The sequence below is a fragment of the Epinephelus fuscoguttatus genome, linkage group LG7 (genome assembly GCF_011397635.1).
Source record: "Epinephelus fuscoguttatus linkage group LG7, E.fuscoguttatus.final_Chr_v1".
NCBI lineage: Eukaryota > Metazoa > Chordata > Actinopteri > Perciformes > Serranidae > Epinephelus > Epinephelus fuscoguttatus.
This window is the reverse complement of record NC_064758.1, coordinates 4,877,778-5,021,956: the sequence shown is the minus strand read 5'-3', so window position 1 is coordinate 5,021,956 and position 144,179 is coordinate 4,877,778. Positions and strand designations below refer to the sequence as shown.

The 144,179-nt window shown below is 41.2% G+C and overlaps 4 protein-coding genes across 7 annotated transcripts; 2 read left to right on the top strand and 2 right to left on the bottom strand.

Annotated features, from left to right (window-relative positions):
• The first annotated feature begins 47,985 nt into the window (after nucleotides 1-47,985).
• Nucleotides 47,986-55,480, top strand: pdyn (prodynorphin). Of its 4 annotated transcripts, XM_049581776.1 has the most exons (4): nucleotides 48,970-48,997; nucleotides 53,430-53,593; nucleotides 53,935-54,071; nucleotides 54,696-55,480. In XM_049581776.1, exons 3-4 carry the CDS (start codon nucleotides 53,949-53,951, stop codon nucleotides 55,260-55,262), a joined length of 690 nt encoding a protein of 229 aa, XP_049437733.1. In that variant the 5' UTR covers nucleotides 48,970-48,997; nucleotides 53,430-53,593; nucleotides 53,935-53,948; the 3' UTR covers nucleotides 55,263-55,480. The 4 variants fall into 4 exon arrangements, with proteins under 4 accessions (XP_049437734.1, XP_049437735.1, XP_049437733.1 ...); XM_049581777.1 differs by lacking the exons at nucleotides 48,970-48,997; nucleotides 53,430-53,593 and adding an exon at nucleotides 47,986-48,856; XM_049581778.1 differs by lacking the exon at nucleotides 53,430-53,593 and having other exon boundaries at nucleotides 48,939-48,997.
• Nucleotides 55,481-63,787: 8,307 nt separating this feature from the next.
• On the bottom strand, nucleotides 63,788-91,141 carry gmeb2 (glucocorticoid modulatory element binding protein 2). Its single transcript, XM_049581691.1, has 10 exons — nucleotides 90,832-91,141; nucleotides 88,388-88,545; nucleotides 81,259-81,344; nucleotides 80,776-80,900; nucleotides 79,835-79,938; nucleotides 73,583-73,740; nucleotides 71,431-71,499; nucleotides 71,151-71,288; nucleotides 67,881-68,003; nucleotides 63,788-64,801 (listed from the first exon to the last, which is right to left on the bottom strand). The coding sequence occupies exons 2-10, from the start codon at nucleotides 88,528-88,530 to the stop codon at nucleotides 64,176-64,178; spliced, it is 1,572 nt and encodes a 523-aa protein (XP_049437648.1). The 5' UTR covers nucleotides 88,531-88,545; nucleotides 90,832-91,141; the 3' UTR covers nucleotides 63,788-64,175.
• Nucleotides 91,142-93,406: 2,265 nt separating this feature from the next.
• tpk2 (thiamin pyrophosphokinase 2) lies at nucleotides 93,407-114,620 on the top strand. The gene is made up of 8 exons (XM_049581757.1): nucleotides 93,407-93,593; nucleotides 93,686-93,927; nucleotides 106,503-106,566; nucleotides 106,640-106,770; nucleotides 106,934-107,052; nucleotides 112,812-112,944; nucleotides 113,081-113,177; nucleotides 113,292-114,620. Exons 1-8 carry the CDS (start codon nucleotides 93,524-93,526, stop codon nucleotides 113,336-113,338), a joined length of 903 nt encoding a protein of 300 aa, XP_049437714.1. The 5' UTR covers nucleotides 93,407-93,523; the 3' UTR covers nucleotides 113,339-114,620.
• A 14,185-nt stretch (nucleotides 114,621-128,805) lies between these two features.
• Nucleotides 128,806-143,928, bottom strand: rhoaa (ras homolog gene family, member Aa). The gene is made up of 5 exons (XM_049581796.1): nucleotides 143,792-143,928; nucleotides 138,625-138,780; nucleotides 136,391-136,511; nucleotides 136,168-136,298; nucleotides 128,806-131,975 (listed from the first exon to the last, which is right to left on the bottom strand). The coding sequence occupies exons 2-5, from the start codon at nucleotides 138,778-138,780 to the stop codon at nucleotides 131,802-131,804; spliced, it is 582 nt and encodes a 193-aa protein (XP_049437753.1). The 5' UTR covers nucleotides 143,792-143,928; the 3' UTR covers nucleotides 128,806-131,801.
• Between the last annotated feature and the right edge of the window lie 251 nt (nucleotides 143,929-144,179).

Genomic DNA, 144,179 nt, shown 5'->3' with positions numbered 1-144,179 from the left:
CTGCGTGAGATGCAGGTGTCTCCAGGTTACTGGGGAATGTAAATGCAAACAAGGCTGCTCAAACAGGAAGGGGGAGCGTTTATGAAACCCAGCGGCTACACACATCATTGAGTATTGTGTGTGTGTGTGTGTGTGTGTGTGTGTGTGTGTGTCTGTGTGTGTGTCTGTGTGCGTGTGTGGGTGAGTGAATGATATCTCATTGGCCTATATCTGGCCATTATTAGAATGTTTTCGAAGTAAATTGTTACGTTCTCGTGGTGTTACAGGGAAGTTGATCAAGAATCATTCGGATATACTGAGCTGAGATTAATTCCTTAATGCCCCATTACCATTCTGTTTTTAAATAAGCCATTATGCATAATCATTGGGACTGTTTTGGGACACCTCAGGGTGCTTTTACACCAAACCTGTTTGATTCGTTTCAGACAAACACTGTTGTTTTGCCTATATAGTTTGGGGTACGAGGGGTTAAGATTAGGGTTGGGGGTAGGGCTAGGGTTAGGCACTGCTTTCAAATGTCATCAACTCAAGACAAGAGCATTATCAGTTAAAGATACCTTCAAGCACGTAGCCCTGTTGTATGGAGATGCAAATCCCTGCTTCACTGGGCTGATGTCAAACCAAGTCAAGCCATGCTAGCACATGTATAAACCAACCCAGTGTTAATTTTTTGTCAACAACATTTTTTCCATGATGGAAACGAGACAATGATACAATGATGAGATAAAAATAGATCTTGATAATATAAACTAAGATGTTTTAAGTTTAAGTTTCACTGACAAGATGAGATATGACACAAATGTTAGTGGTGGATTATTAGATATGTAAAGCCAAGAAAGGCCATGCTTGTAATTATCTTCAAATGCTACATGAGTGACAGGCTTGTAAACTCCAGTAAATAGTCTGCACCAGGATGTTTTGCCAGACAGCAAAAAACTCACACCAGAGCAGCATCAGTTGTTGCAAGTTGTGAGCTGCAGTTTAGCGGTGAATAATCAGCCGTGTGTCTGACTGTGGATGGTGGAGCCGCTGAATGTGGAGTTTGTTAGTTGCAGCGGTGGCTGTTAGTAGTTAGCTCCACTTCTTAGCCACTGTAGTAAAGCAAGCAGCCACCAACTGCTGGACTTCACATCTGTTGATCTCCACAGGATTCCACTCAGTCCAGATTGTCTCGAGAAGGTTTCTGGTTTGATGCTGTTTGACAGGCAGGTAGGAAGGCTCAGTTATCTGTGAGTGTAACTGAGGCTGACCAAACGTCCTCTTTTGCCCGGACATGTCCACTTTTCACGTCCCATCCGGGGCGTCCGGGGGGGTTTTATAAACTGATGATAATGTCTGGTTTTCCATGTGTTTGTGTGTGCGTGTGTGTGTTAGAGTGCGGCACGGGCCGCATATTTCTGTCTGAACCTGAACCGAGCCCGAAATTATTTAATGACCAAAACACTGAGTTTGTGTCACACAGTGGTTACAGGCTATTTAACAGCAGAGAGGGAGACCTCCGTGTTTGAGACGGGAGCGGGAGGCGGGAGGTCCGACGCTTCTAGCAAGAGGAGAGGGAGAAATAAAACAAAATAAGATAAAATAGGAAAAACCTGTCTCCCTCTTTTATTTTATTTTCAGCTTTAATCAAGTCAGAGGCGGGCAGCTGGAGGTCCGAGGCTTCCAGAGAGGAGGGAGGTAGAAACAAACAGCCAATGTGTGTCTGTGTGTGTTATGTTCAGGTGTTGTCACGTAAATAACAGTCCCCAAGCAATAAACAGGACAGACAATAGGATTTTATTTATTTTTACACTACATTTTCATTGAAAGCTGACCGAATCCGGCCCGAGCCCGAATACAATTTATAGCTACATTTCTGACCAAACCCGGCCGACCTGTCGGGTACCGTCGGGCTCGGATCGCCACACTCTAGTGTGTGTCTGTGTCCCCTATAGAGGCCTATCTGAATTTCTGTCTTTGAGAGATATTATTTTGTAATATAACTGAATTTTCTATCCATACATATAAATTTTAAATATATTAAAATTATAAGGCATCTTTGAGTAAGCTGTGAGTATCATTTAAGTAGGCTATGTCGTGGCCGGCCGAGTGTCCTCTTTTTTGGAAATCAAAATATGGTCACCCTAGTGTAGCTGTGCTGTAAGTAAACAGTCTGAACTCAGATCAGTTTTCTCTGACATAAATGAAAGTTTAGTTTTAATCACCAGTTCTCTGCGAGGACGCAAGTTCATACCTTCAGACTAACATATTGCAGATTTGGAAAGAATTCAGGTTTCAATTAAGTTATTTTTGTGCTTCTTAACAGTGAGATGGAAAAGTCAGAATTTACAATGAACCTGGGTACAAATCCTAGTTGTCTCAGAGTAGTTATTTGTGGTGTCAGACTTTTTGAGAGCATAAATAGAGAGATGTTAAGCTTTTCAAATGATGATTAATAGTTGTGTGCTAGTAAATCACACCTCATACCTTTTCCTAAATGAAAATTTAGGAATATATTTAAATACAACCTGTCACCTGGATTCTAATTTCTGATACATGAATTAGCCTCAGCCTATTAGTTTAAAGAAAAAAACAAACAAATAGAAAGCATAATGACTAACGGTTGACTAAAATTTCATGAATTTTCATTAATTTAAATTATGAAGGATAATACTAAGACTAAATCTAAAACTGCAGCCCCAGTCTTATTTAGGATATTCAAATCTACAGATCTTGAACCTGGTAATGATTGGACAAAGAAATTTGCTGCTCATTTTATTACAAAGAAGGAGAGCATTCAGTGTCAAATTTAGTCAGCTCTACAATATCTACCCACCTTCAAAAATAGTCTTGAAGCATTAATGAAATTAATTTCTTAAATAACATTTCCTATCTGTGTTTTGACTTTATTCCAGCTAGATTTTTAAAAGACATATTCCCCACTGTAGGTCATTGTACTCATTATACTACTTGCGACAAATAAAACAATGAAATGCATCAGACTTGGTGTGCAAAGTTTCTGTGCGTCACATAATATTTGCGGCAGTAACACGACTGCTCTTACTGCATTACTCTCAGCAGAAAACCACCCCAATTTGCCAAATTTGGCATGTAAATAGCAATCAATGGTTGAATTCCCATAATGCCCAAAACCCAGTTCTTTGTTAAAGGGCAAGTGTGTAAAATGGGTTAAAAACAGTGACATCAGTGGTCAAATTCTAGATTGCAGGGCTCACTCGCTCCCGTCGGGTAAATGACGGTGGCCTCGTAGGGACAAAAAGCCTTGCGCACGACTTTTTCAGGAGTAGGTCTATCTAGCAACGAGGTGAATGTTTATTTAGAAATCTAAGCCATGTTACTATATTGTAATGAATCCCTCATGAGCAGGAGACCAGAGGAGCGTTCAGGAAAAAGGCCCGTTTATTTGAGCACTCCAGAAACTCCGGTAACACTCCAGGGGGTAAAAGACTCCATCCCAAACTCTGACTCTTCTAGCGTAACAGACACACTTCATAACTTTACACACATGCTCGTTTACCATACTGAGTGGGGACCCCCCTCCCCTCTCTGCTCCACCAATCTCCAGCCCGCACACTGACTGACAGCGTAGCCGGTAAACATAGCTCAGCTGTTTATTTAGCCTAGCAATATCTCCGGACTATAGTAGCTGCAATGGACGACTTTGAACGCGATTTTGAAGAGTTTCTTGTAGCGGACACAGACCCAGAGCCATACCCGTTTGAGCCGGAGCATACAGATGAGGAACTCCATGTGTTTGATGCTGAGCAGGCAAGAAGAGAAGCTGAATGCACAGAATGGGATTCGGTGCTACTGCTACCATCGTTGGGGAGATATATCATCAGGAGGGAAAGCGCCGCAGAGAGTGCATCACAAGGAGTGAAGTTGCGTCTTCTTTTCCTCGCAGATGACGGTTCGGGTTCATTCTCTCCTGTTGCATGGCAAGTGTGGTCCATTCGCAAACTTTATAACTAAAAAAACTTTTCACTACTCTCTATTGACGAGACACTCTGCTGTTTCTTCCTCCTTCTTCCTTCCTTCCGCTGTCTTCATTGGTTCGTTTATACACGCGAAACGTGTTCTCTGGCTGGCTGGATTGTCCGCTCGGGCTGCCTTACATACATGGCGGCGCAAGATGGCGACCACTCTAAAGCAAGGCCCTTGCTATATATGTATATATATATATATATATATATAAAAGCATAATTATAAGGCTACGAAAACCAAGCGAATTTTATTTTATAACGATCATACACTTATACACTATAGTATAAACATATTACTGGGTAGAATATTCAGATTCAGATTCAGACTGACAATAAACCATGCCAAATATTACACACTGGCCCTTTAAAGAGGTCATTTGATCCAATGGGAAGATGGCTCGGAAGAGAAATGATTAATGTGATTTGTCAAGACAAAAATTCTGAGATGGTAAGGAAAGAAAGAGGCTCCTTTATCACCTTTGTGTATTTATTACTTAATAATTAACTTCCTGTGAAATGTGGAGCAGCCTTGTTTATCCACCACTGCAGCCACACATGGAGGCTGCTCTGTGGAGGAACCTAACCCTAACCCTTGAATTTGTGCATTATTTATGTTCAGAGCAGTGCTGACAACATGAGTGAAGCATCAGCTTGCTTACAAGCAGAGTTTAGACATCTATTAAGGTAACAGTAGGACTCAAAGCTGCCAGCTCTTTTTCTTCTCCTGCACAACCTTGAAGAACGACTCAAGTTTATTTCATATTGGATCTTAATTTATTAATTTTGTTCATCATATCTGTTGGTTAAAAGAACACTTGCTGAGATTTAGGAACATGGCAACATCACTATAACAGGGTGTGTCCAGCAAACTAAAAATGACTGTATTGTCAACCAAAATGTCACTAGCTATCATAGCTCACACAACTGCAGTAATGACGGTTGTCAAAGTTAAACATCATTAGTTAAATGAAAGCTGCAAGCAGCGTTGGGCAGGACCATGGACTCATGCTGTTTCGGCCTCCAGCTCACGTAGACAGTTAAAAGATAAAAGATTTTAGACCCCTCTCCACTCTATCTCACAGCTGACAATTTCTCCACCTTTGCTCATGTTACTTTCAGAGGCACTAGCTCACTTCCTGTTGGGTTTAGGTCAGGGATGTCAGCACGTGACTTGTAGGTCTTGATGAGACGAACAAGCCAGTTTTGGTTTGATCTTTCTACAACATTCCTACGGGCTGCAGTGGCCATTTTAGTGTGTCTAGGTGGTGCTAGAGAGTCCATTTTGGCACTTATGGGGTTCATTTTTTCATTTTATCAAATTGATTGAAGGAGGATGATGAATCCATAGTCGAGTCGACCCCCCCGGGTCTAGATGCTGGTGGTGGTAGAGGTGGTGAAGATGCAATGAAAGGAAGATGGAGAAATGCTGATCATCTGGATGAGTAGAAGAGTGAGCCTTTGTTGAGCTTGACCTGGACTCTGGATACGATGGCTGGAGGTGACCGGGGTGGAAGAGGGTGTGAAAATTCTGCCTAAAATGACAGCTGACAACAGCAGAAGAGAGAGCAGATTTAAAACTTTGCAGTGGCATTCTGATTGCCAGATCGTGGAAAAGTTTGATTGGATAACTAGAAGAGTGAACACCCATAGTCAGCTGATTAGAGGAAGCAGTGAAAGTGCGATGGAGAGAGTTATGAATGAATGAGCACAAAGAAGGTCTTCCTGATTGAACTTATGCTGAGCTTCATTTCAATCAAGAGAGACACGTTTTTATAGTAAAAGAATATTTATTAATGTGCACATAAGAATGCAAAATGTGAAAAGTCTTTGGCGATAAGACCTCATAGAGATGGTGTGATTTAAGGAGGATGATGAATCCATAGTCGAATAGGGAACCACCCCAAAAGAAGAGTAAGAAGGAAGAGGGACAACCAACCATTTGACATGAGGGGATCTTTACCTTACCAGCAGGCAACAGGCTTCTAATAAATAAGTAAAGAGAAAATTACAAGGAGATTTGCAGCTAGAGAAACATGCAGAAAGCAAAATGTGAAAGGCTATGGGATGGATATGTGCATATGTGCATAGTTAAGTATATGACAGAAATAAGCCCTGAATGAAATTAGAATAACTCTGATGAGAAATGTGTGGTAGCAATATGTCTGGGATGACAGCTAGGGAGCCACTTGCTGGTAGATAACAATAGATGCAAAATGAGTGTAAGGGAAAGCAGCAAGCAAACATGTTGAGGTCTAAAAACTAAATAATATAAAAGCCAGAGATGAAGTAAGCTGTGACAACTGAAATAAAAGATCGTAAGACCAAACAGAAATTAAGGTCAGAAGACAGACTTAAATAAAATGCAGAAGGAAGACAAAGGTCCGGCAACCAAACATAAATTAAAGTCAGCAATTTTCCGCATGACAGCAACTGAAATGAAGGGTTTAATGACCAAACTGAAACTTCCCTGACTGATGCGAGGTCCTAGTTACCTGGGCCTATATGTAGAACATAATAAAAGGTCAACGAGGACCAAACTTAAATAAAAGCTCATAAGACCGAACAAAAACTAAGGTCATACGACCAACTCAAATAAAATGGTGAAAGTAAAATACGGTCCGGTGACCAAACAGAAATTAAAGTCATCATTGACAAACAGAAATAATGGTCCAGTGACCGAAAATAAATTACTGTGTATGAGCATGAGGTCCCACAGACCTTGGGTGCACAGACTAGGGTCCTAAAGTCCATGTGTAGAACAAAACAAAAGGTCATAAAGATCAATAGAAATAAAAGGTCATAGACTGAACAGAAAATAAGGTCCGATGACCAAACAGAAATTAAGTCCACAGGACAAACAGAAATTAATGGTCGTACCACCAACAAAAATTAAGTGTTGCATGGGGTCCCACAGACCACGTATGAGCATTCAGAGGGCAGTTCTGGAGACCTTGGGTGTTGGTGCATATAGCATGAGGTCCCACAGACCATGATAGAGCATTTGCATGAGGTCCCTAAGACCATGGGTGTTAGAGCACATAGCATGAGGTCCTGAAGACCATGGGTGTTTGTGCATACAGCATGAGGTCCCACACACCGTGATTGTGCATTTGCGAGAGGTCCCAAAGACCATGTAAAAGAGTGAGCAGCATGATTAATGTAAGCAAGGTAAAAAGAATTGATAGATAGCAGACGATAACAACGAAATTGAAAAGTGCATCCTCTGCAGTGTAAAAGACAACAAGAAAGCTATGTTAAGAAACAGTAACAATAATTCTATTCTAAAACTATAAAAATAGAGCTATAATAGGATGTTCACATTCACTTGACATTGCACATCCCTTTAGCAGCAGCAACAAAAACATACATATGCATTCATTTAGTGCAATTTGTCATTTATTGGTATTTTTGCCCAGGGATAAAAACTGTTCTTGAACCGGTTCGTTCTGATCTTAATTGCCCTGTATCTCCTACCTGAGGGCAACAGTTCAAACAGGGTGTGTCCTGGGTGTGTTGGATCTCTGAGAATGGTTTTGGCTCTACTGAGACAGCGAGAACTATAAAGTTCTTCCAGGGTGGGGAGAGGGCAACCAGTGGTTTTCTGGTCTGGGCTGTGGTGATGACCCTCTGAAGCGCCTTCCTCTCTGCTGTTGTGCAGCTGGCGTACCACACACACACACACACACACACACCATATGTGAGCACGCTTTCAATGGAGCTGCAGTAGAAGGCCACAAGCAGCTTCTGGGAGAGATGGTTCTTCCTGAGGAGTCTCAGGAAGTAGAGTCCCTGCTGTGCCTTCTTTATCAGCTCCGTAATGTTGGTGAACCAATAGAATTAAATTAATTTGTGACCAACTTGAATAAACGAGTACAACAGAGACCAGCAGATAATTCGTTCATTCATTCATCTTCTAACCGCTTCATCCTCTTGAGGGTCGCGGGGGGGGGCTGGAGCCTATCCCAGCTGACATCGGGCGAGAGGCAGGGTACACCCTGGACAGGTCGCCAGACTATCGCAGGGCTGACACATAGAGACAAACAACCATTCACGCTCACATTCACACCTATGGACAATTTAGAGTTATCAATTAACCTAGTCCCCAATCTGCATGTCTTTGGACTGTGGGAGGAAGCCGGAGTGCCCGGAGAGAACCCACGCTGACACGGGGAGAACATGCAAACTCCGCACAGAAGGGCTCCCACGCCTGGGATCGAACCGGCAACCCTCTTGCTGTGAGGCGAGAGTGCTAACCACCACACCACCGATAATAAATCAGCAAAACAGAAGTTATGATAAGATAACCAAGAGGACAAAATCATGGGTGATGCATGATAGTGGATTTTAAAGTGATAAAAGTGAGCAATTAGCAGACAAGCCAGTGTTAGTGCATGCAGCATATAGTTGGAGAAGCTTGGGTGCATATATAGCATGAGGTCCCACAGACCATGATGGAGCATTTGCATGAGGTCCCTAAGACCATGGGTGTTAGAGCATACAGCATGAGGTCCCACAGACCATGATAGAGCATTTGCATGAGGTCCCGAAGACCATGGGTGTTTGTGCATACAGCATGAGGTCCCACACACCGTGACTGTGCATTTGCGAGACGTCCCGAAGACCATGTAAATGAGCAAGCAACATAATAAATGCAAGCAAGGTAAAAACAGAACTGACCCAATAGAATTATGTTAATTTATGACCAATTTGAGTACAACGGAATAGGTCCCAAGACCAGCAGATAATAAATCAGCAAGGCAGAAATTGTGTTGAGATAACCAAGAGGACATAATCATGGGTGAAAGTGATAAAGAGGAGCAATTAGCAGACAAGCTGGTATTAGTGCATGCAGCATATAGTTAGAGGACCATGGATAACTGTGTATACGGCATGAGATCATGTAGACCATGAGTGTTGTGGGAACATGTGACAAATGACAGCGGGCCAAACTGAATCGAGGCAGACTGAATTGGAATCATATAAACGAGTGCAAGGAAAAGAGATCTGAATACCATACAAATAAAGGACAAATTGCAATGTGACAACCAAACAGAAATGGCAAATGGCTGATGCATGACTGTGACGCTATCAAATATGAAAGTGGGCAATAGGACAACTATGACCAAGACTTAACAGAGAAGTAGCAGATGAGAAGACCACAAAGACCACCACCAGCTATATGAATGACTTAGCAAGAAATAAGGGCACAGAAACTTGATTTATGAAATAGTGCTAATATAGGGCCATACCTGACTCCCCCAAAAAACCCATGGTGGGTACTTTGCAAATCCGCTAATATAAGAAAAATTCTGCCCTGGCAGTTATTGTGGCAGTTGAGATTTGTGATGATTGAGATAGGGTTGCCAATGGCCAAATACAGCCAAATGGCCATGCTACTGGTTGTATTTGGAAGGAATGACTATGTTAAATGTTGCTGTTGGCCCTGGCTCATATGAGTAGAGGAGAGTCTGCTAGCCGCTAGGCTAATTTATACAATTTAGAATGCCATAGGCTTGTGCTAAAACATTAGCAAGTAGTATTTGTGGGGAAAATGTGACCAGTGGAAGACAGGTGCTCTGTGAATGCAGATTGTGTAGGTGTGTTTGAAACTATGTTTAATGTGAATTGAGGTGTGTTTTGAATGAACTAAACCACAGCACTCCATAAATCCCTGTCGCTGACTAGTGTTTTTTTGAGGAGTAACATTGTGCAGCTGCATGTTGTCGAATGGGATTAAGATCCCCGTCTTTGCATTTTATTTTGATCACAGTCTTGGAACATTTCAAAGGATTACAGACCAGTTGCGCTGACATTGGTGTGTGGCCTGCTAAGCTCTTCAGTCGCTGATAAACTAAACCCGCTCCAGTTTGCCTGTAAGGCACAACCTGGGGTGAAAGATGCCTGCCTGACACTCCTGGACATGGTCACCAAAAACATGGTCCACACTCACTCAGGATTTTATTTGTAGATTTTTCCTCGGCCTTCAACACAGTCACAAGATAAGCACCTTGCTAAACCGCCTCACTGAACTACAGGTAAATCCAATATTGGTAAACTGGATTAAAGCCTTCCTACGAGACAGACCTCAACATGTAACAGTAAATGGCAAACCATCACACAACATTGTGTTAAACACAGGGGTCCCACAGGGATGTGTTTTATCTCCCATCCTATTCTCCATTTACACAAACAATATAGTCTGCAGCACGGACAATATGACACTCTTCAAATACACGGACGACATGGCCTTGGTGGCTCACCTGACTGACTCCATCAGCCTAGCAGCATATCACCAGCAGGTGGACTCACTGATCACCCTTATTGAGAAGAGCTCCCTTGAACTGAACATCTTCAAAACTAAGGAGCTGTGCTACTGCAGGAGAGTAACATCTCGGGATGCTGCCCACACACTGCTCCAACCACTGGAGATCAAAGGGCAGGTAGTGGAGCAGGTGGAGGGTTTCAGATACCAGGGCATTGAGGTAGACAGGGCATTGTCCTTCTCTGACCACAGCAGCTATATTTACAAAAAGGCTGAACAGTGTCTCTTTCTGCTAAGAAAGCTGAGGAATTTTAATGTAAGCAAAATGTTTCACTTACTGAGTCAGTCCTGACCTACAACATCTCATTCTGGTACACCTTTCTTTCTGTTGAAGATAAATCCAAACTGTCAAAAGTCATCAAACATGCTACTAAAATAACAGGCACCACTCAGACCTCATTGACAGATCTCCACACACACTCCACAGTTAATTTCAACTCCTCCCATCTGGCCGCCGTTACAAGGTACCATTAGCAAGGACAAACATAGTAAAGAAATCATTCATTCCAACTGCAATCAACATTATCAATAAATGGTAAGGGTTTGACTCACCTATAGCAAGTGTTCTTCGTTTTCTGTGTGTTGCTTTATGCTACATTGTTATGTCTTTTATGTATTTTTTAACCTGTGTCTTATTTATTCTGTGAGCCACGAATTTCTACTGCTTTGCAATGGTCAATAAAGATTTTCCAATTCTGATTCTGATTCTATGGCGCAGTGATGCCTAGAGCTGGCCCAAGTCATAAGCGAACTAAGCACCTGTCTAGGGCCCCATGACCACTAGGGGGCCCCAAAGAGCAATTAACTTTAAAAAAGAAAAAAATAATAATTTTTTTTCCATGTGTGAGTGATGATAGTTCATGTATTATCAAATGTACGTTGTTGTACAAAAAGACAATATTATGTTAACAGACTGTAGTTTCCTACTGCCTCTCTGCTCTAAATGTCAGAGCTCCGCTAGTGGGAACTGCCCATTGGTCCGACATCCCATTGTTCCGACCATTTTAAACCCATTGTTCCGAAGTCCGTTCCGAAATCATCATGATGCCCTGTCGTTAAGGTCTGGTTAGGTTTAGGCACAAAAACCACTTGGTTAGGGTCAGGAAAAGATCATGGTGTGGGTTAAAATGAAAAAGAAAGTGACAAACACATAAGCCGTGAGCCTGCTTCGCCTCAAGCCTTTCCCAGCTGACCCAGAGCCGGTCGCGGCGCACCATCAAGGTAGAAATACGCCCGCCGGGAACCGTTCAGCACCGTGGAAAACAAGATAAAGGTATGTTTGCATGTCTTGGTAATGTAACGTTTGGTGTCAAGGAAATTTTGAACATTAGTAAAGTCCTTAATTATTGTTGATATTTTGTACCAACTACGTCAGCCTATAGTAGCAAATTAGCTAGCTAACATTAGTTCAAAACTAGAGAAATTTCTCTTTTAACTAGTAGGTTAGATAACTTACTATTCAAGTTAACATTTTTGTGTTTGTGTAATAGCCTACTTTGAATAAGTTGATTCTCTGTGTATATATCCTGGGTCGCTTATTTGGCATCAAAACAATGTTTTTAATAACAACGTTTGAATGTTTAGTAACAACTAACATTAATTACAGAAGCGGTGACATTTGCTAGCAATATGTTTTTGCATTAATGAATGAACATAGTTAACTTATAGTTTGAGATATGTTGTTGGGTTCCTGTTTTTTTGTGGTAATTTTTTTCTGTTATTCGTGGTAATTTTTTTTCCTGAACGAGGAGACGAGATACTTCAAAATCTCGTGAGAAGTTAGCTGACAAACATATATGGTCGTGATTTCAGTTGTCAGGTAACGTTAAGCTAACAGTTTTTTTCCATCATGCTGGACAAATTTGTCAGCTAACATTGTTACAACCTGATACTAGCGTATTGCATTCACTTGACAAATAAAAAAAGGGGTTTTTTCTGTTTTTCAGAGTAATTAATTTACTTCTCTGTCTTTTGTGGTAGTTTTTTTTCTGTTTTTCGTGGTAATTTTTTTTCCTGAATGAGGAGACAAGATACTTCAAAATCTCGCGAGAAGCTCTCACCTGGCACCTGCAAGTGACCCCTGCATCCATGGTGACTCCTGCTCATGGATGTATTTTGCTTACGTGCTCCTGCTCCTAGACAGTTTCAACTATGGGATCAATAAGGGTAAGGCACGTAATTAGTTACACACAGGGTATGATAATCTAGCTATGTTTTCGACTGCATTCTTCAAGTGTAGGCCTATCGCTCAGTGTAACAGGTTAGGTTAGTAACAGGTTGTAAAAATGTTAGCTGACAAATCTGTGATGAGTAACAATGTCCAGCATGATGGAAAAAAAAGCTTAGCTTAACGTTACCTGACAACTGAAATTATGCCCATACACGTTTGTCAGCTAACGTTGTTACAACCTGTTACTAACACTCAGTTTCCTAAAAGTAGAGGAAGTGAGTTAATACACGGATGTAAATTATTAATCATTATTATTATTTATTATTAATTATTGATTAATTTAATTTTTAAATGTTTGTGCTAGATAATAGTATATTCTATGGCGGTCACCTATAGATCCCACACACAAATCCCTGAGGGGCTTTTAATTTGAAATGATACAGGAAGTGTGGTAAGATGCCGGCATGATACGCATGTGAATTTCTTTATGTTCATGAACGAAGACGAAGAGAGCAACTTGCTTTGCTTGAAATGAACAAATACGATTGTAAAGCGGAGGGCATAATGTGCCCATAATAAGCCCAATGACTACTGAAAATCAAGGCCCGCCGCTACTATAGTATTACGGTAATTGTTTTCCTATTGAAATGAGTGGCGACAGGTGAATGAAATAAATCACTTCGCAATAATGGTGCAGTGAAATATTTGTCTGCAGCACTGAATGGATTATTAGACAGATCATATGAGACACATTTAACTTAAACAGTGAGGGTGGCTGTTGATCGGATGGCTTGAACCGCCGGCTCTCTTGCCGTAAGGGATCCCGGTGCACCTGCTGGAGAGGCTTGAAGCAGAATGAAGAACTGGTTTGGAGTGGACGTCAGCTGCGGAGTGGACGCCAGCTGCAAGTGGAGACCGACCGGCTGCGAGAGGGGGCCAGCGGTGATGAGGACGCTGACGAGGCAGAGGCTGAGGCATATCCAGGGACTGAAGCAAGGTGTGCGTGGAAAGCTTGGCCAGAGTAGCTGGTGTCTGCGGGTGGCAATCCATGGCATACATATGCAAAGTGTTCCGAAGAAACAGATCATGTTATGTGTAGTTTTTGGCCCGTGTCTTGAATCCGTACACGTCACTGAGATCGAGTCTGGAGATGGAAATGAAGAATGAAGTTGTGCGTTGACAATACTGACTTATAACAGGCAAAGATCGCCTGAACTGGAGGACGTGATGAGTGAGAGATGATTCCGCTTCTGCTGAGGAATCGCGCTTGTGGCTTGTCTCAATCAACAGGAGACTGAACAAAAAAGGTAAGGTGAGCGATTGCCAGCGTGAAGATTCTGCCTAAAATGACGGCTGACAGCAGCAGAAGAGAGAGCAGATTTTCAAACTTTGCAGTGGCATCCTGATTGGCTTAGGGAGATCGTGGCAAAGTTTGATTGAATAACTAGAAGAGTGAACGCTGGAAGTCAACTGATTAGAAGAAGCAGTGGGAGTGTTATGGAGAGTTGTGAATGAATGAGCACGGTCTTCCTGATTGAACTTAATAAGCTGGAAAGTCCCTAAAGGGTGGGAGAGGAGTGGATGGGTCCAACAAACCCTGGACTTTCACTGCTGTTCACTTCCTGTGTGAGTCAAATCATGATCTTTTTTCTAAATCTTCTCCTAAAGGCATAAAATGTCCCAAAACACATTTGGGTATCTGATTCAGATAAGTATTTTGAACAATAATTCACAACCTAGTGTTACTTAACTCCACTAATCCTTCTCCATACCCTCTGCTACTACTCATTACTCGTGCTCATTACCTCAAAACGGTCATATGAGTGAATGGTTACAAGTTTCAGCTACAATGCAGAAAAAGCTGGTTCTGAAGATCAAAGGTAATAAGTCAAGTTGTCAGCAACTTGCCTGATATACTGTGTATGCCTGCTTTTTCAAGAAATTCCAGTAGATCATATTGTAATTGGCTCAAATGAGATTGTGGTTTAATTAGCTCTAAATTATGTGTGTCAGTCAACATCATTCTAATCTAATTTCCCTAAAAGAATCTTATTACTTTGCCATGGCTTTCGGTGAAGAGTTCCACAGTATCTTTCCCATGATTCAGTAAATATTGTTATGTATATTACTAATAATTTTCAGTATAATATTCAGTAAATGTTGTTTTCACCTCGTGACTCTGTGTGTGTGTGTGTGTGTGTGTGTGTGTGTCTGTGTGTCTGTGTGTCTGTGTGTCCAGCCCATTCTCATTCTGAAGTCATCGAATACTGGTGCTTTGTCAGTGATTTCAGCATCAGACACCTGATGCCAAAAGCCTACTTTGGTGGCAGTATGATATACTGCCGGTTGGCTGGATGGCAACAAGCGGTAGATACACAGACAGTGTCAGTTAAGAATGCAGCGGGATGGAAACTGTTGTGGCAATATGACATACCACTGGACAGCGCCAGGTTGAAACACTGCTGGTAACAATGTAATATAAGGGACTGGAAAGTCCCTATAAGGGATAGGAGGGGTGGTAAATGGCAAATGGACTGCACTCACGTCGCTTTTCTTCATACACACAGTCACGCACTGGTAGCTGAGGCTACCATACATGGTGCCACCTGCTGCTCAGTAACCATTAACACACTTTAACACATTGATGGAACGGCTATTGGGAGCAATTTGGGGTTCATTATCTTGCCCAATAATACTTCAGCATGTGGACTGGAGGAGCCAGGGACTGAAGCGTTGATCTTCCAATTAGTGGATACCCTGTTCTGCCTCTGAGCCACAGCCTCCCCAGGATGGTGGATGGGTCCAACAAACCCCATACTTTTACCTGGGAGCCTGGCGTTCATATATAGAGCCAGCGGAGTCAGCAGCAGACGCAGGAAGATACCAAGTGCGTAATATGTAGACATGAAGGAACACTAGCAAAGCAGCATTATGTGACGACTTGGGAGTTTGCAGCAGCTTTTCAGCTCCAGACTCCAGATAGTGGGTGTTTTTAAGGGACCTGTTGCTGTGTTTCTTGTGACTTTTTCACCCCCCAACATGAGTGGGTTTTAGCGAGCCATAGCTGTTTTCAAACAGATATTGCTGCATTTCCATCGCCCCCAAAAGCAGGTAGTTTCGGCCAAAACATGATCTTTTCCTAATTCTAAACATGTGGTTTTTGTGCCTAAACCTAACCACGTTTACTGCAACGTTGTTACAACATAACGTTTCAGCATATCTCTTACCTTATAATGAGCAAATGTAGCATATCAATCAATTCAATCAATTTTATTTATAAAGCCTAATATCACAAATCACAGTTTGCCTCACAGGGCTTTACAGCATACGACATCACTCTGTCCTTAGGACCCTGACAGCGGATAAGGAAAAACTCCCCCCCAAAAAACACCTTTAACAGGGGAAAAAAAACGGTAGAAACCTCAGGAAGAGCAAATGAGGAGGGATCCCTCTTCCAGGACGGACAGACGTGCAATGGATGTTGTACAGAACAGATCAGCATGATAAATTAACAGTAATCCGTATGTCACAATGAGAAAGAAAGAGAGACAGAGACAGAGACAGAGACAGAGAGAGATACAAGACAGACGGTAGTTTACAACAACATTAATGAAAGTAATAATATTATAATTATAATTCTGGCTGTTGTGGTACAATATGTTGAAAATATATATTAATATCTGATAGTGTACATATGTGACAATAATCATATGATTATTGTTACATATGTATACTATCAGATCAATCATGAAAAAACAGCAGAAACAAACGCAGCCTTGTCAGTGCTGAAACATCAGTGTCTTATTTGGTTTGTTGGACCGGAAGCTGGTGTTTCAGGTGGCTGGTGTGCTGAGATGTTCCTCTTCATTGTGTCATTTGACTGGGAGACAACAGATAACACTAAAGAACCTGATTCAAATACAGTAGAAAGGTATGGCTACTGAAAATGTCTCACACCAGCCCCAAAATATCTGCTTTAAAGATTAAAGATTGCACTGTAGACATGGACTGCAAATGTCAGTGTTTGATTCATCTTTCGTGTACATACTGTATTTCTTTTGGATCTTCTTACTCAGTGAATTCACCTTTAATTATTACATCTTCCTACTTAGGCAAAAGGCAGGTCTGAGGACTGTTCACCTTCATCTTCAGCTGCTCCCAGGTCTTTGCTGTGGTGTGTGCGTCTAACCCGCTTTTTCCACTGCACAAAAAACTCACTAACCCTCTAACTAACATCTGGCTTTTTAATGGAATGGAAAAGGTTACAGTTGACATTTATACCTGGGTTAAATGACCCTCTGTAATAGTCATAGGTATTTATTGACTACAGCTCTGATCAGCTTTGATGGATATACAACACCCGGGTAAACCTGCTAATTTAGCCCCATTGCTGGTGAAATGCAATGACGCACTGCCACATAACATTGTCTATTACTCAGTATCGAGTTTGAAAAAGAGACTGAATAAGTAACACGTGTAAAAAGAGGCAGCCGCTGTAACATTTTCACAGGCCTCCGTGCTACTTTCTACTGTTTCCTAGCCTGTTTCCCAGCCTGTCTGTGACATCAAACGTGACATATCAAATAACAAAATAAAAAAAAAAAACCCACACACACAGAAAGGCATAGTCATCTGCTGCAGTGCTGTGTAAACAGCTCTGGTCTACTGGTAATGGGAAAGAAGTCTATTGCCTGTTTTTAGCAGGTTTTCCTATGTTTAAAAAGAAAACACCTACACATCCTAATATTGATGGATGGTGCAGCTAATGTGTAAAAAGTGAAAGAGTATAAAGCATTAGTACCATCAGCTCAATGTCCTCTGTTTGATTCAGGTAGGGAACGTATGCATTTTATGTTGAAGCAGTCGCAGCTAATCCTTTATTTTACTGTTGTGTTTCTTAAAATGAACAGTTTGGGATTTTGGGAAAGTATCACTATTCACTATCACCATTCGTCTGTGCATTAAAGGATATGTCTGGCTGACCAAACAAACAAATAATGTGTTAGCCTGTCTCTCAATACTTTTGACTTCCTGTCTGTAGCTTCCAGCCCCAGGCCCTTTAGTTTCTACTGAAACACCTCACAAAAATACATTTTCATTGAAAAACCAGAATTACCGCCCCACAGTTGTATGCCACCCTCACTAGTCAACTTTCTTTTTAGTTTACATCCATGTCAGTGAAAACAACGATGCCTCACACACCTTCAGTCCAAGTGGACATTCATTCATTCATTCATCTTCTAACCGCTTCATCCTTTTGAGGGTCGCGGGGGGGCTGGAGCCTATCCCAGCTGACATCGGGCAAGAGGCAGGGTACACCCTGGACAGGTCGCCAGACTATCGCAGGGCTGACACATAGAGACAAACAACCATTCACGCTCACATTCACACCTACAGACAATTTAGAGTTATCAATTAACCTAGTCCCCAATCTGCATGTCTTTGGACTGTGGGAGGAAGCCGGAGTGCCCGGAGAGAACCCACGCTGACACGGGGAGAACATGCAAACTCCGCACAGAAGGGCTCCCACGCCCGGGATCGAACCGGCAACCCTCTTGCTGTGAGGCAAGAGTGGTAACCACCACACCACCGTGCTGCCCCCAAGTGGACATTTCTGTCAAATTTAAAGAAATTCGATAAGGGTGTTCTTGAGATATCATGTTCATGAGAATGAGACAGATGCAAGGTCACACTGACCTTGACCTTTAACCACTGAAATCCAATCAGTTCACTGCTAAGTGAATGTTTGTTCCAATATTTTTTTTAATTCCCTGAAGCTGTTCTGAGATATTTCATTCACAAGAATGAGATGGATGCAAGGTTACCTTGATCTTTGACCCGTGACCAGCAAAATATTCAGTCAGTTCATCTTTTAGTCTTAGTCAATCAGACAAGGTCAAACAGACCTTGGCCTACGACCACCAAAATATAATCAGTTCATTGCTGAGTCCAAATGAACATTTGTGCCAAATCTGAAGAAATCCTGTCATGTGATTCTTGAGATATTGTGTCTACAAGAACGAAATAGATGCAAGGTCACAGAGACCTTGACCTTTGACCCTGGACCACCAAAATCTGATCAGTTCATGTTCGATTCCAAGTCAACTTGTGTGCCAAATTTGCGTAGAGACAGATGAACAACCTGAAAACATAATGCCTTCGACTATGGCTATCGCTGGCACGGAGACATAAAAAGGTTCAGTCATGACCTAAAACAGCTGGTCTCTGTAGTTTGTGACAAACATTGCTCAAACAAGAGGAAATGTTGCATTTGTCAGGAACTATTTTCAGCAGCTGATTAATCCACATTTGGTGTTCAAGTGAGGATTTGGGGCTACAGTATGGTGAATGTGAGATTGAGTCAAAATAAACTACACTGTGTGTGGTAATGAAGGAACATGTCACCCAGTAACACAGTGTGACTCACTGATGTGTTTAAATCATTTTTGGACCACATTGGAGTTCTGTGGCACAGAGGAAGAAGATATGTCAGGCTTTGGTGCTAAGTGTAACACTATAATGACACATTATATAGTGTAGCCAAATGTTTAACATAGTCTGTCTGAGAGTCAGTGATCCCTATGTGCAGAATTACACTTTTATATTTACTATATCAATAGCCATAGAAACTAGCATCCCAAAGGAGGAGATTTTGCATGCTTTGTGATTTAAATGAGATTAATACCAGCTGATTGATGACCGCACTTTGTAGGAAAAATCTCTGCGATCCTTGCAGATTTCTTCTGACTGATGACTATGAAAGTAGTTTGTGTAGTCATTTTGTGTTTTCTTTAAGACATTCTCTTTCACCTTGCATCTTGATTTTGTTTGCTTTGTTGTTGAGTATGGCTTATCACACTATGTGCGTCAGAAGAAAACCTAATTAATTCAACTGTCAATCAACTTCCACCACTATGACTGACAACAGGGAAAAAAAGATTAAATATAATCTAAGTTAATGTCATGTGATAGCCAGGAGCTTTTCTTTCCTAAACAAGAGTACATTTGAGATTAAAACTGTAAAGCATTTTAAAAATGTCAGCTTTGGTCCTAAAAGTCAGGGGCTGTAATCACAAACATTCTGAGAATTTTCTCAGAGAACTTCACCAAAAAACTTCTGGTGAGGAGTCCTAGTTTAGGACTAATTCAGGAAAATTCTCAGAGCAGCTCTAAGAAAGGGAGGGACAGACACATTTACCTTGGTAAGGATGTATGGTTGACCTTGTTGCTTGGCATGATGGGCATGATACATTCTTTTAAGAGATTTAATTGGTTGTCGTTTTGTGAGCCTGCAAGGTGTGGACACCCAGTGGAAATTAAATGAACTGCATCACAATATGAAACCGTGTAAGAGTCATCTTTGTTAAGGCAGATTTATACTTTACTTTACTGAAGTTACACCTCCAAAACACAAGCCAGAGGTGGGATTTCTGTGAAGTGCTGTAAAATTTAATTGATTTAAAACACACATTAAACACATTAAACATGGCTTAATAGCAACAATTCAATTAAAAGTACACAAATCAGCTACATTATAACTTGCAGAAGTCATCGACAAAAAACAACATGCTAATGTTATTAGCACAAGCCTATGGCATTTTACATTGTATTAATTATCCTAGCGGCTAGCAGAGATTTACTCTACTCATATGAAGCCAGGAACAACAGCAACATTTAACAACTCACAAGGTTAATTGACAAAACAACTGTCGTATACTGTAGGCCTACGCATTTTCCAAACAAGTACAACATGCTAACGGTATTAGCCTAGCAACGAGGAAAGATTTCCTCTGCTCATGCAGCCAGGATAAATCACACACAAGACTTAAAGAGAAATTTTGGTTTATTTCTACCTGTCTCCTGTCGTCCTAAATTTGTTTCAAGTGACTAGTGAATTAAAAATAATAGTTAGCATAGTTATCTTGTAATAGTAATAGTAATAGTAGTCTCGTAATAGTTATCCCGTAAGATTCTAAAGCCAAACCCTGTTCTGTTTTCCTAACCCTAACCACGTGCTTTTGTTGTTGAATGCAGAAAAACGCATCAGTTTGCAGTGTTGTACTAACATAGTGTGTTTATTTTGAAAGAGAGTGTATGCAAAATGTTAAATTTCCTGTTAAAACAGTGTGTATTTTGAAAGAAGACAATGCATGTAACAGGCAGAACTTGACAAAGTGTACCAGAATCTCAAAAACCAACACATCCAGGGTACCTTGCATGTCGTATGTAGACGTGGAAAGTCCATGACCAAACGTCAATATGTGACAACTTAGGTCGGAGTGAGAGTGTTTTGCTAGGAGCAACTCTTTGTACTAGGAAGCTTTGTGAATACAGCCCCTGATCTTAAATAATCTCTGAGTGTGAAACCATAATGAATTTATTTTCATGAATACTAATCAGTATAAATCTGGGTTGAATTCACAAACCATCCAAAAGCAGTTTGCAAAAAGAAAAAACTAGAAGTGGTTCTCAAAAGAATAAAAGCTCAACAGTCAACAAGTAATTTATTTGGATTCTTAGGTATGTCAAAATCAGCTGAAAATCAGGGTGTTGACAGCGCTGAGATGGAACCAAATGAGTAAAGTTGTGGACCAGAAAAGCAGAACAATGAGCTTCAAGAGGCTAAAAACTGGAAACATCAGCACCGCAGATAATTAAATGGAATGAAACAATGAATTAAATGTATAGTACAGAAAGAATAACCCACATTATAAGAAATCTAAATGACCTTTTGAGTCAAGGTGGGACAGGATTATAAAAATGATATAGAACAGAATAGAATAGAAAAGAATAGAGTATGAAATAATGAATAATATGAAATAACACAAAATAGAATACTGAATGGAGAGGCATGGGTGCAGGTAGTTTTTTTTGGTGTATGTATGTGTGTGTATATGGGTGCAAGTTACTACATGGAGGCAGGTAGGGGTGGGTGTGAGTACATTTCTATGGAAAGCAGTGTTCATTTTGGCAGCTATTTTAGATTTAGTTTTAGTCTTGAGTCAACATGTTTTTACATATGTTTATTTATTTATTTTTTTTCATCTTTAAACTAATCCAGTTAGTGACACGAACTGAGTTATGCAGAGGCAAGAACTCACCACAGCAGATCAGTAAAAAGTCTTTATTACAGTCCGGATCAGTACACAGGAAGGCAAAAATCACAAGAAAAACTCACAGAAGAAACAACACTGGCAACGAAGGCAACACAAGGGAACACACAACGAACTGGCAACAAGAGGGAAGGCAGACTGGGGATATATACACAGGTAATCAGGGGAAACAAGACACAACTGTGACACAGGAGGTGGGGGAAGATGTCACGCTGGAAACACTGGGGACTGACTGAATCTAAGGAGACAGGAAACACAGTTAATTGACCAAAATAAAAACAGGAAGTGACACACTGAAAAACAAAAAAGTGAACATAACCTCAGGAGCTTGACAAAGGCATGTCAGTGATGCTAATTCATGTAACAGAAATTAGAATCATGGTGACAGGTTGTATAAAAAATTCATTTAGGGAATTTTTTTTTTTTTTTTTTTTTTTTTTTTACAAATAATTCCTACTCACTTACAAACTGTCATTTCTCCATCTGTGTTTGACAGCTTTAGGTGTGATTTATGAGCACACACTTACTGATCATCATTTTAAAAGCTCAACATCATCTCTATTTATGTTCTCAAAAACTTTGACACCACAAATAACTAATCCAACACAACTAGGATTTGTACCCAGGTTCATTGTAAACTCTGACTTATCCATCTTTGTGTTAAGAAGCAGAAAAATAACAATAAATAAGTAGAGCCTGAATTCTTTCTTAATCTGCAACATGTTAGTCTGGAGGTTTAAACTCATGTCCTCTCAGATTTGGTGATTAAAACTAAACTTTCATCACTGTCAGAGAAAACTGATCTGAGTTCAGACTGTTAAGCCCTTTTCACACAGAGCGCGCAAAACGCAGACCTCCCCTGACAAACCCATTCATTGTGTATGTGCTACCGCGGCGCAAGAGCGCACCGCTCTGCCGCTGAGCTGAGCGGCGCACAAGAGGGCGCATGCCGCAGTGACTGCGCACCGCCAGCCTGTGCTCGAATTGAAAATTTTTTAATTTCACCGCAACGCGCTGTGACAACACCTCGGTGCGTCCAATAGCAGAGAAGAGCATGAAGTAGACCCGGAAGCGGTCACCATGGAGCTGTAGCTCCTGAATGAGCCTGTACTCCCCCAAATCCTGTCTTGTGCACCTTGCTCTCCGCTTGCTCTGTGCCCTACCCCACAGTGGGCGCCGCGAAAATCGCGCTCTGTGTGAAAGAAGCTTTACACAGACTGTCACTTACAGCTGTGAAGTCTTGCAGCTGGTGGCTGCTTGCTCCGCTGCCCTTCAGTGGCTAACAAGTGGAGCTAGCTGCTAACAACCACTGCTATTACTAACAAACTCCACATATCCATTCAGTAGCTCCACCATCCACAGTCAGACACACACAGCTGATTATTTACTGCTGAATTACAGCTCACAACCTGCAACAATGACTGACGCTGGTCCAGTGTGAGTGTTTTTGCTGGGTAGCAAAACATTCTGGTGCAGACTATATCCTGGTGCCATGCGGCATTGGAAGATAATTACAAGCTCAGCTTTTTTTGAAAATGAAACAGGGCCTGTGCAGGCTGCACAGGCAATCCAGCTCCTCCAGGATGGCACATTAATACGTGCAGTCGCAACAAGTTTGCTGTGTCTCTCAGCACAGTCTCAAGAGCATATAGGAGATACCAGAGGACTGGCTGATACACAAGGAAAGCTGGACAGAGCTGTAGAAGGACATCAACCCAGCAGCAGCAGCAGCAGCACCGGTATCTGCTCCACTCTGCCAGGAGGAACAGGAGGAGCACTGCCAGAGCCCTACAAAGTGACCTCCAGCAAGCTGAGTAAACAGCAAAAATTTTCAACTTGTGTAATTCTTTCATCAAGATCTGATGTGTGATTTAGGTGTTCCCTTAATTTTTTTGAGCAGTGAGTTTTTGTATACTGATTTTTGTTTATGCTGATACACATTTTTGCTTTCATACATAAACTACTTAATAAACAATAAAAAGAAATACAAATAAAAACTGCAGAGTTGGTGATCAGGTAGTTCTGTTCTTGGGTGATTTTAACCATGTAAGCTTGAGAAAAGTGCTTCTAAGTGACAAGGACAATACTGCCCGAGAGGTGACAAAACAATCAACCAACAAATTTCTTTGTGCTATTCCAGAGGCTTTTTCACACAGTGGTTAGAGCTCCTCAAAGAGAGTTGGACCACAGCTTGGACTGTCTCAGTACATGCTTCCATCAGAAGCTAACACAGAAAACACACAAAGCAGCAGCAAAGTATAGCGCTTTTACAATAATTAGATATTCTGCAGCTGGGAGGTGTTTTTATGTGTTTCAGGTGGGAAGATATTCTTTGGAACATAGGTCAGCACGTCTCAGAAATCACAAGACCGTGTTTATTGACTGACTGCAGGTATTCTCTGACTGCAACAGCTCTTAAAAACTGGGGGTAAAAACTTTTAAACCCTGCAAGAGGATGGTCAGACAGAGGTCCCCTGAGAACACAGACAGGTTGAATGGCGGTGTTCTAACAACTAAGTGGGACATATAGATGCAAATGCTGATCTGGACTCAGTTAAAGATACATGCATTCCGTCTAAATCAGTTATAACCTATAGTAACAATAAACTATGGTTTAGTAAAGCCATTAAAGAATTATGGATGAGGAACAGACACCACCAACTGCTTCTCTTTCAGCTCCACTAAATTTGTGTTAAATTTAGGCTCTTCTGTCTATTTTGAAAGTGTTGGTGGTGCTTGCTTTGGACCAGGGGTGAAAATAGACAGTGCAAGCAGGGTGGTTGCACTGAGGTGAGGCAGAGAGCATAGAGAGGCATAGAGAAAGAGGGCCTTCTTACAATATGTATGGCAGAAACTGGGCCGTGTGGGTAATTGACCTATGGCTAAGCAACGCCCCCTCCACTCACACTGACAAAATATGAACATTCAGTGACCGGGCGCTATGGCAGGTGTCACAGTACATGGCATTTTGCAGGAGGGAACTGATGGTTTTTGGGGACATAATGATCAGATGTCATTGAGAAGTAACTAAAAGGGCCTAAACTATGCATTGGAGGGATATATTAATTATTTTATCGTTGAGAAGGTTGATGAAAAGTGTAGGGTGATCAAGCCTGTTTATTCTGGATTCACACTAAAGGACTTTTGCTCAGCATCCTGACATCAAAGGATAATGGGTGACCAACCACTGGGTCACCTTCACTCAACTGATAAGCTTTCAACAACCCCCACATCACCAGATGTGGCTGGAGAGTTTACGACACGTCACAAACTCTGGAAACGAAACAAAGAGACAGACTCAGCCATATGGTCTGAAAGGTGTTTCAAATGTAACTTTATTATTTAACATGTGGGTGTCATGCAGGAAGAAGAAGAAGACTCGGCACCAGGTCCCCTAAGGTGCAGATGTCTGTGTATACTGTATGCTAATGTGATACCACCCCCTTTCCCTGTAACTGTCTTTTAAGAGGACAGACAGAAATGTGGATTCCAGGAACCAACATGTTTCGATTGTAATTTTATGCTTCACCTTTCTTTCTGTTTCAGTGCATATACATACACATGTATATATATCTGACGTTATAACATGATCACCATGTATAACATTTAAATCTGAATTAGTAGTGTCCGTTGACCACTTATTTATAAGTTGGTAATATCCTGTTGCAGACAATGTGTGTTTGGTACCATTCAATAGCAGACAGCGCCACGTTTGTAAATATGGAAGCATAAATGTTCCAAGCTTCATTAATTACCTAGGAAGCAATTAAAGTAAATTAAACTTTAAACTAAGCAAACATACAGGAGGGGAGGAGTGAAATGTCCCGCCAGTGACAGTGAAATGCTCCTACTGGACTCAGTCTGACACAGACAGCTGACACAGACAGCTGGCAAGGCCGGAGCCTGCCTGCCAGTCTCAACCCCTTGGAACAACTATAAGATGAGTGAGGTTAAAAAAAAAAGACAGAGAGAGAAAGAGACAAAGAATCTTGAAGAAGAACTTTTGAGAAGCCGGCGGGCCATGCTGGGCCCACCCCGCGTGACCCGCCGGGCAATTTGATGGCATCCTGAGCAGAACTGAACATGCTGAAACCCAACAGAAAGAACTTTATGCCACTCGGTCTGCCTAACTCCTGCGTCCTGAACCAACAAGGTCAGGACTGAAGAAAGGCAGACTCCCTCACCCAAGCCAAGGTTGCCATGTGGGCTCAGGAACTCCCAAAACTGCCCCGTGGGACAGCACCAGGAGCAGTTCACACCAAGGAGCAACAGTGCTTCTCCTCTTCCCCCTCCAGAGCATCTTTTTTCTGGTCTGCTACAACTCAGGTGAAACAACATAATTTTCCTGTGCTGGGGTTTGATGTTTAGTTTAATCAGTATGGTAGGGAGCATTAGATAAAACTAGGATTTCCCCTAAGTTTTCATATGTTTCCCTTTTTGCTTCCCATGCCTCTCAGTTGTTGAATGGTGCTTTTCACAGGTCCATATCAAAGTTTCCTCTGATAATTATCTTACCATTGCTCACTGCTTCATCTGGTTCACTCTGGTCATTCATTCATTCATTAGCATCGCTGTGTCCATTTCATTCCACTCATAGTTGCATTTACTCATTGTCTCGTCTGCTGTTAGTTGTATTGCGTCTTGGTCTCCTGTGTCAGTAGTTTAGAATAAATGTTTGTCTATAAAGTCGTTGTCTTGGTTTTCTGTAGGATTACATTCAGTCACTTTACGGGTGCAAAGATTCTGGCTATTTGAGCTCAATTCGAATTGACAACTGATAATTAATCATTTCCCCAAAGTGCATCAAACATTTTTGTCTGATCAACAAGAGGTGTGGTTTTATTAGTCTGACTATGAAATTATATCGCTGGACGAATAATTAAAGTGGTTATGTCTAATAATTCTTATTAACGTCACTTTTTGCTAATACTGAGCTAATCAAACCCTACAGTATTCATGGTGAAAAACGTAGGCACCTGATTAAACTGTTTATAATCAAATCAAAATTTACATTTATGTAATGGTGGAGAATTTCGGTGAGCATTTATTTAATAAATGCTGCCAGAGAATACATTATAAATTATGAAACAAATATTTCCTACAAAAGCTTAAATTACAAGCCAAAATTTACAGGTCCCAGTGTAACCATGATAAACCACATCTCGTTGCCGTCACCATCAAAGACAACAAGATAGAGGATCAGCATTGTTCCACTGAAGTTAAGGTTTTTGGCTCAGAATATGAGAAAAGGATAACGGCCTTTTTACTATCTTTACCAAGAGTGTCTCTCTGTTAGTTTGGTGCTACAGTATTTACATTGAATCATTCAGCATAACATTTGCCAACCTTTGTTATCTCTGCGATTACAGGTAAGTTAATGAAGCTAAGCTCCAGAAGTTAACGTCAGTTTAACTAAAGCCCTTTGGACAATAGCTAACAATGATGTATGATCACCAAAGTACAAAAACTAGAACAAAACAGGCTAATGAACTCCCAGCAAACAAGGTGACATGATGAACAACGCAGCTAGGAGCTAACGATAACTTCATATTTCTTTCCAGCAAAGTGACAATATGTTGCCTCAAACACGATGTTGACTTACCTTGTTAATCTTATTCACGTTGACTTGATGTTGTGGTCTACTGCACAACTTTATCCAAGGAGACACTTTTCTCGGTTGAGATGTGGTTTAGGAAAGGGTAAAAAATACACCTCATCGCCCAGCCTCTCAGGATACCTTGTGTCGGAGTTGCATGTACCCCATGCACACCGTTTGACCATTTTTAAACTTCAAATCTCAGAAAAAGCTCATAAATCCAAACGAAACTGACTTTCTGTAATGCATTTCAATGAACGTCCAGGCAGAGAATGTCCAAATGTGTGGGAATGGCTATACGCACTGTGATTGGCTCATTGCGTTTGAGGGCGGGGCTTAGCTATAGGTCAGTTGAGATTGCCAATGTAAGAATGTAAACTATGTTAGATGACAAAAAAGGACTAAATTACAGAGCACAAGTTAAGGGAGCTGATGGGATCACATATTACTGGAGTTGTACCTTGTATTATTTCCATGTGACAAATGATTGATTGATGTAGTTTTCAAATCAGGAGACAAAGATCTACACAAAGTATTCAACTATGAATTGAGAAAGGAAGTGTGAAAAGCTATGATAGAGTATAAAAACAGACATAAAAATGAATTTTAATCTAATTATAGCAGAGATCCGTGGGAGGGATGTAATTAACCACAAACTATAAAACAAAACCTGTCATCACATATTCTGATTCCAACCTGCCTGATGAGTAAAATACATTTTACTGCAGGTTTGACACTGTCTTGGTCTCACTGCCTTATTCCCCTTCTTCATTAGATGCTGCTAAACCTCCATTTTAATACCCCCATGCTGGCAACAGCCATTGCTAGAGCCATTATGTCTGTCCATCCATCTATACATCTGTCTGTCCGTCTCATTCTCATGAATGCAATATCTCAAGATTGCCTTAATGAAATGTCTTCAAATTTGGCACAAATGTCCACTTGGACTCAATGATGAACTGATTCTTGTGAACTCAGTATCTCAAGAACACCTGTAGGGAATTTCTTAAAACTTGACTCCAAGTATGGCATACACATCCACTTTCAATCAAAGATGGACTAATTTGAATTTTATGTTCAAAGGTCAAAGTTCAAGGTCACTTTGACTATTTCATTCTTGTGAACGTGATATCTCAAGAATACCTATAGGAAATTTCTTCAGATTTGGTACACAGCAAAGTCTTAGGGCTGCTGTGATCTCATTTTTGTCAATTTTGTGATATCTCAAAAAAGGCCTTGAGGGAATTTCACACAAATGTCCACTTGGACTCAAGAATGACCTGATTAGAATTTGGTGTTCAATGGTCACTGTGACCTCACAAAACATGTTTTTGGCCATAATTCAGAAATTCATGTGTTAATTATGACACTTTTTTTTTTTTTTTTTACAAATATCTAAAAATATAAAAATGATGAAGTGATAAAATGATGAAGTGATGACATTTAAAGGTCAAAGGTCAACTTCACTGTGACATCATATATTTTTTGCAAAAACACTGGCCATTATTCATCATCATATCTCAGGAACAGAAGGGGAGACATTTGATCAGATACTGAATTGGTGACACTAATCTTGGGTGTCCACCTTGAATCTGTGCTAATTGTATAGCTCTTCTGTGCTGCCAGGGGGGAAGATGTGAGTGAAGCGTCTATGTTTTCACAGACATGGATGCAAACTGTAAGTGCAACCTGACTGGTTGGCAGAGGCATGCAACCACAAAGTGGTAATTCTATTTGTATTTTAAACTGAATACAAGGTTGGGAGCCTCCTGCATAAGCGAAATAGTAAGGCTTCAGGACCTGGCTTGGTGGTGTGCCGAGCAACATTTCATCCACCACATATCCAACCACAAGCTTCATTAGTTTTTGTAGCCTGCAGCTGTCCACAATTAAAATCCTGTTTTTGGTTGTTTAGCCAGTGTAGGGCTGAAGCCGAGGAGGGCTCACCTTTGGTGGGGTGTATTTCCTGGAGCTTCATGTTGTTGTGCTATCAGTCGTAGAAGCTGAGGTGTTTCAGACTGAAGGTTTGAAGATGTGTTTTTCGCAATGAAAAAAGTTTTAGTTCTACTACAAGTAACAACATTGTTCTTGTCGTCTTTCCTCAAAATAAAGGGAATATTTCCAGCCTCTAAGGTAAGTGTTTCTGGTGAGTTGTTTGGTTTTGGGGTAACAATAATATTATTACTGAAATGGTGGTCTGCAGGTGTGTTAGCTGTAAACCCATGTCCACAGACCCAGAGAGCTACAGTTGCCATGTGCGAGACTTATGTAGGACTTACCTTCAGGATCATTCTGAATCAGAGGATGTGAGCCACAAGACTGGAGCCAGTCCGGAGGAGCCAAGAAACTGCAAGCTGTGATGTAGGACTTTACAAAATATACCTATATTCTTATTGGCAATGCAACGGTCTCAACCCCTCAAAGTCTTGGTCTTGTCTTGGTCTTTATACACTCTGGTCTTAGTCATGGCTTGGTCTTGGTTTTGGTGGTCCTGACCATAACACTGGGATCAATGGATGATAAAAGACAGTAGTGTGTAAATAGAGCCTAAGATGGGAAGAACCAATAAATTGATTATAATTAATTTGTTATTATATTATAACATATTTTTATTGATGTTAGTAGTTGAGCATTTATGGTGACCTTGTTTGGCTTTGTTGTCTTTGATCATAGGTGTATGTCTATGTGTGTGTGTATGTACATTAAGAGGAATCAAATCAAATCAATACTGCTACCTCAACTGTCACACAATGTTTCAGCCAACGCTACACTGAGCATCAGATCTAGACACAAGCGAAAGAAAAGAGGAGGGCCACAGACAGAAATCCCACTCCAGGTTGCTTAGGAACCTTTTGGCAAAGTGACAAAAGCTCATTAAGAAGGAGATAACGTGATGCTCAAACACTTGCCACATGAGCCCTTGGAGAGGGACACAGACGAGATGAATAACGTACAACAGAGCTTCTTCATCATATTTAAATATGAATAAAGGAAATACAATGCATATTTTGTCACTGTGTAGGCAGCAACAAGCTCTGTGATACCCTTCTTCATTTTTCATTGATTCTTTTGAGTCTAAAGAATTACAATTTCACACAACCAGTGCCTTACAATAAAGAATTCTTTATTAGATTATACAAATGTCAGTGAAACCAATTGTCAGTCAGTGTATGTTATTTTAATCACTGTATGAGCATTAGAGAGATGCCACTCCCATCCGTGCATATTATTTACATACCCCGATTTTCAAATGTTCTGGCTGATATATATATTTGAAGGTCAATTTTGTGTTGTGTGCATTTTTGTGTTTCTGTGTTAATCTTGGAACGTTTTGTATTATTTTAGTTTGTAGGCATTTTTTCTCTTCATAGATGAGTATTGTCCATGACATATAAATAAATAATCGTAAACTAAACTAAGGTGCTGAGAGTCTATATTTTAGTCCATTTTAGTTACATGGCATTCTCCATCTTTTTCCCTTCATTTCTTAGTCAGCTCTCTGCTGTTGGCATGATAAACCATGAAAGCAAATAGAAAACAGGAAACTTTTAACTAAGAACCGCCATGTTTAGTTTTTCCTGCGTTCTTCTTCTACAGCATTCTAATAAATTAGTGTGTATGGGACCCCTTTTGATTTTTGATTGTTTTGTTGTTTGTTTTTGCAAAGTCACTTTGCGCTCTCTGCCTTTTTGTCTTTCTTTTCTTTTTGGAATCCAGGCGTCCGTTTCAGAAAGGAGGTTCAACAAACTCCGAGCCTAACCCTGAACTCTGAGTTGAGTAACTCTGAGATGGGAAACTCTGGGTTACGAGTTTCAGAACAGGTGATTTCAATAGGTTCAATCAACACAGAGTTTGTTCACTCTGAGTTAAGCGCATGCACCACGACTTTAAAAAACCGTCATCAATGGAGCCCCGATACCACAATTCACCATGGCAACAAGCTACAAGAAAAGGTCTGCATTTTTTTTACTCCTCTGGAGTTGGATATTTTAATGTGTTCATACAGCAAATTTGAAGCTGTTTTCAGGAAGAAGAGTAACACGGCTGCAGCAGCGAAGGAACAGGAGTCGGCGTGGGAGAAAATTACTGCTTGAGTCAATGCGTAGCCTAAGTTTAAATTTATTTTATATCATCAATAATGTTAGGCTACAGATGCAAACAGGTGGAATGGTGTTAAAGCTAAAATTTAGTTCACTTAGATGCAATGCCACCTAATTATTTTTCAAGTGAAAATGGTCTAAAAACAAGTTACTTTTAGGTGGGATTTGTTTTGACTAAAAATGAGACATTTTGACGAGAAATGAGACACATATTCTTGGTAATTCGAAAAACGAGGGTCCTTTTTAGTCGTTTTAGAAGAAGTTTGATACATGGAAGCATAGTGTGTTTACGTCCTGCGCTGTGATCCGTGGAGGGATACACCTATGGCAAGCCGTTTTAACATTTAATCGCTAGACTGGATATTCATTACTGATATCCGCAACATAATTTTGACTAGTCAAAACTCTTATTCAAGATACCTGCAATTCAGTTTTGACTAGTAAGATTCAAACTACTTTTGCCATTCATGTGTATGGGGTTTCTCATTATAGATATCTACAATGTAGTTGCGGATATCTGCAATTGTTATTGCGGATATCTGCAACTGAATTGTGGATATCTGTAATTCCAGTTTGAGATAACTACAATTTAATTTTGACTAGTCATAATTCAAGTTCAAGATCTCTTTAATTATCATCAATTGAAGATATCTACATGGTCCTTTCTAGATATCTTGAATTGAGTTTCAGATAGTCAGAATGACGTTGTAGATATCTTGAATTCAAATTATGACTAGTCAAAATGACGTTGTAGATATTCATTCATTCATCTTCTAACCGCTTCATCCTCTTGAGGGTCGCAGGGGGGCTGGAGCCTATCCCAGCTGACATCGGGCGAGAGGCAGGGTACACCCTGGACAGGTCGCCAGACTATCGCAGGGCTGACACATAGAGACAAACAACCATTCACGCTCACATTCACACCTACAGACAATTTAGAGTTATCAATTAACCTAGTCCCCAATCTGCATGTCTTTGCCCGGAGAGAACCCACGCTGACACGGGGAGAACATGCAAACTCCGCACAGAAGGGCTCCCACGCCCGGGATCGAACCGGCAACCCTCTTGCTGTGAGGCGAGAGTGCTAACCACCACACCACCGTGCCACCCCGTTGTAGATATCTGTAACTGAATTATGACTAGTCAAAATGACGTTGTAGATATCTCAAACTGGAATTATAGATAGTCATAATGTAATTGTAGATATCTATAATGACAAACCCCATACACATGAATGGCAAAAATAGTTTGAATCTTACTAGTCAAAACTGAATTACAGATATCTTAAATTAGAGTTTTGACTAGTCAAAATTTAATTACAGATATCTGTAACTGTAGTTTTGACTAGTCAGAATGATGTTACAGATATCTTAAATTAAAATTCATACTAGTCACAATGACATTACTACTAGTCAAAATGATGTTATAGATATCTATAATGGTAATTCTGGATAGTCAAACTCAGCGATTAAATGTTAAAACGGCTTGCCATAATACACCGGTGAGCAGGCACAGGTAGTCTGTTTATTTAGCTTAACGATATCTCCGGACTATAGTAACTGCAATGGACGACTTTGAACGCAATTTTGAAGAGTTTCTTGTAGCGGACACAGATCCAGAGCCATACCCGTTTGAGCCGGAGTATACAGATGAGGAACTCCAGGTGCTGGATGCTGAGCGGGTGAGAAGAGAGGCTGAATCCTTAGAGGCAGCGGAACAGCAAGGGGCCAAGGGGAGACGGAGGTCAGGGGAGGATTGGTGGTGTAGCTGTGGGGCTTGCCAACCTAGGCCTACGGATGTGGAATCATTTTGCTGCACAGAATGGGATTCGGTGCTACCATCGTTGGGGAGGCTAGAGATATATCATCAGGAGGAAAACCGCCGCAGAGAGTGCATCACAAGGAGTGTAAACTTTCCAGCAATCACTAATCCTGGCGTGACTGAAACATTTTTTCATGTTCCTAAGATAAACTGGAAAAACTCATGTTGTGGATGTTATATTAATGGAAACACACTGGACATGAAAACGCACAGTGCGACATGACACAGATGTGCCGATCACCAATAACCTTCTATAATGTAGTCTGTAGTGACCATAGACTGTATAAATAAGGTAGTGACATGACACCACACAACAATCTTCAGTGGATATTTTTTTCTGGTGGCGCATTGGCGGAGGTGGAGCAGTGTGGATCAGTGTGGATGAATGAAAAATAAGAACAATAAACAGTTATGCATTACGTGACACTGTAAATGTAATAATATTACCCGAAATTCTGTTGGTAATGTGTTATATTACATTGTCACTGCAAAAATGTAATATATTACTGTAAAATGTTACCCCCAACACTAGCCATGTGTATAGATAGAAGAAACAAAAAACTTTTAAAAACAAACGAACAGACAAAGCATTGAATGTTGCCAGGAAACCTGTAAACAAACATCACAATGTCTCATATCTTAAGATAGAGACAGTGGTGTTAGCTTAAGGAATAACGAGAGATCAGCACTGTAAAGAATGATTGGTGGGACAGAAAAACCGAAACACTGAGGGCTCTAGTTTCCCGGCGTGGCGCAGGGTGACGAACCCCGCGTAGAGCTAGTTTCGAGCAGCGCAACCCGAGGCGTGCTCAGTTTGGTAGTTTGGCAGACCGAGGTGCGCTGAGATGGGTGTGGCGGCGCAGCAGGGGGAGGTGTCGACAGATCCAGCTTAGTGCAGTGACAGTTTCGTGCCAAAAGGCTTCACCGAAGGTGAGCTAAAAGCTCGCCATCTGAAACCAAGTCTACTGTCAGCGCAGGGGGAGCGCAGCCGGTGTAAGCCGAAGTTTGGCTGACCGGCGGACAGTGCGTACACGTCACCAAAACCTCACAGGCAGGTTTCCAGAATATCAGGCACATTAACGATGCAATAAATAGCCATATAACCACTATTCAATGCAACTATCTGCAATCAGCACATAAATGTATCTCTGTGTCGACTGTCCCGTCACATCTGATGTCAGATCAAAGGGGACTGGCACCGTTTGGCACGCGTAATGGAAACCCAACCTGATTTGATTAACACAGCTGCAAACTAATGAGTTCACATCCCTCTCAGCCACAGCATCAGATAGGGAGTATATATTCAGCATCTGTCATCTTAGAAAAGTCAAAAGAAAAGAAACAGAGTGAGACTGCGAGAAAGAGAGAGTGCGCGCGCACGAGAGAAACATTGATTTACAATTGTGGTGACCTCCTCCCAGGCTACCTTTGCATCATCAGCCCGTGGAGGTCTGCTCGCAGTTCCGTATATTCGGACACTGCGAGCTTGGACCTCCCGGACCAAAACATCAGTTTCCTCCTGGGAGAAGTTTGGCTGTCTGACGCTGCTGCTCTCTTCTGCCATGCCGAATTGAGTAAACTCTCATTACGCCTTTGCGTGGCACATTTAAGGGCGAGGAGAAGGGCTCATTTGATTGGTGTGATGTGTGTAAAACCCACTCCATGCCTTCTCTCTTCCCTCTTTCCGACTTGCGCCGGTAGGAGGGACGGAGGTGGGAAAGAGGAGTAGCTGTGCCAGGGCGCACGGTGTGCCAAACTTACAAAATCCGCCTGGCCACACCCAATTGGCAAAGCGCAGGTGTGCTGCGCCTCCACTGCGCCTGGTCTGCGAAACTAAAGCCCTGAATCTCATATTTAAATTTTAAATCTTGAATATGGAGAAAGTATGCTGTTCCTGTGTTTCTTTTACACAGCTCTTTGTCAGGCATTGGGCCTCATGCAAGAAGCAATATTCAAACAAATTTTCTCTTATTTTTTTTTTTTTTTTTAGTGGTCAAGAGCACTCTGCAGTGCTCTGCAGTCTGTAAATCATTTATCCAACGTGAGGAAAACTTGAGTTGAGGAAGGAGTTGAGGATCATAAAAAAAAATGCACACATATGCAAAAATATATAATTTAGATTATTATGTTTTAGAGTAATTGAAATGATTGGATTAATAAATCTGTGGGCTAAATAAATAGCCTACTATTAGTCAGTTGATCCCAGTCATTGTAATTTCAGTTACTGTGCTCCCTTATGTTGACCAGTACTGGAATGTAAGTACAATTACCCAAGTACTATATTACAGTAAAAATTTAAGGTACTTTTACTTTACTTGACTATTTTAATCTCATGCTTCTTTCTATTTCTATTCCACTACACATCAGACAGATATATACCATACTTTTTACTCTTCTTTAATTATCTTACAACTTTAATTACTAGTTGCTTTACCAATTAAGATTTTTGCACACAACCCATATAAAAATGTACAAATGACAGCTGAAACAATGAGTCAGTTGATTAGAAAATTAATTGTCCACTATTTTGATAATATTTTAAATAATTTTTCATGCAAAAACATTTCATGGTACCAACTTTTAAAAAATGATGGCTTGCTGCTTTTCCTTTTCATTATTATTTTTGATTGATTAAACACATTACACATTTCACATACACATTTCCAGATTGTACTTTCATATTTTTACTTAAGCAACAAATTTTAATACAGGGCTTTTACCAATTACAGAGTATCTTTATAGTGTGGTATTAGTACTTTTGCTTAACCCTCATCCTACCGACTGGGGTCCTCGCAGACCCCAGAGGTATACTTTTTGTCATATCTTAAAGGTGTTTTATTTGATCATTCCAATTTTTTATGACTTCGTCAGTCATTTTGTTCCTAATGACTTCATATCATTTTGTGTTTCTGTTGTAATTAGTCCTTTTTAAAAACACAAATATGTTGGGGTCCCTGGTCACCCCAGTCAAAAGCACTCACTTTCGCCTATGCAGTTTTAATAGATGGAACTATTTATTGAGTTCATGTTTGCCATGGTTCCTAAGTACCACACACTGTCAGGGGGGTTGGGGCACTCTGTCAGTCATTCAGAAGGAGACAGCAATGAATTCATCATCTGGATAGGGAACTTCCCAGACTGGAAGTTTTCAGAATGTTGCCAACGTCACTGGATCTACCTGAGACAGCTGGGACATGCCCTAGTCATGCCACACATGAAGAGGAGAGCTGATGCAGTCACACTCCAAGCCCCAGTCCGAGCAGCAACGGCCATCCTGGAAGTGAGGAAAACTCCACCTGCTGCTATGGGCGTCCAACATTCTGTTGGAATATCTACTCCGAAAAGGTCCTGCCTTTGCTCCAGAAGTACAGACAGGAGTACAGGCAGCAAATGTTTGCTCCTCCTGTCACCTTTGTGAGACAGTCAGGTTTCTTTGCTGTAGCTCATTTAAGTGTTTATTGGCCTCATCTACCAACACCTCTAATTCCATAGGGTCGAATTTTACTTTGCGCTTTCTCTCCAATCAATCAATCAATCAAATAAACTTTATTGTCCTTTACAGGAAATTCGCCATGCTGCAAGCCATAAAACACGCAAAACCCTCATTTAAATAGGGTGTCTCCAATACGTTTGCACCTCTTGTCATTTACGCAGTCACTCTTAGTAAATCACCCGCAAACCACAATTCAGCCCCACACGCAAAATTCTAGATTGCGCAGGCAAATTAGTACACGCAAATTGGGATCTTAGTAGATCCGGCCCCATATGTAGTGTTTTGGGGGCATTACCAATGCTAATAGGTTACCTATCATCAAGTGGGATTCATCATTCAGCACACCTGGGTAAGATTTGGATGGTTAAAAACACTTGGTGCAACTGGAGTTGTCTTATTTTTTCTCTTAACAGAAAATTAAGAGAATGCTGCTGCATGAGGCCCACTGTCTCGGATTCTGAGCCTATTGGTCAATAATAGCCTAGCATCGGCCAGCTCTGACAAGGAACAAAAACACAGCTATTGTTTGAGATTTCCTTCATTTTCAGGTAGGTTTTGTGGATTTCAAGCTAAACGTTGTGCCTCGGGCACATTGGGTGTGAATGATACTCATTGGAAGGAGATAGATGTTTTTCTTCCTGTTCCAAAAACAAATTCAAACTGTAAACAGTGAAGGAATAGCTAGCTTATGCCGTTCTAATAAACTGTTGGTATGTTTTCCTACAAAAGTGCTCCTAAATTCGTACACATCCCACATATTTTGAAAGGCTGTGATCACATGACCATTGTGCTGACAGAAGTAAACAAGGAAGCAGCCCTGAGCAATCCTGTAGGAGGCACGCTGGGGTGGTGGACAGGTCACAAATACATGGACTTTCCACCAGGACTTTCCCCTGGACACACGTGTTTGGATCCATGTGAACTTTGAGTGGACTCATTTTAGGGTATGTCCTCACCATGTTTCTTTTCCTAAACCTAACCACAGTAACTTTACATTAATTATATAACTGTATGTTAAGGACATATCATCATTCATGGGACACTTATTCGAAGGATATCATATGAACAGTTGTGCATGCATTTTCGTAGGATATCACACAAACCTGAGAATTTGTTGGCTAGCGAGCTAGCTACTGACGGTATAGCCTTCTGAATGTGAACACATGCCTCCTTTGCTTTGTAATAATTAGAACATTGAATAAAGACCCTCCCCGCACTACAGGAACCAATGAAGGAAAACAGGGAAACTTAACTGATTTTCAACCAGCTGTGTGTCAGTGTGTGCTGATGAATGTTGTTGCCATTTCCACTGTGTTCCTAGCTGTTGCTCTTTTTTTCCCAAGTATTTAATAACTCTTCAAGGAGTGCAGTTAATAACACTGTGGGCTCCATGCTAGCTTGGACAGCTTGACAAACCATCCCAAAGGGGCGAGGCTAAACGAAGAGTCAATTTATAGCCACCTGACCAGGGCTATGTTGTTCTAGACCAAAGTGTTACACAGACTGACAAAAGCCCCATTTTCACTAAACATGTCTGGTATAGTACCTTTAGAAACAAAAGTAACCCTTCAGACATGGTACCTAGACCGTAAGTCTATTTAACATTTCCACCACAGACAGTACTCTTAAATATGGCCGGGATTGTTGTCACTCACTGCTCCGTCCAGCACTCACTGTATTTACTCAGTACCAGTGACAAAGAGGGAAGTCTGCACCTTGTTTATCATTCACCGAAAAAGGTTGTACACCAATGATTTCAGAACAAAATGGAACAGGCTATAGTGAAAGTCTCTCTCTATGGGTTATTTAAGGTTTGTGCATTTAGTCCTTCTCAGACAAGCTCAGGGGTTTAGTGTTGCTGTAGTCCACAGGAAGGACACTCAGCTACACTTTCACTTTTTTTTTCTCCAAGTGAGGATTAGAATATATGTAGTTCACATAATTAATTAATGAAATTAATACATATATTTTAAATAAGATCCACTCATTACTAAAGGTGTATGTCATCCAAGAGAGACAGTTAAGACTAACAGAATGGTTAGCGTTGTCGTATTGAAATTTAAGGTGTATTGATGGATTCACATTGACAGTTCACGCACTGAGTAACATTACAAGAAAACATTCCACCTTAAAAGTTGCCAGCAGTCAGCCCAGTTAATAAAGTTACATTTTTCTCAGACTACAGCTGCTGTGAGAGGCAGCAAAACATCCTTTCATTTTATAGTTATAGTTTACTACTTGCCACGGTATGAACAAAGGTTACGCAAGCTTCAAAACCAGCCACAACTCAGCCCTGAGCAAGAGTGAACATTTGCTATTGACCAATCAACAGACAACAGTGTTTCTAGCTCCACCTTTTAGTACCTGATCTAGGTACTAGCTACCTACTACCACCTACTACCTACCTTCAAATAGCATCAAATAGCCTATCAAATGGAGTTTAATAACGTGTGATATCTACTATCCATAACAAGCCCAATAAATCTTATTTCTCATTTTGGAATAAGAAATATCAACTTCAATCCAAGTGAAAGACTTGTTATCATACTGGAGTGACAAGCACTTGTGGACTGTAGCATGTGCTGTATGTTGTTGCTCCACTCAGTTGTAAGCCCAAGATTTCTCTTCATCCCTCCCATAAAACAAAGATAGGACGACCTTGGCCCATCAGTGAGCTGCGAAGGGTTCAACCTTGAATGAGATGAGGCCCAATTGTCATGTGTGGATCATCTCACCGGGTCCTCCCACTATACAACACAGAGCACTTGCTGGCCTCACTGCTGCTTATCTCATACACAAAGAACCCTGAAGGCATTTACCGACCACATGAACCACATGAATGTAAAGATGACACACAGTAGGTGTAGATTTAGAACATATTCTTCTTAGTCAAAAGAAAAAATAATCTGTGCCAGACTTATGTACTGTTTTCCTGTTGCTGTTTGGCAAAAACCTTGAATTTGTATTTACCTTGAGGGCAAAGTATTGCTGTATGGGTTGTATTCATTTTTCCATTAGACAGTGTTAGAATATCATCTGTTGGAGCAATACATGAATAGACATGAAACTACCCTAGTTGCATCATCAAGACAAGGTTCATTCCTATTATGAGGCAACATTTCTGTCCCCATTAACTACTTCCTCATGTTTTCTTTTTAATGTCTCACATGTTTATAACAAATGGCTTACATTAAAGATATAGGTCATCTTTATCACATACACATAGTTTAATGCAGATATTATTTTTATTTTTATTTTTTTTACTTTACTGAGCTTTTTTGGTTCATTTGCTCAATTTTACCATGTCTTCCAGTACAAAGTAACCAAATTCTACAAAACTGACATGACATAAATTATAAAATACTAGACATATTCTTTAATTTTTGATTTTTTTTTTTTTTTAATCCATGGAGTGTGTTCTCGTCAAGCTCGAGTCCTCTATTAGAGGCTTGGGAGTTTGAGGGTTCTGCGCAGCATCTTAGCTGTTCCTGGAACTACATTCTTCTGGACAGAGACCTCAGATATGATTCCTGGAATTTGCTGGAGCAACTCTCCCAGTTTGGGGGTTACAGCCAGAAATACTCCTGTTACCACTGGGACCACTCTGGACCTCCCCTTCTGTTCTTCTGTTCTAGTACTTCTAACACATTCTCATTCCAAGTCATGACATATCGCCACTTTGTCAGTGGCCTTTCACGTCTACATATTACGTGCAAGGTATCCTCCTTTGTCTGCTGTTAATGTCCCAGTCCCACGGCTACCAATGTCAGGACATCAAAAAAAGCACATGGTTAGGTTTAGGAAACAAACAATGTGGGCTCAGCAAACAATGTGGGCTTAATTCATGAGATTTCTGTGGAAAACCTGGTCTGATTGAGAGAGACGCCATTCATCCCACTTTGGATGGAGCTGCTCTCACCTCTAGAAACCTGGCCAAGTTTATTAGTAAGTCCAAACCTGGATAACCCAGAGTTGAGACCAGGACACAGAGTCGCAGTCTTAAACGCCTTTCTGAGCTTCCTCCTGTGCAGTTACCCACCCATAATGTTATAAAAAACAGTGTCTGTCCCCCGACCACCTAAATTATTTGAATCTAAAGTTAAAAAATATAAAAGCCTAATAAAAAACACAGGGAACTTAGACACAGCTGTAAGACCTGATATATATTTGGATTGCTTCTGTCTGATTGACCTTCAACAACTAACCTCAATGATTTACTCTCCTAAATAATCAACGTGTCTCTTAGACCCCATCCCAATTAGGCTACTTAAAGAAGTTTCACATTCTTCTCTTTCTTTCAAAGATCCTAGAAAGTAGTCGCAGACCAGCAGTGTCACTTTCTCCACAACAATAATTTATTTAAGGAATTTCAGTCAGGATTTAGAGTGCATCATAGCACTGAGACAGCACCAGGAAAAATTACAAATGATCTTCTGATTGCCTCAGACAAAGGACTCATCTCTGTACTTGTTTTATTAGACAATTGACCATCAACAGAGACTGTAACATTTGATTAGACATAAAGGTTCTGCATTAAGCTAGTTTAAATCCTATTTATCTTTCTGATTTCAGTTCGTTCACGTTCATGATGAATCATCTCTACATACTAAAGTTTGTTTCTGAGTTTCACAAGGTTCTGTGCTCGGACCAGTTCTATTCACTTTATATATGCTTCCCCAAGGTAACATCATTAGAAATCACTCTGTAAATTTCCAGTGTTATGCAGATGATACACAAGATGGCATTGCTCTGGCCTCAAGCACTACTGTAAGGAACCTCAAAGTAATATTTTACCAAGATTTGTCCTTTAAATCTCTTTTAAAACAAACTTCACAGATTACGTTCTTTCATCTGTGTACTATTGCAAAGATAAGGCCTATCCTGACCTGAAAAGATGCAGAAAAATTGGTCCATGTATTTGTTACCTCAAGGCTGGATTACTGCAATTCCCTATTATCAGGTTGTTCTAACTAGTATTTAAAACTCTCAAGTTGATCCATAATGCTGCGGCGCGTGTACTGACAGGAACTTGATAATTTTTCTTCTGTTTTAGCTTCTCTGCACTGGCTCCCTGTAAAATCCAGAACTGAATTTAAAACCCTTCTATTCACTTACAAAGCTCTGAATGGTCAGGTTCTATGGAACTATATTTGTGTCTTTATTACATGCGAGAAAATAAATGATATGAGAGAAAAAAAAATATTTGAGAGAAAAAGTTTTCACACTGATAGCAAAAAATAATAATATTTGAGACTAAAAAAAGTTTTGAGAGAAAGTATTTTGTCATAGAATATAAAAAAAATAATTTGAGATTTAAAAAATGATTTCCAAGAAAAAAAAACTCTCTCAAAAAACTTTTTTTTACTCCCAAATATTATTTTTTTGCTATCAGTGTGAAAACATTTTCTCTCTCTCAAAAAAAAAATGTTTCTCTCAAAACATTTTTCTTCTCTCTCTCAATAAAAGTCTTTGCTCTTGTGTCAGGATTTTGCTTTCACTGTGAAAATAATGTCATGGGCGGGGCCACGTTCATATTGGCCAGTCTCAATCGAATTGACAGCTGGGTGAGGATCGTCTTGGGAGTTGAATTCAACTGAATCATTCATCCACCATGGTGGATTCACCGGCATAGATGCGCTGCATTATTTGGGAGCGGATATGCATACATTAACGTTAGCATGTGTGGCCAAATGGAGAGGAGAGGGAAATGAACCGACAACGCCACCTGTGGAATTGCACCCCAGGGAATACACTCAAACCTGTAGACTACTCTTAACAACAGAAGGTCAAACAGATTCGTACACTGGTAAATATGGGGACAGGAGACGGACTTCCAAATATAACAACACAGAGGTCCAAAGCCGCATGAATGCACAGCCGCGTTACAGTGTGTTTTAATCAGTCTATGGAAAACCGGCAGAACAGCAGTGGCAAACAGAGCGGCCGCAATGGGGCTGGAGGCCGTGGATAGCCGTCCTTCAGGATGCCCAGCTGACGGCCCACCTCACCGTGCTACGGAGTGCAGCCCCACACAGTGCGCAGAGGAGGAGAAGAGGCCACAAGCTGTGGCCTCAGCTACAGCAGGACAGAGAGCAGGACAACCTGTTAACATAAAGTTAACACAACTAGCAGAAGTAGAAATAAGAAAACAGAGCGAGCTTACCGGAGCGAAGGGAGTTTAACGCACAGCGCACAGCTCAAACCCAGTCACCGTCTCGCAGTGAGGAAGAGCAGACACCATGCTTTTCAAGTCCCCTCCGAAGCTGCACACAACAGGAACGGCCATCGCCGCTGTAAAGCGAAGAGTCACGGCAGCTGTGACATCATAATACGCTTCAACAGTACACAAACACTGCAGCACCTTATGAGTCCCAAGTTTGGGTACAGAAACTGGAGCACGACACACACAAAGCAACGCCAACTGGAGCACGCCACACACAGCCCTCGCCAGGTAAACACCAGGTAGAAGTGAGCGCGCCCGTGAGGGGAAGACCAAATAACGCAGGTGCCACCACTGTGCAATTACGCTCCGACAACTGGAAATTAGGCCCAGCTGATGCCAATTAAGGGCGGAGGTGTAGCAGCGCTCTCCCTGCCACACATGGAATGTTGGAAGAGAAAAGCACCGTAGTAAAGTAACGTTAATGGGATAACCTAGCTAGATGTAAAGTTAACACTAGCTGGCTAGTGCAGTTAATAACACAATCTCGGTAAAATAACGTTAGGTGAGAAAAGGGATTCATTATAGGAATGATTTTGATAACCATCTTGCTCAGCTAGCTACCCATCGAGTTGTGTGTGTCATCATCTTACCCAAACATTGGAGTCTCCACTCCCAAATAACGCAGCGCATCTATGCCAGTGAATCCACCATGGTGGATGAATGATTCAGTTGAATTCGACTCCCAAGACGATCCTCACCTAGCTGTCAATTCGATTGAGACTGGCCAATACGAATGTGGCCCCGCCCATGACATTATTTTCACAGCGAAAGCAAAATCCTGACACGAGGCGAGTTAGTAACATCCAGAATGGTCGAGTTAGCACAATTCAGTAATAGGACACGAGAGAGAGAAAGAAGGAGAGAAGGTGCCCGGTGTATTATAGGGGGTCCTAAGTCAGCCTAACTAGGGGCTGGTACAGGACAAGCCTGAGCCAGCCCTAACTATAAGCTTTATCAAAGAGGAAAGTCTTAAGTCTAGTCTTAAATGTGAAGACGGTGTCTGCCTCCCGGACCGTAACAGGAAGATGATTCCACAGGAGAGGAGCCTGATAGCTGAAGGCTCTGGCTCCTGATCTACTTTTGGAGACTTTAGGGACCACGAGTAACCCTGCATTCTCAGAGCGCAAAGTTCTGGTGGGATAATATGGTACTATGAGCTCTCTAAGATATGACGGAGCTTGACCATTTAGAGCTTCATAAGTTAACAGTAGGATTTTAAATTCAGTTCTGGATTTTACAGGGAGCCAGTGCAGAGAAGCTCAAACAGGAGAAATATGATCACGTTTCTTAGTTCCTGTTAGTACACGTGCTGCTGCATTCTGAATTAGCTGGAGAGTTTTTAAGGACTTACTAGAGCTACCTGATAAAAGAGAGCTACAGTAATCCAGCCTTGAGGTAACAAAAGCGTGGACCAATTTTTCTGCATCTTTTCGGGTCAGGATAGGCCTAATTTTCACAATATTACGCAGATGAAAAAATGCAGTCCGTGAGTTTTTTTTTTTAAATGAGAATTAAAAGACAAATCTTGATCAAATGTTACTCCGAGGTTTCTTACGGTAGTGCTAGAGGCCAGAGCAATGCCATCTAGAGAAACCATGTCATCAGATAAAGAGTCTCTGAGTTGTTTGGGGCCAAGAACAATAACTTCAGTTTTGTCTGCATTTAACATCAGGAAATTGGTGGTCATCCAGGTTTTTATGTCTTTAAGGCAATTATGAAGTTTAGTTAATTGATTACTTTCTTCTGGTTTCATAGGTAAATACAACTGTGTATTATCCGCATAACAATGGAAATTTACAGAGTGATTTCTAATGATGTTACCTAAAGGAAGCATATGTCGAGTAAATAGGATTGGTCCGAGCACAGAACCTTGCGGAACTCCAAAACAAACTTTAGTACTTAAGGATGACTCATTATGAATGTGAACAAACTAAAAACGATCAGATAAATAAGATTTAAACCAGCTTAGTGCAGAACCTTTTAGGTCAATTAAGTGTTCCAGTCTCTGCAGTAGAATTTGATGGTCAATTGTGTCAAACGCCGCACTAAGATCTAATAAAACAAGTACAGAAGCAATCAGAAGGTCATTTGTAAATCATTCATTCATCTTCTAACCGCTTCATCCTCTTGAGGGTCGCGGGGGGGCTGGAGCCTATCCCAGCGGGGGACTGGAGCCTATCCCAGCTGACATCGGGCGAGAGGCAGGGTACACCCTGGACAGGTCGCCAGACTATCGCAGGGCTGACACATAGAGACAGACAACCATTCACACCCAATCTGCATGTCTTTGGACTGTGGGAGGAAGCCGGAGCGCCCGGAGAGAACCCACGCTGACACAGGGAGAACATGCAAACTCCGCACAGAAGGGCTCCCACACCCGGGATCGAACCGGCAACCCTCTTGCTGTGATGCGAGAGTGCTAACCACCACACCACTGTGCCGCCCTGACTGAAATTCCTCAAATAAATTATTATCATGGAGAAAATCACACAGCTGGTCTGCGACTACTTTCTCAAGGATCTTTGAAAGAAAGGGAAAATTAGATATTGGTCTATAGTTGGCTAACACCTCTGGATCCAGGGTGGACTTTTTTAGGAGAGGTTTAATTACAGCTACCTTAAAAGACTATGGTACATAGCCTGTTGATAAGGATATATTGATCATATCTAACTAAAAGTAAGATCTCCTTAAGTAGCCTAGTTGGGATGGGGTCTAAGAGACACGTTGATGATTTAGATGAAGAAATCACTGCGGTCAATTCTTGAAGAGAAATTGGGGAGAAGCGATCTAAATATATATTAGGTCTTACAGCTGTGTTTGAGGGCAGATAGGTACTATCTGAGGACAGGAGGTCATGAATTTTGCCTGTAATAGTTAGAATTTTGTCATTAAAAAAGCTCATAAAATCATTACTGCTAAGGGCTAAAGGAATACAAGGCTCAATAGAGCTCTGACTCTCAGTCAGCCTGGCTACAGTGCTGAAAAGAAACCTGGGGTTGTTCTTATTGTCTTCTATTAATGCTGAGTAATAGTTTGCTCTGGCATTGCGGAGGCCCCTCTTATAAGTTTTGAGACTGTCTGTCCAGATTAAACGAGATTCTTCCAGTTTGGTTAATCGCCAATTCCTTTCAAATTTTCGCGATATTTGTTTTAACTTATGGGTTTGAGAGTTATACCAAGGAGCAAACTTTCTTTGCTTTGTTAACTTCTTTTTAAGAGGAGCTACAGAGTCGAGTGTTGTTCGCAGCGAGCCTACGGCGCTATTGACAAGATGATCAACACGGGAGAGGTTAAAGTCGGTACGGGAAACCTCTGTTACTGAAGGACTTGGTATTGAATTTAACGACGGAGTAATCATTTCCTTAAATTTTGCGACAGCACTATCTGATAAACATCTAGTATAGTAACTGTTGCTGAGTGGCGTGTAATTGAGTAAAAAGAAATCAAAAGTAATCAAATAATGATCCGATAGCGAGGGATTCTGTGGAAAGACTATTAGGTTATCAATTTCAATTCCATACGTCAGAACTAGATCGAGGGTATGGTTAAAACAATGAGTAGGTTCATGTACACCCTGACTGAAGCCAATGGAGTCTAATAGTGAGATAAACGCGGTAGCCAGGGAGTCATTATCAACGTCGACATGAATGTTAAAATCGCCTACAATAATAACTTTATCTGATTTAAGAACTAAACTGGATAAAAACTCTGAGAATTCAGAAACAAATTCAGAATACGGGCCAGGAGCACGGTACACTATAACAAATAAAAGTGGCTGCGAGGTTTTCCAGGTCGGATGTAAAAGACTAAGAACGAGGCTTTCAAATGAATTATAATCTAGTTTAGGTTTAGGGCTGATTAACAGGCTAGAGTTAAAAATGGCTGCAACTCCCCCTCCTCGGCCGCTGCCTCGAGGAATGTGGGTATTATTATGACTGGGAGGAGTGGATTCATTTAGACTGACATATTCATCTGGACATAGCCAGGTTTCGGTGAGGCTGAGTAAATCAATATGATTATCTTTCATTTCAATTAATTCGTTTTCTAACACTGCTTTAGACGGTAGAGACCTGATATTTAACAGTCCGCATTTAATTCTCCTGTTTTGTTTTCCTGTCACAGAAGAGGTTTTAATTTTTATGAGGTTGTTATGCACAACTCCTCTTTGTTTAATTTTGGATTTAAATAATTTAGGTAGTCGGGAGACAGACACCGTTTGTATAAAACTATGAAAACTATGGCTGGGTAACTGAATTAGAAGCTCAGAGAACCGTATGGGACTGCGACTCTGAGTCCTGGTCTCATCTCTGGGTTGTCAGGGATTTGAATTACTAATAAAATTTGCCAGGTTCCTAGAAATGAGAGCAGCTCCATCCAAAGTGGGATGAATGCCGTCTCTCCTAATCAGACCAGGTTTTCCCCAGAAAGTTTGCCAATGATTAACGAAACCCACACTGTTTGCTGGACACCACCTGGACAGCCAGCGATTAAATGATGACATGCGGCTAAACATGTCATCACTGGTCAGAATTGGGAGGGGTCCAGAGAAAACTATGGAGTCCGACATTGTTTTTGCATAGTCACACACCAAGGCAATATTAATTTTAGTGACCTCCGATTGGCGTAGCCGGGTGTCATTGCTGCCGACATGAATAACAATCTTACTGAATCTACGTTTAGCTTTAGCCAGCAGTTTTAAATTTGATTCAATGTCGCCCGCTCTGGCCCCAGGGATACATTTGACTATGGCCACTGGTGTTGCTAACTTCACGTTTCTCAGAATAGAGCTGCCAATAACCAGAGTTTTATCCTCAGCGGGTGTGTCGCTGAGTGGGGAAAAGCGGTTGGAAACGTGAACAGGCTGGTGGTGAATCGTGGGCTTCGGCTTGGAGCTGTGCTTCTGGCGAACCGTAACCCAACCTCCCGGCTGAACGGGAGTTACCGGAGGACCGCTAGCGGAGGCTATGCTATGTGGCTCCGTACCGGCTACAGGGGACTGGCTAACTACCGCAGCTACTGAATGGTTTTCCATGGTGCGGAGCCGCGCTTCTAATTCACTAAGCCTCGCCTCCAACGCAGCAAATAAGCTACACTTGTTACAATTACCACTGTCGCTAAAGGAGGCAAAGGCATAGCTAAACATTTGGTACACCGAGCAAGAAAGAGCAGAGGGAGAAGCCATCGCTAACTGTAAAGCTAATGTAGCTACCCAGGTTAGTAGGCTAACGTGCAAACAGCAGCTAAGAGATTAGCAGGGAAGTCGTAAAAAGGAGGAGAGCTATAAGTGCTTAAACAGAACCAGTGTGGGTTAAAACTTGAAGTAGACGTTAAAGCAACTGAAGTGAGAAAGCAGAAAGCAGGCTAGTAGAATTCACTAGAGCAGTACAGAGACGCTGTCACAGAAACACCGGAAATGACACAACTCGCTTACCGCAATACGTCAGCACGTCAGGAGCTGCATGCAAATGAGACCATCAGTGTGAAGATAAGCTATTTCTATATGGTGTATATCCATACCTTTAGGAAACTGTGTCCAGGTCCGCCACAGGTCGCTTCCAGGACAAAACGATTTATGGCACTCAGACGGCACACGTCATCTAACCTAGCTGCTTACATTTATAGTGACTCTAATAAATAGTCGCTGTTCCTCCTCCTTGACCGGACGTCCGCGGGGAGTTAAGATAGCAGCAATCACCGGGTAAAAGTTGTGTGAAAGCACTGGACTCACCAACAGTCAGCCATGTCTCAGTCACACAGAGAAAATCCAATCCTCGGGAAGGCAGGAAATCCTTCAGGATAAACGTTTTGTTCGCTAGCGATCTAGCATTTACCAGCCCAATCCTGGCAGGAGCTGGCGGGTCCACGGCGTTAGCTGTCCGGGGAGCCACACACAGAGGCCGCAGGTTGCGCAGATTCACCCCGCGCCAGCGGGGACGAGGAGAGCAGGGGCCGCGGGGCTGGAACACCTCATCCAGGCTGACGACAGGTACCAGCCAGGCGTCGACAGGGTCCAGCGAGTGCCGAGAAATAAAGAGGTGAGGCACCGCTCCATTCTCAGTCCAAGAAGCCGTGGAAGTGCTCGTCAAACAGGCCTTCAGCCTTACCAGCCGGCCGCTGTGTTTACCCCGGCGGTGGTGGCGCTTATGCTGGAGAGGTGGAGCTGGGGCGCGGCAGAGGTGAGCTGGGATCCCCAATAGGAGCAGGGGCAAAGTTTTCCCGTCTTGTTGTTTCATTCATCCCCAAAACAAACACGTGCGAGCCAGGTAAGCGTCTTTACGACAATACGCGCTAGAGCTTATGGGAAATGTAGGCTTCATTCCGGCAAAACACTACCACTTTTGTCCACAGGGGTCGCCAAAATCAACTCAAAATGAAAGTTCCTTGTAGGGGCTTTAAAGTGTTTATATGTTGTATTGACTTAAAAGTGGGGCGCACTGGTAGTTCACATGGGAAAGGTGCGGCTAGCCCTTGTTGCAGCGGTGGGGGTTGGAATCTGGCCTTCGTTCTTTGCTGCATGTCTTCCTTGCACTCTCTCTCCCATCCTTCCTGTCATGCTACACTGTCCTGTCAAATATAGGCAAAAAAATTCAATCGGTTGCTTTTGCGCCCCCATTTGGCCAATTGATGTAATATTGCTTCATTTGCATCCTCCCATGACCCTCTACCACTGTGCCAAATTTCACATAGATTGACCAAGTCAGTGAGGAGAAAAACGTGGAACAGACACACAGACACACCCACAGACAGACAGAGTTTTCGTCATTATATAGTAAGATAGTAAGATTACTGCATGTCACTAACTCTGGAACCTTTGTGCTCCACTGCCTCACAAATTCCCTTGAGTCACGGCTATGCCTGGATCGTGGATCGTGGTTACACTGCTGTTGTGGTCCTGCCTGATGCCGACTACTACTGCTATTATTATTATCATACTTCTACTATTATTGTACACATATGATTATTATTGCCACATTCATATACTGTCATATACTAATATTTACTTTGAACATATATGCTACCAAAATACTCTTTTTATTATATTATTAGTAAAAATCAATGTTATCATAGCTATTGTCATTAGTGTCTGCCCTGCATCTTTTTGTATAATTTTGTCATATGAATTACTGTAAGTTTATCATGTTGATCTGTTCTGTACTCATAACATCTATTGCATGTCTGTCCATCCGCTGTGAGGGTCCAAGGTAAGAGGGATGTCGCATGGTGTAAAGCCCTCTGAGGCAAATTGTGATTTGTGAGATTGGGCTTTAGAATTGAAATTGAATTGAATTGAAAAGCACGTCATTAGGTTTAGAAAAAAAACATCATGGTTTGGCTCTACATTCATACAGGAAGCTGACACTGCGCTTGAGGGTGAAAGTCCAGGGTTTGTTGTATCCTTCCACCACCCCTCCAACATAGGGACTTTTCCAGCTCCTCATATTACATTGTTACCAGCAGCGTTTAAATCTGACACTGTCCAGCTGCATATCATTTGGCTGCGACAGGTGCCATCCGGCTGACTGGTTGCAAAACATTACACCGCAAAAGGAAAGTGAAATCACTGACAAAGCGGTGGAATTTGATGACTTCGGAATGAGAATGGACTGGTACTTCTCAATTGTTTATGGGTTCTTGAGGCAAATTCCTAATGAGGAGAGGCATCTCTGTGCAAAGTTTCATGTCTCTACGACATATGGGGCATGAGATATGCCCATTCAAAGTTTGCAATTTCGGTCGGTTGTTATAGCGCCCCCCTTTGGCCAATTGATGTAATATTGCTTCATTCGCATCCTCCCATGACCCTCTACCACTGTGTCAAATTTCACATGGATTGACCAAGTCAGTGAGGAGAAAAACATGGAACAGACACAGAGTTTTCGTCATTATATAGTAAGATAAGATAAGATAAGATTACATATAGTAAGATATAGCAAGATGAAAAAGAAAATAACAGTCTTTTAATTTATGCCTTAACGATAGCCACTCTTGGAGGAGATCTGACTGAGGGGATTCACTTTTCACTTTTCATGCTCAGGCTCTAAAATCTTTCTCACCCTGCCATTCACCCTTTGCACACATGCTCACTCGCTGTCTCTGGGTGTCATTGTCTGGGTAGGTCAATTGAGTCATGAGTTGATTCACAATCAACCAATAGCACAGCGACACACCTTCTCTGTCAGCCTATCATGTTACTGCTCCCCATTTCAAATATGGTTCTTTCTCTGCCTAGTTTTTTTCTTACTGCCGTTGCGTGCCCTCCAGCTATCCATCACTCCCCAGTCTTTATGGATTCATCACCCTAATATGCCTCTGCAGTCAGCGGGCGCAGAGTTAGCAAAGACTTCTATTAAATCTTAATCAGCACAAATCATCTGACAAGACAGCAGACTTTTCATTCCACCTTTGAGTGCTGCAATTTGGAACAGGTATAACAACACATTCTCATCTCCAAGTCATCAAATACCAACGCTTTATCATGCCCCCTCTGCGTCTCATACTGACATACTGGGCATCCTTTAACATCTTAATGTGATGCGCAGCTGTCTCCTGGGTGAAACCAGCCCATTCTCATTCCCACGTTTTGTCCGTGAATTCAACGTCAGACACTGACACATAGAGGCACCTTTCAGTATGACATGCGCCAGGTGGCGGTAGTTTGTGATGCTGGCAGCAACTACCACTCTTTAACGAGCAAGAAAGTCTGTATAGGGAGGGCATGAGTGGAGGTGGATGGGTCAGAGAAACCCTGGTGCCCGCTGTTCGTTTCCCGTATGAAACCAAAAGGCAATAGTTTTTTTATTAACAACAAAGTGTGTTAGCATGTATAGCATGCTATGGTAGAGACATATCATATGGTGCATGTGACGTGATGTAACATTACGTTTGTAGTAACGATACTTATTTTAAGTCAAACTATGACGTTTTTTCTAAACCTAATCATGTGTTTTCATTGCTTTACCCTAAGATAATAAACCTAAATATGAAGTGTTTTAGCTACATTTTAAATTTTGTTTGAAAAAGGCAGTATGCATGTAATGAGCAGAAACTGTGCAATTCCTGTGAAGGGAACCTAGAACGTCATAGTTTGACATGTACGTCCACAGACAAAGCGGTGGTTTTTGACAAGATGGGATAAAAACATGTTGGTGACAATGTAGCACATGGTTAATGTCGTCAGACAGTTAGGTTTAAGCTACAAAACTATTTGGTTAAGTTTAGTTAAAATGTCATGTTTTTGGATAAAATAAGTACGTTATGTAATTTGTGAAAACCCAATCAAGCCAGCTACAACTGATGCCTCTTTATTTTTGGTGTTACGGTACAGTTACACCTACAGCATGTGCTTGGAGTGGCCAAAAAGAAAGAAAAAAGACCAGAATTTCAGCATAGTTTCTCACATTTGAGATACCAACTGAAATAACATTGTGCTATATATTATGTAAAATCCAATTATAATAAAAAATCTGTTATTATTATTATTATTTTTATTTAGCTGCAAAGTTAAAATATCATTAAATTATCATCTTTGGCTTGTCATAAAAACCTTCCCTTCATGGGTTAAATGACATTTCAGCCTGTTTTCGTTCCAGTCTTCAAATACCGCTACTTTGTCAGTTTCAGTGTCAGATACCTGACAGCAAAAGCCACTTTTGCATGTATTTTGAAAACAGACAATGCATGTAACAGGCTGAAGTTGACATGGCGTCCCAGAACGTCAGCAATCAACGCACCCAGGGTACCTTGCACATCAAATCTCGATGTGGGAAGTCCATGACCAAACGTCAATATGTGACGAGGTCGGAGTGATAATGCGTTGATGGTTGCAGCGTCCCACAACATGAACAGCAGAAGCAGGAGAATACCTAATGAGTAATATGTAGACGTGAATGTCCTGACAAAACAGTGCTATGGGATGAAAACATGCTGGACATTTTCAATGGATTTCCGTTCAGGATGAACCTAAATATGAGCATGCAAAGGTTCATATGGTCTGACTGTATAGTTCTTAAGAAATAGAAAGGGAAAGACAGCTCAAATGACATTATAAAGGATTCAGAATTTCCTTATATTTATCCAATTTCATGGTGGGGGACAATGATAGGCCTATAGTATGATGTGGTTTGTTGTAAGGTTCCATGTTACATTCTGTTCGAATATGGTGAGCTATAATTCAACAGGTTATGCTTATTATTATGTTGATAATTTAAAATATTGTTCCATGTGCCTCTTTTTGACTTTGAGCACCTACCCCTCTGAGGGTCTTTGCAAGGCCCTAGATTTTTGTTCATATAAGTGTGTTCTACTCAGCTCAGGTTTCAGTTAATGGCTGGATTCAAAATGATTTCTCTCTTGTACATTAGACTTCCTCTCAGTTTTAGTAAGAAAGAGAAAACAATTTGTTGGTTGATGTCAGTGTGATTTACAGCCCAGGGTTTGAATCCCGTAGAGATGGAATGATGATGATGATGATGATGAAGATGTGCTGATGGGATAACAGCGCTGCTGCTCCTATACCTTCACTGTGTGGGCGTTGTTAAAAACTCCTGAAGCGGGGAGGCGGTGAGATTATTTACGCAGTATATTTCCATCCTATTGGTCCCTTTATAGGGGCTGCTCTGATGCGCTGTGGTGACACAGCCAAGTCTCCGGCGATAAAAAGAAAGGCGACGAGCCGCGTTAAGAGAAACTCAAGTGTTGGAGGGCGGACATTTGATGGTAGATGCGCCTCTGCGAGTCTTAATACGGCTGGAAGAATCTGTCCAACTCCTGAGGTACCGAATCAACACTTTATAATTCATTGTATTTCTAGTCTAAGTTAAACTCGCGTGTCATGTTTCTCTGTTTGGTGTTAATTAATAAAGTGGTGAAAGTAAGACTTGGCGCCAGTGCACAATTACGCACTGCGCACAGGTCTACATGATCCATAACATCGGGTGTTTTGAGTTATTATCAATAGAGTGTTCAAGAAATAAGTAATTGTCATTTGCACAGGTGAAAGTTACTTCTTGAATTTCTAGAGTCTGGCAATCTTGAAACCAAGCCGGTCCAACTCTGAGCCAGTCTCATTTCATCCACACTCACCGGCACTGCCTGTGATGTTTTTGTGTGTCAGGGATCTGGTGAAGAATGGAGTGGTATGTCCTGGTGCTGATGCTGAGCTTGCCGCCCTCCATCCGTGCAGATTGCTCTGCACAGTGTCAGAAATGCGTGCAGCAGATCCTCAGCCCTGACGCCGTCTTCAGCAGCCTGGTAAGACCACAGAGACAAACTTAACACGGAGCTCATCTAAGGTGGAGAACAGTTACTGGGCTTTTATTGCGTTCTTTTGGCTTCATGTTAAAATCAGGCAGCAGAAACCTAAATTGGAATTGAACTGACTTTTGTTTTCTACTTGGTGTTAAAAATCCAAAATCATGGAAATGCCCAACTTCCAGAAGCCTTATTTTCTCTTTCCGACAGAATTTAATTTACATTATTTCATCATTAATATTATTTTAATTTCTTGAAGGTAAATGCTGCAAATTTGTCAGGGTGCATAGCCTACTGATAAATTGTGTAGCCTTTAAAAGGCTCATGAGCTACATTTGGAATATGGGTTACGGCAATCCCTGACATTTTAGGTTTGAAATTTTCACTCATATGTACCAATGACGCTTTAGTAAAGCAGATTATGTGATGTTAGCACTCCAGGAGAAATGTAATGAAGGAACTGGGGTTCAGATAGTGGTCTAACTTTGTCAAACTGATGCTCAAAACCTTAGAAACGTATGCAGCAGACTAAAAAAATCTGTAAAGCTTACTTCTAGTACCATGCACTTCACTGTGTGTGCACAGATGTTGGTTTTACACTCCTTTTCTCTGTGTGCCCTGCAGCCCTGCAGCGCGGAGTGTGAGGGGCAGCTGGAGAGCTGCGACCAGGCTCCGCGGCTGGCGGACTTCAGCCAGGATGAAGCTGCAGAGGAGGAGGAGAGCCAGCAGGCTGACCTGGTCAAACGCTATGGCGGCTTCATTAAGAGAATTGACAAAAACAAGAACAAAATCTTCGCCACTCCGTGGCGCGACAATTACATTCTGAAGGCCGGAGCCCTGTCCAAGAAATACGAGGACTTGCTGAAGAGGCTGGAGGAGAGAGATGTAGACGCGCCACAGGACGCGGGCGATTCTCCGGAGGACCAGATGCTCCGTAGTTACGTTAAACGTTACGGCGGCTTTTTACGCAAATTCGGCCCCAAGTCAAAGAGGAGTAGTTCAGCGGAGCAGGACAGTCAAGAGCCAGAGGAGCTGCAGAAGCGCTATGGAGGCTTCATGAGGAGGATCCGACCAAAGTTGAACAACCTCAAGTGGGACAAGCGTTACGGGGGCTTTCTGCGCCGCCACTTCAAAATCTCTGTGCGCTCAGTGGAGGAGCCATATTACTCCTATGATGACTTGAGCCTATAGATGAACCTGCGGGGGAAAAAAGAAAAAGTACAAAGAACTTGTGCAGGTTCACTTGAAATGCCAACATTTATCCAAAAAGTATAATATGCCTGCCTATATTGCTTCTAACTCGGTTGCCTTCTGTGTAACAACTCTCATCTGTCTTATTGACATCATCGTCTGTTATTCAATAAATGATGCTTGTTTAATAAAACCATGAATAAAACCACTTTACTGTTTGCCCAACAAGTCAAAAGAAAATCGTACCTGTGCGACTGATTTTAGCCTCAATGCCTTCCGACCCATCGTGCCAAACACCATTCAGAATTTTATCAATTTAATATTTTCTTACTAACTGATAGATCCATACCCGGACATGGCTGGTAAAGTCGGCATACATCATATAGCCTACACTGAGTGACAGTTTAAATAGGCTACATTTTTACTTTAATCCTAACTTTGGTTCATATTCTAATTGTGAGTACAGGTAGGGTTGTAGCCTCTTTCGTGAAATATTGAGATAGGCCTACGTGGTGCGTTACTTTGGTGCTGTATTTATCATTTAAAACGAATATTTCTCATATACTGTAAAAAACAAACAATTTTAACTTTAAATAAATAGTGTCTGGGCTGCCTTAAAATTGGAAGTTGACTGAATATGAGAAGACAAGTTTAGGTAATTTTGTAATTATTCAATGTGTCAAACACTGTGTTAAAACAGTTTTTACACTGACAAAAATATTTTTTTCTGATGTGAGCTTAAAGATACCTTTTATAAAGCAACTGGTCTGAGCAAATACAGAGTTCATGTCCAAGTGATGTAAAACAACAGGCTTTGGTCGGGCCGAATTTTTCACATTTTCCTACAAGTAACAATGCTTCTTTTTTAGCCATTTCCACCAGATCATTGTTCACAAGCTCATATTCTACAAAGCCTAAATGAATGTCTGCAGCTTTTCTTTTAGTGTCAACTCATCTAAATAATTTTTCTTTTTTTCCTCATGATCCAAAATCAAACTACTGTGCAGATAATTCAAGAGGTCATTTTCAAAAGCCTGGGATAACAGATGCTCAATTGTGAAGCGTCTGAATCTGCTGGAGAAGCTAACAAGAAGTCTGACCAATACAAGAGCTGAACAGTGAGTTTGTTGCTCCATCTTGTGGGCAATAGACAGACGTGGCAAGCAAAGACACATCTGCACCTAGAACTCAGTCAGCTTAAAATAAATAGAGAATAACAGTTACAGCTGCGTGAGTGCCCCCCTGCAGCGTCTGAATACCTAATTTATTTGGCAACTGGGGGGTTCTTTAGTTTAAAGCACAATATAAACTGAAATAATAGAGGCCTCAATGTGTCTCCTGCATAAAAATTACACGTCTTTAAATACTTTTTTGTTTAAATCAAATATAACACTGACACACTATAATAATAATAATAATAATAATAATAACAATATTAAAAAATAAATTTTATTTGAAAAGCACCTTTCAAAACAGTCAAGGTCACTGTAAACAAGTAAACGAAGTGATAAATGACAATAAACTACAGGGGCCCTTGTAAGCAATCCAGGATAAGTAGAAAAGCGGCTGGACAAATTCCCCTAAGTCCATCCTGGCTGAATTGGTTGTTCGAACGCCAAGCCAGGCTGAGGAGGAGCGGCTATGTCAAACCAGATGTAACTTATTCAGGTGAGTGTGCGTCCACGGCTTTCTTAAATAGACCACATGGGTCGATCGCAGTTTCATTGACGCACCAGTGGAGAGGACACGTGCGGCTTACTTCTCGCCCAGTGAGCAGCGTGTCATCATGGAGACTTATGAGGAGGTTAAACACATGAAAATGCGTGTCAGACAATTGCGGACCGACTGAATGCGTAAGTAATCAAAAAATATGCACTTGCTGCGCAAATTAATCTGTCATAATTACAATTAAAGTTAGGGGGGGGGATCAACCATTTTATTCATTCATTACTCAACCACTGGTGTTATGTGGACTGTCTGACCTTGGATTGTCTTGCAGTGTCAGGTGATACACTGACCCTTCTGGAGCCACCAGAAGATAATCTGGTGAGTGTTATTCATTGAAGGCATATGCTTGACATGTCTTGCAAGTTTACACTACGTCAATACAAATTCTATTTAATGTGGCAGGGTGTAGGCACATCTGCAGCAGATGAGGAGGAGACTCTGTCTCTGGACTCCAGAAGGTTTGAGGTAACCTGTCAATCTTGTGGAAATAATTTAGTCTATAATGTATAAGAAGTCAGTGATGTGGTGCTCATAGAAAATATATTTGTAACAGGACACAGATGAACAGCCTGACAGCCTGCCTGGAAATATAGTGAGTATCGCCTGAAGGACATATGGTGTCCACAATTGCTGTGCTAATAGATATGTGTCAGACAGCTATATGCAAGTCACCTACAGAAGCAGATAGGGCTGGCAGATGTGAAGCTCCAGTGTGAAAAGAGAAAGCTGCAGGACATGGAGCTTGACAGACAAATTAAAAAAAACCCTTAAGGAAACTGGACTTAAAAATTAAGAAACTAGAAAAAGAAGTAAGAGATTTTAATGCACACTGTAAGCATGACTGTGATGCAATGTATTAATCAATGTTGTTTCTCTTTCTCTCCCCAGCTCCAAGCAGACAGTGACTGATTACAGTATTTTTCATTTAAATAAAATGAGGTCAAAGAATATTATGGTTTCTTCTTCCTGTTTTCATTCATTAATGTAAAGTAATCACATTCCCAGTTAACTGGGAATGTGATATGGGAAAGTCATACAGTTATGAAACCTAATAACCACTAATTGTGTGCTATGCCAAATACACCTCCTTGTATTTGTATTCCAACAATTAATCCTTTTATTGGTGAGGATATCTGCATGTCAAAGTATCCTTGGGTAAGATGCTGAACCCCAGATTACTCCCAATATTGTATGCACCCTGTGTGGTAAACTGACGGCATTAGTGTGTGTCTTAGAATGGGTGAGTGAGCAGCTGCACACTGCTTAGCGCTTTTATCTTAAGTGCTTTATACTTTCTATAAATGAAAAATTAAAATAATATCCGGCTATAAGCAGCTATTTAATAAAAACTGCAAACAAAGCAGCTATTTTAACAACCCCCTGCTATAAAAGCAGCCATTTTAAGAACGAGAAACAAAAAACAGCTCAAACCATCTGTATGACGGTCATTGCACGGCTCCCTGCTGTGCGGCCCTGGGTTTGCGGACCCAGCAGTCTGCAGAGGTAGCGGATGCCTTTCCTGAGAATCTGTACCGCTCGTACAGGTGGTCATCATCAAAAAGCAATGGGTCCGGCCTGTCCTGCAGCACTCTCTCCCGTCGTAATGCCCCTTGAAGAATTAGTGCCTCTTCATCCAAAACATCAAAAACATCAGGATAAACTAAGCCTGGCAGTTAGCCTGGTCGGAACCAGGCTAACTGCACAGAATAAATCTCCATGGTAACATATGTGCCTCTGCTTTCGAACAACTGAATCAAAGCTAAATTAAGACAGGATAGCCAACATATCCCAGCTTAATCCCTTACAGGTTTTGAACAACGGGCCTCAGGAGAAGATAACACTGCAGCCAACCTAATTGGTGCTTAAATGCAACATGATGCATTCAGTATGCAAAAAAGACCACTCACTGTATATTGAACTTTTCTTATATATTTCTTTGTGGGAAATGTTTATATCAATACATGCTTGATGGACATCATGTAAGTGGCAAAACATAGTTGATTTCTCTCCTTTTTCATCATTAACCAATTCCGAATTTAGTAATAATAGTCATGTGATGACAGCTGACACCATTACATGCAGAGTTCCCACACATTTTCATGGATAAAATTTCAAGGCTTTTCCAGGACTTTTCAAGGACCCATAGTAAAAGGTTTTTTGTTTGGTTTTGGTTGTGTTTTTATTTTTGCCCACTTGCTTGGCATCATATTTTCAGCTATACCCAGGGAGAAAAAGACGAAACGTACACGATGGTGAACAAAACACTGTCACACATTGAGGCATATTAAAGCTATGTATGTCGACAGCTACAGAAAATTAATTTGCTGTTAATGTTACATTAGGTGGAGGGTTATCCAGTGAAGATCATTGTAACAATTTCATTAAACACAACAAAATTTCATGTTTTTCCCCCAAAACTTTCACTGATTTTGACTAATTCTGTGACTTTTCCAGGCCTGGAAAATGTAATAGTGAAATTCCATTACTTTTCCAGGTTTTCCATGACTGTGAGAACCGTGTACCTGACACCTGAGTAAACTCCAATTGTTGAAGACATCCAGAAGTAAGTGGACCTTGAATCAACTTGCATATTTTTTTGTCTTCTTTTCAATTTAAGTTTTTCTCCTCCCTTGTAAGGTTGAGATAAAAAAATAAAATAAAAAAACACCCAACAGCAACAAAGCAAGCTTTAGGCCCCTATCACACAGAAAGCATTTTAGCAGCTGGAACTGTACTTGTTTGTAATGAGATTTTTTGCTTGTTTCCGTTGTAACGCATTGAGTGCTGCTGTGCTCTGGGCACCGAGTCTTCTGAACTCCTCAAGTTGAAAAAACTTCAACTCAGAGCAGAAGTGCGCCCACATCAGTTCCGCTTTCCCCCATTATCCAATCTGATGATTTGAGAGGTGGGTCTTCTGAGGTGGTCACGACAACAAGTTTACAGTTGGTAAATAATGTGCAAATAAACACTTTGAATAAACATCTTGAATCTATATGTTTTATGACGATCCTGTGTGCACTCAAAGCTGTGGCACAAGTAACGCACCGAAATCTGGCAGAAGAAAAATAAGAAGAAGAAAAATAAGTATGCGGAATAACAAGTGTGTTCCTGTATGTGCTTTGCACATCAGACACACAAATAAAATGAATCATCATGACTATCATTTATCATAATTTGTCTGCACATATCCCACATCTGCATGCACATATGAGATAGTTTACTGCACCCAAAAAATGCGTCAGGGCACAACAGAAACACATCCATCCTCCAAACCTGCGACATTTCACAGATATCAGGCAACTGACAGGTATAATTGAGCTCAGCTGGAACCTCATCAAAGGAGGCTCCACCAGTTACTCTATATAAAGGCGTTGTCACATCACACATGTTCCCCCAGGACATCTCGTAGGCCGCAGGGGCTGGAGAGAGCCATTTTTTCGGCGATGGCGCACCAAATGTTTTGGGAACAGTGAGGTAACCAGCATCTTGTGAATGGAGGGGACGGCGAGGAGAGTAAGGGATGATTAAGTCAGAAAGAGAGGGTGGGGCCTGACCATGTAAGGATTTGTAGGCTAGCAGTAGGACCTTGAAATCGGACCGAGCTGGAACAGGGAACCAGTGAAAGGATTTGAGAACCGGGGTGATATGCTCAAATTTTCTGGAACAGGTGAGGATTCTGGTAGCAGCATTTTGAACAAGTTGGAGCTTTTTAGTAGTGCATGCAAGCCAGAGAAAAGGACACTGCAGTAATCAAGCCTAGATGAAATGAAAGCATGAATCCAGGTTTCAGCATCAGCTGTGGTGAGCATGGGGCGGATCTTGGAAATGTTATGGAGGTGAAAGAAGGCTGTTTTGGAGATTTCCTGAATGTGAGCATTGAAGGATAGACTAGAGTCGAGAAGGATGCCCAGGTTTTTTACACTGGGACTTGGGGTAATTATACACCTATTAAAGCTCAGGATAAGGTCAGAATGAAGAGGGAGTTTGGGCCAACAATGAGCAATTTGGTTTTATTGGGGTTTAGTTTTAAGAAGTTTTATGACATCCAATTTGTGACAGCGAGTCACAAATTCAAGATTAAATTCAAGATTAGTGATTTTGTGAATTTGTGAATGATCATTGGGAGTGAGCGGCATGTAAATTTGAGTATCATCTGTGTAACAGTGAAACTGAATGCCATAGCGGCGGAGAATGGGTCCAAGAGGGAGCATGTATAGGGAAAAAAGCAGAGGGCAAAGAACAGAACCCTGTGGAACACCAAAGTTGACTGTAGACTAATCAGACAGAGAGGTTTTATATGACACACGTTGAGTTATGTTAGCTAAGTAAGAGGTGAACCAAGAAAGTGCAGAGTCACAGATGGGGGTGGGTTGATATACGGTTTAACAGGATGGTGTGGTAAACAGTGTCAAATGCTGCACTGAGATCAAGTAGGATGAGGATCGATGATGAACCAGAGTCAGAGGATAGTAATAGATCATTTATCACTTTGGTGAGGGTGGTTTCAGTGCTGTGAAGTGACCTAAAGCCAGACTGATGGGGTTCAAAGAGATTATTGGAGCTGAGATAGTCAGTAAGTTGTTTGAAGACTACTTTTTCCAGTACCTTGAAGAAGAATGGAAGGTTGGAGATGGGTCTAAAATTGTCAAGAACATCAGGATTGAGATTAGGTTTCCTGAGCAGAGGTTTAATAACAGCAGATTTGAAAGAGGAGTGCACAACCCCGGAAGAGAGATAGGTGTTAGTAGTGTTGAGAAGATTGGGGCCAAGTATAGGCAAAAGTTCTTTTCCAAGTTTAGCCGGAAAAGGGTCAGATAGGCAGGTTGTAGACTTAGCATAGCACCAGACTAGAGAGGGTGTCCAGGGATACCATGTCAAAATGAGAGAAGGTAGCGGTGGTCTCTATCGTATTGAGTTGGTGTCTAGTGAAGGGTTCAGCAGCCATTGTGGGTAAAGAACTAGTAATCTGATTTCTGATATTGTTGATTTTGTTGTTAAAGAAATGAACAAACTGGGAGGCAGTAAAGGGAGAGCTTGCTATAGGGGAAGGTTTATGGGTAAGTTTGGTTACTGTATCAAAGAGGAACCTAGGATTGCCTTTATTAGTATTGATAAGAACTGAAAAATAAGAGGCCCTAGCATTTGAGAGCATCTGCTTGTAAAGAGCTGAACTGTTGCTCCAGTCTATGCGGGCGGCTTCTAGTTTGGAAGTGCGCCACTTCCATTCCAGCATCCTACACACCACTTTTTGTGAACGGGTTTCGGTGGTGAACCAGGGCGAAGAGGAGCAGTGGAATCGAGGGAATCAAGTAATAAAGAATTGAAGTTGTCTGTGAATTCATCAAGGGAGTTGATTTGATCTGGGAGAGAGTCGAGTGCCCTAGGCAGGAGATCAGCAAATTTATCAGTTGTGGAAGTGTCAATGGTAAAAGTGTCCTTTGGGGACAGGGAAATTTGAAATTTAATAAGATAGTGATCAGAAAGTGCTGGTGGATAAGGGAGGACAGAAATGTTAGAAACGTTGATACTGCAAGTGAGAACTAGATCAAGCATATTGCCACTAGAGTGTGCCTGTTCATGGATTAACTGAACAAATCCAAGAGTGTCAATTAGGGATATGAAAGATTTGGCAAATAGGTGAGATTTGGAGTTTACGTGAATGTTGAAATCACCTATGTTATAAGTCCGGGTTGCAAGGTCATAAAGAAAATTGGAGAATTCTTTGAGAAAAGAAGAGTAGGGACCAGGTGGGCGATAGATTAAGATAAAGTAAAAACCCCGCATCATGCTGTGATGTCAGAATCTGTCAATTTTTTCCTTCTGTGAACTGATCACGTTAAGATGATCATTAGCGGAGACACAACGCTGATGAATGCAAGTAGGATACAATGTGGTCAGGATACAGTGCAGGTCCTTAAGTTCATTTGTCCTTTCGTCCATCTTTCATATTTTTGTTTAAATATAATACATTTCCTCATGATTCTCTTACCAAGACTACTTCTTATTTAGTTGTAGTCTTGTTTTCGTCATGAAAATAGGTCATTAACAAATATTTATCGTCTTAGTTTTTCAATACAATTATTAGAACACACATACACACGAGCAGCAGGGAAATACTGCATTAGGTAGCAGCACTGTGTGACTTATGCGCTGATTAAGTGGTGGGTGATTGATTTGCCTGACATCGATTGATTTAGTTTCAACACCGTGGTAGTGAGCGGCTCCTGTTAAGAGCTTCTTAAAGAGCTATCTTAAGAGCGGTCCTAAGAAGGGCATTAAAAACTCATCTGGGAAACACTCGTATCTTAGCGACCCTTCTTAGCCAAGACATTCTTAACTGTACTTAACCACACATATTATCTCTGCACAATCTCACCTGTAGCATTTCATTTACTCACTGTCATTTTATATTTAAAGACGGTTTCTGCGACTTCTTTGTGTTTCCACCATTTTCTCCTCTGCTTAGGAAACTCTTAAGCCTCTTAAAAGTCTTCCTTCCTGCTCCTTACAGTTTTTCCCCTTAGGAGCTCTCTTAAGGTCTAAGATGCTCTGTGAATAACTTTTATCTTTACAAGGACCTAGTCTTAACTTTAAGGGGAAATTCTAAGAAGACGTCACAATACTAAGGATTTTCTTAGAATTCTGTCACTAGGATCAACTCTTAGCACTAGGAGGCTTTGTGAATACGGCATTTTGCCACCTGCAAAACACCTTCTGTGTGATCTGGGCTTTAGAATGTGTATCCACGTCAGTTCCTCACTGACATGTGTCAGTGTTGAAAATATGTAAACATACAGTTTGTTCTTAAAACTGAGCATTTATTACCAAACTGAACAATACTGATTTTTTTCCAGCCTATATGGTGTGAATCCCTACAGACACTGCTGTATCAAATATATTTGTTACAAATACATATTTACAGTAAAATCACGACTGACATACACACTCCTCAGACCAGATGCCACTCTAATATAAATTTAGCTATCTTGAAAGTTGAAGGACATCTACACAGAAGGCTGGTGTGTCTTCTTAAATGACAAATGAAAAACACTGTATCGAATTATCTGTACAGGTCAAAATGTGGACCAGCCCTCAGCCGCCACAGGGAGTGCACACTCAATCCAGGGTCCACAATGAAGGCAATTACTAGCAGGGAGACAGGGGAGAGAACAGCTGTCCTGTGTCTTACTGCTGCTTAGACGGCTGCTCCCCGTCTTCCTCTCTAACCTGCTTTGGCTGACTTTCATCGTCACCATCAGCCTGGCCTTCCTCCTGTGAATCATCTGTGGCAGTTGCCGTAGCATCCACCACACTGATGCTGCCAATCTGTTGTTGGACGGCACTTTGTGCGGTGGCCAAGCTCTGCAGTGTGGTCGGCAGTGTCACTAGCTGGAACTGAGGGCCTACCACCTTAACAAAGGCGGTGGAGGCTGCCGAGCCACCAGCCGCGCCCTCCTGACCTGCCGCCGTGGACAGCACAGTCAGGTTAGAGGCATCGGCCGCCAGCTCTGACCCAGAGAGAGAGGAGGTCAGGAGGGTGTACCCACCCAGGTTTGTGCCAGAAGGGGCTCCAGCCACGGTCAGCACCTTACCCAGCGGCAGGCCGGTCAGCTGGTTGAGAGGCAAAGTGATCTGGGCAGGGGCTGTATTTACCGAGGCCGGGCCAGAAACAGCACGGGTCAGCCGGGGACGCTTGAGCGCGGGGGGTGCAGGGACTGGGGTGAGGGTCATTAGGACGTTGTTGAGGTGCTGGGATTTGCTCTTCAGCTCCTTGGCTCGCTTCCTGTGTTCGTCACACTGCTGCTCCAGAGCTGCAGGAGGAGGTGACACATCATCAATATGTATGAACACACACAACATTTGTATTTGTATGTTTTTTAAATGTCCTTTTATACTGAATTGGTTTATTGGCCTGTTTAAGTTATTATTATTAATATTATTATTATATTACTATTAACCCTTTAAAGGGACAGTTTAGTTTTTTTGAAGTGGGGCTGTATGGGGTACTTATCTATAGACAGTTTATTACATACACTAGATGTCAGTCAGCACACCTCCAGTTTGGAGAAGCAGACTTGAGTCTGACATAAAAGCTAAGCAATGTGCTGTTGTGGAGGGGTCAGCAACAAAATGAATTTTAGCCACCAAAGAAATCATCTCACCGTCAGATAGTGGTTTTTAATGGAAAAATGAAGCCATTATATCATTCTCTTCAAAGCCAGACTCTTCTGAGAAGAACTAATTTTAGTTTGCTGAGCACAGGAGCCGCTGGTCTATTGCTGCCTCAAACAGTTATTTTCTTTGTGTTATTGCATGACTTTGGCGTTTAAAAGGCTTAGTTCGGATTCACCAAAGTCACACAATGACATGAACTGACTAACTGATAGAGTCAGGACTCGACTAGCAGCTCCTGTGTTCAGAGAGCTAAAATTACAGTTGTTCTCAAAGGAGTCTGGCTTTGATGAAAACATAGACGGGAACTGAAGCTGTTAGCAGCTTCCCGCCAGACCAGGCTGTCTGACGGAAAGGTAAAACAGTGAAAATACTTTCAATATAGTGCACACTACGAATGCATGACAGTGGATTTTTTGCCAATGCCCGATATACCGATATATACCAACTCATTTGGTCTATAATCGACACTGGTATCAACTATATCCATTTTTTTCCACACTCAATTTTAGTTATCATGTAGTCTCTTCGGTAGTGGAATTAATTAATTCTGTAGTGAAATTCAATGTATGCAATATTCACTCATTGTGCAAAATAAGAAAAAGCATGTTGGCTGATTCTGATAGTTCATTATAAAGCCGATGTTGGCTAACACCGATAACATGCCGATATTATTGTGCATCTCTAGCATACATCTCAACTGATATTGATTGGGGATATTTCCCTGGGCATTTTAGCCTATAATTGACAGGACAGGGGAATGTGAAAGGGGGAGAGAGGGCGGGGGAGTGACATACAGCAAAGGGCCACGAGCTGGAATCAAACCTGAGCTGCTGTGGCAACAGTCTTGTACATGGGGCCACCGACGCCCTGATATTGATTTTTTTTTAGGTGGCTAAAATTCATTTTGTTGCTGACCCCTCCTCAGCAGTACATTGATCAGCTTCCATATCAGACTCCAGCCTGCTTCTCCAAACTGGAACCGTGCTGACTGACATCTAGTGTAGGTAGTATACTGTTTATGGATAATTACTCCATACAACCCTACTTCGAAAAAAGTGAACTATCCCTTTAATACAGAATGCAGGGTCATTTCTCTCGCCAAGGCCTATTGATATACGTAGCCCAAAGTGCTTTAAAGATTTAAAGATTTAAAGATTTAAAGACAGGTAAAAGCACAAGAAACATATGATGAAAACAATAAAAGCAAACAGGTAAACACACAGAGTAAAACAGTAAAAACAATTCACAGTGTAAAAACAACAAATCTGATTTCAAAGAAAATGAGTAAAGCAACAGTAAACAGGTAAGTCTTTAAGCTGGGGTTTGAAAGTGGTCAGCATTGTCTCAAGTTCTCCTGGAAATTTGTTCCACATTTGAGCAGCACAGAGGCTGAAAGCAGCTTCACCATGTTTAGTTTTAGCCCCGTTTCCACCAAACACTTGCAGTATGGTATTTTTGGAATCAAAGTAACCCTTCAGACATGGTATGTAGGCCCTTGGTCTGTTTAGTGTTTCCACCACAAACAGTACTCTTAAATGTGGGCAGGTTTATTGTCATTCACTGCTCCATCCAGCACTCACTGTATTTCCCCATCACTGGTGACACAGAGGGAAGTCTGAACCTCATTTATCGTCCACAGAGCAGGGTTGCGTGCCAACATTTTCAGAAGAAAATAGAACAAACAAGTGAGAGTCTCTCTCCATGAGATATTTAAAAATAAATGGTGGAATGGAGCTGTTCCTTACCGTCCCCATTTTTGGTCACCCCTCTGTTGGGGTACCTGGCACACAGATATGGTAATAAAGGTGGAGCTGTGAACACTTCAGTCCGTTAATCGGTTCATACCATGGCAAGTCTTACATATACTGGTAAAGTATAACTATAAAATGAAAGGATGTTTTGCTGCCTCCATCAGCACACCTTAAATTTCAATATGACAACTTTGACTATTTCGTTAGTTTTTATTGTCTCTCTTGGATGACATACACTTTTAGTAATGAATGGATCTTCAAGCACTTCCTGTGACACTAAACACTAAATCCCTGTGCTTGCCTGAGAAGGACTAAATGCACAAACCTGCGTTTTTTACACATCCCATGGAGAGAGAGACTCTTACTGCAGCCTGTTCTGTTTTGTTTTGAATATGTTGGCATGCAACCCTGTTCTGTGGACAAAAAATGTGCAGGCTTCCCTCTGTGTCACCAGTGTTTAGGAAATACAGCGAGTGCTGGACGGAGCAGCAAATGATAATAACCCCGCCCACATTTAAGAGTACGGTTTGTGGTGGAAACGGTAAATGGATCTAGGGTCTAGGTACCATGTCTGAGGGGTTACTTTGGTTCCAAAGTTAACATACCGAAAGTGCTTGGTGGAAACAGGGCTAAAAGGTCTGTGAGGTTCATACTGGGTCAGGAGATGTGACAGATTATCTTAGATCTGTATCAATCAGTGATTTTTGGATAAGCAGCAGAGTTTTGAAGTTGACTCTGAAACTGGTAGCCAATGCAGTGATCCAAGAACTGGAGTATATGCTGAGCCTTTCATATTACAACCCTGGCAGCAGCATTCTGAATCAGCTGAAGCTCTCTGATTGGTGCCTTAGACAGACCTAGGAACAGTCGATTGCATTCTCAGAGCTTCAGAGATGATTTAAGACTCAAAGACACATGATTCCATCCTGAGTGTAATATCTCTGTTGAGAATTCTTGTACTGACCAGCGAGGCTGCGAGTGTACTGCTCTCTGTAACGGTCCATCTGGCTCTTATGACTGGCCAGGACCTTCTTCACTAGGTCCAGCATCCCAAAGTTCTGTACTATATTGTTGAGCAAAACAGCATCTGGAAAAAACAACAAACAGTTAATGTTCAATTCAATGTTCAATGGGACACAAACATGTTAAACATAAAATGGGCATTCAACAGATTTTACACATCAGCTGTTTCCAACTGTTGTGGAGAACTACCGCATATGTGAGAAAGCAGTTGTAGGAGCCAAAATAATTGTTTGCAAACTCTAACCCACGAGTGTCCAAAGTTTTTTTAAAATGGGGGCCAGAAACGGAGGCCTGGGGGCCAGCTGCTTCTCGCATTATATGGGTCATTAAAACAATTAAAAAAAGACACACAAATGCCAACTGTTTCATCTTTAAGTGTAAAAAGTATTCAACCATCCACCGCTCTTGAAAGCGACAGCCCTTGGTCTTGGCTTAATGCTTCTTTGCTGTGGTCAGGTTTGCTAACTAGCAGGAAATCTCTTGTGTTTGGTAACTTTTCATCTGTCTATGAAAACACACTAGATGTGCCTGTGTGGTTCCTACTTGATGTATGTCTGCAAAATGTACGATTGTCCTGCCATCATAAGGTGAATGAAAAAAAATGCAAAGTGATCTCACTTGATTAACCAATATTGTGTTAAACATGAAGTATCTTTTGAACGACAAGCAGCGGGCCATTTATAATCTGTCTGAGGGCACCAGTTGGACCCCAGACCACATTTTAGACATGACTACTCTAACCCCTTTTTGTTGTTCAAGTTTCCCCATCTAGTGGCAGTGATGGATGGGGATAAAGGCCAAAGGAGGCTGCCTGGAGGATGCTGTCCTTGACCTCACATCCTCAAGGCCATCTGCAGAGACTGTCCCTGCTTTTTTTTTTTTTTTTTTTTAAATAGAATCCTTAGTTTATCTTTATAAACCTTATTTACAGTTAAATTTTTACCTTCTGAGCACTGTATTAACTTTTTTTTTTTTTTTGGATTGTTACAAGTTTAACAGATTTTTGCTAAGCCACCATAGTGATTATATACAGTAACCAATAACACACTCTATCTCTCTTTACTAGGATCTCCTCTGTGCTCCTCCCTCTGCTGAGGTGACTCACCATCTGCAGGTATGGCTACCTCTGATCAATTTTAAGATGCGTGGTAAACTAAGCTAAACAGTACCAAAAGACAGCTTTTGTTTTAGCTTGTTTTTAACAATTTGCTATTAGCTGTGCTATTTAACATATCCTGGGCACTTTGTAAAGATTGGACAAACAGTGTCTGATTTATAGTTTGATTTGTGTTATGCCACAAACATTTTTTGTATTTGTAGTGCCTCTTAACGGTGGATTTAAATGAACCTTTCAGGGTATGTTCCGAGTACTTACGTGGACATTTCTTGCAAGTTTTGTGATGATTTAGACCAGTGGTTGTGGAGTTGAGCAATTCCCCTTTTAAAGTTCATTCGACAATATCTTCAAAACGCAATGAGATATTAACAAGTGTTTGGTAACTTTTATAAAGCTTTGTTCGGTGATGATCTCCAGAAAACTTGTTTTTTGACAGTGCTGTTTTGGTTTTTTGGTTTTTTTTTTAATTCGAAATGTTAAAAAATCCAGTCAGTCAGCCCCTAATGGTTGTTGAGGCTTTTCTGTTGAGCACATTGAGTCTGACAAGTGTGTCACATTTCAAGTCAATCCAACTTACTTATGGCGTAGAAGTTATGACTGTTCGAAGTTGACCTTTAATTATAGAGCCCTCATCAGGCTGACCCCAGTCAGCACTGGCACACAACTTCCAATCAATGGTGAAGATTCAATCTGTCTACAATGTACCATCTCTCTTTGTGAGAACATTTCTGGAAAAAAATAATTAATCAGCACAAAAACGACAGGGTTTCAGCCCCTCAGGCTTGAACCCCTAACTAGAAACAACAATTACCCCTTTTTGACAGTCATGGGCTGGCTTGGTTTGGTTCGGTCCATCAGCCCAGCACAACAGGGATTTGCATTTTCATTCCAACAGGGCTACAACAGGAAGGTGTTTCTAAAACTGATGACGGCTTGTCTTGAGTGATGATGTTTAAAAGCAGCAGGCTGATTCAAGGCTGAAGTCCCCTGTTAGAAGTTTAGCTGCTGGAGGTGAGCTGTTCGCAGAGGTGCAGTAAGAGCCTGTTGTCTGCAGCTCTGCATCTAACATCTCACTGTGGCTGTTGCTGCTTTTACTTTTTCTCCCTGCAGCCTAAGTAGACTTGCCTTTGTTGAGGAGAAGCTGCAAACAAAGTTCTAATTCAGTGATAAACACATTTCATTTCCTGTAGATTCTTCACAGTAAAAGTCCCCCATTATTTAGTTATGTAAAAACCTTTATTGTGAAGCAGCAAAAAAAGGAAATGCTGAGTTTTTGAGCAGTAACTTCACACAACTTCTAATACAGCTGATGGTGAACATGAAACAGTAAAATAAAGCAGATATCTAAAGTAAAAACAGGACGCACGAGAAACTAAACTCCAAACCACAAGGATTCAGTTAGACGCTACAAGAGTACTAAGAGCTGAACACACAGAAACTTTTAAAAAACACCTTTCTCTCTGGTTTCCTGCAGACAGAGACAAGTTCAGAGTTGCAACACACCCAGCTTGTTTAAGGGGGAGAAGCAGGGTCATCCAGGGGTTGGCTGTGGTCAACGAGAGGTCATCGCTACCCACTTGAGGGTGGGCAGCCCTGCTTTTGGACCTACTCTGGAGAAGGTCATTCTCTGACACAGCTCGGCGTGGCATGGCGCGTCTTAACTGATAATGGAAATGGAAATCAGCGTAGCATGGCTTGACTCGGCGTGGCCAAGAGTGACAGTGGAAAAGGCCCAGTACTGTGGTCTGTGACCAGCACACCTCCAACAAGTCATCAAGGTAAACTACTTAGTGCAGTGGAAAAACCCACTGTGACACTGTGTGACTGCTCGCTGCCGTTCACAGTACAGCTCTCTGCACGAGGGAAGTGTTCAAGCTGTAACGGTGAGATGAGTTGCTTGTTTAGTATTGGTTGGATGGAGTTTGTATGTTCTCCTTGCGTTCCTGCTCCCATTCCTTGATGTTAATTTCAGCTGCAGTTCTCCAGTTTGTTGTTGTAGATAAATGGCCAACTCCTGCTTGTGTGTGTGTGTGTGTGTGTGTGTGTGTGTGTGTGTGTGTGTGTGTGTGTGTGTGTGTGTGTGCGCCTACTAACCTTTGACTTGAAGTGGAGGGTCACACACTCTCTCCTGCAAACCCTTCAGCACCTCTTGCAGCTCCTTCTGGAAGTCCTCCATCACCTCCTCCAGCAGTCCAGCCTCCTTCACCGCTCGCCAGAATGCCACAGAGTCCTCTGGATACAGACACAGACACAGACACACACACACACACACACACACACACACACACATACACTATACATCATAAAGAATAATACAGTCCCTAAACCATTTCACTCAACACGTTGGTGAATGTATAAGCAGGTCTTTGATCACCTCCGATGGCTGTGACCCACTCTGAAGTTTCCTCTGTCACCTCTGGAAACGAGGCTGCTGCTCCATTCACTACAAGACAAACAGTAAACATCACTAAGCCACATCACTAGATTGAAGCCCTGTTTCCACCAAGTAGCCCGATTCAGTTCAGTTTGATTTTTTTCCGTTTCCACTGTGAAAAGTTGTGGATGGTACCAATGGAACCGTTCAAAATGGCCCCATTTTTGGTCACCCCTCTGTTGGGGTACCTAGCACACAGATGTGGTACTAAAAGGTGGAGCTGTGAACACTGCAGTCTGTTGATTGGTCAATAAAGAACAGTCACTTTTACTCAGGACTGAGTTGTGGCTGGTTTCATTATAAATGAAAAAGATGTTTTCTTATATTTTATTTTTAGAGAGAAAAAAAAAAGCATCATGGAGTGTCGTTCATGCACTACACTACTATACAGCAATGCTAAACCCCTGAGCTTGCCTGAGAAGGACTAAATGCCCACAAACCCACTATTTTTAAACATCCCATGGAGAGAGACTCTCACTGCAGCCTGTTCTATTTTGTTCTGAAAATGTTGGCATGCAACCCTGTTCTGTGGACAATACAAGAGGTGCAGACTTCCCTCTCTGTCTGTGGTGGAAACGCTAAACCAGCTGCTACCAACTGGTCCAGCCACGGGTCCAGATTTGTCCTCAGTCATTAGTTCAAGGTCCACACAGTTTAATACATTTAGCGTCATACTTGCATTTGGCCATGTCATCAAGCTAGTTTGCTGTCGCTGTTAAGTAGCTATCTGTTATTCACTCACACTACAGCAGGAAACAGCACTTCAAAATAAAGTGTGTGGGGTTTTTTTTTTTTTTTTTTTTTACAAACTTGACACATTTGCGAGTCACTTGCAGCCCATTCAGAACAGACCTGTGACCCACCAGTTGGGAACCATTGCGCTGAACTGATCCAGGGTCTATGTACATGTCCATAGGGGTTACTTTTGGTTCTAATGGTACTATACCAAAAGTTTTTGATGGAAACAAGGCTTTAAACTCTGACAGTTTGTCTTGATCTGTTGCTGTATTCATTCTGGTTTACAATACAGATTTTGAATATGGTTCAGAAGTTTTATGGCATAAAATAACACTGCAATATTTTGAGACTATATCACAATACACAATTATAGACATTGCGATACTTTGAAATCCACTCCAAAGTACTGCAGACTACTAAAACACTATTAATTAATCAATTTACAATTAAGTTAAATAAAGTAGCTACTGTCCTAAGAAAGTTAAATACAATACCACTGAAACAAAGTTAAATAAAATACTGATAAAACTGATTTAGAAAAAATACTGTTATAATAAAGTTGAATAAAATATTGTTATAATAATTAAATAAAGAAAAGTAAAACTACTGGTGCTTTTATTTTGGAGCACCCGGCTCATATCAGACCAGAAGTGTTGATGTTTTTGCTGTGAATTTGAAGCCTCCAGTCAACAGTTGCTGTTAGCAGTTAACACAAAGTTAAACTGTTGCTGCTGCAACTTTAAACACTTGGTTTCATTCACTGTGAGCTGGAAACAAACTAACAGCTCTCCAGCTCATATATTAACAATATTTGCAGGTTGCACTGGTGCTCCTTGGTCATTAAATGTGACTAAATTGTAGCATTGTGGAGCCCTGCAGATGAAATACACACCTCGCCTGCTATCGCGTAGGAGAAAGTGATCTGGATGGGTGGAGGAGTGTGTGTGACGCATCATGTTTGTGAGTCTTTCTTTTTGTTTGTATGTGTCTGTGAGAGGGGGAGAGCCACAGGAGAGAGTGAGAGAACCTAAACTCCAAAGCGAGTCTCATTTTAGTGGCTTAAAAAAAAAACAAAAAAAAAACAACCTCTTACCATTTATACTCAATGTTCGTGATATGATCATTTTATACACCGCTTGTGGAACAAGCCATGATACATTGCGCATATTCAATATATTGCAAATCCCTACTATATACCCTCTCAGTATTAATACCAGGTGGCCCCATATATCAGCAGGTATACCAGTGTAACCATTATTCAGGCAAAATGTCAGTGAAGCATCCCGTAACAGATCCAGCACTGTGATCAAAATGAGGCCTGAACTAGTACGGTGGCTGAGGCTGCGGAACTTACAATCAGCTGATGAGGGCGTCGCAGGAACCAGTTCAGTGGACTGATCACTGCTGATGGACACTTTGGTTCCCACAAGGTCTATCTTAGTGCTGCGGCATGTGTTGGAGCAGACTTTTGTATGCTGGTAGAAGTCCAGTTCACCTGAGTCCATGATCTTCCTGTGAAATGAAATATGATAAAAGGCACAACATCAGAATACACTACTTTATGTTTACTGACCGCCATGTCTGACGGAACAGTGCCATCCTGAGGCACACCAACCACTGAGAGGAAGGAAGAGATGGAAACAAATATGTTTGTGAAATTATAAAATAAGTCATCTACCACTCATTCTTGAGATTTGGGTCAAAACTTTATTTTGGTGGGTTTCTGATTTTTACTCTTCAGTTATGCTGGGAAATATATTCTAAAAACAATACAATATACGCAATATATTTTTCCTATTTTATTATTATTGAAATTGAAACCAAGCAAATCCAGGAGCATATCCATCGAGGAGAATTCGTAGACCAGAGATTTCACATCAATGACACAATCATTCCGATGGTGTCAGAGCAGCCAGTCAAGAGCTTAGGGCAGTCGTACAACGCGCACCTCAAAGACTAAGACCCGGACAGTCTACAGCGCAGATGAGCTCAAGTTATCTTATACTAATTCAATTCATTCACTTATTTATCTTCACAAAAGACAGCGGTTGCAAGCTTGTTTTAATTTAATGTCTAAATAATTACATTTGAGAGGCAAACATGAAGCATATTGTGAATACTTACATACACCATCAACCAGAGACTGACATTAAGGAGAGGAGCAGCGATCAGCATGTACCCCGGCTGACCAACACACACTGCAGCATTAACCAAATTATCACACCTCTGTGGGGAAGAAATTAACTCGGAGCACTCCACCTCCCCCTCATCTTATTCTCAGACACACACAGGAGACTGTAAGGTGCTTTTAAATCAATTCATGAATTCATCAATGCAGTTAACTTTTTAAAATAAAAAAGATGTGGACCATTTATTATTGAATAGAACATGGATTGTATACTGTTTCAGGGGACATATTACAGTAGGCTATGCAAACACTGGGCCCTACGCAGGCGTGTGTATATTCCATATATATGTTTACTACATGCCTCTATTAAATGCTGTATTCTGATTGGTCAGTAGCGGCATTCTACGGTCTGATATTACTGTGTAATGACCGCTGCTAGTACCAACGGTCATTACACACAGTTGCTATGTAGCCCAGCGTTGCTAGGGATGCTGCCCTGCAACACTGCAGCTGTCAAACAACTTCTGAGGGAAAAAACAAACAGAAGTGGCTGATTTTAACGGATGCCGCTGAAGAAAAAGAATACCTACGGACTTTCTCTGCCAAAAACAAAAGAAGACGGATTTGAATACACACTCGGCAGTCATGCTTAATGACATTTTACGCGAGTTTTATGCCTCGGTTCAGTCCACTAAGCCTGGGTGAGTACAAAACTTTCACCAAAAGTTGTCGAATCCGGTCGGTTTTAATGCACTTCGCAGAGGCAGACAACATTATTTATTTAACTGATAATTAGCCGTGTAATAAGCAGGATAATGTATAATGAGCCGGTGAATACTCCTGCGCGTCGGGGTTCTATTCCCCTGTCGGGAGTTATTTTCCCAGTATTCACCGGCTCATTATACATTATCCCTTACATATCCCACAATGGACAAACATGAGCATCAGCAGATGGATACAATCTAACTGGCACCCCCTGGTTCAAAAGTGAGGGTATGGAGGTAGGTTGAAGGGGAAAGGGACCTGGACAAGAGCCACACTGTATGCAAGTAAAATAATCTGTTTATTTAATTATGGATCACCAAAAGTACAGTATGCTATATTTTAAAAGAAAGAGAAAAATAAATTGTGTGCTGAAATTAAACATTTTGATGCATTGTGATGCATCAATAATAGTTTTATTATCAAATCATTACCCTCTGACTTGTAATTGAATCAAACTGTGAGGTGCCTGGAGATTCCCACCCCTGTCCCTCCTCCTATGCCTGGACTATGAAACATCACTCCCTTCATAAAAGCAGGACAGCCCCCCGTGTAAAACCATCTGCAAGAGTGTAAACATCTCTCCTGGATACTACCCGGGACTGAAAAATGCAGCTTTCCACCAGAGTTTGCTACAACTAACCTCAGGCTGGAACTGATCTTGTGGTCAACCTCAAATAAGTCCTTGTACATTGTGGAACTAACAGTACCATGGGAAGCTGCAGTTGGGGCAGCTTATGAACGCAAAAGCCTGAAGTACACAGACCCAGCAGCTGAGGCAGAACAACATGGCTGGCGTACCCAGGTGCTCCCTGTAAGTTGTTGGGTGTAGAGGATTTGTAAAAATGAAAAAAGCTCGCACATTGCAGGGCTCCTATTTAGTGAGATTTATTTCACCTAGTAGTGACGACATGACTCGTCAGACAACGTGACTTGTCACTACTAGGTGAAATAAATCTCACTAAATAGGAGCCCTGCAGTGTGCGGGCTTTTTTCCATTTTTTCAGTTTCAGACATTTTTGGTTCAGCACCTGCACGTTTTTGTTTGTGGATGTGCGTGTTTTTGCATTGCTTTGTAGAGGATTTGTAGCCACATCATCAACCAGGCTTCTGAAGAGTATGGGGGTTTGAGGACAGGCCTTCTGACAAGTCATCAAGTCACTATCAGAGCATGCTGAGCGAAGCAGCAATTGGCTTTGGATGAAGAGGAAGGACCCAAACTGGTCCAACATGAGGGGTAAAGGCGAAGGGAGTGCATCTGAGATGCCGGGTGGCCCCTGAGCCCTCTGGAGGTGTTGCAGGCCTATCAACGCAACACCAATGAAGGAGGGTGCCCACCTGATGACCCCAGTGAAGTGATTACCCCTCTCCCACTCAAGACACCAGGTAAGAGCTGATTACTCTTAGGAATTCTAACAGCAAGTCCTATTAGCTCAACTTATAGTTCAATAAAATTAAAATTAAAAATATTGTAAAATGCATACTGAATGTTTCTATGTTCCTATGACATAGAATTAAATGCTTAAACAACAATAAACTTATATTAAACTGGCATAAAATTCCTGTCAAACAAGAGTGATGAGATACATTTATTTCATTTCTGGTGTACTCAAAACATTTATGTTACTGTATTGTACCAAACTAAAAGTTCTGAGTGCAAGCTGTTTCTAAAAAAAAATTAAGAGTGAGAGAATTGGGATTTACAATGTACTTGGGCAGTATTCCCGCCTTTTTGAAAACCAGCAAGTGAGATTGGAGTCCTTAGGATATAGCTAGCCCCTTTTCTGCCTTATAAAATTGTTTTGATAGAAAACTGATTAAGATATCGCCCCTAATGCTCTGACTGCTCTGTTTGGTGTGTGGCCTTCACAATCTGTTCTTTCTCCCACTAAAAAAGATTTAATTGCATTTACAACCCTGCTGGCCAGGAGGTTAATTCTGTTGAAATGGAAATCCACAGTCCCATCCACCTATACGATATGGATCAAAGAGGTGCTTTATTTTCTCAAGCTGGAGAAAATCAGACTGACCTTGTCTGGTAGAACTGATTCATTTCATAGGACTTGGAACTCTTTTTTGTCTTATGTGAACAGCACAGGATGTCAGATCTCTTTGGACCGAAATGGGAATTAAAACAATGTATCTTGCATGAGATGTTTATTTTTTTTTTTTTTTTTCTTCTTGCTATGTAACTTTCCAGCTTCTGTTTTTCTTGTGCTTGAATGGGGTAGGTGCCAGGGGTGGTAAGTGGGGGGAGAGGGATGTTGAGTCTTGTTGTATGGCTCTGTTAAACTGACAACTGTAACACAGAATCTGTGAACCACTGTATTTTTATGTGAAAAAAAAAAAAAAAAATCAATAAACAGATTGTTGAAAAAAAAGAAAAAAGAAAGAAAACTGATGGCACTGACAACAATCAGCAACGCATCTTTAAAGGGCCAACATGTTCATAAAAAATATATTTTAGAACAAAGATGATTATAGCAAAGTACATTTTTACACAGACATTGTCAGTACTATTAGTGTTTGATTTTGAAGGCTTTTAACACTTTTTTTAATTGAAGTTGTGGATTCTTGTCTGGGACAAGGCTGTTTTCTGGCCCATGGCAAGTTTAGAAATTAAAAGAAATGAAAGCAGGTTAAATAGTTTAAAAATCATATTTATTTCATGCATTGAAAGCCTTTGAAAATAAGGTTTCACCCCAGAAATGGAATCAGTGTGTTAATGGTGAGTTAGAATTTTAAGGGTATTTTTGGTAAGATAATTTGGGACAAATTATCTTACCAAAAACTGGGACAGTTCTCAAGAATGGGTGATATACAACCTCGCACAACATTTGTTTGTCTCTGCTCTGAAATCCTCCTTCAACTCTGTCTGTCTTGGTCTAATGCTGACATATTTTCATATTGTCATTATCACCATGTCAACATGCTAACTGGAAGCAGGTAACATGCTAATGAAACGTTAGCATGTTGACTGTAGGCAAGTTAATGCTGATTTAACTTTACATTTAATGTTTTCCTAGTGGTGAGGATCAATCAGAAATGTAAATAGCAAAGTTGGCTGAACACTGAACATGTCTGAACAATGATTCTGTTTAGATTACAGCAAAGAGGCACAAATGGGACTATGGATGTTTAGTCTTGGTACTAATAAAATATATTCAAAATGGCTGCAGTGGCTCAGCCTGGTTTCCCTACAGTAATTCAGTTTGGCTAAAGCAAGTAGACTATTCTCAGCATGCCTGGAGTTCTTTGATGCAACCAGTGGTGAAAAATATATTGAAATTCTTTATTAATGTAAAATTAGCAACACTACAATGCAAACCCTTTCCATTAAAAGACCTAAATTGAACATTGTGCTGAAATAAAAGTATGGATGTATCAGCTTTAAAATGTTTAGTTTAAAAAGTAAATGGACTCATTCTGAATGGTCCCTTTCAAAAGAATGAAATTATCAATGTGTTACCTTAATCTTTAAAATCACAACAATTGACACAAATTCAATCCATCTCTGCATTATTTATGACAGCTCAAATTTTGTCGAATTCCAACAATATTACTGCAACATTATCTAGTCTGGAGAACGTGTTTAAATGTTATTAATCATCCAAATAGTTAAAGGGTCCAAAAGTCAGTCAGAGTTTTCTGTCCTACTAATGTGGCTCTCTTTTAACCTGGCTTGCTCGGCATGTGACTTATGCAGCAGACCTAACCTGGTCGGGACCAGTTTATGTTGAGAGTTTTGGCTTAAAATCTGCTAAAAAAGCTCCCTTCACAGTTCCTCACGCTATAATAAATAAGAATATATGAGCAGTACAGATTGTCAACCACGGGAATCCATTAAAAATGCACTTTATCCAACTTGATGAGCTGTAACTTTACATAAATGCAACCGAACAAAGCCTTGCAATGCAATCACAGTAACCTCAGAGCTTGCTGTATGCATCGTGTCACTTTTCCCCCCCTTTTTTTTCTTAAAGAACTACAGATATATGTTTGTAGTGTTCTCTAGTCCATTTGTCCACGCTGACTATAAAAGAAGCCTTCTATAAAAATCACAGGCAGCACAATAGTTCACTATATTTTACTGTGCTTGAAATGCGAGATAATTCCCTCAAATCCTACCATAATGTTACCACTTTGGATTATGTTTATATGCTTAGTTCTGACTTGCTGACATCTGTTTTCCACTGCTGGTACATTACAGCTAATTGATTAGTCTATTGGTATTTGTCACAGCTAATATTCAATCAGTAAAAATTATACTACTTTGTGATTTGTCCAAAAATTAAAGTGACTTACACATATCCTTCGTTATGGGACAGTGTCAGACCTAAATGCAGCTCTTGAGTGTAACATTTAAATCTGCTGCATCAAGTTTTATCTTAAACAGCTTGAAATCAATTTTAAATGACATTCTCAATGCATCATTGATTCTTTTTATGCGAATGTGCACTGAGCCTGAAGCAGAAAGCCTGGGACAGTTAATAGCTGTTATCTCTGACTGAGGCTTTAAGGTTTGTTGAGCCAGCTCAGGCAAAGTAAACCTGGCTCACTTGAACTGGCTTTGTGGTACAGCCCTCTGGACAGCAGCATTAGAAACAGATCGGTTTTGTTGAGTAAATGTTAAATAACAAAGGAAGCTGTAGGGTCTCTATCCAATAATATCAGACGAAGTAAAATTCACTGTTAGAGTATTTGATGTGTCCAGACCTGAGCATGGTGCCGTTGAGGCGGATGGCTCTCTTCCAGTCCTTTAGAGTGGATTTCCCTGCTAAACACACAAACTCCTTCGGGCTGATGAGCTGATCATTGAACTGATTAGAGAGGAAGGAAAAACTGTCAGGAGCTGTTAATGATTCACTTAATCCTTAACTTAATCTACTTCTACTTTGAAGGGAAACCACAGTATTATAAACCTGGACCTTATTTCCCCTTGTTTTTGTGGCAAAGTGACTAATGGAGACAACATTTTTTTAAATTGGTCAAGTATTGAGAGAGAGCACTGCAGCCCCAACTATAAAAACAGGCTGTTAATGTAAACCCTGCGGCTAATTGAATACCATCAATTTACGACCAATAAAGTGCTTGTTTTTGCCACTGACAGGCTCAGATTGTTATGAGAAGTGTCTGACGACATTATGGAAAGGATCCCACAGAGAAATGAAACTCTTTCCTGTACTTTTCACTTGTTTGGTCTGTTTTGTTTCCAAGTCTCACAAAAGAAGATGTCTCTTTCTGAAATCTCACAGCCTTTTTTACATTGTCAGAATCATCTTAACATTGAGCCATGACAATGAAAGCCTTTTAGGAAAAGCCTCAGGAAATCTTTTTTGTGCTCCAACACAACAAACTCTTCCTCTCTTAAACTTTCACGCCACTGTTTTTTTATCCTCCCACAAGTCAAATCTCTGTGCATCTCTTGACGACACACAGTTGCCTGCAGGGATTACATTGCAGCCTGTTTTGCCAATGTGGCTGCAGCGATGTCACTCAATACTGAACCAAGTGCAAAAACTTTATCTCCATTTTTCACTTAGACACAAAATCATAAGAAAATAGGGACCACATTGTAAAATACCAAAGCCTCCCTTTAAATGCCTTAGGGAATTAGATTTTAAATAAACTCTGTGTTTCAAAATGACAGTGTGTACCTGGACACATTTCACATTGATTCCAGGGCAGACAAATTTCTTCCACACTAGCGTGGCTTTGGCATCTCCACAGGTGATTGGGTAGAAGACATCTGCTTCCACATCCACCTCCTCAGTTAATTTCACTGCAGAGACAGACAGAAAGACCCTCATACAACCATCCAGTCAATTCTTTTTGTGATCATAATAACTGATGATATAAGAAGTATTTACAACATTATAAGATGATCTCATTTGGATCATAGACTGGAAAGACTGCACTGACTGAAACAGTAGTCAGAAACAACATTGCTGACTGCAGCAATGTTGTGATTTGTTCCACTGACTTCACAAAAACTTAGAATAACAGAAGATCACAGATAAACTCTTCTCTTCTAAATTTCACCATTCTACTTTACATTAAACCAAGACTAAAGTTTAGATCAGCTGCTACTTAACAGCCACATTTTACAAAGCGTAATAAAGTCCTACAGGTCACGTTACCAATGACTGCCTCTTCTCTCGACAGTGAATCTGTTCTGCTGCCCTCAGCTTCTGCTTCAACTGGTGCTACTGTGAGGATGCTCTCCCTGGAACAAGACAGAAAGAACTGCAATGTTTAAGTTTTCATTTAGCAAACTGAACAAGACAATCTCCTTCAAAATTCACATTCTGTTCCCTAAGTCTTTGCTTGTAACCACCAGTGTTGGGCTCATTACACTAAAAATATAACACATTACTCATTACTCTTTTCAAAAGTAAAATTATTACTTTACTTATCACTCCCTGCCGACAGTAATGCGTTACACTATTCGCCAAATTCCTTTTCCATTACACCCCATAAAATTGGTAGCTGCATATGTCCCCAAAATTTAGATATGTGTCTCTGTGTGAATGTCTGGGTAACCACCACTTTGTATAGCTAAGGCTGTTTGGCTTGCAAATAATTAGTTTTCATTTATTCATTTATTTATTTTTACCTGGGGTCTGCAGTTGCCTGTGACCAGTATCTTCTAGGGATGGGGCAAAAAAAATCAATGCAGCGTAATATCACAATATTTTGCGTGGCAATATTGTATCGGTACAATGACAGCAAGTATTGATCTTTTATTATATTCATTATTAGTTTTTGCAAATACACATTTTAATACAACTTGTAGCACTACAATAAGAAAATGAATTGCTTTCTCAGTCCATTAGATGGTGCTGATGTTTTTTTTCCTGGTGAGGTCAGCAGAGGTCTCAGTCAGCCGCATTTGGCAGGAAGTTCATCAAAACAAAGATGGAGGCAATGGAGAAATAAATCAGTAACGAACCATCCGCATTTAAATCAAACGTCTGGAGTTATTTTGGATTTTTTGACACAGAGGAAAAAGAGGACTTGGACACGACACGTGATTGGCAAGCAGCGTCATATGGGAATTCTATGAACATGAGGGCTCACCTAACATGCCACCATCCAGAGATAACTTCAGTAAAGCTGGACATATATTCACAGATTTGGACATTGCAGGTCAATAACTCATAAATGAAATATTGTTGAAGCACATATGACACTACATTCTTACCTTGGTGAGGTAGACAACAAGGTTCAACGTAAATTTCATCGGAACAAGCCGTCTTTTGAGCTCGGCTTGTAACATTGATCTCTATGCACAACCTGTGAAACGAGTGCGCAGGGACCGTCTACAAAGTGCAACACCAAAAAGAGATCTTACAAAATTATTCAACAGATTCAATACTTTGCAGTGTAGTCTCCCCAAATTCACCTCCGACATTAATGGTGATCTGCTGCTACTGCTGATCATACTACAATACTTCATTTGGAGGAATATGCTTTTTTTAGAATTTGTATTAAGAAAATTATTCATTGGATTCAATACTTTGCAGTGTTGTCTCCCCCAAATTACTTCACACATTAATGGTCTCCTGCTGAGCATACTACAACACTTAATTTGGAGGAATATGCTTTTCCATAAATTGGCAGAATTGTTCCAGAGTAAATTATTTAATAATGTTAAAACTATACAGTGTAGTGTCCCCAAATCACTTCACACATTAATGGTCTCCTGCTGATCATACTACAATACTTAATTTGGAGTAATATGCTTTTTTTTAGAATTTGTATTAAGAAAATTATTCAATAGATTCAATACTTTACAGTGTTGTCTCCCCCAAATTACTTCACACATTAATGGTCTCCTGCTGAGCATACTATGCATAGCATACTATACTACTACAACACTCAATTTTGAGGCATATGCTTTTTCATAATTTTGCTGAATTTTTATTAGGAAAATTACTCAATAGATTCAACACTATGCAGTGTATGTCCCCAAAATCACTTCACACATTAATGGTCTCCTGCTGATCATACTACAACACTAATTTCAAACATCAAGAGACCATAATTGCTAAGTGAAACCACCTAGCTCTTAAAGATTTAATTATTTTTTTCAATCCTTTTTAAGCACAATCTTTTTTTTTTTTAAATGATATTTTTAGGGCATTTTGCCTTTAATGGACAGGACAGGTAAGTTCTGAAAGGGGGAGAGAGAGAGGAAGTGACATGCAGCAAAGGGCCACAGGCTGCAGTCGAACCCGGGCCGCTGTGGCAACAGCCTTGTACATGGGGCGCCTGCTCTACCACCAAGCCACCGACGTCCCTTTAAGCAGAATCTTTTTTACTGCAACCACTGGAGAAAGTGTTTTTCTTCAACCCATTACATTTTCTCATTTAGAAACTTTATCCAGTGGTCAGTAGTTGAAAACCGGGGTTCAGTCAGAGCAATTTATTTTAGTCCCAAAATAAACATAGCATAATACTGTAGAAGTCATGTATGATGCTCCATTTGCTTGCCTAATATTTCTGTTGTTGTTTTTTGACATTGTTAAAGCATATTGTGATTTGGTCAAAGTGGTGAAACTGTGGATTTGTCGTGAATAAAATTATACTAAGAGAAGAGCCATCAAAACAAGTTCACTCAGTTAATCCTTAGCAAACTTATACAGAACAAATTCACACAGCCAAAAAATAATAGTCACTCAGCAGTGTTCTTGAGACATGAATTGAGACTCTGAAACAAGATTTTGACCAGGTTTAACACAATAAAATTACATCAGAAGAAAAAAACACTTCTTGAATATCTATACCACATATAAAACTGTACATTATTGATGAATAAATCCCCACAATCCTGATTTTGACATACATTAAAAAGAAAAATAGATTTACTGCTTTTATCTTTCAGGAATAAATATTTGCAGTCTGTATTCATTTTTTTTCTAATGAACTATAGACCATACACAGATGTTTATTTCAGTTGCACAAATTTTGCAACAAGTTTGACTTATGCCTGTCTGAAAGCAGCCATGGCTGGAGTAATGGGAATCTTGTATCTTTAAACATTTTCAATCCTTACATTCTCTAAACCCTCCAATCTATTTTAAGACTTTGCCAAACTCCCCCAAATTATGGAGAAGCATATTTCTCCAAACTAAGTGCTGTAGTATAATCTACATGAAACAATTATTATTTGTGAAGTGATTTTGGAGAGGCTACACTGCATGGTATTAAAATTATTGAATAATTTCCCTCCCCAAAAAACAGCAAAATGATGACAAGGTGGGTGTTGTAGTATGATCAGCAGGATAGGCTTAATGTATGAAGTGATTTTGGGTAGACTACACTGCATTGTATTGAAACTACTGAATAATTTTCCTAATAAAAATTCAGCAAAATTATGAAAAAGCATATTCCTCAAAATTGAGTGTTGTATGTTCAGCAGGAGACCATTAATGCGTGAAGTAATTTGGGGTAGACTACACTACAAACTATTAAATCTATTGAATAATTTTTCTAATAAAAATTCTGCAAAATCATAAAGAAGCATATGCCTCCAAACTGAGTGTCGTAGTATGATCAGCAGGAGACCATTAATGTGTCAAGTGATTTTGGGGACACTTCACTACATAGTATTGAAAGTATTGAATAATTTACTCCAGAACAATTCAGCCAATTTATTAAAAAGCATATTCCTCCAAATTAAGTGTTGTAGTATGATTAGCATGAGATCATTAATGTCGGAGGTGATTTTGGGGGAGACTTTGTTGCACTTTGTATACAGCCCCTGCGCACTCGTTTCACACTTGGCTGTGCATAGTCATCAATTTTACTGGCCGAGCTCAAAAGACAGCTTGTTCTGATGAAATTTACGTTGTAGCTTGTTGTCTACTTTACCAAGGTAAGACAGTAGTGTCGTATGTGCTTCAACACTATTTCGTTTAAGAGTTATTAACCCGCAAATTTGGAATCTATGAATATATGTCCAACTTTACCAAACTCCAGAGATAGCATTAGCCGCTGACGGCAAAGCTAATGCTAAACCCACTCCGCCGAAAAATCTACACCGACCACACTTAACTTGACAAAACTACCATCCAACTCTGAGAGAGTGAAGAAAATAACACAGTCCATCACCTACTTCATGTGCAAAGATCTGGGTCCATCCAGCATTGTTGAAAACAAAGGCTTTTGTTACATGCTAAAAAACACTGGAACCCAGGTACGTGATTCCATCCCCACATTTTTTCACCGACACAGCCGTATTCAAACTCTACAGAGAAGTGAAGCATAAAGTTGAGGAATCTTTGAGTACCGCAGGAAGGGTGGCATTGACTCACAACGCCTGGACAGTGGTCACCAGTCCACTGGTCAGTGGATTTATATGTGACAATAACAGCACATTATCTCGCATAGGACTGGCGACTGCTGTCTCATGTTCTCCAAACTAGAGCAGTACACGAGTCACACCAGAGCAAACATTGCAGACCTCCTGCAAAATGCAACACAAGAATGGGGGATTGTGGTTATAACAGACAACACTTCTAACATGGGTACTGCCATTCAATTAGCAGGATACCTGCATGTGAAGTGTTTGCTCACGCGCTTGATCTGGTCTCACAGAGGGTATTGGAACTGCCAACAGTTCAGTTTGTCAGGTATATGCAGCATTTCTGACAGGGTTTTGTGACAGCGTTGGTCAGTCTATATGCTTTGTACCACATTTTGCCCCAATAAAAATGATTAAAATCAGATGAACAGACTGAAAACTTTGTCTTATGAGGTAAAATTGATGTTGACAAAGTTTTCCTTTAAGGAAATAATTTGCAGTTGGAACTAGGGTTGTCATGAGAACCGATACTTCGGTACCATGTCCATGCCAACACGCAAAAAATACGTCGGTACCTGTTTTTTTTCGGTACCGTAAGTACCGGATACAACTTTGCCCTCAGCGGGCAGTGCCAATTCCTGTCGGAGATGACGGGGGCAGTATACGCTCATCAGTCGGTGCAGAGGACAAGCGCCTGTTCTCCATCATCTTTGCTAGAACCACTTTTACAAGTGCTGCTGGAGTCACAACACCTTGGCCTGTCGAAAAGTCAGGTAGTAGGAGTCGTGTGGAGAGGGTTAAAGCCTGAGTTATACCTTCGCCGCAAAGACAGGGAGCAGTAGAGAAAAAATACTACAGGAAGTAGCAGAAGCAGGCAAAAAACAGTAGAAGTAGAAGCAAGTGGAAAACAAGAGGTGTGCAATTGCGTCATTTGTGGCGCGTTTTCATTTTGGCGAGCATGTTGACATGTTAGAACATTCACACCGCATCCGTTCAACGTGCTGCTCGAGTCGCGCTGCTTTCACGAGCAAGCTCGAAAATAGAAGGGATGCCGATTTTTTGCGTGAGTCACGAGCGAATGGTCGCGGTATTCAACAAGAAATACGAGTTTGCGTGTGTTGGGACCTCTCTCGGCCACCATAGACATCTCCCCCTTAACCAACCGAGACCTGACAGGCACGTTTTATGTACTTACCCATTTGTAGTGCTAAATATTAATTCTCCAAGTGTTGGAATAATCACTGGCACTCGAAACCCGTCTACCCTGGGCTTTGGGTCCAAACTCACGTCTTCTTTTTTGGGGCTTATTGGAGATTTGCAAACACGGTGCACTACTGCCACCAACTGTTCGTGTGTGGTTTGTATTTTGACGGGACAGCAATGGCTGCTGCACAACACATCTTTTCGGTTTTGGTGTGAATACACATGTGCTGCCGCAACACTTGTGAATCGCTTGCGGTGTAAATGAGGCCTTAGAGTTAAAGTTAAAGTTTGAAACAGTTTTAATAAAGTAGTGAATTTAGAAATACATGAGTTCTGTTTTTTTATTTTTATCGTGGTATCGAATGAGTATCGAGAATCAAAATTCACTGGTATTGGTATCGACTACTGAAATTCTGGTATCGTGACAAGCCCAGTTGGAACAAAAAGGTAATAAATCGCAATATATTTTATTGCAATACTCAGCATACCACTATAATATTGTATTGTGATCTAAGTATCATGATAATATCGTTTCGTGGGTCATGTGGCGGTACCCACCCCTAGTATTTTCCTGCTGTCAGTTGTAGCAGCTGAGGTGTTTCAGACCAGGGGCCGGTTGCACCAACAGGGCTTACGCCTGGTCTTAAGCTAAGTCGGTCATAACTTGGTGGTCTTAGTCCAACCTAATAGTTACGCCGGTTACACCATCTAGGCTTAAACCTTCTTCTCACTAAGACCGCGCGTAAATCTTACGCCTAGTCAAGAACAGGTGCAAGGTCTCTGCGCTCTAGAGCACATGAGCGCAGCTTGATAATAGCATGTCTCATCCACTGTCTGTACAATGAGCAGGCATTTAGACGGGAGAGAGTGATTAGGGACACAAGCAATCCACTGGACGTAAATAATGACTGGGCTGAACAAAGGGCTGATTGAGAGGTTTCGATTCGGTAGGAGAGATCTGTTTGAACTTAATGAAGAGCTGTCACCGGATTTACAGTTTGTGTTGGGCCGCAACGCAGCACTACCACCAGCCTTACAGTTGCTGATTGCACTCTGTTTCTATGGAAACGGAGCCTTCCAAAATACAGTCCTTCCAAATAGAGTGTCCACAAATCTACTGCCTGTCGGGCCATCCGCAGCTCGATTTTCTAATTCCATTGTTACCCTTTCTTTTTCATTGATCCTCCATGTTTTCTTCAAATTTTAAACTGTAAATAAACTGTCAACACAGATCAGGCGTACGCCCTGTTGGTGCAACCGGCGTAAGTCCACTCCTTAAGACTGGTCTTCACAAAGACCGTCTTAGGAGTTACGACCGGGCGTAGTAAAGACCAGTTGATGCAACCGGCCCCAGAGGTTTAAGGACGTGTTTTTCGCAGTGGAAAGGGTTTTAGTTCTACTACCTGCAGCAATGGTGTTCTTGTCATCTTTTCTCCCAGCAGAATCAAAGTAATGAGAATATTTTCAGCCGCTAAGGGAAGTGTTTCCATCTTTAAAACTAGCTTGCTGCTTTGTGATGTGCCTGTGCAGCACGACGATTATGAAATGAGTCTGCTGATGTGACTGTTATGTTTCATGTCAGTAGTAATGTGATAATAAAAGTAACGTTGTAACAAGTTGTTTGGTTTTGGGATAACTGGAATAATATTAATGAAATTGTATTAGTAATTACACTACTTACACCACTTGTTACTAGTAATGCGTAACTACCCAACACTGGTGACCACTAAGCTGTGTGCACAGTGTGTATATGTTACCCTGGCTGAGGGGTCAGCTCTGCAGTCACCAGCACTGCTTTATCCTCCTCCACCACAGAGGGGAGGTCCTCACCCACTGCTTCTGGTATGGTGACGATCACAACCTCACTCATTTCCTGCATGCTGACCTCTGATGAAGCCATGGAGGACAGACTGAGCTGAGCAACAAATAGCATGACAGCAGAGAGGGAAAACCATTGTTATTAATATAATTTTTCATATTTAAAAAGGCTGAATGATTACAAGAACAGGGTTTACATGATAACATTAAGTTTCCGAAACTGGCTACAACATTTTCAAACCACGAGGCAAATTAAATAGACTCAGGAGGGCAACAGGCAAGAATGTGCAACACATGTGAAATACAGAATCGGAGACACTAAAGACTGTACTATTTAGACTTTAATAATGGGTAATACGAGCTTTGGGTAATGACAAGGTTATTAAACTTCAACCATACCCAGTGTTTACACTAATACAATGCCTTGCCAAACTATTCAACCCCTCTTGGAATTTTTTTTTACTTTGTTGCATTACAACCTGTAATCTAAATAGATTTTTATATTTGGATTGTTTTTTTAATGGACCTAAACAAAAAGTCAAAGTTGGTGAAGTGAATTGAAAATAATAATCACTTTTGAAAAAGTTTTGAAAAATAAAAACTGAAAAATGGTGCATGCCTATGTATTTACCCCTTTTGCTATGATGACCCTAAATAAAACCTAGTGTTACCGGTTAGCTTGAAAAGTCACATAATTAGTCAAATAAAATCCACCTGTGAGCAAGTGTCACATGAACTCAGTGTATATCAGCCTGTTCTAAAAGGCCCCAGAATCTGCAGCACCAATAAGCAAGCGGCACCATGAAGACCAGGGAGCTGTCCAAACAGATCAGGTTTTGGAGAAGTACAAATCAGTGGTAGGTTCTAAAAAATACCTGAAACTTTAAATACCCCACTGAGCCCAACTATATCCATTATAAACATAATTAAAAAAAAGAATATGGCACCACAACAAACAGACGAGAAGGGCATTAATCAGAGAGACAACAAGGAGGCCAAAGACAACCCTGAAGGAGTTGGAAATCTCCACAGCAGAGACTGGAGTACCTGTACAAATTACTTTGTACAGGTACTGAGAAAAATGTCCCCTGGGACTGTTATACTATTATATATGATCTCATTAGATGATTCTGACTCATGCATTAATGTAAAAGCAGGATTTTACTGTTGGAGTTAGTTGAGGTGGAGCTCATTTTGAACTATTAACTAATGACTATTTTCATTATGGAATAATCTGCTGATTATTTTTCTCCATTAATCGATGGATTGTTTGGTTTGTCAAAATAGTTAAAATAGTAACAAATATTGTCACAATGACACAGAGTCCGAAGTGACACCTTCATTTGTGAAGTTGGAACCATAAAATGTTTTTGCATTACAAACGACTCAGATCATTATCAAAATAGTAGCAAAATTATAACTGACTCATAGTTCCAGCTGCACTTGTACATTTTATATGTTTTGAATGCAAATCTATAATTTGTAAAGTAACCACTAGCTAAAGCTGTCAGATAAATGCAGTGGAGTAGAGGTAGATGGAGGCATAAGAAGAAAAGACTCAAATTTGTGCTTACAGTTACATTCCACCACCGGCTGCATCTTATGTTATATTACCTCCATGAGTTTGTGAGTATGACTTGACTTGTGACTTGCTTGACCTTACCGATGACTTGCTTGACTTGTAGCAAGGACTCGTTTTGACTTCCTTGATTTTCACCACAGTGACTTGGGACTTGCTTGAGACTTGAAGGATATAACCTGAGACTTGCTTATGACTTGCACGTGTGTGACGTACTCCCACCTCTGCTTTATAGCAAGGGGGTGAATACATACACACTCACCATTTTTCAGTTCACTTATTTTTCAGATTTTTATAAACCAAGGTTGTTGCTTTTTCATTTGACTTATCCAGTTTTGACTAGTTTCTATTGGTCTGTTACAGAAATAAATCTAAATAATAAAAGATTTAAATTACAAGATATAATACAACAAAATTGGATAAACGCCGAAATGAAGTGACTAAATTAGCAAACGGCTGCATCAGAGAGAGACGACACGGTGAATCTCCATCATTGTTGATGGACACTGCGCATCCTCGGTCCTAGTTAACGTTACCTTGTTCAACAATCACAGTATCGTTAAAGAAAACGTGCAATCAGTCTTGTGTGAGTAGCATGTATGCCGTTAGGCTACCTGAGAGTATACCGTTACTCTACTAGTGAATATCTTGTGATGGCCTCAAGGCTGTAACGTTACTTCACGACCAATTTAAACGTGTAACGTTAAGAGTTTTTAATGCAATTTGGTGTGCTAAGTTAGCTGAGACTGTGCGGGACCGCATGAGCCATAGGAATAAGGCAGTTAAGATATGCATAAGCCTTACCTGTTGGTCCTAATTTAAAACGTCTTCAGTTGATTAGTGCTGCCTCGTCTTGTGGATAAAGGTGAGGGCTCTGACTGTTAGCCTCGCAGACGAGCTAGCTAACAGGAGAGTTTCGCTCATAGATCCACTGAGCTAACAGGTGTCGCCTTCATATCTCAAACACAACAGAGCTTCTTCAGCAGTTTGGGGGCTAACGTTACTCATTTAATGTCAGTTTCACACGATAAAATGTTCTTTCCCCCTATCATTCCTTCCTTTTTGTGTTCATTTGTGGATCTTCTTCTTCTTTAGTATTACTGGCGAGCTACAGACAGACGTTAAAGGAGGTATGGCGCCACCTACTGTACCGGAGTCTATAATTTATGGGAATGGTGATCTCTGCTCTCAGACCTTGCGTCAGATGGTAGATGGCTGATAACAAGGCGGTCGTTGCTTGCCACATAACCATCCTGCACCAGTTTTGAAATCTGATCATTGTATGAGATGGCTCTGTCTGCATCCTTTGATGATCGAAATTTAGTGTTGTGGAGTTGTGGCATCACTGCAGACTGAGGAATGTTCAGGAGAGTGGTCCGAAAGCATCACCCCTCTCCTAGAAGGTCTAGAAGGGGAGTGGTATAGCAATTAACACCATTGACTTTAACTCTTGTTGTGCCCCCCTGCTTAGTGGTCCTGTTTCAGTGATAACTACCTTCTTACTGCATACAGTTAGTGTCAAGTCTTTCAACATGATAGCGCAGTTCATCAGCAGGGGAACTGAAAGATGTCAAGAGGCACTGGCCTGGGACTGGGAAATTCTGACACTGGAAATCTCTGATGCGGCCTTGAAGTGTCCATCTTAGACGGGTTTTGACAACTGCAGGTGATCCAGAAGGACCCAATCTGATGCAATGAGAGTGATGAAGTGGGTGTGATCTGAGCCTATGAGCAGCAGTGGTGAAGCTTTGTTCATGGATGGTAATGGAATTTTTTGTAGATGCTTGTATTTTCTTTGGAGGGATAGCACAAGATAAGTGTGGTCTGAAAGCATCACCCCCTCATCTCCTACCATGACTCCGATCTCGTCAGTCAACAATAATGGCGCCATACAGATATTATCTGATAATTTCTGGAAACACTTAAGCTAATCCTACCTTCCATCACGTTAAACTGTGGCACACATGGCAGAGGGACAAACTCGATCTACAGTTAAACTCCACTGTGATGACTGTTGACTCCCAACTACCAAGAGCCTGTTGGCCTGAAGGAAAGGTGACTCACCTCCTTCAAAGCAAAGATGGCCACATCAGGACAGCTGAAGTTGTTGTCAAAGACAAGTCCTATCTCAGACCTGTAACTCATCTGATTCTACTTCCTGCCCTCCCTGAAAACACAGTCTCTGTGGTAAAGATTTTTCTTTTTCTTTATTTTGACACTTTTCCTCACTTACCTCCCTTCCTTTACCTCATTTCCTTTTCCTGATTGGTTCCTTTCACATGTTCACTCATTAACCTGACTGAGTTCACCAGGGCCCTATTTCAGAGAGCAGGATTAGTGAAAACTCTGAGTATGTTCAGCCTGAGATGAGGAAAAGTCTGACTTTTCTGTTTCACAAAGCCAGTTCAGAGTAACCCTGAGTCAGTAACAATGGCAATATACTCCATGAAGCAAACCTGCTGAGTGGCAGGTTTGCTTCATCTAAGCCTGAGGTTGATCGCCTGCTGAGCGTGTAGCAGGAAGGAGAGAAATGGCGTGTCCTCTTGTGAATTAAGTCATGGATGTTGAGGCACAATTTATTCAGGGGCTGTTGGTCATTAGACCCTGTTTGGATGTCTTATAATTCCCAGAGGAGTGTCTATGAAAGCTACAATTTCACCTCACACTCCATCATTTATCTTAACAATCTGTTCCACACACATAGATCAAATATTACACATCGTGGATTTGCATTATCATCGGAGCAAATTTTATGCATTGCCCTTTGATTCTTCAGCAGCAACAGTTTTAAACATAACATCAGAAACACTGAACACATCAGTGAGGCAATGATTTGTCGGCTGTCAGAAAAGTCTCTGGCTCTGAAAAGACTTTTGCCTGTTTTTGTGGTTTTCCCTGGGCATAAATCAGAATGGATCATCAAAGAGGAATTCCACAGAACTAAATGAACAGAATGTAATAAACAACAAAAAGCATTAAGCATGAAAAGCAGTCTTACACACACACACACACACACACACACACACACACATATATATATATATATATATATATATATATATATATATACATACATACATACATACATACATACATATATGTATGTATGGATAAAGATAAGGGAAAGGAAATACGTGCATATTTCCTCCTACTCCTTTTTGAGCATGTAAGACTAAATTTTTGTTGTTTATTAAATCTGTTCATTTAGTTTCCGTTCACTTTCTGTTATTGTTATTTGTCTCTATCTTTTTTGTTGTCTGCTTATCATAAATATCAATCGATCAGTTCAGACAGACAGAAAGAAAGAAAAGTGCTGCCTGGCAGACCACTCTCAGGGAAAATCTGCACAGTTTGGTCAGCCACGAAGAAGAAGCAGACATGCGCACCAGTGCGCACCGCTGTGGGTATGTGAGTATAGCGCTCGACTGGTTATAGTTAAACTCAAACACAGTTATTGTAGTGGTGCCTGAGAGGTAGTTTGTTGTCATACGGAAAAATGGCCAACTCTGCCTGGTCAGAAAAAATACTCCAACTCCTCCGCCGAATGAATAACTTTTATTTACCAGGTATAACAGTGACACTGAGTGAAAATACAACATGCGGTCGACCGAATGAAAGGTTGTCTTTTAAAATAACTACTTTAAACCTGTTCCCACAGGCTCCTGTCGTGCTAACTGCTTTAGGTTTGAGATAAACGAAGCACAGGTGGGCTGGATTCCTCCCCATGTAGCTTCACTGTTGACACGGTATCCAGAGGTGTTCAGCCCGCCACACGGTGGCGCTGTGTCACTGAATCCCTGCCTGGACTCATACGACATGCGGTCTGAGGCTGTGGACGCTGTCCTGCAAAGACTGAGACAACACAGCTCCCTAACCTGCCTTAAAGGATGGAGAGATGAGGTGAGACAGGAGACACACACACACCTCTTAGTTATAGCTCGAATGCATGGATTTTGGTAAGATGAGACTCAATATCATCATCATGGTTTTTTTTTTTAGGCCAACCAAGTTTAAGGTTCAGTGTGATAGATTTTGGGGGATTTAGTGGCATAGAGAAGTGAGGATTGCAGATTGCATACCAGGAGCTCATGGGTGCAGATCCCAGGGGGGACGGGGGGGATATGTCCCCCCCAAATTCTGAAAAACACAAATTGTCCCCCCAATTCTAAATAGCTTAAATGATTGAAATTGAACAAATGTATACAGTAGTCCTATATACTGGGAGAAAGGGAAGATGATGAGGGGAAATGGGAATCCGTGAGAGGCGAGAGATGAGAACATGAGTGGACATAACATGCCTGAGACCCTGAAACTAGAAGTAGCATTAACTAACAGCGAAGCAGTGAAAAGGAGGGTGATGGCTGGTTCCATGTACTACTGGCTGTTTAAGAGAAATAAACAGTAAAGGTAAGCATATGATTTTCTTTGTAGTGCGTTTTGAATGACTTGGTGATGGTGATGAGCCTCTATGAAATCGTGAAATATGCTGGCAATCTCAAGCGCTCTATGGGCATGATTTGCACGCGTGCAATTAAAAAAAAGTCACAACTGATTGTGCCCCCCCCCCAAACTTGTCATCAGATCTGCACCCATGCAGGAGCTGAATTATCAGCAGAGGTCTCTTCCTCTCCAAAACAAACAAACCAGGGCTTTAAACTGGTAAAACACTGAATAAAGCAGTTGAACTTTATAAATCAGTGTTTCTCTGACACTGTTAGGCATGCCAGAGATGGGAGGCTATCCAACCACATGCTAGTCTTTGCTCACCTTTTTACTGATCCAGATGTTCAGGAGGTTTTTACTGGGATCTGAATTATCAGCAGAGGTCCCCTCCTCTCCAAAACAAATAGATCCTGTGATTTAAAACAGTAAAAACACTGAACAAAGCAGTTTCATAGTACAAATCAGTGGTTTTCTGATGCTGCTCATTGCAGAGAGGCCTCTAACTATGGTGGCCAGTCTGGAATCGTGAATGACCCTGTCTAGCGCTTGCGTTTGCTTTGTCCGTTCTGGACTACTGGTGCAACATGGCTATCTCCATAGATGAAGACCCCCTCCTTTTATAGATATAAAGAGCTCAATCTAAGGTAACAAAACATAACGATTTTTATTTTGAGGTGATTATACACTATGAAAATATACTATTATATTCCATTACTGCCCATATGTCCCCCTAAATCCTACACACTGAACCTAAACATCGACCCGGTTCCTTTGACAAAAACTAAATGGGAGTTTTCCATTGGATTATGTATTATTGCAACAACAACAAAAATCAGCTCTGTTGCAAACTTAATAATTACATGTTTTGTTCAGTAAGATAATCTTCACAAATGAACAATACTTGTATGATTGAATATGATTTTTTTTTTTTTTTTTTTTTTTTTCCCCAAGATGAGACTGTAAAGCGGTGTTCACCATGACGATGTTCTGTAGTCTCATTTAGCCACTTGTTCGCTACAGCCTTTTTTAAGACTTCAAAAAAAGCTTCAAAATTGGGGCAGGTATGTAGCCTGCAAAAGACCTAATAGTTCTTAGCAGTTCCTCTGGAGAAAGCTCAACATGTTTGCCTTCTCAGGCAGAAGTCGGAACCTCTCCTGGCTTATAGTGTTCCCTGCAGTTGAAAAAACCCTCTCGCTAGGGGTGGAGGAGGCTTGAGCACAGAGGTAACTTTGCAATTTTTGTGAGGAGGGGCAGAGTTGCTCTCCTCTCCCACCACCATATCACAGGCTTTTCAGCCATGAGGGTGGAAGGTAGGCCTTTGTAGAGCTCGACCTCCAAATCAACACGCTCACTGAGGGACAAGGTGTTCTGTTGGATGATCAACCTCAGCTCCCTGTCTTCCTCTGAGAACAGCTCCTCCAAGGCACTTCTCTTTGTATTGTACAATGATGAAGTGTTTGGCTCCTCTGTTACTTCTCTTCTATTTCATTCAAACTCCTCTTGTTGCTGCTGTTGTGTGTCCATCTGTTCTGGCCCCCCTGACAGCGCTGGTGTTGCTCCATTACAACAAAAGCCCCTTTTCCACCAACATTTCCAGGAAATTTTATTACCAGGAATTTGTTTACCTGGGTAAAAGAATTCCTGGTAATCTGTTTGGTTTGCGTTTCTACCTCACCTCAAGTTCCGGAAACTTTATATAGATTAGCGTGATGACGTAGATGATTCGGCGTGTGCCCTTTATTTCGCTCCGCCAGCTTGGCTGGTTACATGCTGGTGTAGAGAGTAGGGGCTGTTTGTCTCGTAAGACTTAAGTCTTTTAAGATAAGTGTCAAACTAAGTTAGTCTACACACAGACAGCTGTCATTTGAGCTTATTAGTAACAATTCACTATCAGCTGAACTAGCGTGCTGTCCTAGCGTGCTGTCCTCGTGTAAGACGTAACATTAGTGACGGTGGATGAGAGACTGTGGACGGAGCATATTGAATATCGCTGTCTACATGTTTACATGTTCATGCTTGCTGAACACATGTATTGATAAAGTATTGGCTTCCAACTCGCTAAGGTTTAATGTCACTTACAACAACAACTGCGGTCAACTCAAGCCATTTTCAAGTTATCTTCACTTCGTTTCCATCATGGCCGCTCGGCCGTTCACCGGTTACCGTGTCGCATTGGTGTGTGTGTGTAGATGTGTGTAGAGGAGATCAGTGTCGGCACAAAAGAACCGATTACATTAGCGCTTATCAATACTAAGATCTTTAATAATTTAGTACCGGGTTTTGCTACCCATCTTAATCAAAACAGAAACGAAGTGAAGCTTGTAGAAATGAAATAAAGCTTGCGGCGGCTGCCCGTACCAGGAAGTGCGGAACGCTGCGTGTGTGTGCTCCACTGATCAGTGTTTTTCGGCAAACAGCCCCGCCCCTCAAGAATTCTGGGTAATCTGAAAAGTCCTACCTCCCTACTACGTACTTTTTCCAGGGATATGTGGGGTTGAGGGAAAGTTTTTTTACCCGGGTAATTTCGGTGGAAACGCACGGAGGCTTTTCAAAATTCCGGGTAATTGATAAAAGTTCTTGCGATGGAAAAGGGGCTAAAGATGTTGATACACTTTCAGAACTTCTAACTGATGAAGTTTCTTGTTAGGTAGTAATCTTTTAGTTTTATTTCAAAATTTGTCATGTTCTTCTGTTGAGTGATATAATTTGGGGGTGAGTTCCATTCTTTCATTGCTCTGTATATTACCGTCCGTTGCCCAACTGTATTAAATTTAGGTAAGGTAAAACAACTGCAGCTGCTTGTCTTGTTGCATAATTATGCATTCCAGCACTAAAAGACAATTTTTCATGACAGATCATAGCCTCTTGGTTGTGATGACATTTCTCATAAAAAAACATCAACGAGTATTTTAATAAAAAATAAATCCAACCACAAAAGGTTTTCATGCATTTTGTTCACATTTGTTCTTCAACCACAAGCTAGAGCACCATGTGCTACTTTGTTCTGAACTATTTGCAGTTTTCTTATATTTCCTTGTGAAGCATTGGACCAAACAATCGAACAATAATCTAAATATGATAAAACCAAAACTTGAATCACTTGTAACTCTTAATCCACAATAATGCAGAAGCAGAAAATCTATAGTGTTTTAATTTCTTCAACAACAAATCAATCAATCAATCAATCAATCAATTTTATTTATAAAGCCCAATATCACAAATCACAGTTTGCCTCACAGGGCTTTACTGCATACGACATCCCTCTGTCCTTATGACCCTCACAGCGGATAAGGAAAAACTCCCCAAAAAAACCCTTTAACGGGGAAAAAAAATGGTAGAAACCTCAGGAAGAGCAACTGGGGAGGGATCCCTCTTCCAGGACGGACAGACGTGCAATAGATGTCGTACAGAAATCATGATCTAAAATATCAAAAGCAGCTGAAAAATCTAAAAACACTGTTCCTATTATTTTCCTCTTTCTGTTGCCTTATACCAGTTATCTATCATTTGCGTTAGAACAGTGGCAGTCGAGTATTTTTCCCTATATGCATGCTGAAAATTATTGTTTTAAAAATAAGACTGAATCTGTTCATACATATATTTCTCCATTATTTTACTTAAAATAGGTAATAAACTTATTGGTCAAAGGATGTCATTACAGTGTTCCCAAATTAATTCCAAAAATTATTTCTGAATATAATTTATAAATATTTTAAGTGACACAAAACACACCCAGTGACGGCAGATAAAATACCTGAATTCATTTGACTGAATGACTGAAATATCTATTATTTTTTGGTGCTCCAGTCATGTGATAAGTCGTCTTCCAGGCTGTGTCTCTCCCGCAGCGATTCTGCTAGTCATAACGTGACAGTAAGCTAGTTGTGACGTAAATGTAAAAATATGGACATAAGGAGGTTTTTAAAACATCCTGTTCCAAAGGACACAGACAGACAATAATCAAAATCTAACACTGTAACAACAAACACCCACAATGATGGGCCAACAGAGACAGCAGCAAGCTCGCAGCCAACTTCGAGCAGCTCTGGAGCAGCTCCAGCAAACGTCCACTCTACTGAAGAGCTAGTGGGTAACACAGATGATCTAGGAGAAAAACAAGCTTCTTCCAAGCAGCCTGCTTTGTCCGAATCCCCCTCTAAAATTTTTGGGAAAGTAAAGCAATTGTTTTCCATCAACTGCTATAAGAATCACCCTTGGCTTGAGTATTCAGTTAGAAAGGATGCAGTTTTCTGCTGTGCATGTCACCATTTCCAAACTGATAGCAGCACAGAGGATGCCTTCAGGAAGGTTGACTGGAAAAAAACTGAGCAACAAACTAGAAAAACATGCAAAATCACAGGCCCATCTGAACTGCATGATTAAATGGGATAACTTTAAAGCCAGTACATCCAGGAGTGGATCGATTGCAGCTAAACTGTCTGAGAGCCATAAAGCTACAGTGGAAAGGAACAGAATCAGTATCTGGGCAAAGTCATGGATGTTGTGAGGCTACTGTCCAAACTTGGATTGCCTTTTCGTTGACACTGTGAGGGAGAAGGGTCAGAAGCTTGTGTCAATTTTTTTTAAGTTTGCAGTTTTTTGTCCAAATATGACTCTGATTTTCAAACCATGCAGTCAAATTACTTCAATGCCACAAGCCTCGGTTTCCAGAATGAAATAATTGACATTTGTGCAAAGATCCTACATGCCGTAACAGTGGAAAAAGTACAAGACATGGGATTTTTCTCGATTACCGCAGAAGCTCAGTGCTCCAAAACCCAGCAGCTGTCACTGTGCTTGAGATATGCCGAGCAACTTGAAATCAAGGAGTGTTTTTTGTGTTTAATTATTTGCTCTGCATCCCACAACGTGAAAGCGCACTTCGTGTCCAAAAGGCAGGCTGACTCTTGGAGCGATGTATGGAAGTCAGTTCAACAGTTCTGCCTTGACAACAACATTGTGCTTGAAGAAAATACTGCCTGTCAGACTGGTGTTCCCTGTGCACCCAAAAGAAAACGTGTTTCAAATCCACCCCCCTTCTTTGACGCTTTCTTGATTACCAGCACTTGGGGGCAAACAGGGAAACAGCCGGCAAGGAGATTCCAGAGTCTCCAGGCTATCAGCAGAAACTGTATCTCCCTGTGCTTGATACTCTTATTAACAAGCTGGAAAGAAGATTCTCCGGAGAAGCATTCGAACCGGCACAAGCGTGTGCTGCAGTTTTTGCATGCAATAAAGATGGAATAAAACCTCTAACAGAGAAGTATAGTCGAAGTCGAAATAGAGCTTGACTAAGCTTCTACTGCAGAGCCAATTTCCTTGGAACATCTGCAAAAAAAAAACCTTGAAAAACAGAGCTATCCAAATCTATACAAATTGCTCCAGCTAATGCTGACTTTGCCCATTGGATCTGCTACTTTGGAGAGAAGTTTTTCAGCTATGCAGAGAATTCAGAACTGGTTGCGATCAACTGGGGGGGGCAACAAGATTTCCGTCCCTTGCACTACTTCACATCGAGAGCAACATCACCTGAGACCATAGTGGACGTATACGCAGGGCACAAACAAAGATGTTTACTTCTCCACTAGGACACTTTGCAATGTAAGTTAAAATCTGCTTTGCAATTTAATGTCCGTGGTATTTATTTAGCATTTATGAGTGTTAATGCACATTTGTATGTAAAATTGTTATGCTTCACCCAGTGTGGTAGGGTCAGATCTCGAAACTGTCTAGGCCTATAGTCATCCCAACCCCCCCCCACCCCAATAATTCCATCTGGTCTTGACATTCAGTATGAGCAAGTGTTGTGGAAGGCCTGAAACAAAAAAAACAACAACACAAATTTAATTGCCACACTTAAATATTGAATTAAATTGATTAAATTTGGGAATTACAAAATAATATTTTAATTGGCTTCTTACCAGGGAGCTGTTGCTTTAACTTCAAGACTGTTTTGGACATTGCCCTGGTGTGGAGCACCTTTTGTTTTAAACTGCCCTGGCTGGTGTAGTGCACTGTAATAGTGAGATTGTGGTCCTGACCCATCTGCTGGTCCACCCATCTGTTGTGATGGCCAGCTTTGGCATATCCTTAAGCTCACTGATCACATGGGCCTTTTCTTTTACCAGGTAGGAATTTAAGTGTCACTGAGGTCATTTCTTGAGGGAGGGGTATATTTGGGGTTGAGGGCCTTGCACATCTCCCTACAGTAAAAAAAAAAAAAAAAAATCTTTTGTTGAATTATCCTTATTTGATTGTTGTGAGTTTTTTTGTACTATATAACTAATATAATTCTCTTACTAGATATATACTAACAAACTGTTACATAAAGCCCTTGGACTCAGCTGCAATCGTGAAGGGGTTTGGGGCTTGTCTTAGGCTTGGACCACCGTTAGTGGAGGGGGGAGTGGGTTCTTTCACTGTGTCTGCAGCTTAACAAAAAAGTTGCCAAATCGTAAAATAGGTGCATTCATATTCAAACTGACCGTATATCAGACATACATACATACATAACATTACCTGAGGTGGATGGCAAAACAGGAGATGAACAACGAGCTAGGCAGTCGAAAACGGTGCATTTCTCCATTTGTATATGATGTACTTTCGCTAGGTGTTTTGAGAGATTACTGGTGTTTCCACCCTTACATACAAAACAGCTGCTGCACTTGTGGCAGCGAGCAGTGTCGGCATCAACTCTCGACAAGTATAACACACTTGTTGCTCAGAAAAACTGTTGAGCTGTACATCTTTTCAAGATGGTGGCACCCTGTATGGCAGCGGCTACTCCAGCTCCCGATAGCAATATGCGATTTACATTAAATATGTTGTCGAAGTACTTTACTCGGACTACTGAACTCCGGCTTATCCAGCAATTTTTACAGCGATTTACTAGCCTGGTGAAACCATCCTGATCTAGGAATGATCTAGGAAGCGGGGCAGTCGAGCGGGTATCAGTGCCAGGCTAAAGAACCTACAGACCTGCACTTCCATCTGCTCTGCTATCCAATGTTTGTTCAGTGGAAAACAAAATGGATTATCTTAGTCTGGATTTAACTATGCAACGGAAGGTGAGAGACTGCAGCGCCATCATCCTCACAGAGACATAGCTTAATCCGAGCGGACAGGAGTCATGCTCTCAGCGGCAAATCTCGAGGTGGAGGTGTGTGCATTTACACAAACAATAATTGGTGTACAAATGCCGAAATTGTCTCAAGTCACTGTTCTAAGGATATAGAATTTCTGACATTAAAATCCCGACCATTCTACTTGCCAAGGGAATTCACAGCTATCAACAATACAGCTGTGTACATCCCCCCCCCCCCCCCACCCCCACCAGTGCAAACACAAAAGACACACTGTCCACACTGTATCAGTCTGTCAGCTCAATGCAAAATTCTAACCCTGACTCTGTCTACATAATCGCTGGTGACTTTAATCAAGCCAACCTGAAGACTGTACTTCCTCATTATTACCAACATGTGAACTTCGCTACCAGGGGAGAAAACACCCTCGACCGTGTCTACACAAACATCAAACAGGCATTCAGAGCTGTTCCCCATCCCCACTTTGGGAACTCAGACCATCTTTCTGTTATGCTAATTCCAGTTTACAGACCACTGTTAATCCGGAGCAAGCTGTCTGTGAAGCAGATCAGAGCATGGCCAGAGTGAGCTACCTCAGCTCTTCAGGACCGTGTTGACTGCACAGCCTGGACTGCTTTTAGAGAGGCTGCTACTACCAACCAGGATGTCAACTTGAGGGAATACGCTGAATCTGTGATGGGCTACATATCAAAGTGCATGGAAGATGTGACCGTCATCAAAAACATCACCATGAGAGCCAACCAAAAACACTGGTTCACCAGTGAGGTGCGTGCGCTCCTGAGAACATGTAACGCTGCTTTCAAGTCTGGGGACAAAGACACTCTCAGATCTGCCAGGGCCAACTTGAACCGGGACGCGAGAGCAGGCCTATGGACAGAAAATCCAATCCCACTTCACTGACACAAAGGACCCCAGGCGCCAGTGGCAAGGCATCCAGTCAATCACCGACTACAGGTCCCCACCCCCACCATGCGAGGACAACATTGACTTCCTCAACACAGCCAACATCTACTTCAGCCAGTTTGAGGAAAACACCAACAAAAGCCCAAGTAAACCTGGCTCAATAGTCATCAGCACTCCACTATGCAACTGGTTACTGGACTTCCTTACCAACAGACCACAAACAGTAAGAGTTGGCAAAAACTCTTCAGAGACCACCATCACGAACACTGAGGTCCCCCAGGGCTGTGTGCTGAGCCCTGTGTTGTTCATGCTGGTGACCCTCAACTATTGTGCCGAACACAACTTGAACCACACCATCAAGTTCGCAGATGACACAACAGTGGTGGGCCTCATCAGTGGTGATGACAACTCAGCCTACAGAGAGGAGGTACATCAACTCATCAACTGGTGCGACAACAATAATCTTCTACTGAATGTCAACAAAACAAAAGAAGTCACTGTGGACTTCAGGAAAAAACACATGCCACACACCCCACTCACCATCAGTGGCAGTGCTGTGGAGTCTGTGAAAAGCACCAAGTTCCTGGAGGTGCATATCACTGACAAACTGAATAAATCCAAATGTCAGCACTCACAAATATCATATATATCAGTCTTTTAATAACGCACAGCAGTATCACAAACGGACGCGTTTCAGCACTTGGCTTTCCTCAGTGCTGAAACACGTCCGTTTGTGATACTGCTGATAAAAGACTGATATATATAATATTTGTGAGGGCTGAGATTTGGATTTATTCTGTTTGTGAGTTTTGGGTTGGCACCCTGTGATTTTTCAAATGGTGAGTCAAGCACGTCAGTTCTTTTGTTTTGCATATCACTGACAACCTGACATGGAAGGGGGCACAGCAACACCTCCACTTCCTGCGCGGATGAGGAGAGCTGACCTTCCCCCGTCTGCCCACACCACTTTTTACAGAGGCGCCATTGAGAGCATCCTAACCAGCAGCCTTTCAGTTTGGTATGGCAATTGCACTGTTGCCAACCAGAAGGCCTTACAGACAGTGGTGAGGACAGCTGAGAAGATCACCAGAACAGCCCAACAATCCATCCAGAACTTATACCCATCCCACTGCTGGAGCCACTAATATGATCAAAGACCTTACACAGCACATGAACTGTTCACCCTCCTACCATCTGGCAAGCGCTACCGCAGCATGTAGTGCAAGACTGCCAGACTCAGCAACAGCTTTTTTCCACAGGCCATCAGACTACTCAACTCACTCAAGAAAATATCATGACATGTCACTCCTGTGCCACACACACCCACATCGACTGATTGGACTGTCATAAACCATTTAAACTCATGTCACTACTATGCACTTTATACTCACAACATAGTTCTATGCTGCTGTTCAGCACTTTGCACTTTACCTTTTATTACATGCCTCATCCCTGTTCACATCCCTGGCACATTGTACGTAACTTTTTTTAAGTGCAATACTTGAAAAATGCTGTGCAATACTATGTCTGTCAGTGTCTATCTACATGTCTATGTTTATGCAATAATGCCTTCTGTCTGTCTATGTTGTGTTTAGGTGAACTTTTTGCTGTCTGTGTGCACTACTTTTTATGTTAATTGTTTTTTACAAACCAGCACATTGGAGTGTGGAGAAACATAATTTTGTTCTACTGTGCCATTCCTTATTGTATGGTTTTGATTGACAATAAAGTTTACTTTGACTTTGACTTTGAACTTAGGAACGTTTTACTCTCCCCGCCATTGTCACTCTGAGCGTGGATATCTGTCTGAATGTATGAGACAGTAGTGATGTGTGAGTCATGAACGAATCGAAAACCCTGCTACCACAAGCTAACTGCAAAGAGGAGACCAGGCAACATGCCACGCAACTGTTATTCTAACTGCATTTGTGTAAATATATTAAGCTAATCGCTGTATTAGCCCTGTGGGAAAAGATACAACTCAGGTACTTTTGTCAGTTCAACTCTCCCTCGCCCTCCATGCCCTGAGCTGTATCACAGGCTCCACAGAAAATGAAGGAATCACTTTGCTCAGATGCGGCCTTTGCTACAAGTCCCCTCTTTCTGAACTCATTCACTGACACCGCCCCTGCTACCGCAAGCTAACTACAAAGAGGAGACCAGACAACATGTGACTATTGTGCAATTGTTAACTGCATTTGTGTAAATATATCAGTTTATTGTGTTAATCTCCCAGTGGGAGAAGCAACAGCTTTGGTCCTTATTTCAGCTCAACTCCCTGGTCTCCTCCCTGCCCTGCCCTGAGCTGAGCTGTATCACAGGCTGAGGCCACAGAAAACGATCCACTCACTCACTCACTCACTCACTCACTCACTCACTCACTCAGTAGCTCCAACTCCCAGCTCACCAGCAGCATGAAGCTCACTCACACTCTCCCTGCTCGGAGAGCTCCTCCCTTACCTGAGTAGTGTGCTCTCACTCTGGGTGACTGAGTCAAGTGATTCGAAAACCCGATTCACTTTAGTGAGTGACTCATACAAACTCAAGTCAGTAAAAGGAATCGAGTATCCCATCACTGTGAGACAGAGTGGCAGAGCTGGCTCCGGCCTGTTTAATACGGTACCCATTCCTTGTGAGATATTTACCAACAGGGGTTATATTGAAAAACAAAAACTGAAAATCTCTTAAGCTTGAGTTAACCACAGACTTTATTTTAGGTATCTAACCAAAAACCCATTCAAAAATTCCATTCACTTAAAGACGAAGGAACCAGAAGTGCTAAAAGGCTAACTCATATCTGGGTTTTAGGACTCATTCCTGCATCACTCTACACAGCCCTGCTGTTGCCAACCCTAATGGGCACAATATGAAACTTAAGGAGAGTTTTGAGTACACTCATGCCCCTTTTCAAGCACCACCCTAGCATCAAATTGATGTCACGTCTGTCACTCCTCTTTTGCCTCCCTGTTGCTATCATGCTGTCTAAAATCACACACCGCTGTTGTTTGGTTCTGTGAAAAAATGCAGAGGTGGCATAAAGAAGAGACTAATACAGTGCGGCCTCTGAGTAAAAAGGGCTTCAGTCTGCACAATAACGATCTTTGCAGTATTGAGTTTCCACCCATGCACCTACCTGACCAATCACAAGCAGCGCCGCTGATCGAGAGCACACCAACTGGCACACATAGCTGTCAATCAAGATGCCACACTCCCTATTTATAGCATCAAATAACTAGTTTAAAGCAAACTTAGCAGAAAAATGAACACTGGAATATACATGAGCGTTGTAAGAAATACCTAAAATGGTAGGGCTGCTCGATTATGGAAAAAATCATAATCATGATTATTTTGGTCAAAATTGAAATCACAATTATGCAAATGATTATGCGGCGCACGTGATGACTTAAATTGTTTACACGACGGCATGCCATTTCTGTCTCACACACACACACAGAGACACGTGCGTGCACACACACACACACACACACACACACACAGACCAACCTCTCTCGCTCTCCCTCTGCCATTTTCTGCACGCTGTTTTTGAAATCTTCCGCGATCACCTACCCCTCGCATTATTCATAGTTCACCTACTTGACTGGCTCATGGAACAAATAGAGGAGAGAAGGGGAGGGGGCGGTATTGCGCATGCACGGCTTCCGTAGAAGACAAAATAACATCTCCAGGCGTCCATGACCAAAAATCATTTACCCTCGATTTCATTAAATCGTTTGACCTCAAAATTGTAATTGCGATCACCCGATGATTAATTGCACAGCCATATAAATGGGTCTTTGGGAAAAATCTATTTGACGTGCACTTTGAGTTTTTAGGTTTTTTTAGGGAATGACTGCTAAAGCTTTTCCGTAACTTTGATGCAGTTTCTTCCAACTCACACACTGGACTAGACCTTGGACTGTAACAATCATAAAGGCAAAAATCCCATCGGAATACCTAAAGTGACCCAAGGTGTTCTCAATAACAGCATATGTATCACCATAACTCAGAGGCATTCCTATCTTTCAGAAGTACAGTGTGATGTCAGAATTCTCTGACCCTCCTTTGATGTGGATGGAAAGAGCAGCTACAAGTAAGTTTGGCACACAATTGCAGCTTTTATCAGTGTTAGTGTTGTATTAGCTTACCGTGATGTTATACTACAGGTCTTTTTGGGGTGAAGCGGTATGGAGTCCATATCAATGGTTACACTGTCAGTGACAGTGGGGAAGTCAGCATGTGGCTAGCGCGACGCTCCCCTACAAAGCAGACATACCCTGGACTACTGGACAATGTGGTGAGTACAAACTGTAACTGACAATGTTTGGATAAACTGCACAAATAGATACAACAAACTGTGAATTAAAGGAGTAGTTCAACATTTTTAATTCAAAGCTCTTCCAATTCAGTTTCCCACAAATGAATCAAGAAGACTGATGTGATGTGTTGTATATTTGAAGGCAGCAGGTGGTCTGGCTGCTGGTGTTGGCATCAAACACACTCTGGTCAAAGAATGTCAGGAGGAGGCATGTATCCCAGCAGCCATTGCTGAGAAGGCTCATCCTGTATCCACAGTAAGGTGAGCTTAATATCACCACTCATTACGAAATAGAGGATCTTGGAGTGAAAGAAGAAGTTAGGATTACCTTTTTGGCGTGTGTGCCAGGTGAGAAACTTCATTGGAATGAACAGATACCATCTTGCTATCTGGTATCTAGTTATTATTAATATCTATGACAGGAGCATACATGCGTGCACAGGCAGGGGATGTGTTACACATGCCTCGTAGTGGTCCCAAACTATTCCACTGATCTACAGGTGGCAGTAATGCAGTAGCTAAGGTAAGGAAGAAGCTGACTGCTGACAGGGAAAACAGATGTAAACAATGCAGGTTTTAAAATGTCCAAAAGAAATCCACTCTGTTCTATAAGGAAAGAAGTTCAACAGACCTGAAGGATACACACAGTGCATATTGGTGGGAAATGCTGAATGCAAACATAATTTTTGTTTGTTTACATGAAAACTCAACACTTTACAAAAGGGCCATGGGGATTGGTGGTCAGGTGGAATGCTACATAGTTTTGGACAGAGGCTGGACTGGAGTTTGTCCTTCCAGTCCTATGAAGGACCTTTCTCATGGGCAGTTTGAGGGCTGGGCGATTAATTGATTTTATCAATTAATTTGAGTTCATAGCATAAGACTATGTCTAAAAATTAAAATCAGTTTTCATATTAACTTGGGTAATTACGATAATTATGGCTCCATCTTGGCTCCTGTAGTTGATGGTAGCCTCCGACCCCCGTCATCCAAGGAAGTTTATTTCTCTTCCGACACCCACAGAGGGTACCAACATGGGGGCTTGTGCTAGGAAGAAAGGACATGAGTTAATTCCCAAAAAAGGTTTGTCTCCTCAGTCATCTAGAACTGGTTTGGTTTTGCAGTATCTGACCTCATGCAAAGCACTGTCCACTGTAAAGTTTGTCTTAAGTCTGCAGCAAGTTAAGTATGGCAGTATGACTTTTTTTGGTTTTTAAGGTTTTACATAGGATGTTTACATCAGTAAGATGGTTGTAACAATCAGTGTGTTATTCAAGCAAATGAAAAGAAAAAAAATGCAAATTTAAAAATTAATAATACAGACCGTAACACATTGAAAATACTGATGTTATACAACATGGCAAGGGGCAGAAAACCAATTTCCAATTTAAGAAAGTAAAGAATATCTGTAATCCAACGAAAATGAGAGGGAGGACTTTTGGCTTTCCAGTTAAGGAGTATTAAATGTCTTGCCAACAAGGTTACAAAGGCTTTAGCTTGTTTCTTAGATGCAGACAGAGAGGGTGAGCAGGAGACACCAAACAAAGCCGTGAACGGGTTTGGTTTAACTGTTTCTTTAACAATGTATGAGATAGTTTTAAAAACTTCTGTCCAGTAGTTATACAAAGCTGGACATAGCCAGAACATGTGTATGTGATTTGCTGGGGAATGCTGACAACGATAACATACAGGAGACACCTTATTGAAAATTTTAGATAGTCTAGCATTGGTGTAGTGGGTGCCCTGTACAATTTTACATTGTATAAGTGCATGTCTTGCACAAATAGAGGACTTAATGGACCTGGTGTAAAATGTCAGACCACAGTTCATCAGAAATTTCTTCTCCCAAGTCCTCCTCCCACAAGGTCTTGATGGGGTCCATTGTTTGCGGACTTATTTTAACAGCATTGACTCTTGCATCTAATGACAGATTTAGAAGTGACCAACAATCAAAATACTTCTGGGTTGTGGACAAAAACGAGGTGAAATTATCTTTATAAAATATTTAAATTTAAGTGACCTTGATTCCCAGATAGGTGAAATTGTTGTGGCCAGTTTTGAAGGGGAATTTATGTAGGGGAAATTGCTTAGCTCTGTCATTTATCGGAACTATCTCACTTTTGCTGAGGTTCAGTTTGTATCCAGAAATCTGATAGGGACTTAAAGGGCAATCTTGGCAAATGGATCAGTGCAGGGGAAAATAGTTCTAACAGATGCCTTGGGAGATGAATAAAGTATTTTAATCCAAGAGATGAAATTTTTACCTAGACCAAATTTCTAGAGAGAGTAGAATAGATAGTCCCACTCAACTCTGTCAAACGCTTTCTCTGCATCTAGAGACATGAGTGCTTCCTGGGTGTTTAACATTGGAGGACTATAGATGCTGTCAAACACATGCCTAAGGTTGGTAAAAGAATGTCTATTACGGATAAACCCAGTCTGGTCATCTGATAATATAGATGGGAGGACGGATACAAGGAGTATAGCTAACAGTTTGGATAATAATTTAAAATCTACATTTAAGAGACGTAGAAGAAGTGAAAGAAAGAAAGAAGTGGGTCCTTGCCCTTCTTTAGTATAAGGAAAATATTTGCAAGCATAAGGGTTTAGGGGAGGCAACCAGAATTAAAAGATTCATTATACATGTCCAAAAGACAGACAGAGCCAGCTGATGCTATTTTTTTTTTCCATAAAACTCTGATGGGAACCCATCAGGCCCAGGACACTTCCCAGTTTGTAAGGATGACACTGCAGTATTAAGCTCAGCAAAACTTATTGGTTTTTCCAGTTCCTCTCAAGCAACAGATTCAAGGGAGGGAATGCTCAAATTATCAAAAAAGCCATCAAAGTTAGGCGAGGGTGATGCATGGCCAGAAGAATACAAAGACATGTAAAACTGTTTGAATACATTATTAATCCCAAGAGTGTCTGTAGTTTTGCCTGTGCCCTTCTGAATCTGAGGAATTTGATGAGATGAGATCATCTGATGTAACTGGTGTGCCAGCAGCTTACTAGCCTAATCACCATGTTTATAGATGGAAGACCTTGTCTTTAATAGAAGCTCAGTGGTAAACTGTGATGTAAGCACATCATATTCTGACTGTAAAGATGCACGTGCCTTATATATTTCAGGAGACTGAGAAGTGGCATATAGAGCATCAAGTTGGGTAATACAACGAGCCAATGGCGCTGGTTTGTCTTTCCTGAGTTTTTTTCTCATGACCAGTATATGAGATTATTTCCCATCTAGTGTAGGCTTTAAGGGTCTCACACAAAATGGAAGAGGAGACATCTTGGGTTTTATTAGCATGCAAGAAAAGTCAATCTGTCTAGAGATTTAACCAACAAAATCCTCACTGGTGAGCAAACTTGTGTTAAATCACTGAAGAGGATGAGAGTTAGTGGAACTTTGAAAAGAAATCTTTACAGTGACAGGTCCATGGTCAGAAACAAGTATTGCATCATAACTACAGTCAGAGACTGATGACAGTAGTCTATTGTCAACCAAAAGTAGTCAATCCAAGTGAAAGCACGATGAACACTTGAAAAAAAAAAAAAGAATATTCTTTTTTTGTGGGATTAAGTAATTGGCAGTCGTCGAGAACCGTTCAAAAAAGACTTAATCAATTTGGCTGATTTTTGAGGGTGTACAGGCCTGGACAGGAAACTATGAGGCAGGTGGCTTAACAGTTCAGCCCCTCAGTCAGCAGGGAGCATACAACAATAACATAACCTAAAAAAAATAAAACTCCTATGGGCTTAGCAAGTAAAAAATAGGCACTTACGTACTGAACTTAACAGAAGAGTCAGGGATATTCTATACAAATGACCCCAAAGCAGACATATTGGTCACTGAACTAACTAAGTTAGAGTGACAAAATGGGTTAACTTTCAGCCAAAACTATGGGGCTGTGGTAACCCCCTTTTTTATGTCTTCATTCACAAAGGCTAGTGCCAAATCAGGGTCCTCAAACCTGTGAAACTGTCCACTGGGGAGTGAGATGCGCAGCACAGTGGGGTAGAAGTAGCCTGAACTTCACATTTGGACATGACTGGAGCACTTTCTTCACCTTGATAAAACCAGCCCATTTCTTCTGGACAGCAGGATTAAAGTCAGGGAAGATGGAGATCACCCTTCCTCCATTGGTCAGAGGAGAGAGTTCACTTGCCCGCCGAAGTATTAGGTTCCGAATCTGGAACAAATTCACCCTGGCAATGAGCTGTCATGGTGGGTCCCGGGCATTGTTCACAGGGTGCAATGCACCCAATCCAAAGTGGGTTTGCTGCCGAGCTTAAGCAGGTTCTGTAGAAGCTGTGCCATAAAATCCGTTGGTTGGGCTCCCTCCGACCTTTCTGGTATGCCCATAATCCGTATAATACTCCAGCGCGAGTGCACCTCAAGATCCTCACATTTCTTGGACAGAGAGTCGGCCAAAGTGGTCAGTTTGCAAACTTGAGCTTTGAGGTCGGCTAGTTGGCTGCTATGGCTGTTAGCCAAGTGTTCAAGGTCTGCAACAGTCTCCCCGAGAGCTCCCAGTTTGCTCTCGAGGGGTGAAATAGCCACTGTAATCTCTCTCATGACAGTTTCAGCAATCATGGAGCTTGTGGTCAAGCTTGTTAACAATATCGGCACGCATTTCGTTCAACATCGACTTGATACTGGAGAGCAAGGCTTCATTAGCATGGGGCGACTTCTCAGGAGAGTCAGGGAGGTCACGTCCAGGCAATGTCTGAGGCTTTCTGCGGCCTCCTTTGGCCAAGTCAGATTTTGCACGGCCAGACATTGTAACACAGTATAGATAAATGCAGTTGTTGCTAACCGAATTTATCACTCAGAGTCGTTCAGAAAGCAGCTTTGCATGAATAAAATATATTTTAAAGGCACATTCCTCGGGAGAAGCCACCAAACACATCCTACATGTTGCACGGTCATTAGCCGCGCTACTGATATGGTACCATTATACACAGTCCAAAAGCCCGGGTTCATCCACATGCTGAATACAGCATGGGATGCACAATACATTTTTTAAGAGGCACCTTAAATTTAAGATGGAAAGTCAGAGTTTACAATGAACCTAAATACAAATCCTAGTTGTCTGTTATTTGTGGTGTTTTGGTGACAAAGTTTTTGAGAACATAAATAGAGAGATGTTGAGTTTTTCAAATGATGATCAGAAAGTGTGTGCTCATAAACCTTTAAACTTGTCAAACACTGCTGGAGAAATGATAGTTTATAAGTGAGTAGAATTTATCTGTAGTTGTAGAAAAACCCTTTCTCTTTGATTTTAATTTCTGATACATGAATGAGCCTAACTGGATTAGTTTAAAGATAAAAAACACATAGACAACATAATGAATAAAAGTTGACTAAAATGTCATGACTAAAACCAGGGCAAAACTATGAAGAATAAAAATGATGAAAATGAGACTAAAACTAATAAGCATTTTCATGTCAGGACTAAGACCAAATCTAAAATAGCTGCCAAAATAAACACTGATTTGATCAAAGTTATGTTTGCACTTTATTAATCCCAATAGGAAAATTAATCTTTGTAACAGGGCAGACCTGCTCATGCCAGAGGCAGCAAACAGGCTTGTGTTCTTTGTGGAAAAAAAAAAACAATATTACAAGCATCTCATGTATGATTTTTTATGATTTTTTTTCCTGTAATTTAATAGCATGCTACCTGACATGTTTAATTTGTTTCCAAAAGTGTTTTGTCTTCTTTATACATTTTGTTAACAGGAGGCACCTTTTATGTATTTTTTATAAGTGAGTTTGGTTATAGACAGGCTTGCAGCAACCCAAAACGGAAATGCTTTTGTTAACTTTTATTGTTAAAATAAAAGCAAACATTTCAAAGTAATTCCTTTGTCTTTTGTATTTTTTTATAAAGAAAAAAATCGTAAATTGAGTGCAGTGTGACAAACAAAGGAAAGACTTGAATCAGAATACAAACATTACAAAAGAAAAGTAAAAGTCAAGTCTCCATAACTAACTACTTCAATGTATTTTCTAGCTACACCTATGAGGATGAAGAGGGTGTGTTTGCAGAATGTCAGTTTGTCTTTGATTTGGAACTTCCTCTGGAGTTCAAGCCCAGAGTGGGTGATGGAGAGGTCCAAGATTTCTATCTCCTGCCCATAGATAAGGTTAGTATTGCTGACATATTCTAAATAGTAATCCTGTGAAATAGTAACAATATTGTAGGAGGTGCTACTGAAAGCACCAAGAGTTAGATACCTAAAATACTGGAGGGGTAATGTGATTGCTTATTCTTGGTTTCAGGTAAAGGAACTGCTAACCACTGATGACTTCAAACCTAACTCTGGCATGGTGGTCTTGGACTTCCTCATTCGACACTCGTTTATTGAGCCAGACACAGGTCTGTGGCTGTCTATAAAATGTCCACTGTTTAAAAAACATGGAAATTAAGTTGACAACTTTAGATCTCTTTTTTTAAGGAAGTATTTTGTTGATCTTATCATTTTCATTTCAGAGTCAAGCTATCAGGAATTTGTGGCAGGACTCCATCGGCCATTATAGAGTGAAGCTGCAGAATGGCACTGTCAGATGCCATCAAACAGTTACATTGTTGTTTACACTTATCCCCACCAATATTTTGTGTCTGTAGTTCTTGTTTGAAGAGAACATCCACCAAGACTCAGCTGAACCTGGAATCTGGAGGCAGGAAACATCAATGAGTTGATTGGTTCACATGATAACTGGTGAACTGAGGGCTAGATTTGGGACTGAGCTTAATCCAACAAAACTCTCCATAAAACTGAACATGAAGTTTTCCATTGCAGCTCACATATATTCTCTTCCCTCCTCTGGTATACTTTAGTTTCCCTTGCTCATTTTTGTTATTTGCATAGTAAGTAACATTTTGTTTGTTGTAAACGTCATTTTTTAAGCTTTTAGCTGATTATCATCAACATAATATAGTTTCCCTCATTAATTGCTGAATATAATACCAAACTTGAAGAAGTCAAACTTATTATATTGTCATTAGGAGAGAGTGGGGGTGATTTGAGCCGGTTGGAGAGTTAGCCATCCCATATTTCTAGGCACCCGTTGAAAGAAATGTTCACGTGACCACACATTTTAGTTGAATCAGCAATTTCACCCACCCTGTTAAGAGAGAGGCACACAGAATAACTAGTATGCATATTTAAGTTCAAAAAACTGTTTTTTGTTGTTCAAAGTGATGTTGTTTTTTTCATTCAAGGATTCATGTTTTTTTTTGTGTGTGAATAATTACAGCCAAATTTGAAATAATCTCATGTGTTAGTGCTTTAGGAAGCTATGATGTGAAGCTATACGGTTTGCATGATATTAGCTCTATTTTGCAGGATGATGCAAGTTTTTAAAATGGCGGGGAAGGGGTGATTTAAGCCAGTGGCTCAACCATTGTGATTATTATCAAAATGTTGTTTTACTGTAATTCTTCATTGCATTCTGAACGCTGAAATAATGTCATTTTAAATCACGTTAATTTTAGACCTAAAATTGTCATTTCATGTGTCTATAAATGGAAAACAGGCAGGACATCAGCTTCTCTTGTGGAAAAACTGGAGCTGGAGAAGGCTCATAATAAAGAGATAATAAGATAATAAGAGGCTGAAAAAAAGGAAGAAAAGGGCTGAAAATGAGAGGAAGAAAAATGCTTTGAAGGGGTCAAAACTAAGAAGAAATCTCTGGTCGCTGCAGTTGCACAGAAGAAAGTAAGATAAACCGCTAAGCAAAACCATTGACTATGATAGTTCAGAAGATGACCTCAGTAATGATGATGATGATGATGATGATGATGATGATGATGATGATGATGGTGGTGGTGGTGGTGGTGGTGGTGGTGGTGGTGATGGTGGTGGTGATGGTGGTGGTGGTGGTGGTGACAAGAATCTGTCCACTCACAATTTGTCATTGTGAAGATTGCTGCTAAAAACAAATTCTACAGTAACATTGGATTGGTGCAGAAGTTTGAGGGTACTGACATCAGTTAAAAGTTTCTGAAGGCGTGGGGATACTGCAGATGGAGAGCCCACGTTCACATTCAAAGAGAATAATGAAGGACTCATCCCGAGAGCTGATGTGCTGAAGAAACGACTGAAACTGCAAAAACTTGGTGGCACAGCCAGAAGGGAGCAGATATTCCTTTTCCCCTGTAGAATGTGCAAGTGGGATGTTGAGTAGCAGTCCAGTTCTGTGAGAATTGCAGCAATCGGTCCTTCATTTTGAACTTGTTTTAAAAAAAATTGGTTTTGTTGAAGAAAACTGGCCTTTGAAGTTGAACTATCTTTAAGTAAAAACTTTAAGAGCCAAGAGACCACTTTTTTGGAAAGTCATTCTGGTTTAGTTTAGATCCAAAGTGAATATTCCCAGAGATGCTCAACATCCTGAAATATATGTGCATATAGTACATCAAACCTCTGCACCAATCCAATGTTAGTTGGAGTCATGACTGTCACGTCGTCACTTACAAGTTGCCTCTAGTAAAAACTGGCTCAACTCACCCCGCTCCTCCCATTCTAATATCTATAAACATATATTTGCGCGTGTATGCAGAATCTGTAGGCACCAGGACAGGTTTTGGTTCCTGAAGCCTTCTTTTTTTGTTTGTAGTCTGAGTAGCAACAACCAATCATGTTTGAACAGCAGGTGTGTGGAGAATAGAATAGAAAGAACTGTCCAGCAGCTCATAAAAGATAAAAACAAAATAAAATACATTAAAATAAGTGCATAAATAGAGATTAAATTAAAATAAAATTATTCCATGGAATCCATTCCACAGTCGAGTCCAGTTGTGGTTAATGAGGGAAGGAGGGAGGGAGGGAGGGAGGGACGAACGAACGGACGGACCGGACGGGCTTAACAGATTTAGGTGGTTTTTAATTGTAGAGATTTCAGTCTTTACAAGGTGCAGGAGTATATGTCAATCAGACAGTTATGGTGTGATGGAGATGATCATAGCATAACCGTTAATATATAATCCTACAATAAATTCGACACTCAGCATAGCCCAATTAAAAGGAAAAGGGTTTACACATACCTGAAGAATCTCAATGCAGATGTTCTTACAAGAGACACACAGATAACAAACACAAGAAACTTAAGAGAGAGTGGGTTGGACAAGTGTTTGCCTCTTCCTTTAATACCAAAGCAAGAGGAACTGCAATCCTCATAAATAGGAACACCACCTTTATTGTTACTAAAGAGACTGTTGACCCCATGGGCAGGTTTGTGTTTGTCCAGGGGCATATTTACTCTAAATGTTGGTCCTAATTTTGATGACCCTGTGTTTATTCAAAATATTTTCCTCCATATAGCACAAGCAACTGGAGTGATTCTAATTGGTGGGGATTGCAGTATTTGTCTGGACACAGTCCTTGATAGATCCTCTGATAAGCCACTTTCTCTTATCAAGGCAGCTAAATTAACAATTTCTTTTATGAGGGGCATTAACCTGACAGATGTTTGGAGGTGGGGTGGCACGGTGGTGTGGTGGTTAGCACTGTCACCTCACAGCAAGAGGGTTGCCAGTTCAATCCCAGGTGTGGGAGCCCCTCTGTGCATGCTCCCCCCGTGTCAGCGTGGGTTCCCTCCGGGCACTCCAGCTTCCTCCCACAGTCCAAAGACATGCAGATTGGGGGCTAGGTTAATTGATAACTCTAAATTGTCCGTAGGTGTGAATGTGAGCGTGAATGGTTGTCTGTCTCTATGTTGTCTGTCCCCCCCCCCCCCAAACAAACCAAGAATCTGAATCTGCTCCTAATAGTTTTATTTTATGGGACATGCTTAAAGCCTATGTAAGGGGGCAAATTATCTCCTACACAAAAGCATTGAAAGAGAAACATCGTGCTGAGCTTGATACTCTGGAATACCTAGTAAAGACTTGTATAGAACTTTGGTAAACAAAAAACTCTAATAACTATAATAGCCTGAATACATACCAAACCAAGAAATCCATCATAACGTCTAGACAAAGACACTATGAACTCGGATAAAACTCTATTAAAGTGCTGGCCTGGCAGTTAAAAACAGAAGAAAGTGAGAGAGCAGTCAATGGCACAGAAGTAACCACTGGTAGAATCTCTAACAACCCCATCAAAATTACAGATGCTTTTAAGAAATATTATAGTGACTTGTATACTTCTCAATCAAATGGGGACTTTTCAACAATAGATTATTTTCTTTCCACACTTAATCTCCCATCTTTATCTGATGAAGACAGAGAGCTTATGAGTAAATCATTTTCAATATCTGAATTAACTGAAGCTATTAAATTGTTGCCTTCAAATAAATCTCCTGGGGAAGATGGTTTTCCCACTGAGGTTTATAAGGTATTTAAAGACCTCCTGACACCATTGTCAATGGAAGTCCCTGAAATAGCTAGGTAGGAAAAATGATTACCCAAATCATTCTCTGTGGCCATTTTATCAGTTACTCACAAAACAGGAAAAGATCCAGTAAAGTGCGCCTCCCATAGGCCAGTTTCCCTTTTAGATACTGATTATAAGCTAGTAACCAAAATGATTTCCAAGAGATTGGAGACACTTATTCCCTGTGTTGTCAATTCTGACCAAACTGGTTTTATAATTAATCGACATACTTCTGATAACTTAAGACACTTTTTAATATTATCCACTTTGCCCAGAAAAACAACCTACCCAGTGTTGCACTCTCCCTTGATGCCAAAAAGGCTTTCGACTGGCTAGAATGGCCTTATTTCTTAAAAGTTTTTGAAAAATTTGGCTTCGATAATCAATTTGTAGATTTAATAAAATCATTGTATAGGGCCCTTAAAACTAGGATTGCAGTCAATGGGATTACTTCAGACTATTTCCCTATCTTCAGGGGCAACGGGCAGGGTTGCCCAGTCCTGCTCTCTTTGTACTCGCCGTGGACTCACTGGCTGAAGCTATCCGAGTAGACTCTTAAATATGTGGTTTTGAAATTGAAAACTGCAATCCTAGTTTTAAGGGCCCTATACAATGATTTTATTAAATCTACAAATTGATCATCGAAGCCAAATTCTTCAAAAACTTTTAAGAAATAAGGCCATTCTAGCCAGTCGAATGACATGACTCAGTGGATGAACCTCCCTTTTACTTCACCAGGTGGAATTAATGTTATCAAAAAAAAAAAAACCAACTTATTTATAAATTAAAAAAAAAAATTATCAAGATGAATGTCTTGCCTAAATGTTCATGTTTCAGTCCCTTCCAATTCATGTTCCCTCTGCATTTTTTTCTTCACTGGACAAGCTGACCAGACACTTAATTTGGCCCACTTTAAATAAACTTACCCTACATTATGCAAAAGGAGGGTTAAAACTTTTTGGCTCAGCAGTTTGAGGGGATCCCTCACTCTTGTGGCTGAATAATGAAAGGCTGGAAATGAACAAGCTCAATCTGTTCGATATTTTATATAAATGGGATGGAAAGTCAATCAGAAATACTACCCGTAATCCTTACATTATTCACTCAGTCCAAACTTTTAAAATACACAAGATGTTTGGGTCAAGTTTTCTCCCTTTCCCTTGTGGGAAAATAGGCTTATGCCTATCTTGTACCAGAATGCAATCTTTCATTCTTGGCCTAAAAAGGGTACCACTTGCTTAAAACATTGTTATATGGATGGAATATTTATGTCTTTCCAACAATTAAAGGAAAAATACTGTCCAACATGTCACCCATTGAACTTCTTTTTCATGATGGTCAACCAATGGTTACAACCATCTCCAAGATTTATGAAATCATGTTACCTTTTATCTCAATTTATGAACTGGAAAGATCTAGACTTAGGTGGGAGAGGGATTTAGATATAGAGATTGATCCTGCACTGTGGAGAGACCTATGTATCAACGAGGTTACTTGTACACTAAACTCAAGATATAGATTATTTCAGTTCAATTTTCTTCATCAGACTTATCTCACCCCTTCCAAGCTTCATGGCTTCAACCCCAATTCTCACCCCTTTGCTTTAGGTGTGGCCTAGCTGAGGGCACTCTCCTTCATTCCACCTGGCAGTGTAGTAAACTACAAGGCTTTTGGCAGGGGATCTATGATGCCCTATCCACAATCAATGGAGTCACTTTCCCAATGCATCCGGAAGTATGCCTTTTGGGCAACCTCGTAGATTCTAATATCAGACATAACCATTCCATTAAGCTTACAGAAATTCCATTGGCTACTGCCAAACTGTAGGTTGAAGTCAGATCTCCCATTACCTGTTGGATTGTGGCTCTCAGAAGTGAACAGTTGCATACCTCTAGAGACAATAACTTACTCACTAAAGAATAAGATACACCCTTTCTATAAAATATGCCAACCTTTTATTAATTATATGGAAAATCTCCAATCCCACATAACTGGATGACTGTCTGCATGTTCTGTCTATTTTCACCACACTTGTATTATAAGAGACCATGCAGTTACGGACAAGACCACCATATCTCTCAACCCCCCCATCTCCCACCCATTTTTGTAGTGTAGTATTTAATTTTATTAGTTACATTTTTATTTGTATGGTTGGTGTCAATTTATTCCATTGTCTGTTAATTTATTTTTGACGCTTTTGTAATGTAAAGTTGGTGTTTGTGTTTGGCCATTTGTGATTGTGTGCTTTGTATATTTTTAAAAGTTAAAATACAATATACAAAAAAGAGACTGATGTGAACTACAGTTTTGCAGGCAGCAGCTGTAGGCATAAGGTCACAGCACCCACAGGTGCACCATCTTCTCCCAGCTTCATGGCCTGCAGCAGCTGGTTCAGCTGTGGTAGCCACAGACCATTTCCCTCTCTGCATCCTTTCTGGTTGATTCTTGGCTAGTTTTGCATTTTTCCAGTGCCCTCACCACTAGTGGTATAATGAGGCAGTATCTGCAGCCTCACAGAAGTTGCTCAGGTAGTGCAGCTACTCCAGGATGGCACATCCATACGCGCAGTGGCCAGAATGTTGGCTGTGTCTCCCAGCACAGTGTCAAGAGCACGGAGGAGATATTATCCTCCAAGGATATGCCTCTCCAGCATGACTGGTTTGGTGGTGGGTCAGTGATGGTCTGGAGAGGCATATCCTTGGAGGGCCGCACAGACCTCCACGTTGTCACACCTCGCCTTGTTAGTTAAGTTACTTTTTGTTTCTCACATTTATCTTTGTTGTTTTATTTTGAAACTCATCTGTTGTCTCATTTCAGGTCCTTCACTTCCTGCCCTCGTGTTTTCCCACCTGTGTGATTACCTGCCCCGCCCCTAATGTGTTGCACCTGTGTCTCATTGTCTCCCCTCCCTGTAGAGTATTTAGTCTGCTTGTTTTCTCCCCTCTGTGCCACTTCGTCTTGTTTCTTTGTGACAGCGTTCCAGCGTTTTTTCCTTGTGAGTCTTCAGTGTTTTTTGACCAATTGCTACCCTTTTTTGACCCTGCTTTTTGCCTGCCGTCTCTGTACCTTTGTCTCCGTTGTTTGACTTCTTGTGTACCGACTTTGGCAGGATTAAAGGACAAGTTTGTGTTGTCCACTGTGCACGAGTCTGCTTTTGAGTCCCTGCGTATGTCAGTCTTTACAGTACGAACTGGCCAAGATGGACTCAGCGGACTCAGGATCAGTCAGTTCGATTCTCCAGGCACATGTGCGCAAGATTCATGACCAAGACCAACAAATCAGTCTCCTTCGCCATGAGGTGAAAGAGCTCTCTGATCGTCAGGAATCTCACTTGGCTGGTTTTGGTACACAGCTGAATCTGCTCATTGATCAGATGCGTCAGTTACAACACTCTCCTGCTCTGCCTGACGCCACCCCCTCTACGCTTCAAGGTGCCGGTGTTGAGACTGCATCTCCTGTGGCTGCCTCTGCATCTTTGCCCCTCCACCTCTCCCAACCTGAGCGTTTCTCTGGAGATTCAGGTGACTGTAAATCCTTCCTCACTCAGTGTGACTTACATTTTGAGCTCCAAGCTGCAGCTTTTCCCTCTGATCATTCTAAGATTGCTTACATAATTTCCCACCTGACTGGAAGAGCAGAGGCTTGGGCTACTGCAGAGTGGAGTAGGAGGTCCCCGGTTTGTGACTCATTGTCTGCATTCACTAAATCCTTCACCCAGATCTTCCAGCAGACTACCCCCGGACGAGAGGCAGCACATGCTCTGGTGAGTCTGCGACAAGGCAAGAGGAGAGTTTGTGATTATGCCATAGAATTCCGGATCCTGGCAGCAGAGAGTGATTGGAATCAGTCTGTGCTGTTTGATGCCTTTTTGGATGGTCTTTCTGACTCCATTAAAGACTATCTTGCACCCTTTGACCTACCTGTTGACCTGGACTCACTCATTGCCTTGGCCATTAAAGTGGACGAGTGTTTGTGTGAAAGAGAGAAAAGCCGAACCAGCTCTCGCAGTTCCCCACCACTCCACTGGAGGCAGCGGACCAGCAACTCTTCCTCTACTTCATGCCGAGCCATGTCTCACTCGGATTTGTTTGCAGCGCCCCCTGAGGCCTTGGAGGTGCCCATGCAACTTGGACACACTCGTTTGACACCTGAGGAACGCCAGCGAAGAGTCTCGGAGGGCCGATGCATCTACTGTGGCAAGATGGGTCACTTCATAGCATCCTGTCCAGTGAGGCGATCAGGCCCAACTGTTAAGGTGAGAAGCACATTGACTGCTAGTAATTCTTCCCGGATGTTGCCACTTGTATCTCTTCAGTCTTCTGTGCTTTCTCTTAAGCATCCTGTCCTGGTGGATTCTGGTTCTGATGCCAATCTTATGGACTCTTATCTCGTCAGGAAGCTGGGTCTTAGAACTCTTCCCCTCGACCAACCATTGGATGCCAGTGCTCTGGATGGAAGAATTATTTGTAAGGTCACTCACCGCACTCAGACACTTCTTCTGTCATTCCCAGACTGCCACACAGAGCACATCAGTTTTCACGTCTTTCATGCCCCTCAACATCCACTCATCCTGTGTCACCCCTGGCTCCAGACTCACAATCCTCATATAGACTGGTCTACTGGTCAAATCTTGTCATGGGGGAAAGACTGTTACCAGGACTGTTTTGCTTCAGAATCTCAGCCTGCTGAGGAGTTTCCAGATCTCTCCAAGGTTCCTTCCTGTTACCACGACCTCAAGGAGGTTTTCAGCAAGGCCCGAGCCACCTCTCTGCCCCCTCATCAGTCCTACGACTGCGCCATAGACCTGCTGCCTGGTACTTCACCACCTAGGGGCCGCCTGTACTCTCTATCAGCTCCTGAAACCCAGGCTATGAGGAAGTATGTAGAGGAATCGCTGGCTGCTGGGATTATTCGTCCTTCCTCCTCTCCGGCTGGTGTAGGGTTTTTCTTTGTGGACAAGAAGGACAAATCCCTGCGGCTCTGCATCGATTACAGAGGACTCAATGACATCACCATTCGTAAAAGGTACCCCCTTCTGTTGATCTCTAGTGCTTTTGAACAGTTAAATGGTGCTAAGGTGTTCACTAAGCTAGATTTGAGAAACGCTTATCATTTGGTTAGAATACGGGAGGGGGACGAATGGAAGACTGCCTTTAACACCCCTAGTGGTCATTATGAATACCTGGTTATGCCATTTGGACTCACTAATGCCCCTGCAGTATTTCAAGCTCTTGTCAATGACGTCCTTCGGGACATGCTTAATGTATTTGTTTTTGTATATCTGGACGATATTCTGATCTTCTCCCCTGATGAGCAAACACACATTCAGCACGTGCGGCGGGTCCTCCAACGTCTCCTCCAACACCAGCTCTTTGTGAAGGCAGAAAAGTGTGAGTTTCATGTGCCCTCTGTGTCCTTCCTGGGATTCATCGTGTCGGAAGGGGCGGTCCAGATGGATTCCGAAAAGGTTAGTGCTGTAAAGGATTGGCCTACTCCAAGCACCTGCAAGGAGCTGCAGCGTTTCCTCGGATTTGCAAACTTTTACAGGAAGTTTATCAGAAACTTTAGTTCTGTTGCTGCCCCTCTCCATGCACTAACCTCTCCCAAGTCCAGTTTCCAGTGGAACTCCCAAGCTGACCATGCTTTTCAACGGCTCAAGACCTGTTTCACCTCCGCTCCTGTCCTGACACTCCCTGACCCCAGCCTACAGTTTGTTGTGGAGGTCGATGCCTCAGATGTAGGTGTGGGGGCAGTGCTCTCCCAGAGGTCAGCTACAGACAGCAGGCTGCATCCCTGTGCTTTCCTCTCCCGCAAGCTTTCCCCCGCTGAGAGAAATTATGATGTGGGGAACCGGGAGCTGCTGGCCATTAAGGTGGCTCTGGAAGAATGGAGACACTGGTTGGAGGGAGCCGAACAACCTTTCCTGGTTTGGACCGACTATAAGAACTTGCAGTATCTAAGGACAGCCAAGAGGCTCAACTCTCGGCAGGCAAGGTGGGCTCTCTTTTTCAACCGGTTTCCTTTCACACTGTCATATAGACCTGGCTCCAAGAATATCAAGCCAGATGCTCTCTCCCGTGTATTTTCCCCTGGTAACTCTGCCACTGAACCTTCACCTATTCTGCCTCTTTCATGTGGTGTTGGTGCATTTTCCTGGGATATTGAAAGAAAGGTCTCTGATGCTAACATGAACTGTCAAGTACCGGCCGGCTGCCCGCCGAACCGATTGTTTGTGCCCTCTGATTTACGTTCCCAGGTCATCCACTGGGTTCATGCATCCTCATTCTCCTGCCATCCTGGTGTGCGTAGGACATTGTTTGTCCTGCGTCAACGATTCTGGTGGCCAGTCATGGAGAAAGAGGTGGTGGAGTACGTGACAGCCTGTCCAGTGTGTGCCCGCAACAAGGTCTCTCGTCGCCCAGCTGCTGGTCTTCTCTGCCCTCTCCCTGTGCCACATCGACCCTGGTCAGACATCTCAGTGGACTTTGTGACTGGTTTACCCACCTCTGAAGGTAACACCACCATTCTCACAGTGGTGGATAGGTTCTCCAAGATGGTGCATTTTCTTCCCTTGCCAAAATTACCGAGGTACTGTTGCATCATGTGTTTCGCCTTCATGGTTTTCCCAGGGATGTGGTGTCTGACCGGGGTTCACAATTCATAGCACAGTTCTGGCGGGCCTTCTGTGTTCTCATTGGAGCATCTGCCAGTCTCTCCTCTGGACATCATCCTCAGACTAATGGTCAGACGGAACGGCTGAAACAGGAATTAGAAACCAGTCTACGCTGCCTCACCTCTCAGAGTCCCAACACCTGGAGCAGGCAACTCACCTGGGTTGAGTATGCATATAACTCTCTGCCATGTTCCTCAACTGGTCTCTCACCTTTCCAATGTGTTTATGGTTATCAGCCTCCACTTTTCCCAGCTCTGGAGACAGAGGTTAGCGTGCCATCTGCACTGGCCCTGGTCCGCCGCTGTCGCAACACGTGGGCCCGGGCCCGACGCACTCTGCTTCACAACTCCGAGCACTACAAGAAGGCAGCAGATCAGCGCCGCACCCCTACGCCTATCTACAGAACAGGTCAGATGGTATGGCTGTCCACAAAAGACTTACCCCTTCGAGTGGAATCCAGGAAGCTCGCCCCCAGGTTCGTAGGCCCATTTCCTGTCTCGAAGGTTCTTAATCCTGTGGCAGTCAAACTTAAACTCCCCAGAACCATGAGAGTCCACCCTGCCTTCCATGTGAGCCGTATTAAGCCTGTGAAGGAGAGTCCATTGGTCCCGGCCATCTGGCCCCCTCCGCCCCCCCGGGTCATTGATAGGGGTCCTGTGTATACTGTTAACAAGCTCCTGGGGGTCCGCCGTCATGGCCGGGGGTTTCAGTACCTGGTGGATTGGGTGGGGTATGGTCCAGAGGAACGGTCCTGGGTTTCAGCCAGCAACATTTTGGATCCGTCCCTGATTCGGGACTTCCACCAGTCCCATCCTGGGGATCCAGGGCCACCAGGTGTTGGCCGTGGAGGGGGGGGTACTGTCACACCTCGCCTTGTTAGTTAAGTTACTTTTTATTTCTCACATTTATCTTTGTTGTTTTATTTTGAAACTCACCTGTTGTCTCATTTCAGGTCCTTCACTTCCTGCCCTCGTGTTTTCCCACCTGTGTGATTACCTGCCCCGCCCCTGATGTGTTGCACCTGTGTCTCATTGTCTCCCCTCCCTGTAGAGTATTTAGTCTGCTTGTTTTCTCCCCTCTGTGCCACTTCGTCTTGTTTCTTTGTGACAGCGTTCCAGCGTTTTTTCCTTGTGAGTCTTCAGTGTTTTTTGACCAATTGCTACCCTTTTTTGACCCTGCTTTTTGCCTGCCGTCTCTGTACCTTTGCCTCCGTTGTTTGACCTCCTGTGTACCGACTTTGGCAAGATTAAAGGACAAGTTTGTGTTGTCCACTGTGCACGAGTCTGCTTTTGAGTCCCTGCGTATGTCAGTCTTTACACACGTGCTAGCCAGAGGTACCCTGACTGCTGTCAGGTACCAGGATGAGATCCTCAGACCCACTGTCAGACCATATGCTGGTGCAGTGGGCCCTGGGTTCCTTCTGATGCATGACAATGCCCAGCATCATGTGGCTGGAGTTTGTCAGCAGTTCCTGATGATGAAGGCATTGATGCTATTGACTGGCCCACTCTTTCCCCAGACCTGAATCTAATCGAGCACCTTTGGGACATCATGTCCATGTCCATCCACCACATCGCACCACAGACTGTCCAGGAGCTGACTGATGCCCTGATCCAGGTCTGGGAGGAGATCCCCCCAGGAGACCATCCATCGTCTCATCAGGAGCATGCCCAGACGTTATAGGGAATGTATACAGGCACGTGGAGGCCATACATACTACTGAGCCACATTATGAGTTGTCCTAAGGAAATTCAAAGAAGTTGGATCAGCCTGTGATCTGACATTTCCACTTTGGTTTTGGGTATGATTCTGAATCCAGTCCTAAATGAGTTAATGATTTTGGTTTCCATGGATTGTTCTTACATTATTTTGTTCTCAGTGAATTACATGTAATCAATAAAGATTTTCATCTGTAATATTTCATTTATCAAGATCTGGGATGTGTGATTTAAGTGTTCCCTTTATTTTTTTTGAGCAGTGTACTAACAATCTGAGTTGCTCTGTGGTAAAAAAAAAATAACCACTTTGAATGGACATACAGTGACAGTGTTCAGTTTCCCCATGTGCTTCCATTACAGCCCATCGGGCCCATCCGGCTACCCACTCCCTCAGTGTTAGACCAACTTCAAAAACTGTTGTTCACATCAGTCTCTTTGACCAATTTACACAGGAAAATAGGGTGTGGGCTGAAAAATGCCTAAATTATGCTCTGTTTGAGCTGCGATGTTACAATCTTGTGGATAAGGGAGTACAGTCCCTCTTTTGCTTTACAATAAGACTCTCATCTAATTCTAAGTCTTTGCGCTTTCAAAATTACTTTGAAATAAGTTTGTCCCACTGATGACATTGTTGGTCAGGGAGATCTAATAGAAGGGACTGAAAGCTAAGAGGTGTGGGCTCCCATCTCCTTATGTCCTCCCCAATAATTTGATGTAAGAGGGCAGAAATTAATGGAGAAATTATTGTTAGTTTTTGGAACATTCAGTTTGTAATTGGAGAGAGAACCATACTGTTTTATTCGTAAGAATAACTGTAAAAGGAGATGTTCAGTGGTTGGGCTAGTGTACTAATATGTTGATGTCCTAAAGATTTGTGTGTGTGCTACCTTTTATTCAACACTGGAATGATATAACCTTTGGTTTAGCACCACAAACAAATACTAGGAAGGTGCATCCTCTTAAAGAGCTAATTGTACAAATATATTTTCAGTATGTTCTCCTCCCTTCATATCCATCCCTTTTAATATTTTTGTTTTGAGTAAAAATTGCAAACACAAGAGGTCTAATAGAACAGAGGGGTATTCCAGAAAGCGGGTTTAGTGAAAACTCTGAGTATGTTAACCCTGAAATGAGGGAAACTCTGGGTTTTCAGTTCTAGAAAGAGAGGTAAATCAAACTCTGAGTCAATCACCATGGCAACTGAGTCTGTGAACCTAACCTGCTCGCTGGCAGGTTTTCTTCAATAAATCCTGAGTTTTTCTCCGTCTCCTCCCTCTTACACGCTGTTTCATTTCCTCATTCATCCAGTCCGTGTCAAAGCTTGTATCGAAGCACATTAATTAGCGGAGATTTACCGTCTGTCACAGTCTAAATCCTGCTGGATATTAGTTTGTCACTCAGGACTGTCTTAAGTTACTGAATTTATGCACATCAGTCATTTCTTTGGACATCGGTTTTTATCTTTACATTCAAATATTACACAGCGAGAATTCACCCTCAGCTCAGAATCAAACCTCTGTCCTTTTTATATTTATTATTTTTATTATTTTATAATTTATTATTTTTTATAACACTATGCACAAGGATCAGACTGTCAGTCTGTTAGAGCAGCTTCCAAATGTTTATTGCACATAATGTGTAGGTCTAATTATTTAAATTTTAAAAATCGGTATGAAGCTTTAGACACGTAGTATCAATGACTAATGATCTCTATCACTGATGTCATTGGTCGCACTGATGGAACATAATTCCTATAGCCTAATACTGGGGATTATACAGTATGTTAATATTTCTGAGTGAGCAATGGTGCAGCATTTCAGTGTCTTTAAATTTACTACATTTGTATCTGAAATAAAGTCATTGAATGCTGTTGAGTCAAGATACAAATAGATGTCCAGCATTTTCAAATCTACTGTATTTTAACCTCAACGTCTTTTCAAGTGCAAATCACCAAACATATTATTACTGGGTCAGACTGTGAGTTTACAGTCATGTCTTTATGTCTTTGATCTATAGCCTAGACTATATGTTTTAAATCTTCCTATTTTTCAGTTGCTGCCTCCTGTGTTTTTCCCCATCAGATTAAATCTGAACAAATATATTAATATAATGTAATGTATCTATAGCCTGATGCACAGCCACTTCATCTTCATTAAGGAAATGTAAGTCTGATAAATGATGAATAAACGGACAACACTGAATAAAACTTTTTTATTAACTTCATGCTTAACTTATTTACACTTTCCTCGCTCTGACTCAGGCTCTTCTTTTAAAGATAAACGTGCACCGTCTGCTACACATGCATTAATATCTCTACATCCACTGGATTAAAATGGAGGCCTGTCTTTTATTTACCTGTTGCCATGGTGAATCATGGAGTCAGAGCTCCATTGATGATGGCTTTTTATTGTCGGCTTAACTCAGAGTGAACATACTCAGAGTTGACTGAACTAACTCAGATCAGCTGTTCTGGAACCGATAACTCAGAGTTTCCCATCTCAGGGTAAATCAACTCAGAGTTCAGGGTTAGACTCAAGAGTTTGTTGAACCTCCTACCTGGAATACCCCTCAGTTCTGTCTTTGTTCCTTGTGCTAACACAAAGGGTTGGACACTGCACCATTTATCTTAATTCTTGCACCTGGTTTGTCATTAACAGCTTGTGTAGCTTTAATAACAGTAGTATGAAAGCCACATGTATCCAGAAGTCTATACTCGTATATCATTTAAAAATATGCAGTCTGATTGCTTAAGTGGGTATGATTCATATTTGGGCACACCCAGCTGATGCTGTACTAAGTGTTTTATGTGAAACTTTGCTGAGAAAATCTGCTCTGAACCAGGATATTAGCATTCATGGTTATAATGTATAAAGACCTGACCAGCCCAAAAGGGGTGGGGGTATTGTAGTCTTCATCAAAAGTAAGTTTGATGTCAATGTGCTTCTCTACATCATTGAGGTAGTAATTTGAATTTTTAGCTCTGGAACTTGAGGTCCTGAAATGCTCCATATTACTGTTGTTGGTTGCTATAGGACACCTTCAGCAGTCAGTAGTGCTTGACTCCATATTTCAGCCTCTGTCAGGGTTGAATTTTGATGAAATCGTCATTGGTTTAGCTACACAGTGTGACTTTATAAAGGCTGACCCACCCAGTGGTAGACTACAGCATGATTTATAACAGTAACAGAAATCGTGTTAAGACACAAAGCATGCAAGCAGTGACACCAGCGACAGAATGTGTTCATTCTCAGTTACTGTTTATTTCCTTTAGAATACATAAAAAAACAAAAAAAACAAAGAAGTGTGAGGAAACCATTGTGTACAAAAACAAAATTCCTCTTACAAATCACCAATTGTTTAGGAGTTGCTTTCATTTTACATTTCATAATTTGACATTTCAAAAGGTCAGTGTGTATACCACACTGACCTTTTGTTTTAAGCTGTGTGCAAATAATACAACATAAGCCAGTAGAATATCACAGTTAAAATAACATACAACAGAATACGAAGCGAAAAAAAGAATAGTTGTAGACATAAGTGAGCTGGCATAGTAGAAACAAAACACACTTCCAATAGTATCAACCTGACATACAGGTACACCAGACACTTCCAAATAAAAGCTGGGATTTAAATAATGGGTGTGCCCAATAACAGCTGAACAACAAATAATGGCTGGGTTAAAAACACAGAGGGTGGAATTATCATACTATCAAGTGTCACATTCTAAAATTCTGTATAATTTTAATTTCCACAGCACTCATCCCATCAGTACCAAAGTCATGTCATACTCACTAATATATTTCACTTCTCCAACAGAAATACTGTTTTCATTCACTAATCACTTCCATGTTGCATTTTTTTTTAATTGCTAAGAAAGTACCGTCAGTGAAATGCTGCACTTCTGTAAATGTCAATTAAAAGTCTGCTGGTTACAAGAGGAAATCCTATGACCTGCTGGAAGTGTTATAATGTAAAATCTGTACATAAAGTGTTGGGTTTCATTGATGGTAACTTAAAAGCAGAAAAAAAAAATCACAGCAAAATTTAAGTGAAAATAGTAAATACCATAAAACTACAATTAAACACGCAGTCCCTTCTACAAGCCTGGTGTGGCCACACATGTTTAAAAATAAAGGCCTGTCTCAATTAGATGCTTGGTCTGGTTGCCAAGCAGTTCATTTTTACAGAAGTTCTTAGATGTATAAGACAGGTTGTTGGCTACCCACTTGGGGTAATGTTAGTTGGCTGCTTCAATCGCACATACAGATATAACCATGAGCATCAAAGAAGACCCCAATTCCTTTAATTTTACCGCATGTTAAACAGAGACTAAAAAAAAAAAAGGTGACTACCTGCCTCTGAAGCTGCCATGAAGTCAGAATATGTGTCCGTTCCTCAATTACCTGGCAAGTTATTCATATTCCTTTAGTTGGTTCGGCTTCACCGAGCAAAATAATCATAAGTGTTTTTCATAAAAATGAATGATTGTTTTCACAAGAAAAAGTGGTATTGTGTCAGTTACTGGGTGCTGAGAAACAATCGTCAAAACTCTTTCTCTCTAATGCACTGCCTCTTCAGAGTTAGATCAAATGAATGATTTATAATTAACATGTTATTCTTTATACAATTTTTTATATTATATTTATATTTTTTATGATTTTTATACAAGTAATATTCACACTGGTTTAAGTTAACGATTTGATTATATTTCCCATCACTGCTTAGCAACAGTTTCGTATAAAAGGAATTAAAGGCCTGTCCCAATGAGACGCCTGTCACAAATATAGGCCTGTTGAGTTCAGTAATTTAAGCAAATGATAGCCTGGGCTATTAACTGAATTTTTACGGTAAGTGTAGAGAGAATTTCTGTTAAAAAGAGAAACTCTGACATGACTGTAGCGACTGAAATAGTGCTGTAGAAATGTAAATTATCCTGAATTAATTGAGACAACAGAGAAACATGGAGGAAATGTTGAGTTTGCATCAACAGCAAATTAAAACAGGAGCAGATCAGAAAACACAGAGGCTTCTGATGAAAAATACTTAAACAGGAAACCATAAATAAGGCTTGTCTCTAATATAACCCTGTTTTACATAAACATCTGCTTCTCTCTGTAGTTGAGGCTGGTTACTATTTGAAAATTTGCAGTTGAGGTCTACAGCAGTGGTTCCCAAGTGGTGGGTCACAGGCCCGTTCTGAACGGATCACAAGTGACTCACGAACATGTCAGCTTTGTGAAAAATACACATTTTCTAAGTACAGTGAATTTCCAGCACTGACCTTTTTTCTTCAACACAGCAAACTAGCTGGATGACATGGCCAAACGCAAGTAACAGTATGACACTGAATGTATTTAAGTGTGTGGACCTTAGACAAATGAATAAGGAGAAATCTGGATCCTGTGGCTGTACCAGTTGGGAACCACTGGTATAGAGGACAATACAATTTTGTTAACCCTTAAATACCCAACTGTATACAGTGACATCCACATCAGTTCAGTCATAAGGTTTTCTGATTTTCTGAAAGCTAAGATAAGCTCAACTTAATTTTTTAAATCACTGCATTCATCATAAAACACTCAAATAAGTTGGTCTCATTACCATTGTGTATTTATGCTCGAATGCCATTGTTCAAACTCAGCTTTTTAAATGGATGGAATTTGTATCAAATACTACAGGTTCATAAAACAGAAACACTAGACCATATAAAGTTAGGCTGGTCTATGTTTCTACAGGGAAATAAAGGAGAAAGAAAGACAAGCAGAGTCACACTGCAGGCCATGGAAGTCGTCCAACAGTTAGTTAGGCAGGCACGCATCTGGGGGTGCACTGACACACCTGATCTCTTCTGGAGCTGCTCTCAACTATAAACCATAGAGCTATGGTTTAGAACAGAGGAGACAATCATACTCCATTCAGTGAACTGGAAACTCTACATACCCTCCCACACTTTGAAAAGTATGCATCTCTTCACATTCTCATAATATTTTTATGAATCCTAAACACAAGATTACAGTATTTTTATTTGAAAGCTAAAAGCTATAACCTTGTACTTAAATGTATATAGTCCCCTTTTCCAATGCATTTGACCTTCCTTTTTTCCCCTTTAGCTTGGTTCTCTCTCATCCCTATAACGCCCCATTTCATTGTGCCCACCTTGACAAAGCAGGCACAGAGGAGGGATGATTATTTGGCCTGGTTTGTTTCCCCCTCCCAATACTGTGTGAGCTGACACTTTATAGCAGAAGGCAGCCGCTCTTCTTGCCTCGCCTCCTGGCCTGCAGTGCTGCCCTGGTGGCCATCTCAAACACCTCCCTCACACCATCCTTCGTCTTGGCTGAGCACTCCAAGTAACCAAAGGCATTGATCCGGTTAGCCATGTCCCTCGCCTCGTCTGACTTCACTGGTTCCTGTGTGGATACACCAAAATCATCAACTAATAGAAAACATCATTTTAAAATATAGACAAAACATTTGAAAACATTTAACAGCACTTATAAGACACTGTTCAGTCTTTCAATGGTCAAAATGTGGAATCCCTTTATTGTGTGTTGATAATAATTTTGCCTCTTCTGAGCAGTTAGTACATGCATATAATATTCTTTGAACCTGTTTCTACAGGTATCTTTAGCTCAGAAACTCAGCAATGTCAAACAGGCCCTAAGTGTCATTTTTAGTAGCTTAATAAACACAATTTAACAGCACTGGGATTACTTTTAGATACTTGAGCAATACGGTTGCAGTGATATACCAGTTTCAAGGTATACCGTCAGGGCTCGACAGTGCGAGTGTTTCACTCGCATTTGCGACTAAAAATAGGTGTGTGCGAACTGTAAAAAATATTTAAGGGCACATGTGCGTATTAAAGGGCGGCACGGTGGTGTGGTGGTTAGCACTCTCGCCTCACAGCAAGAGGGTTGCCGGTTCGATCCCGGGCGTGGGAGCCCTTCTGTGCAGAGTTTGCATGTTCTCCCCGTGTCAGCATGGGTTCTCTCCGGGCACTCCGGCTTCCTCCCACAGTCCAAAGACATGCAGATTGGGGACTAGGTTAACTGATAACTCTAAATTGTCCATAGGTGTGAATGTGAGCGTGAATGGTTGTCTGTCTCTATGTGTCAGCCCTGCGATAGACTGGCGACCTGTCCAGGGTGTACCCTGCCTCTCGCCCGATGTCAGCTGGGATAGGCTCCAGCCCCCCCGTGACCCTCAAGAGGATGAAGCGGTTAGAAGATGAATGAATGAATGAATGTGCGTATTAAAAATCAGCCAAAGCAGCCTATATTTTTGTCAATAAAAAAAATATGATAATCTAACCGCAAATGTTGGAGGAACTCCAGCCACCTTCCCTCTTCCCTCTTTCCCGTGTGACATGGTTAAGGCCTCTACACATGATCAGCTGTAAAACTGCTTTGCGCTGGCTGTCCCATTGTTTGTCTATGGAGAGGGCGGCAACGTCTGACAAAGCGGCACAGCTACCCTTGGCATCGCGCACCGCTCGGATTTTCCGCCCGAGCACTGCACTCAGAGTTGAAATTATTTGAACTTTGACCGTGCCTCTGCGCCACACCTGGCGGTGAGCGAAGCACGTTATTATCATGTGAAGGCTGCTTTAGGGACCGTTCACCACGGTACCGCTGCTGGGCAGGGTGGAAATAAAGCCCTTTTCACACAGAGCGCGCAAAGCGCAGACCTCCGCCAACGAACCCATTCATTGTGTATGGTATGTTCTATCGCGGCACAAGAGCACACCGCTCTGCCGTCAAACTGAGCGGCGCGCGAGAGGGCACATGCCACGGCGTCTGTGCGCCGGCAGCCTGCGCTCGAATTGAAAATTTTTTAATTTCACAGCAACGCGCTGTGACAACACCTCAGCGCGTCCAATAGCAGAGAAGAGCCTGAAGTAGACCCAGAAGCAGTCACCATGGAGCTGTAGCTCCTGAACGAGCCTGTACTCCCCCAAATCCTGTCTTGCGCGCCTTGCCTTGAGTTTCAGAGGACCTGAAGAATGTTTTAGGATAGTAATAACATTATATAAGATAATCATATTGAAAAGATGATATATATAAGATAATAACATTCAAAACTTGATGATTTTACCTTTCTGTACATTTTATATACAAATTCATTAAATAATTTTGCTTGTAAATGTCTATTTGCATCACATTTATTACAGAAAACACATTATTTGATCAATTTACATTGTGCCCCTAAAGTTCTTTGTGTATTCCTTACTTTTTCAACTTAGGAGCACATGTGCTCCTTGGGAAAAAAGTTAGCGTCAAGCCCTGACCGTGATATAAAAGTTGACGGTTAGTATACCGAGTTCATTTGCTTATCTACAATATTGGAAAAAACATGTAACTGGATGTTAACTCTCCCCTTTATTATATGTTATTTTCTGAGGGGAGACTTTTTACACATAATTCCATTAACACAATGGTTTCAGGTTTCAATTATAGTGTTAACATGTTTGTTGAACCAAAATAACCCTTCATTTTCCTTTAGGGGTCATTCTGAAATATTAATTCTCTAATACTATGATACCGTGAAACCATGATATTTTCGTTCTAGCTAGCTATTGTACGTGAAAATCTCATACTGTTGAAACCGTGCTGAGAAGCATGTTTCAGAAAATGATTCTGTGTAACTGAAAAGAATGACTGCTCCAGTCCTGCGCTTTCATGTGATATGCGTGGAATTTCTGTTTAATCCTGCATTCGCGAGTAATCCATCCAAGAGTAATGTGTGTGCAAAGCTGTATGAAAGCTTTGTTATACATAATTTTAGTGTAACTTTATAATTTTTTCCTTGTGAAAATATTGACTACCGACAAGTGCTTGGTCTTGTCAGAAAGCTGTGGTCACGCTGTTTCACGTGATATGAGTGGCTTCTCGCTATGATGAATGGTTGCAGAGAAAATCAATAGAGAAGAACAGGTGTGAATTTGGACGCACTTTGCGTCGTTCAGGCCCATAACCGCTATCCATATGATGCTAAAGTTAGTGATTATTTGTATTGTTACCTCTCTGGCTGCATATGTGTGAGATGCAGCCACTTGTCTGTCTGAGTTGCGCTTTAATGTGTGAGGTGAATCAATAGCGCATCGCTGTTCTACTCAGTAGTTATAGGCTAATCTATTGTAGGATGGTCAGACAGCACTTGGGTGTGTTTACAAAAATGCGGCTTGTCGATTTAAACATTTCATACACCAGATGTAACATGGATCTGCCGATGCACGTTCATATGAGTCAGCTGTCACTGTTTGTCAGTAGAGACTTCACTCTGCAGTGTAGTTTATACAGTTTAGTGATTCACCAGAGAAATACACAGTAATACTGGGCTTCATGATTTCCCTCTATCTTACCTTTAACTGTAAATCTAATATATATATATATATATATATATATATAAATCTAATATATATATATATATATAAATATATATATATATATCTATATATATATCTATATATAAAATATATATATATATATATATATATATATATATATATATATATATATATATATATGTATATATATATATATATATATATATATATATATATATATATATATATATTATATCCAGTATGTATATACATATATATATATATATATATACATATATATATATATATATATGTTATGTTCATCTGTAGTGTGGGGTCATATGAGGGCGGAGGCGTTGAGGGTTGGCCATTTGACAATACCCCAGAAAATCTCCCTCCTCTTCACAGCCTAATGTTGGCAGGTATGAAGAGTCAGAACTGTTCTTTGTTTTTGTTGTGTTAGCAACAGTGATGTCAGGTTTGGCATGAGATATGGAATATCAAATCATCCATATTTTTTTCACTACATCTTAGCCTTTCTTACCCTCAGGTGTACATAGACTACAGGTGATATACTTCTTTTTACAATACAAAATGTATATTATCGGTTATTGCATCGGTTATCGGCCATGACAAGCAGGTAATCATTGGTTATCAGTATCGGTTGAAACAATCCATATCGGTGCATGCCTATTAAAAAGCATGTTCACTTCATGCCTTTTGGAGATCAGTTTATCTTCTACTCACTTAACTATTCATACTAAAAGAAATTTTGAGCAGGGTAGCCTAAACTTTTGCATGCCACTTTAGGTTCAAAATTCCAGTATTGTGACAACACTACAACTGGATGTAAATCTTCTTACACCCTGGTATAAATATCATTGTTGGCTATGGACAACTGGGTCTTTGTCTCTGCCATCATGCTACATAAATACAAGTGTAAATAGCCACATTGGCTATTCCAACCCAGGTGCAAATAGCATTATTGGCTGTGGACACCTGGGTGCTAATAGCATTTGTCAAATAATCATCAGTTACAGTGCTACAAAATGCTGATGAATATTACGGGAAAATAGCCACAAGCTAGGATTCAAATTCAAGTAAATGAAAGGTTAAAAACAATGATATCATTTCTATGTATATGTTGTTGTTTTTTTACTCTGACACATCAGTCCTGCTAGTAGTTCGTCCTGCTGTGGTAGGATTAGTATGATACTCTGTGTATGTATCTGTCCACACTGTAATGTGCTCCATAGAGTAAGGGTCTCACTGACCTGTTTCATCTTAGCTAACTCTCGACGCGTGTGTTCATCATTTCTCAGGTCTTTCTTGTTTCCCACAAGAATAATGGGCACATTGGGACAGAAGTGCTTGACCTCAGGAGTCCACTTCTCTGGAATATTCTCTGCATCAGGCACAAGGTGAACATGTTGAACATGGAGCAGATGCAAACAGAATGTTTGTGGAAAAACAACAATGACAAAGAGGAAATCTCACCCAAACTGTCAGGGCTGTCAATGGAGAAACACATGAGGATGACATCTGTGTCTGGATAGGAGAGAGGCCTCAGTCGGTCATAGTCCTCCTGACCTGCTGTGTCCCAAAGAGCCAGTTCCACCTATAACAGGACAGGATAACAGGACACTATATTACAACCAAGGACTTTACTACATACATTATTTTTTATTTATTTCATATTTTACCCCCCTGAGGGGAAATTCAATTTTTTCACTCTTGTGTCATTAACACACAGGTCCGGTAGCAGTAGTAGTACACATGCACAAACAGGACCTACACATGCACAAAGTGGAGAGATGTCAGAGTGAGGGGGCTGCCTTGGTCAGGCGCCCTGAGCGGTTGGGGGGTTTGGTGCCTTGCCGAGGTGCCTTGATCAAGGCGGTGACCTCTCCAGCTACCAGTCCATACACGTATTTGGTCCGGACAGGGACTTGAACAGGCAATCCTCCGGTTCCCAACCCAAGTCCCTATGGACTGAGCTACTGCCGCCCATATTCAGTACGTCAGTATACCTTTGTAAAAATTAAATGTCCTGGACTCTGTATGACAAATTCAAGTTTGTGAAAGATTCAAAATGATCTGTGATTGTAGGGAAAAAATACAAATTGTCTAAAATTTAAGCACAAATTAAATCGGTGAGAGTACACAAGCTCTCACCGTTGTACACCTAGCTTACCATAAAGACTGGAAATGAGGGAAAATAGCAAGCCTGACTGTATCTATATGAAATATAAAATTGACCATTTGGAACTCTCTCCCCCCTGTAATCTGCAACGTCCCTTCACTGGTCATTTTCAAATCCACCCTCAAAACCCATCTGTTCACCATGGCTTTTTAATTCAATAATCCATCTCATCCCCAGTGTACCATCACACAGTTTCTCTGCTTTCTTCTGTTGTTTGTTATATTTTTGTTGCTTTTCTGTACTGCTTGTGTTGTATTGTACTGTTCTGTTGGTGTTATTGTTTCATTACTATGTATTGTAAAGTGACCTTGGGTTTCTTGAAAGGCGCTATATAAATTAAAGTTATTATTATTATTATCATTATTGTTATTCAAGCACATGTTAGGGGCTGCATCTATTTTTTGGCAAACAGCTGCCCAGCTCAGTGACTTCCCAAGTCTTGTCATCAGCTGGTTGCATTGACAGTATATGACAGGTCCCCAAAAATGAAGCCAAACATCTGGATCAAGCTGGCTGCAGTATAGGTCATAAACAGGTCTTACAGTTTACATCCATGTCTGTGAAAACATGGATGCTTCACACATCTTCGCCCTGACAGCCCAGAAGATCTATACAATCAGCACAGTTTCAAGGTGGACACTCAAGATGTGTGTCACCAATTCAGTATCTGACCAAATGTTTCCCCTTCTGTTCCTGAGATATGACATTGAGTTATGGCCAGAAAAGTGTTTTTCATGATGTCACTGTGAAGCTGACCTTTGACCTTTTGGATATAAGATGTCATTACTTCATCATATCCTATCAGATATCTGTGTGACATTTTGTCGTAATTAGTGTAAAAAAGCTAGTTACGTCCCAATAGTCTTGTTACAGGGGGGCTGCTAACTACAGTGGCCAACACAAAAGATAGATTGCTGATGTTTTTGAGGTTCTTCTGTTGTATGTTGTGGTGTTGTATATTGTTGTTTCTGTGACATTTTAAGGTGCTAATAATACACCAATAAAGGTGTATCTTACCTTATCTTATCTTAAATATATGCATGATTGTATGTAAGTGTATGATGTATGGTGTGTAGGAGTATAATCATATGGGTGGACGTCTGTAGATATGTATAGTTTTTATTTGTGTTTATATATTTTTTCCTTTGTGAGCACGAATGTTAATAAACTCAACTCAAAAACATGACTGTCTAGAGCCAGTGTTTGGTTTGTCCGTTCTGGGCTACTGTAGAAACAAGGCAGTGCAACATTGAGATCTCTATAAACAAGGACCCACTCCCTATGTAGATATAAACGGCTCATTTTAAGGTAATGAAAACACAATGACTCATATTTTCAGGTTATTATACACTAAAGAAAACACACTTATTACGCTCCATTTCTGCCAATATACCCCCCTAAATCCTACAACTAGACCTTTAAAACAATCCCTGAGGTTCAGAGCTTCAGACTTCACAGTGTTTCAATAGACTACTGTAAAAAACATGAAAGAAAAACACAACATTTGTGAGTATAATGAACAGCTTACCTGTTTACCATCGACCTCAATATCTGCCACATAGTTTTCGAACACTGTGGGAACATAAACCTCAGGGAACTGGTCTTTGCTGAACACTATGAGCAGACAGGTCTTCCCACAGGCTCCATCACCAACTATCACCAGTTTCTTTCTGATTGCAGCCATCTAAAAGAATAACAACAGAACAGAGCCATTTACCAGCATCAAGATATGGGATGTTTACAGGCAAGATCAGGCAGGTCGGAGATTTAAAGGACACAGTGATGACTTAATTTTAACCAGTGTCAGCTATTTTGTTTGTTGAGAGCCCCAGAAATTCAGTATGGACGAGGAAACACAAACTATTAAGCCATGAAATCTAACAAGGCTCAACAAAAGTTCTACAGTGTATTTCTGTGGGAAAGTATTTTTTACATTTGTTTGCAGTGAGTGAAGCATGTTCTTTGTACAACCAACGTGAACATAACATGTTTGCTATGTTTTCAGCTGAGCTTAATAAATCTCTCAGAGAAATTCCTCCTTCAAACTGTGGACTAGGGTTGCAGCAGTATACCGGTTTTAAAGTATACCATGACATGAAAATAACAATTATCATACCGTGTACATTTGCTTATCTACAATATTGAAAGAAAATGCAGCTGGATGGAGAATCTCAACTTAATTGTAATTATTTTCCAAAGATGGACTTTTTACACATACTTCCATTTAAAAAAAAAACAAGATTTCAAGAAGGGTCGCAGCAGTCAAGTTCAACTTTATTTTAGTTTTTACACATACTTCCATTTTAAAAAATGGTTTCCAGTTTCTATTATAGTAATAACACATTAGTTCAACCAAAAAAAAAAAACCCCTTCTGTTTTTATTCCTTTAGGGGTCATTTTGTCTCATAATAATTAGTCTGTAATACCATGATACCATCATATCTACTGAGATGGTTACTGTACCATGAAATCTTATACCATTGCAACCCTTCTGTAAATGTGCTTACTTATCACCCATCCTAAAAACTTACACAGCTGCAATGTTTCATCATATCAGACCAAAAACAGCCTGCATCAACACAATGTACAAGGCCAATCTGAATTACGGATCCATAAGTTTGCAGACACCTGAATACAGCACAACCTTTTATAATACTGTGAGGAAATATTTCATAACTCTGGATAGATATCATGGCAACAACTATTTTATCCTCCTCCAGCTGTGGCAATTGCAAGATTCGGAGAATTAAATTGTTCACGTTACAAAACTGATCTACCAAGAATGTTTGCTTGCATCTATTGGACTGGCAAACCAATACTTTGCTCAGTGATGGAAACTGTGATCTCTGTGAGGTCCCTGCTGTGCCAATGCAGTGGCCTCAATGAAATGGTGAGGGGGCTTCACTTTTTCATGTAGCACCGCTGTCAGTCGGAACACAACCTCAATCTCAGAGGAAAGATGAAGCTGAGTACAGTTCATAGTGGTACTCTGACATCAGCACACATCAAAAGCTAAAGAATGCCTATTAAAAACACCTGCAGCCATTGTTTTCTATGCAAGCCCGCACTGACATCACTGTGTGTCATTGCTGATTAATGTGCATCAACACTTTAGGGAATGCCACCGTCCAATTTTCCAGTGTCAACATCTGTCCACTTAAAACAGCGTTGTTATCACATTTACTCATCACATCAGCAAATCGTAAATACTGTACTTCCACTGTTTCCTCTGTTGAATGAACTGTAGGTTATATGATGTGTTTGGAGTGTGTCACAGGGGTCAATAGTATGGAGTCCAATTACATTCTGTGATGCAGCTGATGTGTGTTGCAATTTAGATGGGTGACGAATGTGACCTATCTGTGGCAGTACATGAAAAGTGATCACCAAAGTCAAGAGCATTCATCCTAAATACTACCACTACCGTAAGAAACCTCGGAGTAATATTTGATCAAGATTTGTCTTTTAATTCTCATTTAAAACAAACCTCACGGACTGCATTTTTTCATCTGCGTAATGTTGCGAAAATTAGGCCTATCCTGACCCGAAAAGATGCAGAAAAATTGGTCCGCGCTTTTGTTACCTCAAGGCTGGATTACTGTAACTCTCTATTATCAGGTAGCTCTAGTAAGTCCTTAAAAACTCTCCAGCTAATTCAGAATGCAGCAGCACGTGTACTAACAGGAACTAAGAAACGAGATCATATTTCTCCTGTTTTAGCTTCTCTGCACTGGCTCCCTGTAAAATCCAGAATTGAATTTAAAATCCTACTGTTAACTTATAAAACTCTAAATGGTCAAGCTCCGTCATATCTTAGAGAGCTCATAGTGCCATATTATCCCACCAGAACACTGCGCTCTGAGAACGCAGGGTTACTCGTGGTCCCTAAAGTCTCCAAAAGTAGATCAGGAGCCAGAGCCTTCAGCTATCAGGCTCCTCTCCTGTGGAATCATCTTCCTGTTACGGTCCGGGAGGCAGACACTGTCTTCACATTTAAGACTAAACTTAAGACTTTCCTCTTTGATAAAGCTTATAGTTAGGGCTGGCTCAGGCTTGCCCTGTACCAGCCCCTAGTTAGGCAGACTTAGGCCTAGTCTGCCGGAGGACCCCCCTATAATACACCGGGCCCCTTCTCTCCTTCTCTCTCTCTCTCTCTCGTATTCTATTACTGCATCTTGCTAACTCGGCCGTTCTGGATGTCACTAACTCGGCTTCTTCTCCGGAGCCTTTGTGCTCCACTGTCTCTCAGATTAACTCGTATCGCAGCGGTGCCTGGACAGCATGACGTGTGTGGTTGTGCTGCTGTCGTGGTCCTGCCAGATGCCTCCTGCTGCTGCTGCCATCATTAGTCATTAGTCATACTTCTTCTGTTATTATACACATATGACTATTGTCACACTTGTATACTGCCAGATATTAATACATACTTTCAACATATTGTACCACAGTAGCCAGAACTATAACTATAATATTATTACTTTCAATAATGTTGTTGTAAGCTACTGTCATTACCTGCATCTCTCTCTCTCTCTCTCTCTTTCTCTGTCACATTGTGTCATGTGGATTACTGTTAATTTGTTATGCTGATCTGTTTTGTACGACATCTACTGCACGTCTGTCCGTCCTGGAAGAGGGATCCCTCCTCAGTTGCTCTTCCTGAGGTTTCTACCGTTTTTTTTTTCCCTGTTAAAGGGGGTTTTTTGGGGAGTTTTTCCTTATCCGCTGTGAGGGTCATAAGGACAGAGGGATGTCGTATGCTGTAAAGCCCTGTGAGGCAAATTGTGATTTGTGATATTGGGCTTTATAAATAAAATTAAATTGAATTGAATTAAATTGTCAGTATCTCTCATATTTCATGACATTACATCAGTATCTTCCCCAGAGTTATACCTCTCCTGTAGCAACAAAAAGCCAAACTAACTAGGCACATCACTTGCTCAATGTCAATAACCACCAGAATACTAACCAACCAACTTCTATTTAGGCAAACATAGGGGGCGGGGCATTATTCTGATAAGTTAAGATTGTTAGCAATAGTCAATTCATTGAACTAATCACACGATGATAAATCCTAACACAATAGTAAACAGTCATTGTTATCCCTTTCATCAAAAATCATCTAAATCAACATATCTTGGTTGAAAATTGCAATATCATTGACTTGATGTTAAAGGGACAGTTGACCCCAAAACCAAAATAACATATTTTTCTTCTTACCTGTAGCGCTATTTATCAACCTAGAATGTTTTGGTGTGAGTTGCAGAGTGTTGGAGATATGAGCTGTAGCGAAGTCTGCCTTCTCTCCAGTATAATAGAACTAGATGGCACTCAGATGATGGTGCTCAAAGTGTGGGATGTTTTTTTTTTAACTCAACAACAATGTCTTTTTTCCAGTATAATGCACAAATATTGTATTTTACAGTTTCATGTAGGAACTTTTTTTTCCCTATCGCACTACACCCACTGACCATATCGCTGCACCGAAGGAACCATGCATGTAGTCATGGACAAGAGGCTTCAGCTTGTGACAGCAAGAGAAGTAAACACTGATGGCATCCTGTCTGGCTGATCTGTAACATTTGCTAGCTCAGTGGTGCTAGGTAGTGAATGCACACTTCCCTTTGTGAGTCCATGCAACTGGCAAATATAGTTCGCTAGGAATAACACAGTTCCTACATGAAACTACTCATAACAAGGTTTGTGAATTATCTTGAGTAATTGGGTCATGATTTTGGGGACGAGACATAGCTGTTGGGTTTTTCAAATGTACTTTTTGGTGCTTTGAGCACCACAAGCAAAGTACCGTCTAGTTCCATCATATTGGAGAGAAGGCACACAACTCTTAATACCTCCAACACTCGGCAACTCACACCAAAACTGTCTAGACTGATGAAGAGCACTACGGGTAAGAGGAGAAATGTGTATTTTTGATTTGAGGGCGAACTGTCCCTTTAACGGTTGTTGATAAAAAGATCTATCAATTGAACTGCCAAATGAAACTAGGTTGTTGTTGTTGCCATTTTTAATCCGAAACTGGTAAATGTTTTATCAGAATATATTCTTCCATATTTACTGAAGCTTCACCATTGTGTCGAAATAAACTCAGTCAACCCAAATCGGACTTTTAGTGGCTGGATCTCCTAACCTTACTAATTCGCATTCAGGTGACATCTGTACAGCCCGTCTTTCTCCAACCACCTCTATATGAACTATAACCGCTTTATAGAATTTAATGGGTAAATATGAGGGTACACAACGCTGGCAGAGGTTTTAGTTATGATGATCTTTAAAAGGCATTTAGGCTTCTTAGCCACTTATCGTATCTGTGGAATGTAGCAAGTTTACGTTGCACTAGAACTTAACTTCCTAACTGCTATTTACCAATGATGTAAAGGGCTAGTTGTCAGCTCAATCTCTGGTGAACTGCTTCACTCTACTGATAACTTGTAATCGTGGTGTTACCTTAGTTTCCGTTAATTTTCTTATTTGGCTAGCAGCAGTTTCCATTTCATCTGTGGAAGCTAACTATTAGCTTGCTAACTTTGCTTAGTTTTTTCGCGACAGCTGGCCTCTCGTCAAGCTAGACACATCAAATCTTAAGGCCGCAACCTATTTCTTGATTCCAGTACCTACCCTGACATACAAAACAGCGCAGTAGATACATATTCTGTGTAGATCATTAAACGTAATTTTACCGTTTTGTTAGAGGTCTTCGCCTTTCTTTAGTTTTCCCGTCGGACCTCACAGTCCCGCCCCCGACAGTGCCACGAAGATTAAACCCGCCCACTAAAAATACGTTGCTGAAGTTGCATTACATCCTCTTCCTTATTTGCTCGTTTCTCTTTAAAGACATGAAGAAAAGTGCCACTGTGGCATGACTTTTCATAAAAACAAGGAACAGATAGATAGGTTACCACTCTGTTTTTTACGATGGAGTATTGGGGTCACTGGTAGAAAATACAATCGAGTCATATGCTTATGGTCAGGGTACCTTCAGGCAGTTTGTTTTTTGTTTTAAAGAAAAAACGGAAATACCATGGTTTTCCGTTTTTTTCCTTTTTGGTTTAAAACGAAAAAACGAGA

What these genes read in the sequence shown, in the direction of transcription:
- tpk2 (XM_049581757.1), top strand. Translation starts at nt 93,524, where the DNA reads ATGGCCAACTCTGCCTGGTCAGAAAAAATACTCCAACTCCTCCGCCGA. An exon ending in TTAAAGGATGGAGAGATGAG is followed by an intron (nt 93,928 to 106,502) that starts GTGAGACAGGAG and finishes CCTATCTTTCAG; the next exon opens with AAGTACAGTGTGATGTCAGA. An exon ending in ATCTCCTGCCCATAGATAAG is followed by an intron (nt 112,945 to 113,080) that starts GTTAGTATTGCT and finishes TCTTGGTTTCAG; the next exon opens with GTAAAGGAACTGCTAACCAC.
- pdyn (XM_049581777.1), top strand. Translation starts at nt 53,949, where the DNA reads ATGGAGTGGTATGTCCTGGTGCTGATGCTGAGCTTGCCGCCCTCCATC. An exon ending in ACGCCGTCTTCAGCAGCCTG is followed by an intron (nt 54,072 to 54,695) that starts GTAAGACCACAG and finishes TGTGCCCTGCAG; the next exon opens with CCCTGCAGCGCGGAGTGTGA.
- rhoaa (XM_049581796.1), bottom strand. Translation starts at nt 138,780, where the DNA reads ATGGCTGCAATCAGAAAGAAACTGGTGATAGTTGGTGATGGAGCCTGT. An exon ending in TGACAGCCCTGACAGTTTGG is followed by an intron (nt 136,299 to 136,390) that starts GTGAGATTTCCT and finishes TGCCTGATGCAG; the next exon opens with AGAATATTCCAGAGAAGTGG. An exon ending in AGTTAGCTAAGATGAAACAG is followed by an intron (nt 131,976 to 136,167) that starts GTCAGTGAGACC and finishes GTATCCACACAG; the next exon opens with GAACCAGTGAAGTCAGACGA.
- gmeb2 (XM_049581691.1), bottom strand. Translation starts at nt 88,530, where the DNA reads ATGGCTTCATCAGAGGTCAGCATGCAGGAAATGAGTGAGGTTGTGATC. An exon ending in GAGCTGACCCCTCAGCCAGG is followed by an intron (nt 81,345 to 88,387) that starts GTAACATATACA and finishes GTCTTGTTCCAG; the next exon opens with GGAGAGCATCCTCACAGTAG. An exon ending in CTCAACGGCACCATGCTCAG is followed by an intron (nt 73,741 to 79,834) that starts GTCTGGACACAT and finishes TTCATTTCACAG; the next exon opens with GAAGATCATGGACTCAGGTG.